General features: G+C 40.7%; 2 protein-coding genes across 3 annotated transcripts; one reads left to right on the forward strand and one right to left on the reverse strand.

Annotated features, from left to right (window-relative positions):
- Nucleotides 1-24,617: 24,617 nt before the first annotated feature.
- On the reverse strand, nt 24,618-106,054 carry ANO6 (anoctamin 6). 2 transcript variants are annotated; one of them, XM_054083899.1, is made up of 20 exons: nt 105,926-106,054; nt 77,851-77,927; nt 68,490-68,618; nt 58,736-58,801; nt 56,007-56,285; nt 55,546-55,659; nt 53,717-53,832; nt 53,134-53,268; nt 51,758-51,863; nt 50,469-50,529; nt 46,665-46,810; nt 45,223-45,300; nt 43,483-43,708; nt 42,486-42,655; nt 41,817-41,914; nt 38,763-38,893; nt 34,438-34,643; nt 30,286-30,485; nt 29,711-29,816; nt 24,618-28,803 (listed from the first exon to the last, which is right to left on the reverse strand). In XM_054083899.1, exons 1-20 carry the CDS (start codon nt 106,005-106,007, stop codon nt 28,597-28,599), a joined length of 2,733 nt encoding a protein of 910 aa, XP_053939874.1. In that variant the 5' UTR covers nt 106,008-106,054; the 3' UTR covers nt 24,618-28,596. The 2 variants fall into 2 exon arrangements, 1 of the variants encoding a protein (XP_053939874.1); XR_008452976.1 differs by having other exon boundaries at nt 28,763-28,803; nt 29,711-29,940.
- LOC128854076 (translation initiation factor IF-2-like) lies at nt 105,552-106,260 on the forward strand. The gene is made up of 2 exons (XM_054083914.1): nt 105,552-105,864; nt 105,975-106,260. The coding sequence occupies exons 1-2, from the start codon at nt 105,572-105,574 to the stop codon at nt 106,258-106,260; spliced, it is 579 nt and encodes a 192-aa protein (XP_053939889.1). The 5' UTR covers nt 105,552-105,571.
- Nucleotides 106,261-144,179: the final 37,919 nt, after the last annotated feature.

The raw sequence follows: 144,179 nt of genomic DNA on the forward strand, positions 1-144,179 counted from the left end.
AACCCACAGTACATGTAAATGGACAGAAGACTGTTCTTTTATGGTGTACAAATGTATGAAAATGCTTTTCAGGGACTTCTTTTGTCAGCTAATGATCTTTATGGCGCTTCTTCTTTCCTACAATTTTTGTGGTTTCTGTGTTTTTGATTTTTCTTTTTATCCTGCCCATTTTTTTCATTGTTTTATGTTGATGTTTTGTTTTCCTTGGGCTGCTTCCTTGCTTAAAATACATTATTTGCTATTCTCATTAGTGACGGCCTTCATATTATTTTGTCTAGCCTCTTCCCAATCTTACATACAACCTTAGTTTGTATTCTCATACCTGGCATCCATTTGTCTCCTAGTACAGTATTTATGTTTTTAAAACAGGTGTGTTCATTGTGAGCTTTATTTCTGAGACCACTAGGTGAAACCCTATTTATTTAACATATTTGGCAGACATGCTATGCCAATATTCCATGGTGAGTTGTACGTAGATAGCACGTCCGCTTATTCCTTGTGTCATTCAAAAATCACATATTTATTTATATACTTTTGAGTTATTAATGGCATTGGGCAACATGTATGCCTCCATCTACATGTGGGAGAGGGAAAAAGATTAAATAAGTCTAGGGTGTTCTCCTTCTTTGCAGTCATTGGACTTTCCCCTAAGATTCATATTGTAGAGAAAGCTGGAAGTAGTATTATCTCTAACATATCCTACCTGCACATGGGGATGACAGACCATAACTTAAAAACATTAAATCGTGTTTTCACTGCTAGCTGACCCTGGCAGGATCTTAAGTCTCTAGACACCTACATATCTGCCAGTAATATCCTTAATTTCTTGAATGATATGTTGGGAACATGACCAACACTGCCTTATTGCTGAGAGTAACTAGTTATTCTCAGATATCCACTAAACATCATCATATCTTCAATCAGATCAAGGTTTTGATTTCTTCTCCAATTATTTTTTCATATCAAATCATTGAAGAATCATGAGAGCAGAAACCAGTATGCAGTCCTCTTCCATTCCTGCTCCAAGTGGCTAAAGAGTAGTTTTATGGCTTATTAGCTCAACAGATATTAATTACTTCACAAGAGCTAGACAAATTTACAGGGACTATCTGGGAGAGCACCATCCAGCTATTTGCTGGTGGCCACAATGAGATCTAGGTTAAAATTTCCTTGGACAGAGAAGAGAGGCTCCTACAGACCTGGATGAGTGTCCTCACTGCTCCTAGAAAGTGAGAAGGTTGCATCAGCCGCTTCCTGGTGCTGGAAGAGGAGAGACTTTCATTGCCAGACCCCTAGTGCCAGCTAGGTGAGAGGGTTCCCCACTCCTTCTGGTGGCTTTGCTAGATCGCATTCAGAGGCATGTGGATGTCTCCACATGTTCAGCAGTGAGACTAGGTACATAACCCAAGGCTGGTTGTTCCTGTGGGGGCTAAGATCTTGCATTCATTCTGTGTAACAGTCAGCCTAAATTATTGTCTGGAGTTCTCCGTTGACTTCAGAGGAGCCTAGCAAGAGGTTTTTTTCCTGGCTAAGGTTCATGAAGTTAGTCGGTTGAAGGCAGTCAAAAGTGCCAGATGTTCAGAATTGCAGCACTCAATATTGCAGCATCTAAAGCCTTTTTGCAGACTGATCTGCTGGGGAAATTCTGATTAGGTAAATGCAGTGGTGTTTTACAATTTACTTTAATAGCCCTAGAAGTCATTTAAAGAATTCTGTACAAAAGCTAATGGTGTTACTCCAGAAGCAGGTATTAACTGCTTCTGCTTCAATAATATTGAAGGATCAAAGCCATTCCTCCTAGGTCTTGCTGTAATGAAAGATGGGTTTTAACCATTCTTTAAAAGAAGTGAATCTTTTCAATGTTTTTTCTCCTAAAAGCTCTTTCAATCAGATGTATTTCGATAGAGTTAGAATCATGTCCCTGTTTTCTTACTAAATGCTCCTATTTATATGTTAAAAAACTTGGCAGGTTTGCAAGTACTGAGCAAAATCTCAAGGGGACAGCATTTTTTTAAATGGAATGGGTTTTAAAGCTAGAATTCATGAATATCCCTTTGGCTGGCCATGAGTGCAAATCTTACAGAGGTCTGTGACGTGCTCTTATTCAGTAAAGTCCAGCTGGGAGACAACAGGTTGTGTCTGTGCAGCCCTTTGCTCTCTGCCTCAGTAGAGAAGAAGGTCAACTGGCAAGCCCAGCTCACCTCTGCCCCATGGTGGGGGATGATGTGGGTACTCTGGCGTAGGTAGGAGAGGGGGGCTGGGCTTGCATGGTGGCTGTGGTTACAGCTGGACAGAAGGCTATCTGCAGGGGTTCATAAAACCTGGATAACTTTCATGGAACTGGGCTACTGTCAGCCTTTTGGTTTGGTTCTTGATGAAGAAATTCAAGATTGCAGAAACCTTTCAGAGCTCAGTTCACAGATCACTAGACATCTTTGACAGTCTAGATCAATAGACTGTTTTGCCTTTTGTTGGTTACTTCTCTATCAATACTGATGTTACAGATGTCTTCAGAATACAAATCACCATATTGCACCGTGCATCCTTAATGGAGAAAGTGACTATAGGCACTGTCAAGTAAAAAACATCTCCCTGAGGGAAGATCTTGCAGGCCTGGGGCATGAAGGTGTTGCTGTGAGATAGACCAGTGATGAGTTTTTCCAGCACTGTCCTGTTATGTGGCTCAGCTCAGTGCCCTTCATCTGATTGTGTCTCCATATTGCTTTTTTTTCCTACAATGCCCTTAAACTGATGGATGAAAAGAGCCCCAGGAGCTGAGAAGAGCTGGAAGAACTGCTGTCAGCTGCCATGGCATTAGGTCAAGTACTGCCAGGGCTATAAGGTGGTAGGAAGGATGGCACCACTCAAGATAAGGTCCAAATTTGTATGCCTGATTGAAAGTCACTGAAGCCCAAGAACATATACAAAGATCACAGAACCATAGAATAGTTTGGGTTCGAAGGGACTTCAGAGATCATCTAGTTCCAACCTCCCTGTCATGGACAGGAACATCCCACTAGATCAGGCTGCCCAAGGCCCCATCCAACCTGGCCTTGAGCACCTCCAGGGAAGGGGCATCCACAACTTCCCTTGGCAACCTGTTCCAATGTCTCACCACTCTCATGGTGAAGAAATTCTTCCTTATGTCTAGTCTAAATCTACCCCTCTCCGGTTTGTACCCATTCCCTCTGCTCCTATCCCCACAACACTTCATGAATAGTCCCTCTCCAGCTTTCCAACTGGAAGGTTGCTATAAGGTCTCCTTCAGGCCTTCTCTTCTCCAGGCTGGACAACCCCAACTCTCTCAGCCTGTCCTCATAGGGAAGATTCTCCAGCCCTCCGGTCATCTTTGTAGCCTTTCTCTGGACCCGTTCCAACAACTCCATGTCCTTCTTACATTGAGGATTCCAGAACTGGACACAGTACTCCAGATGAGGTCTCACAAGAGAGGAATAAAGGGGCAGAATCACTTCCCTAGACCTGCTGGCCACGCTTCTTTTGATGCAGCCCAGGATACAAGTGGCCTTCTGGGCTGCAAGCGCACATTGCTGGCTCATGTTGAGCTTCTCATTGACCAGCACCCCCAAGTCCTTCTCTGCAGGGCTGCTTTCAATTACATCATCCCAGTCGTGTACTGAAAAAGTGGATTGCCCCGAGCCAGGTGCAGGACCTTACACATGGCCTTGTTGAACCTCATGAGGTTCTCACAGGCCCACTTCTCCAGCCTGTCCAGATCCCTCTGGATGACATCCCGTCCTTCTGGTGTAGCAACTACACCACTCAGCTTGGTGTCATCTGCAAACTTGCTGAGGGTGCACTCAATCTTGCTGTCAATATCATTGATAAAGATATTGAACAGCACCAGTCCCAGTAAAGACCCCTGAGGGACACCACTTGTCACGGATCTCCATCTGGACTTTGAATCATTGACCACTACTCTTTGAATACGACCATCCAAACAGTTTCTTATCCACCTTACTGTCCACCCATCAAATTCATATCTCCAAGTTGGTCATACAGGACTTGTCCCTGGTGAAGCCGTGCTGGCTGCCACTAATCACCTCCTTGTCCTCCATGTGCTTTAGCATAGCTTGTAGGAGGATCTGTTCCATTTTCCCAGGCACAGACTCATTATTATACTTAACAGGAGGTTGGTTGTATTGCATCACGTTTCCTTTATGTTACGGAGTAGCTGGACAAAGCCGAGTCTTGTCACACCAACAGAAATAGTCTAAAAGCCTGGGAATACTTCTGTATAAAGAGAGATGGAAGGACCACAGCTGCTTGATTCAGAGAGCAGATGAAAAAATGTATGTATGAATAGAGTAAATATGGAGTGGAAGATGCACAAAATAATAAATGTTATAGAAAATCAAGGTCTCCTCTTTACTCTTGAGCATAATGCCAAAACAATGCAATTTGAAATGGAAGTGAAAAGCAGCATATTTTGAGTGGAGCATTATTAATTTATTGATTGATGCATGAAAATAAAGGACTTAGTAAAGGTAAAAACACAGAAAAAACTCTGAATGGATAATGAGAAGATCTAAATCCTGTTAGGCAGCACTGGATGACATAAGCCATGGGAAAAAAAGGCCTATAATGAATTGATAGTGTGTTTCTTGACCCTTTACTTTTGCCAATGACCTGAACAGGAAAAGTCCAGATCATTTCTCTGGTCAGGTGTTGCAGTTCTGTGCAGACAGGTTTAGGTATGATTTTGCTAAAATATTCAGTACAGCTTATATGTATCCGTGTTTCCAGCTAAAATCTGTTTGATGTGAGTTCACTTTCATGCACTATGGACAGCCTGTTGTCAGCAATAGTTGCTTTCCACAGCCTAAGCAATACTAAGGAAATGGAAATTGTCAAGAAACTTAACTGAAGTGTACACTCATTCCTGAGGCAACTCCACTGACCTTGCTAGAGCTGCTCCAGAGTTCAGTCTAGCCTTGACTTGTTTTTCTGCTGTTTGCAAGTTGTGAGGGTGGAAGAACCGCTCCTGCTTCTGCTGTTCCATCCATCTTTGTTCAAAGTAATAACAAAAGAATTAATAAATGTTCAGGGAAGGGTGACAAATGCATTTGGAGCGGGGGAAAACTCTCATATCAAGGGAGATTGATAAGGTTGGAGTTGTTTCCCTTAAAGAGGAGGCAAATAAAAAGGAGACATAAAAAAGGAGACAAAATAATAAACAGTCTAGAAGGACTTGTTCATACATCCCTTGTGATCCTCTAAAGACCTTTAGAGGTCCATGACAACTTAATCAAATTACGGTGCTGCTACTTGCCTCTCCCTGCCCGCTGCCTGCACAGACGGGCTGTCTGCCCTGTGCCTCTTCTGCCTTTCGGGGTATAAAGGCTGAAACCCATCAGTATAGGGAAAGTAGGATAGGGGCAGCTGTTGTCCTTGTTCCCATTTATGAAAATAGGAGTAGTCACAGAAAGTCACAGCCAGAGGAAAAGGAGTGTATTATTTCCGCATAATACACAAACAACCATGGAGCCAGACAATAAATGTTTGAAGAGATTGTGCTTTGTTACAAGGCTTTCTCGGGTTATAAGAGTTACTGGTAAAGCTGGGTTGAAGCCGTGCACGCTTGGGGAGGCTGCACACTGATTTCTCCATCTTGTGAGCCAGGCTGGATGCCCTGGTGGCTGGTGGTAATTAAAGGGCCCTCACAGCTCTTGCAGTAAATCTGCCCCTGGTTACTGCTAACAGGGATATTAGCACATTTTCAACAGCTTACAGGAGCTGGGGTTAGGAGGAATCCTAATGTGGCACATACATTATGCCGCCTCTGCTTAATGCTGGCGATCTCATAACGTCTAATAATGACTGTCTGTCTATTGTCAAGGTGGGATGGGCAGAGTGGAATAGACCGTGGCCGCAGTTTCTGTGCTTCTGGGTCTGTATCTGCCAGCACCAGGGTCACAGAGCCACCCTGAACTATGAATTATGAATTTCTTCCCCAATAGCCTACCTTGACGCAAACCCCACTATGTGTTGTGTAGAAGAGAAGTTTTTGCAAATAATTTCATTTTAGTGAGGGTCAGTGCTTTTAAAAGGGGTCCTCCTGTGTGCTGTTTCAAACTCCATCCTTTCTTAGTTACATGTAGTTCCTACGGCTGAGAAGACCACCTAATATCTTTTTGGATCTGTTAGGGACTAGTGTAGCACCAAAGTTATCGAAGTTTGAAAGCCATAAATGGAAATAGGCTGTGTATTTCACTTTTCTATCAGCTCATCGCTTTCACTAAACGACGGAGTGCTTTGCACCTTGCTGTTCCCACCTCCACCTCCTACCTACCTCTGGTGTTTGCCTGGGGCTCTGTTGAGGTGATGTGACTCCCATGCAGGCAAAAACCTAACATGACAAAACCCAGGAATAATTATCTGCTGATGGGGAACTAAACTGGCTGATTGAAATTGGAGTGAGTGATTACTGGTGCTGCTTTTAGTAAGACACACAGCTCAGTGTTTGGGGCTGTGTTTGTTTTCTGCTTGAGATAATCTAAACTCTTTTATATACATGTATCTGTCTTCTACAACCACTTGGATAAGCAGGTAGGTGATAAGATATTGTGCCATGCAGCTTTCCCAACTGCAACTAGCCCAGTATCCCTGCTTAAAATATGCATCAGTCCCAAAGGAGCACACACTGCCCAGAGCAGGCTGACTCTACCTGCTGGCTGGGGCACCCACCTGGGCTAGCAGAGGTCTACATTATTATTTCTGTGTCAGTGTTTCAATATTATAAGTGAGTTGCTTTTATTCAGATGATGCTGCTTGCTTTCCAAGAATGAAGTTTGGACTCACTTGCTCTTTTATGTCTAGGCCTTGTTTCATGCTATGGGGTTATAACACTCAGCTGGGAAACGGGAGACCTGCCCTCCTCTGCTTTCACTGCTGAGTTAATAAGTTAATTTCTCTTAATTGCCTCTGACTTACAAAAAGCCTCCACCAGCGTATGGGAAGATGCTTGGCTGTGCCTGCAGGGGTGCACAGTTCCCTAGGTGGGAGACGGGATGCACAGAGACAGGCAGTGAACTCTCTTCTCAGAGAAAGGCAAGGCTGAGGTGTCTGAAGCTTCAGCCCCACTCGGGAGTTGGCTGCCTGAGTCAAGCCATTATCCTGCATCGTCTGAGCTGTGAGAGTCGACTTAGCACGTATACGTACTTTGTGGTCAGTGTGGAAAGCAGTATCTCACAGTGATAAAAGTGGGTCAGGGCGAATGCAATTTCTAACACATTTACAGTAGACTGGCAGCAGAAATGTGTAATGAGTTACCATGGTTCAGTTGGTGTTAGGTAACTCTGAGTGATGGTGAGATGTCACGAGACTGAGTCCTAAAAACATGCCACTTCGTGCCCCTGTATTTCATAGGAAACAACCATCATAACAGTCTCTGAGGACTCACTCAAATGAGTTTCCTAATTAGTCAATGATAGTGCTGTACTTTCTCAGTAAATTCAATTTCATGTCAGTGTACTTCATTCTATGAATTTTTCATTTTTTTTTGCTGCACAGCTTCAGCAGCAGCAGGGACGGCGAGTGCCACCTCCTTGCCTTTTGCTCAGTGGTTTGCTCAGAGCACACGAGGCTCTCCTACCCAGGAAGCTCCAGAAATGCTAAGAATGCATCTCCCCTGCCTTGGCTGGGTGGAGGCTCCCTCTGTTCTCTTTTTCCCTAGCAAACACCCTCAGCCCTGGCTACAGGGAGAAATGCCATCATCTGTGAAATGGGAAGGGCCAAGCAGATGCCGGAACATCTGGACATGCTTCCAGTTACTGAGCTTGGAGATCAGTGGTGGATCCCTGCTCCCAGCCAGCTGTGATTTGTGTTGAGAGGTCTGAGTCTCTGGAGCTTTTCTTCATAACTTCTCTTTCTTCTTTAGAGTGTCTTTGAATTCCAGGAGTTGATTCTTCTCTTAGTAGGAAGGGATTTACACTGATCATTCTTGTTAACACTAATGGGAGTTCTATTCTTAAATCTCCTGTGTTTCGAAGTACCTTTTATTTTAGAAGCACACTCAAATTTGTAAGCATTCACGGGAAGAAATAACCAGCCAGACCAGCCTCTGCACTGCCTCGCTGATGATATACAGCCTTCTCTGATTAGGTTTTCAAAATTATTTTTATCTCCGATATGTAGTGTAGAGCCCTAGACACAGAGCTTTCCAATGCTTATCACTTCCAAGAAGAAATCAACAGCCTCCTCCCAGAAAAGAACAGATTGTAGGCATGGAAGGGACTCCCTTTTTTCCTCCTGCTGAGAGTCTTTACTTTTAAAATTAAAAGGCTTGGCTGTAGGGATTCCCCCAGCTGCCTCAGCCTGACTCCAGCGACGCTGAGGCTGCAGGTGATTTCCCTGTGAAAACTGGAGCACACCCCAAACTGAAAGCAAAGCAGCCGGAGCTGAATGAGATGCACTCTGAGGATATATTTCCTTTCATTATCTTTTAAATGCCTTTTACAATATTTTTTTTCCTACATTTCTATTCTGTTTTTCATCTCGTTTTTCTGACCCAGTTGATGTATTTTCACTTGGAACGGTTTGTAGAGTAGTTGGGGAGGGGGATTTGAGGATAGGTGGCAGCTGCCAAGTAGATGCTGGGATGCTTTATCTGATAGCCCTCTCTGGCGGCTCCTCTGCATTCTCAAGGCCTTTGTACATGCTAACCTGACTTATGTGAGTTTATCTAAGGAATTTAGGCAGTTGGACAAATCTCAGTTTACTGGGGGCTGGGTGGATTTGGGATGCTTTTGTGAAAATTGAGCGAACATGTGGACAGAAATAGTAGTAGACTAGAAGACTATGTAAAGGAATTGCCTTCCTAACACCCAGACAAAAATAGCAGGTTTGTGTAACTGAAAGCACACTGGAAGAGTTTTCTGATGACTGGGTGATGAATGCTTATTTAGGCCCTAAGTTATGCAGTTTTTTTTTTTTGATTTTAACATATGTGAAGAAGAGAAAGATCGTTTGCAAAGTCAAGTGTAGAAGTAATAGTTGTCATGCAACAATTGCAATATTTTTTCAGGTTAACTTCTGCAATTTACTGTTTGCATGTTGTATTTTTTTTAAAAGCTATAATTCAGCATATTCAAGTTTTTGCATCCTAACTGGCTCACAATTATTGAGCTGATATCTTGCATATTTGTTCTTTTCTAGAGTTAAAATAATTTGCTTTTAGACTGAACAAAATTTTCTCAAGAGGTTTTCAGCAGGAAAATAGTAGAGAACGTGGCATAATTGTCTTCATATCTTGTGAGGTTTTGCCTACTTGAAAGATTCCTGCACCACTCTTCAGAACATAAATGCAAAGCCTAATCTGTAGAGATATATAGCAAATATTTTTTATAATGGCATTAGAAAACTGCCCTGCATTGCTGCAAGGGAGGAGAGGTGGCTATTTACCCCCTCCTGCCATATCAGTCAATCTCTAGAATTGTGTCTGGCCAAAACAAAAGAAGGAAGGCAAATGTAACAATTCAACATGCTTGTATGTTATTAACATTCAAAGTGGGGTTCCTTTTCATGTTAATAGGCTTTTAATGATTTTGCATGGAGAATGTCCTGTTTAAAGAAAGAGGGAACTGCTGATAAGTTCAAATACAGGAAAAATAATTCAACCTAACTCATGTAGTTTGGCAGCATGCTGAAATTTATAACGTAACATGTGCTGCCTCCGTTGTAAAATGCCATCATCTTTATTCCATTCCATACAGTTCAGTACTCAGCTGAAAGACTGTTGCTAATAACTATTTATCTTTAATACCTTCACTACTTCACAGCATTATTTTGCAGCCCATTTTCAACACAGGCTACATTTTAGAAATAGACCCTATGTTAGGTCACATCATAATGGTGTCTAACCCCGGGGGCAGAAATAAGCTGCTTAAATAACTTCATTATTGCTTTTGTGAATGCTTATATTGGCAACTCTGAGACCTGTAGCTTGGTGGGAGTCAGGGCTGGACTGCTGAAAAGTGGGCAGGCAGCCGTGTTTACTCTAGTAGTGTGGGGGCTGTGGGTGGAAGGGCTGCTCCTCATGTCCCTCTGAGGAACAGCCACCAGCAGGACCTGCCCGGCTGTCATTTGGGAATGCACTGATGGTTGACAGCAGGTTTGCCTCTGACATATGGGTGATTCTGAACTTTATTAAAACTGCTTTTCACTTGAGCTAAAAGGAGGAAGGATTGAGAGTTTGGGGAGGGCTAAATTCACTAAAAAGGAACCAAATCTAAAATCAGAAGCATGACAGATAAATGAGGAAAAATAATTCACTTGCTGCCTCACTCCTGTTTGTCCTGTCATTCGAAAGTGCAGTGAACTCCATACTGCACCTTTAGATGAAGGGCAGAGTTGTGTGTGACTTACAAACCTTTCCTTACCGTGAGGAGGAATTGGTCTCCTAATCCATCAGACAGGTAAAATGAATTGCATTTATTTAGTTAACAGTAGATATCGGGGGAAACAGCCCATTAAATTAGCATTACTAGTCCTGGAGACACGTTTTTTAAGAAATAGATCACTAAAGTGTGAGAGAACAACCAAGTTTCCCATCAGCTTCTGGTTTTCAGTTCGGAAAAAGACGGTATTGCCCAGCTCTGAGTGAGTCACACAGCTTATAGTAAGTCCTTTTAAAATCTTCTTATTCATTATTACACAGGTGTGAGCCATATGTTCTACACTTGTGTGTTATGTGCAAGTGGTTACTTGGATGCTGGAGGGGACTTTTCCACAACTAAATTCAAACAGTGCCTCCTGGTAAGTGGAGTCAGATCCAAGGGCAGAGGAGAGGCTGCTTCTGCTCCAGGACAGCCTGCAGCAAGTGCATGTGCTCTCAGCTAGCCCTGAAAATAAAGTGGGGTTATCCACTCTTTATTCTTATTTTTGTTTTTGCTGGCGTTTCAAAGACTAGCAGAGGCTGTGTGAGGCACCGGGGCCGCTGTAGGATTCAGCAAAGGCTTTGGATGAGGCATTGCGAGGAGACTGGTGCCGGCAGCGTGGGGCTGCCTTTGCACCTGAGAGGTTTTGGTCCCCAGAGTGCCTCATTCCTCTGATCCGCTCTGCCTCTCCTCGACCCATTGGGGACCACTTAACTCACTAGCAAAACAGAAGACTAATCAAGCAGCAGCATTCACTATTTTTCCAGCTGTAGGAAAAAAAACCCAACTGTTTTGGATTCTTGTTAGGGGGATTTAACCTCAGCCTGCGCCTCTTCCAAATGAAGTGGACAGTGGGGAGTTGATGGTTGTTGCAGGTGAGGGTGCTGTGTGGGGAGCCGGGGCTGCCTGTCTCATGGGACTTCAGCAGAAATTCCACCTTCTCAAGGGGGAAAAAAATGTCTTTTTGCCTTTGTCCCATTTCTCGCAGTCTACTTCCACGGACAGATTTCTGCCTAAGGTTTCCATTTTGATGAACTGGTATTTTTTTTCTGACAAGAAATAAGTTTTGTTGAAAAATTCCCAGTCAGCTGAATCAAGGACCATTGAAAAACTTCCCAGAGAGTGAGCCCTGGTGGCAGTGCAGCATGTGGTTAGAAACTCAGCTGGCAAACATCGCTCTCGGGACTCGATCAAGCCCTCTGAAACAGCTCAGGGATGCTGTGGATCCGGTGGGGGAGGAAAGGAGAGGGAAACCCAAGGGTGAGATGTCAGTGGTGGTGCCAAGACAAGGCTCTCACCCTCTGCCAGGTCTTCCTCGTTTAGCCTCTGTCTGGCAGCTAAATGGGGGGGTGGGGGCAGTTGTAGTCCCAGATTCCTCCCTGGTATAGGGAGAGGGAAAGGGGATAAGAGAGAGAAAAAGACTTGTGGGTTGGAAACTATAACTAAAACAGCTTTAATGATATAATAATAAAAAGGAAAATAATACTGTTAATAAAAAAATAATAATATATATAGAAGATGGATTTCCCCATGACTCTTGGTCACCAGTGATGCTGCAGTGCAGGCTTGGGCTGGATTCACCAGCAGATGGGAGCTGGATTCAGGAACTGGATTCAGGAACACACAGCTCAGGATGAGGAGCAGACAGGCAGAGGAGGTCCTCTCTGCAGGTTACCCATCGAAGAAGAGAGCTCGACCCTTGTTAACAGAATGGCCAGAGAAGTAGCTGAGTGGCTGTCCCTGGAGGATTTTAGAAGAAGGGTAGATGTGATGCTTAGTGACATGGTTTAGTGGTGATGTGGCAGTGCTAGGTTCATGGTTGGACTTGAGGACTTTGAAGGTCTTTTCCAACCCAAACAATTCTATGATTCTACAATTCTATAAAGCACTGATGAAGTTTTCATCAAAACTCCCAGCAAGGATAAAACTCAAACACACTTCTTGACTGATACAGAACACCGAAAATCAGCCTGAACACAAATCTTCAAATCAACTCTGACAACCAAAATGTTCAGTCCTAGCTGGTATCAGCTTTTGCAGTATGAATTGTCTCAAAGAATATATTAATGTCAGTAATGGGAAAGGGTCACATAAAATCTGGATTTACTAATTTCAGTCAAATTGCATGACAGTGCTAGGAAAATTTAGGCCTCTGATGTTACCTGTTCTATATTATGAACTTAGATGCAGTTTAGCAGCAATATTCAGTCCTAGGGCTTTGTAGAATTATGTTAATTTTCACACTGTGAGATCCCTAGATTAATATGAACACATATATATAGGTATAAATATTTTGCTCATTTACACTCTTTCTGTGCAGTGAACATCTTTCACTTTTTTTTGGTCTTTTTTTGTCATTTCTAAGCGGATTAATCTAAATGGAATCTGTTAATGCAAAATATATATTTTTTTTTATTAACACATATGTAAATCTTTTGCAGAAAGTTTCTGGGCTACGATGTGTTGTTATGGTTGGACTAGATGATCCAGGAGGTCTTTTCCAACCTAATGATTCTGCAGTTCTGTTTCGGGTCAAGCTGGGAGGAAGGAGGAGGAGGAGAAGGAAAATGAGGAGCAGGGAGGAACACTTGACTTCTTCCTCCCACCATGTGTGCATGTCAGGCACCCATCCTGGGGTGCTGAAGGCTTTGACTTAAATCAGATTTTCCTGGTTTCAAACTTAGCAGGAGTGTGCCCAAGTACTGGATGGTAGCTGGGATATCAGGTAGATGGGAGGACTCTCTGAGCTTCTTCTAATTAAATAATTTTTATATTGTCATTTTAGATGATTGTGCATAGGCATAAGGACCTCAATCTGCTTTCCCCAAATCCCAGGTGAAAATGCTTTACTCCAGCCTTTTCCAGGCTTTTGAGTCTGTCCTGGAAAACTTCCCAAGGTCTTGGGTTTGCCTTGAGTTGTGGAATATAAAACAACATGGACTTGTAGAAACTCTCTGGGCAGGGAAAATATTTCCCATTCAGCTGCAGTAAAAAAAGATGATAATTTTGTCTTTTTTACATTTTTTACTCAATTTTAAATGTAGCTGAGATAGATAATTCATTCCTTAAATGTGCCTTTTCACGGAGCAATTGATGTACAAATGTTAACAAGTTAAACAGCCTGGTATAGCTGTATTGGAAAGTGCCACAGACAGCAGACCCATAAATAGATTGAGAAGAAAAAAATGCTGGGAAATGCTTGGTGTGAAATTAATTAGGTGTTTAAATGTGAGAAGCCGATTTCTGTAAAACCAAGAGTGCTTTTTAGTCTTCCAGAGTCATTCAGAGATTTAGCCCTCAAGTGGAAGAAGTCCTACAGGGCAGCTCTAATGTGTTAAAGCAAAGGACACAGACCAGTGAATAAGAATACAATATCTGTTTTATAAATACATAGAGACAACTTCAAATCTGTAATGTATTCATAGTGGCTGCAATGGAGTTGGTGGCACCAAATCCGTTATACCAGCTAAGGATCTGGTCCTGCGTGCTTAAAAAATATCCTAATGAGAGAAGGGCCCTTCTACCTGCTGAGAGGTTTCATGACACTTCAGCAGCTCTCCTCCTCATTTTTGGGGAAGGCTTTGTTGGGTTTCTGTTTCTTCATCCCCTTGGTCTCCCCGAAGTCGCTCACAAAAGCAGGAGACAGAGACAGCTGCTTCTGCATATATTAATAACATGCAACTCTATAAATGATGAATAAATGATACCACTGACTTTGAGTCATGATGTAGTAACTCACACTTAGCTGTTTAGACGGCTCTTAGCCTTTATCCTAGTGTTGCACAAGGCACCCAGGATGAATCATTAGCCTTCCATGCAGACTGTTGTTTCTAGTTGCTTAATTTGAGCACTGCACGTGTCAGACAGGAACAAACAGCTGGTTATGGAACACCAGAGAGGCCTTGTCCATCACATGAATGGTTAAAATCATAATGATCAATTTTTCTAATTGCTTAATGATGCATCTGTGGGAATGCTGTTAGCCATAGACTGCAAGGGCTCTGTCCTTTGGCATGTGGGGAACCTAGAGCTTGTCCAAAGAGGTGTTTAAACTGGTGATAATATTTAATCACATGTGCAGATATTTTGGTGGATCCTATAAAGCATCTAGTGCAGAACGAGGTCCTGATGCCCCTCTGGTGATGGATGTGGTCACATTGTTTTTTCCCACCTGTTCACTCCACAGGAAATCACTGCACTTTCTGGTGTGCCTCTCCATGTCTTCTGTGATGTTTAAGTTTGTATGAGATCTACCCCTAGAAAGGGAATACTTACTTTTTAAAATGCTTCACAAAGATTAGACTGTGTTGAAAAAAATAGAAGAAAAAAGACAACTGAGAAGCCAGAGGCTTAGTAAATGAAATTGTCCATGTGTGATAGAGAACAGAAACAGAAATACACCCTTGCCTGGTCACCCGCAGACAACTGAGCCAGCTACCATTTACCTGCAGGTGATTCACCACATCCCATTGAGAAGCAAAACGGATCAGAAGGATCACACCTGAAAAGTGTTAGTTTTTCTCTGTTAATTACAAAATGAACAGAGTGCCTTGCTCAGATACAGATACCTAGCCTCCAGAGCCCTAAAACTTGAGGTGCTGAGGCTTAGCCCTGGAAGCTTGTTTTCTCCATCCTAAGTCACATTCTTTTGGAATGTCAGTCCACAGGGGACGGTTTATATGTTGTCTGCTTAGCACAGGTGAGTGAAAGGTCACAGTCATCGCTAATATCCTGTTCATCAAATAATATTACCTGTTAAAACGCTTTAGTTAAAACCTGACTCTGCTGATGTGGAGCTTGTAAGGGTATAAAATCCCCACGGAAACCTTTTCCCTGATGATGGTCTGCGAGGTGGAAAACCTGGTTGGGTTGTCCCAGATGGAAGGACGAATTCCAAAGTGTTTAGATCGGTAACTGAAGCCTCGCTCCTCTTCAGAGGAGAAAATGAGGCCTCAGAAAAGAGTTTGGTGCTATTGTGTTGGTTTCTGAGTGGAACAAACCTTTCAGGGGAAACAATGCTAATAGAGTCATCGCTTTGGCACAAGAGCCCATCTGGAAAGAAAGTCTGTTAATCCTCTCTATAGTCTCTCTATTTATACCCTTAGGCTGCACATAAACTGGCCAAGTACAAGAACAAAAGCTGACTAGAAATATCTCCTGTGACTGTTGTTCTCATGAGGTATTATCCCCTTTATTAAGGATCAGGCTAAGAATAACCTCTGTTAAGGACAATGTTCTGTGAAGAAATGTGATTATCATGCTGATTTAGGTGAAACTTAGCCCTGTGGCTTGCCTTTCCCTCTGCCCTTACTGCCTATTTTTCTAATTGTGCTTTTAAGTGGTGGTGCCATCAGCCAGGGTGGAGGGATGCCCCAACCCCAGCCCCTTGCTCGGGACCAAGATCAGTATCAGCCTAGAAATCCAGTTTGTCTTCCTGGCCACTACTTTAAGACATTTCGTAATAAAATTTTTACAATAAAAAGTAAAAAAAAGATATCTTAGACTACACGTTTTTGTGTTACTTTAGAGATGGGATCTTCTAGAGAAGGTCAAGGCACAGGACTGTTCAAGAGATCTCTGGTGTCCTTTGTTGTGTTTCTTTGCTTGCAATCATTTTAGAAATGAATACAGTTGATATTTCTTTTATTTCTTTAATATATTTGAAGCTAATGAATAATTATGATTATCTTTTCTGCAGTTTTTATTTCATGAAAATAAAAATCCATGCCAATGTCCTATTTCACCATGACTATACCTTCTTGACCTGAAAGGCAATGCAGCTGTGGTTCCTTTGTGACAATCAAATACAAAAAGGAAAACAAACCCAAAATGTCTTTTCTGATCTTCCTGCCCAAGTACATTTCCAGAGAATTTTGGAGAGGTTTCGGCTTCATGGAAATGCAACATTAATTGGGAAGGTGTTTTGGAGACGTAGACTGCAAACAACTCCAGTGGTTTTACTAGAGCAAAAGGAGAGGAATTCATCCCACTTGAGTGTACTGAACATGAGATCTCCTTTCTAGAAAGCTGTTTGTCTACATCAAGAGTAGTTCTGATGCACCTTAAGGTCCTGCAGTTGGAACCCTTGAAAAGATTTATTTAGACTTATCTGTAACAGTTCTAGAAACTGTGACCAAGTGTAACATTTCTGTTCACGCATCAGAAGTACAATTGAGGATAAATCATTAGGTAATGTGTACTTAAGGAGTTTATGAACTGAACAAGGGAGGCTCTTAGAGGAAAGTAGTAAGTTACTTTTCCAGAGTGTATGGTTACTATTTTCTAACCCTTCCAATACTGGATGATCAAAAAGTTTATCTATGGGATACCCTGACCTTTTGAGTCATGATGCCATTTAAGGGCAGACAACAGGAATAAATATAATCCATGCAAAGAGCAACACATTAATTTGTTGGATTTTTGTCCTTGTTCAGCTATGATACTCATTTGTGAAATGAAAGAAAGTTACTCTAATAACGGCTTAATTATAGATAAGCCAGAGGAGGCTGTTGGTATTTAAAGACAGAGGACGTTTATATGTAAAGAGATGAAACTTTTATCACAGTGGAAAGATGAAGCAAAAAAGGATAATTAGATAAGGAGTTGTAAGTGTTTAGGCTTATGTCTGAGGATGACCAGGACCTGATGTTGGGTTTAGATGAGATACCGAGATACCGCTGGCTTTAGCACTTCTAGTGATGCTGCTGCTTCAGAGAGAGCCCACCAGCGTGGGGCAGAGAAGAAAACTGCCCTAGTGCCATTTTGACCATAAGATACAAAGTGCAAGTATAGTCAATTCTCTTTCTTTGTGAGACCAAGTGACAACTGGAGAAAGCAAAGGTTTTGGAATTTTGGTGCAAAAATGACTTATTCCGAGATTTCAAAGTAGGCAAATCAGATATTTCTAATATTTGGAAAAGCAAGACAAAACAGACTTTTTCCCAGATGTGCACAAATGAGGCAATCCTAAATCAACAATCCACTTCAGAGTCAAGGTTGAAGAATGCTTTTATCTTATTCCTGGGTGAGGAAGAGGGATGTTGGAGAGCTATTGTCCACCACATTGAAGACTCGCTCTTTGGACTTGACTGTCTGAACCTACAGCTCATCTTTTGCCCATTGAATCGGGAATGATCATCTAGGAGGGTGTTGTACAGAACCACTAATGCCCATGTAGGAGCTACAGTTGCAAATACAGGAGAAGAATCACTGGGAATGTCCTGACTGGTTATTGTAAGAATTTCTTTCTCAATTTGAAAGAATTCTATTTAATATTTCATAAGTTTTTCTTCTACTGAGAATTCCACGATTTAGTTGAAGAGGGACTGACTGCTGGAAAATGAAAATGTTCCTGAGCCAGCTGTTTGCCAGCATCGTTAGTGTTTCTTTGAGAAGTCACAAGCCTCAATCCTTCACGCTTCTTCCAGAGTCCTCCTGACCAAGCCTTGGTGGATGTTAGCTTCCACAGGTGATCAGAATTGCTTCCCTTTCACTTTCCTTCTAGCCTCAGCTCTGCATTTTGAAAATGTGTACTCATAAGTTAAGACACCGCATATTGCTCTCTCCTGTTTTAGCATGGACAGAATTTAATATTAATTTTCATTTACTCAACAATAAAAGTTGTATTTAATCTACGATCTGTTAAATGTAATACTGATAAATCGAGCACTTTCTTAATGTATGTCCACATTCTGTTGTAGTCTATTATACATGTGCTGCATGAATGTGATGCATTAGCTTTGTAAACACACAAAAAAAGACAACAAGAAAAAAAAACATTTGAAAACTAAGTTGCTTTTATGTGAAGTAATGGAAAGGTGAGAGCTGCAGTTCATCGAGTGCAAAGCTGAGGGTGGCTCAGCTGATCTAAAAGAAAAAGAGCAGGTCTGATCCCCTAGCTTCTGGCTGTGTGCTCCCTCATCCCTTGCACTGGTTGTGGTGCTGGCTGGATCTGTGAGAAGTTGGTTTGCCTTGCTGATTCAGAATAAAAGTAGGTAAAAAATGGGGGTAATTTTCTGCTGTGTTGGTGAGTTACATCATCTTTGCTAAGGCCCTGAGTTATACTGTGCAGAAGTGCACCATGAAGGTTGATGAAGAGGGGGACTGAGGACCCTTTTGGTAGCAGATATGTTAGACCCGCTCAGCTGCCTCTTCCACCTCCCCATCCAGGAGACATGGGTCCATGAGAATTTAAAACAATCCAAGCAGGTACTGCTGTCCTACCCTAGTGTGCCCTGCCACAGTGCTCTGCTCTTTCTGTGCACCAGCAATGTGCGCATCTGGCCCCGCAATGAGCTGGTTTGATATGGTCGACTGGCAGAAGAATACTCAGTATCTATACTGTTTTAGTTCGATCTCTCCCAATTTCGCCTGCTGAGCTAGTTTTCCTGAACGTCAAATGAATAGAAGTGACAGCAGATAAGCGTGAAGAAAAGCTTACTTGGGAACACAGGAGGTGGTTAAACTATGACCAAGGTGGCTTAGATTAGTTGAAACTGTGGGTTGCAGTTCTACAACGTATCTGTTTTCTGCATTTCTGTTTCTTCTCTTCTTGGATGAACTTGTGAGGAACAGTTACATTACACGTCTGACTCATTTTCAAGTTGTAAAAAGACATATGTGTACAATGGACTTAACTCTGATACCTGGTTTGCAAAAATGTCCTAACCTACAAGATGCTGAGAGGAGCCTGCAGGAGGGAGAATCTATCTAAAGAACAAAGGTACATTAATAATTTTAATAAGATCATACACAGACGTGAAAAACAAAACCCAAATCACCAACTCTTGTTCAGTTGTCAAAACTGTCTGCAGCTGGTCCAATTAATTTGATGAGGTACAAAAATTAGCAAATAACTTACCTTGGACTCTAACAAGGCCAACCCAGATTGTAAGAAATAGATAGACCTGTATTTCCAGGCCCATCCATACATCAAACGCAGTAGTGAGAAGTTCCCACACTGTTCCTATATGTACCATAAATCATACTTTTACTACTTGCTACTTTGAGCATCCTTCTTGTAGTGAGGTCCCTGTACATGATTGAGTTTGTAGCGTGGGTGATGCCTGGGTGAGCTGTGCACACCTTCCCCGTGCCTGTGACTGCTAAAGGCCATTGGAGCAGGGGAACAGCAGTCTTTGATTTAGTAGCAAAACCTGTTTTCATTACTTGGTCTCAAGTCCTGAGGACAGCCCAAATCCTCCAGCAGTGGAGCTTTCAATAAGACATTGTTCTGCTGCCTGTCAATAAGATGTCATTGACTTTAGCTGCAAGATAAGAAAGGATTTGTTAACGGTTCCTCTTGGGGGATGGTGGCGTTTTCTTCCCTTTATAGGTCACTGGGGAAAAAGTATGGGAGCGGGCTGACAAGAAAAGAAAATCAGTTCAGCTTATTTTTTATATTTATGATTCCCGGTTAAAGCTTTAAGTTATGAAGAGTGCATATGAAGAGTGGAGCCTTTTTCTTTTATTTGTAGTTTGTGAAAACAGTGATATAATATGCAATGTGTGTATCTTGTACGGCTTTTTAAAAGAAAACAAAAAGCTACTTTAGCATGTCTCTAAAAGAAAGCTGCTCTGCACTGGGAGAGGTCTCCAACCTGTTGCTAATCCGAAAGTACTGAACTCTGTGAACAGGAGATCTGGTTTTGCCTTTCCCAGATGGAACTAAGTAGTTACTAATTAACAACAGATATGGCAATAATTTTTCAGCTCTGGCTTCGGCCTTGCTTTCAGTGCTGGAACCCGGGGATGGAGCTGCTGTCCTCTTTTCCCCATGACCTCTGCCCTCGGCCGAAACCTGCTGCAAATCCCCCTGTCTGGTGTCACCTCTGCCCCAGGCTGCTGCACAGCTGCCCTCAAAAAAACCCCCATGTCATCCTGGGGTTTGCAGAGACCAGGTGGCTTTTGTGCAATCTTGGAAAGAACAATGCCATATTCTTTGCAGTTCGGCATTTAAGACAACGGTTAAGGGGTCGTTTTTGCCAGTTTTTTAGCCGTCTGTATAATCTTCTGTGTAGTTAAAGTTATGAGCACCCAGAGGGCACGTCTGAACTTGAAAAATTCCCTTGGCTTCAGGTGAAGCTTGAGCTCAAGGTATAATAGCTCCCCCTGAATAGGGACATTCAGAGGACCCAGAGCAAGTGCCAAGACCAGCCCTACCTGTTTGCAGCTGTGTGGGGGACTCTTAAAGGCACAGCCCAGCCCAGGCAGCTGGATCAGGAGCTCAGGCAGGCAGGGAAGTCTCCCGTTTTTTAAGGCATTAAGATAATCATGGGATGAAGGGCACATGTGGCTCCATTTTGGTAGGTTTCTTGTGCTGCAGGGTTGAGCCCCGGCTGCAGTGGTCCCTGTTGGAGGGCTGCTGGGCTGCATCCCCACTGCCCTGTCCCCCACTTGGCCCTCCATGTGACCTTTGCTCCGGCTGCTGGTGCCACCACAGCTGCCTGTGTCAGCCCAGCGGCCCACGCCAGCCCAGCGCAGCACCGCTGCACAGAGGGGTTGGCATGAAGCAGCCCCGGGGTGGCTGGGGGGATGCAGAGGCCCTGCCTGTGTCTGCTGGCATGGCCACCAAAATAGCTTCGTGGGACAAGTAACCTTGACTCCTGGCTCATCTCTTGGTAGCCTGGCTGCTCACAGCTCCGTAAAACCCAGGGATGTGACAAACCATGTGTGCCACCAACCCTTGGCAGAGGGCTGGATGCCAGGCTTGGGGGGTGTTCACTGTCCACTGACTTGTGAGCGGTGATGACTATATCCACTGACTTGGGAGCTCCAACAAGCGAATCCTGCATCACCCCTAACGCAGAGGTTTCCACGTAACTCTGCTTGCTCTGAGCAGCCAGACAGGTTTGGAAAATGCCTGCATGAATGAGCACAATAAGGCTGTAACAGGAGACTTGTTGCTGGGAGCCAAACAGGATACCAGAGAGTGGGAAGGCAAGGCGATAGCCACGGGTAGCCGCTTCCAACACAGTTTTATTAAGTCACTTGTGTGATGTGCACTTAGAAGCAGACAAACTATGTGAGGCTTACATGGATACTACCTGAATATCTGAAAAAATAAAATACCCAGTATTGTGTTACTGCTATCAGAGCTGGCTGTAATTTCCCTCGTTGTTGCACAATGTAAGAATTCCCCTATAAACTCTCTTTTCCTATGCTAGAGGTGCCTGTTTGGTGTCCTGACCTGTGCTCATTGCACTATGGAAAGCAGTGGGATTCTCTGTGGTCTGTGTCGTGTACTTTTTCTTCTTTTTCTTTCTCTTCAGCATTTATGAAATTACCATAGCCTACGTATCTATAGAAGATAATATATCTTGATACAATTGGATGGAAGAATTTTTTGTTTTATTTTTACTGGAAAAGAGCATCTTGCGGTGTGAGGCAGACCAGGAGTTAACATTCTTCATAGTTGACAGAACACCCAGCAGCGTGTACATGTGTGCCTGTGTGCTTGAAAGGGGATAGAGGATATGTATTCACATGTGCACTCCCATACCTTGTGACAATAACCTTGTGCCTGGAATAAACAGAGTATTGGCGAGACTGTTCTAAAAGCAAAAGAAGTGATTCAATTTCTTTGCATCATTGCTAACTGATAAACTGTAACTTTAATCCCAGTGATTTTAGCATTGCTTTTACAGAATATTTGTACCAGAGAATGCAATAAAAGTTATAAAAAGCAACTTTAAAATGCTCTTCTTTTGATGCATTTCCAGCTTGTAAATAAAACTGCCTTCTTCAACTTTCCCGGAGAGAATTTGTTACTATTACCACGCTATTTAGATACATTAATTTCTTCTGAGAAAAGTATTGCCCCAAGCCATGTGGAGGTTATTTATGATTAACTACATCTATATCTTTTCAGAGTTTTGTGTACCTGTTACTGATCCATGGTTGAGATCTATATAAATGAAATAAAAATAAAACTTGCATCCCCCAGAGGTACTCCCCTGTATAGGAAACACAGCCTTATTTAGTAGACTGGAATCATAGAATCATTAGGTTGGAAAAGACCTTTGAGATCATCAATTCCAACTGTGCCTGTCCACTACTAAATCCTATCCCTAAGCACTAAATCTACCCGTGTTTTAAACATCCCAAAGGGATGGTGTCTCAACCACCTCCCTGGGCAGCCTGTGCCAGTGCCCGATAACCTTTTCGGTGAAGAAATTTTTCCTAATGTCCAATCTAAACCTCTCGTGGTGCAGCTTGAGACTGTTCCCTCTCATCCTATCACCTGTCACTTGGGAGAAGAGACCAACACCCATCTCTCTATAGCCTCCTTTCAGGCAGTTGCAGGCAGTGATAAGGTCTCCCCTCAGCCTCTTCTCAAGGCTAAACAACCCCAGTTCCCTAAGCTGCTCCTCATAACACTTATTTTCCAGCCCCTTCACCAGCTTCATCACTCTTCTCTGGACACGCTCCAGGACATCAATGTCTTTCTTGTAGTGAGGGACTCAAAAATGGACACAGTATTTCAGGTGTGGTCTCACCAGTGCTGAGTACAGGGGCAGGATAACCTCCCTAGTCCTGCTGGCCACACTGTTCCTGATACAAGCCAAGATGCTATTGGCCTTCTTGGCCACCTAGGCACACTGCTGGCTTATGTTCAGTCAGCTGTCAAGCAGCACCTCTAGGTCCTTCTCCAGGCAGCTTTCTAGCCACTCTTCCCCAAGCCCATAGCACCGCAGGGAACTGTTGTGTCTGCACTTGGCCTTATTAAAACTCAACCCGTTGGTCTCAGCCCAGTAGTCCAGTTCAGATCCCTTTGTAGAGCCTCCCTACTTTCAAGCAGATCAACACTTCCTCCCAGCTTAGTGTCATCCGTGAACTTACGAAGGGTACATTCAATCCCTCATCCAGGTCATTAATAAAGATATTGAATAGAACTGGACCCAGCACTGAGCCCTGGGGGATCATCAATTGGGGTTGACCTCCAAATGGATTTAGTTCCATTTACCACAACTCTTTGGGCTTGGCCATCGAGCCAATTTTTAACCCAGCAGAGGGTGCACCTGTCCAGACCAGTGGCAGCCAGTTTCTCAAGTGGAATCCTGTGAGAAACAGTGTCAAAGGCTTTACTGAAGTCCAAGAAGACTACATCCACAGCCTTTCCCTCATCCATTAAGCAGTTCACCTTGGAAATGACAAGTGGGCTTACGAGAGAGAAAAATATAGACTTGGTGTGAATGGCTAATACCTTTGCTGACATCTCTGGTGATGTGCAGGTGGTGTGCAGTGAGGTGAAGTGTACCAGGTAAGACAGAGCACAACTTGCTTTAATTTGGCACATACTGGCTATCCAAAATAAGTACAATTTATCCACTCTGTGACAGAAAGAATTAAAGCTAAGGAGACACTATCAGAACTAATACGCTACTTTAAATATTCGTGTATTAAGTTGAAAAATCCTAAAGCCTGTTATGTGAAGGGTTTTTAATCTATCAGGCAATTTAAAAACACACCATCTTCATATTGATTCGGCCTAGGATGATACTACACCCTCCTGCTGATAGGAGAACAACTGTTATGCATAATCATGAAGTTTCTTATGTTCTTGTTCTGACAAGGCCAAATCAACGCAAGCGCTGCGTGGGTGACGGCATCTGTGTGACACATAGCCCTTAGTCAGCAGAAAACAGGCTGTAAGGGGTAGCACCTCTGCTTCCGAAATATCATAAAGCTACTGAAAGCAGATCTTCAGGATCCCTAAGGGAAATGCAAACAACACACCTTAATGCAAATAAGGTCTCTCTTAAAAATTATTCTCTAACCTTCCTCTTCTTTAAGACTTAGAAAAAGATTTCCTCTAAGTAGAGAGGAAGAGTCCGAGCATAAGCAGGAGAGCTGATGGCTGGATGGCAGAGAGAGACTGGACTGCCTGAAGGGGTGAGCATCACAGACTCAATCCAGATGCAGAAATAAATAATGACTCTTCAACATAACACAGGGTTTATCATGACAGGAGTGAAAGGGTATAAAGACCTGAACTGTTTATTTGTATGAGAACATAATGGTCCTTGTCATCGACTTGGTGTTGAAAGGAATGACTTCCATCTAGAGGATGCAGAAAAACTAGGAGATAAATTTCAGTACTAGTAACATTTTAATGGAAAAGACTGAAAAAGACGGGGAATATGCAAATTAGACAGGCATGACACGGTAAGAATTTAAATGTGGCATTTGGCAGCATCAGTATTGCTAATGGGCGAACAAACAATGCTAATCAACATCAGATGCGTTATTTTAAAATACACTTTATTTAATGACAATAAATATAAAGAAATCTTAATATTCAGAAACTAATAGCAAACATTCTTAGAAAAAATACAAAAAATATATTCTTACATTCTGAATTTTATCAACATACACAGAGTCTAAAACAGTGGCAATGGTCTGTAATTTGTGGTGCTTGTTAAGGCAATGAAATGGTAACTGGTCCATTCAACAAATCTGTAGAAAGCAGGAGTTTGGCCTACATAAAAAGTGTAAAAAAGAGTAAAATTGATTCGTAGTTTAAAACAAATGTTAATTTTCCCTTCAAGCGGATCTTTAAATATTACTTTAAGTGACCTAGGCTAAAAATCCAAAAAGTTACAAATACCCCTGTACTGGTAACTGGCCCCACTCCCCACCTCAGCATTTTGTTCTGATGCCTTCATGGAGCTCCCTGTGTACAAGCAGAGCACATTTCAGCAGCTGGAGGTAGAGGCTACAGAAGTTGCACAGAGATCCAACTATTAGGCATTCTGTTTGTTTTCCTCTTCCCTCTCACTCAGAACCGTGATGTGAATAACACTGTGCATATGGCAAACTGAACTGAATTCCTGACATAATGTCTTCTGAAATGTAATGTTACAGCTACATTAGCAAGAAGCATGGCACTTGAGAAATAAATCACTGGAGCAAAAAAGCTGATGTTGACTAGCTGATATCCGTGCAGGACTCACTGTGCTCTTCAGCCTAGCTCTGGTTTTAGCTCTCTGGACTAAGTGCCTGTCAGAGACTATTAAATGTATATCTAAAACCTGTTTTCTGGTTTGCTTTAAAGCAAGAGGAATCCAGTCCGTGTGCCCTGAGACCAGTCAGTGATGGGAAGCACCATCCGAAAAGCAGGGACAAGTGGAAGACTAGTTTCAAGAGAACACTCTTGATCTGAACAAAAATGGTAATGTAGAAACACACCCAAAGCTGATTATGGTTTTATGATGGGAGGAGCCCAAGTCATAGATACACACACTTTGCTGATGTAGCACATTTTTTAAAATCGTTATTTTAAAGGCAGGAATATAAACCCTCCATGACACTAAGGGCCAACTCTCCCCCCTTAGGGAATGCTGCCAACTGATGTAAAAATAGGCCACAGGAACCCAACAAGGAACATAAGACCAAACACTCTTGAAAATCACCCTTAAGCTCTGCCATAGCTCACAGTGTGACCTCAGGCAAGGCACTTAATTCCTTTGTTTCCTAGTCTCTTTAGCTGTCAAAGAGGAATGCTTCCTTAAGCCCAAATAATTACCTGAAATGGTCAGGTTTTTGCTGGACTTTTTTTTTCTTTATCACAGGATGCTTCCTTGACTGCCCCAGCCCTCCGCTACCCCACCTGAAAGGGTGTTTAAAGCACATTGGCACCGTTGTCACTGATGGGGTTATGGAAATGGCATTCCAGCTGAACACAGCTGCAGAGGTGGAAGAGCCAGCTCAAAGCTAAAGCCAAAAGCTCCAAATCTGCAAGGAGCTGACCAGCCTTTCTAACCAAATTACTTTTGCACAAGGAAATCCTGAGTACTTCACTAAAATTGTTAAATGTAACAGTTTTTTTTTTAAACAGAAGTTTTGTATGGTATGCAGGGACAGGACCAGAGGCAAAGAGCTTGAACTGAAACACAGGAGGTTCCCTCTAAACATCAAGAAACCCTTTTTCACTGTGAGGGTGACCAAGCACTGGCACAGGTTGCCCAGGGTGGTTGTGGGGGTTTCCATCCTTGGAGATACTCAAAAGTCATCTGGACATGGGCCTGGGCAGCCTGCTCTAGGCTTGAGCAGGGAGGTTGGACAGGATGCCCTCCAGAGGTCCTTTCCAACCCCAGACACCCTGTCATCTGGGGGAAAATATCAAATCAGTATTCAGGGGTACATTTTGATAAGAAATTTTGTCCTGTTTAGAAACTCCTGAGTGTTTGTTGACCTGTCCAATTTATATTTGCTTCCCGGTAAATTAAAGAGTTGTCATATTTCTGATGAAAACAAAACAAATAGCAGAGTAGAATTCCCTGTGCAAACAAGCACTGGTTTCATCGCTGCACTGGCTGACTCATTTACCATTATGGTTTATCTTGTTTTTCTGTCCTGAGATTTTTTTTTGTCTTCAGGTGATATCTGTGCAAAGTTTTCTGGGCATTATACTAAGTAAACTTCAGTCCTTCCGTGTCAGAAATGCAAGTGGTTCTCTGGAACACGTGAGTTTCTTTCTTTCACCTTTCCTTGATTTTTGAACCAAGCTTTCCTCTCATGCTCTTCCATGCAATCATGCAAAGTCTTGCTGAGTGAAAGCTTGGGTATCATTACTGCTGAAACAATGCCCCTCATGTGCTACCTATTCTGTTTTTAATACTACCATCTCAAAGGATAGGCTTGAGGTACACAGGAGTCAGTAACTGGAAGTTCACACAGATAATTATTACTTGGATAACATACATCCTGTAAATGCTATTTAGCTTCTGCAAATGAAATCCTTAATAAGTAAAAGCTATATGAATAATCTGCCTAAATATTCTGCGCACCTATTATGTACCTATTATATTTAAGAAGAGTACAAAATTACAAATGCAACAGTAATTACCTGGTTTACAGAGGACAGGCATGCTTTGGCTTTTGTTAACAAGATATTGGTTTTCATAATTTGTAGAAACCAGTCCACCAGAACTGTTAAAAGCAAAAGCAAGCTAATAATATGGAATATCACTGCTGCAGACACAAAGTGGAGTTCTACATACACGTTTAATCTGTTATTCTCTAAGTTACCATTTGCAAGTACAGCCAAAATAGCCCAGCAGATACGTAGCCTAATTTGAAGATAACCGATGGTTCTTGCCCATGCATCCATACCTCTAACATCTTTCCTGTTTATTTAAAGCTTCATAGCATGATTAAGGCACGTTTAATGGTTATTCCATCTCCAATTCCAACAGATCCATGGTCCTGTCAGAATTCACTTTATCATGCAATGCCGTATCACAACAGGTCCAGCTGCGCAATCTTCCTATGTCAAAATCTATCAGGGAAGAGCACCGTGCCTCAGCTGTGGGAGAAATGCAAAAGACAGCTCTCCACAAATATTGATTTAGTACGTGAAAAGACTTTTAACGCTCATTACTATTGCAGGTTGGAGACCTTCCAGGCTATGGTCATTCAGAGCAGAATGGGCAAGTGAACCAATGAAAGTACATTGATGTTGGGAAAGATAAAATGCCTGAGTTTTCTCCTCATCCAGAGTGCTGTAAAGTTAGTTTGTATGCATTGATTTCAAAGGCAATTCTCTGTTTACACAGAGATTGATGAACAGGATGGGCTTACAGTCCTGCTGCTTCTTGTGATCCAAGTCCATGATTAATTGAAATTTCTTGTTATCCATTTAAGTCTCAGTATGCATAGCTAATTCAGTGTAGCACACAACAGTGCTTAGTATGTCAATTCCAATGGCTTAACAACATGATTTTCAATTGTATTTTTCTTCTCCTTTCTTCATATTTTGGCTTTTCTTCTTCATTTTGTTGGGGTTTGCATTAGCAAGTAATCAAAACTCCTTTGAAGACATGATGGTATTCTAACAACAAATCATTCTTGCTCTTAAAGTTTTATTCAAGTCAAACGAGAGATCTCATAGCTGATGCCTAAATAAAGTGGAAAACACTTCATGTGTTTTAGAATTAACCTGCATCATTTTAAGACGATAAATATTTTTTATCTTCACATGTTAAAAAAAAATGTCCTACTAACGCTATTTAAAAAATTGATAACTCTTATCTGAGTCACAGTGGTTGAATCGTCCAAGGGAATTAGGTAAATGAGCAGGTAGCAGTTGCAAAAAAGCAATACTTAGTAAAGGCAATTAATCCAAAGTATTTGGTTAGTTATTGGCAATACCTGGACAGGCAACAGTTGGCTAAATATGTTATTCCATATAATAAAGTACTTATTCAGCTTTAGATCGCAAAGTGCTGTCTACTCCTTTGATAATTTTATCGGCTATTTTCGCCATGGCTTTTTTCACAACTTTGAGATCGTTCTCATGCAACAGTTTCTGTGTTAGGTACTTCTCTCGTTTGATCTTGCTCTTGGTCTTTTGTGATACATCCGGAATTAAGTATGAAATAATAAACTTCACAAAGTATATGACATGCTGGGGAAGGTGAAAATGAAAAGATGTCAGTCAGGCTGAGCAGGATATCATTATTATTATAAATGAAATGTCACATTATCTCTTATGACTCTAAGCTGATTCTGTACCAGTATCTACCAAGGTGGAACAGTATTTTAAAAAGCAGACATGACTAATGAATAGAATAACTGCCTGATAAACAAGAATGTCTCACTTTCTAATCTTGATTTCAACGAGGACTTCTCTGTCTGCTTTGGGAGAACCCTGGTACCCAGTGCTTCCCCTCTGCATAGAAATATTGGTCACAGTTTCTTTTAAAACTGTTTTAGGTTTGTTTGAATTACTCTGGGGCAATGGATTTTTCCCTGCTACAGGAACTCCGATCTAACCAGTTGCATGTTTCTGATGACCTTGGTAGTCCCTGGATCAGGCCCTAAGTACACCTAATATTCTTCTCCCTTCATCTTGGACTGACTCCCATCTTTCCTCAGCCCAAACCATGGCTGCAGAGTAAGGAGCAATTGTTTTTTGATACTCATCTAGAGAGACACTTCTTGCAGTAACTGTCTTTATACACTTTGCTCTGCTAGTACATGTGTATTATGTATATGAATTCATGAGGTTGTGCACAAACTTCCCCTAAGTATAGATAAAAATATTTTTGGTGTAACTGCCATTTCTATACTAAAAATAATTTTATAGTTCTTGCGAAAAGAAACTGCAAATGTGAGGCAATCCTTCCCTGATGTTGTGACTTCAGAGACTTCTTTTTCTAAAGGAGTTGCACTTCATTTGCATCTCCCAAGCTCTGCCCCATGCTAGCACACATCACCAGCTCTGATGGCTGTGCCTGGACAGAATGTCTTTGAAGGATTTTCTGCAAGGAGAGAAGTTTAAACAAGTAATGCTCAAAGCTCCATACACTCACCTCCATGACAATGATGAAAGCCAGCTTGGCTGCAACGACATGCCAGTAGTATATGTTATGCTCATATTGGTGTGGGTGACCAGGAGGGTAGCGGAGATCCCGGTATCTGAAAGCAATGTAGGGAAGTCAGGAACTAGTCTCGGGCATCTCTGCAGTAAGGCACTGTGGCCAGAGGATGGAGCAAAACGTGTCCTTGCTTCACGCATCCAGGAACAGTAAGCTGCATGTAACTGCAGTAATGGGTAAACTTCATTATCTGGAGTATAAGCTATATTTCGCTAAAATGTCCTTCTTTATTTGGCGCTGTATTAAGAACAACTTATAAGAATGTAAATAGCTTTTTTTTTTTTAAGACTATCAGCTATTAAAAAAAAAAAAACCAATACAAAGTAAGAATTTTCTGAATACCACAAAATTCCAGGTGAATACTTCTACTCAGTTGTGTCATTCAAAATATGCTGGCTTTTACTGTGTTTTAACATTACTTACTAGATATTGTTAACTGAATTAGATTATTTAGATATTAAAAAATATTTCTTCTTCTCATTGGAAAAGAATGGTAATTTGACACTTGCCTGCATGTTGTTTGCTTCCCAAACCAAGGGGAAAATGGCTTGCTTGCATTCTTGAAGTCCGACACATTGAAGACAGAAAGCGTACTGTTTATATACCCTTTCATAGTGTAACTGCTGTGATTCCCATAAGGAGGGACTGAAAAGGACCAGTAATAAACCAGACGAGGAATCATGTCAGATGTAAAAGCAATTATCATAGCCTGCATTTCAGAAAAAGAAGACAAAAAAAACCCCAGAGCAGCGTTTAAGAAATAAGCCTTAATATGTATGGTTTTGCCATATAGTTAGTATCTCAAAAGTTACAGTATGAGCTAAAAATAGAAACTATGTGCTTTTCCAGTCAGTAGTTCACTCTGTAAATGAGCACGTAGTCACTCATGGGATAAAACAATCTCTTTCTGGAATGTGCACTCTGTACAGTTTTTAAATTACACCAGCTCTGCTGGATGCCTTAAAAAAGTTATACTATAATACACTTTTTTTCCTCATGAGCATGCAGTGGAGGTCAGCAGCCAAACTTACCTTAAAGTACTCTAAGGTAACCTTCAGCAAATGTGCTTGCTATCAGATGTACTTATGAGACACTTAAAAAAATCCTGCCTGATGAAGTTCAAGGAAACAACAGAAAAATCCTTCGATAACAGAAAATTATATTTCACCAGGAATGCTGAGGTTTGACTAAAAGAATTAAATAAATCATATATATATCTGATCCATCTCTGACCCTAGAAACATCCCACTCTTTTCGAGGTGCTGGCCAGCTCAAATTCATCTTGGCAGTTGCTGCCTCATAAGTTTTGGTGTCAGTACACATGGAAACTGCTCTTGGTGCAAAGATAGGCTTTTTTTGTAGCAGCTGCATAGTGCTGCTTTACACATAACAGGACCATTTGGCTTTGTCTTGCTCTCAAGATCGTCCTACTCAGTCTGCTTGTCACAAATGTAGTAGGAAATTGGATCCGTGGGTTTGTTGTGGGAAGTCTTTTCTAAACCCATGAACTCATGAACCTCTCTGTTCTGGAGGACAGTTTAACTAAGTTTAATCTAATCTCCTCTCCTCCTCTGCTGCTGCAAATTCAGAAGATTTACTTGGGAGGAAGACTTCACTGGCAAGATTTGCATCTGAGTGCCTAGCAAGAGGCCGCCTGGCTAACTCATGATGAGTGTCTCTGGTGGCCAGCACCTAGGAAGGAGTGACTAGCTGGACTCCAGGGCTCAAAGAGAAGTCTTTTGTCCCACAACAGGGGAAAAAACACTTGACAACATGGATGGAAAAAACCAGGGCAGAGACAGGGAGGAGAAAGGTGTGAAGTAAGGATCTAATGGAATCAGAAAGAGAGAGAGGTGTAGGCAGAGATACATAAAAGGGACAGAAAAAAGCTGTAGTACAGGTGTGGGACAGAGGAAGGGGCAAAGTTAAACAGCAATGGGAGCATAAGAGCTGGTTAATATCTGTATTTTATTCCCCTTCATGCCAGCCTGCAAATCATGCTGTATTTCCTAATTTTCATGAGATAGGTCAAAAATTCTCCACCGTCATGCAGCATTCCCAGCAAGAGAGCTCCAACCTGAGGAGGTATTTGGAACAGTTGTGAAAAAATGGAAGGGGAGAGAGGAGAATGGGTGGAAAAAAATGCAAACACCTTTTCTACAGTTCCTCAAACAACACTTTGGTGGTAGTGCTGGCTAAAACAATCACTGTCCCTCCTACCTCTGTTCCTAGCAGTCACTCGTACAATCATGTAGCTGTGCAGCAGATAAGATTATGGCACTGATCTGGGAGGGAATCTCAGCCAGATCCACTCCCTAGTCTGGTTCATCATGTGTTTGTCAAAGTGCTGGCACCAGCACAACACAAGAGACAGAAACAAAGGGAAAAGATAGGGAAGGGAAAGGGCAAGGAACTGAAGAGGGTGCAAGACCCAATCCTCCTCAAGTACCACCACTGCCAAATGTTGAACACTGTCCTAATGTCTTACCTTTTGAGTTGGCTTACTTTGAAGTACCTGAGAAGCTAAACTCTGGTTAAGACAAAAGCGCAAAAAAAAGACTTAAGACTGAGACTGTGGTCCAAAATTTATATTTGGTTCTTCAGAATATTGTTACAATTGAGTTCAGCTGAGAGAAAGTACAGGGAGGCATCCTAAGGCTAAAATAAACCGGTTTAAAATTTTTAAGGATACGACTTCTATTTTTGTACTATATTCTGCCTTAAATGAAATGTAGTTGGCACGCACTTTTAAAAAGTAGTTTTAAGAATTACATGCCAGTGTGCGATGAAGCAAAAATTATGTGTTGTTTATATTTACACACAGAGTAGGTGGATTTGGCTGACAAGCAATATATACTACTGTGTCTTGCAGTTGCAAGGAGAAGACCTCCCACCTATATTACTCTGTTTTTAACTGAAGTACAAGCACAGAAAGTTTTAGTTAAATATAATTTCTTTCTGTTCATTAGCTCATCCACTGAGATCATAAACGACCTAATAGCAACTGAACAGTAAGGCAAAAAAAACTCTCTTTGGATCAAATGAGTTTGATGCTGCTTCGGTGTATCATTTATAAAGATGCTGGAATACGATATTTACACAACTTTTCTTTTGTTCTTACTGATTTTTTTTTGAACGGCCCCAGGTCTCTCATCATCCTAAATCCGAACCCTGTCCCACTCTCCTCCCTTTTTTGGAATGATCTCCAGATGTGCTCCAGAGAGCTGCAAGGACAGAAATATGAAAGCTAATCCCGTGGCATACTCTCAAAGGAAAAACTTTTTTCCTCCTGAACTATGGGCTGCATTTCAGAGTACTGCATTGGAGAACTACAAACAAACAGCACATTCTCTGCTTCCCAAGCGTTACTGCACACAGTTTTCCATTTATACCATAGCTAATTAAAATCAGTCTTCAAATCAACAACAGATGCTTCGGTATCATGCAACGGCAAGTCCAGTGCCTGAGTAGCAAGTTGCAAAACTAATCGTTTTGTGCAAAAGTTGCTTGCAAACTACTTTGGTGTTCCCAAAGGTAATGCACGAAGGAGAAGATGATGGAATACCCAAGTCTAATCAACTGTAACCAGTCACACAGAAGAGAAGAAACAGTTTCTGTGTACTAAGGAAAAATCAAGGAAGGGATGGCAAAGGAAAGATTGATGGCCTATCCTAGATGTCAAACAAGAAAAAAACATTAACTAAAGGAAGAAAACAGCTTCTAGCGTTTGATCTAGTATATGGCTTTATAATCCACACTTCATTAGCAAGCAATACTGATCTCTTTGTGGTCCTTATGACACCTGCAGCAGGGCCTTTTGAACATGGCAGTCTCAGGTGCTGCGCTCCTCGCATGCTAATAACCCCACCGATGTCACTGGAAAATGCACTAAATTCACATGGACGTTAACTGTATTTAATGTGTGAGTCCTCCAGAAAGGGTGACTCTAAAAGAAACATGACTGCACTTAACAGTCACATGAACATTTGGACTGAGCGCCTGTAAAGGTGGACAGAGATAAAACCAAGCTGTCAGTATAATTCTGCACATTGAGGACTCCACTTTTCAGCAATACTTTAAGGAGTAGAACCCATAGGGAGAAAAAGGTTGCAAAGCTCTGATTAGCCTCAGCTGGGTTGTAGATAGGTAGTGATAGACACCTAAAACTATTGCTGGGTCATTTTCCTGCAGAATCTAGAGTGGGACATGAATACAGTCCCAACACGAGCCAACACATACCAGAAGAATTGTAACAGTTAGAAACAATAACAAATTATAACTTAGCTAAACTGCAACCTAATTTTTTCAGAATTCATGCATTTAGCTGTAGATGTCCGAAAAGATCTCTGCAGGTTGTGCTATAACTTTAGGAAAGACGAACTACAGTCTTGTTGTGTAACAGATTTTTCTGGAGACTCTAGCAACTCTAAAAAAAATTTCTTTTCTTTAGGTATAATATTTTAGAAAGCAGCCCTATTCTGTTTCCAAAATATCTGGAAAATAACGGAGAGCCTATTTCATAGGAGCTGAAGTTTTAAGGCATTCAAAATTATTTTACAACCATTTAAGCGCTACATTGCCACATACGGCATTCACACATTTGGATGTAACGCCTGCAGTGAAGGCATTCTACCTTTTGCAGTTGTTGGCCCAGTACTTACATTGGTGACCACTGCCAGAATGGCTATGCCTTGCAAGATGGGCTGCCAGGCGCCGATGTCTTGTGCCTTCTGTGGAACCATGCGCCTAAACTGGGTCGTCAGCTTCCATGCATCCAACCGGATCTCCAACATATTGTTAATAAGAGCCAGAAGAGGAGCCAGGGGAAACGATGCCACAAAAAGAGTCACAAAGCCAAATTGTATCACTGTCAAAGGGAGAGGTTACATACATTGATGAGGCTTTCACTTACTGGAGATAATCATATAAAAGCACATATACATTATGTACTCCAGCTGTGGCAGAGAGAGACAAGAAAGAGTGCCTGAGTTCTTAGCAAATCTTACGAGAAGATAGGAACACAACAGCACTCAAAATAATTGCTAGGTGGAGGGACAGGGAAATGTTACAACTCAGAGCACATGAAGGGGAACTTCTCAAGGTATTCAAACATTCATCATGAAGACTTGGAAATCCAGTGACTATCTGTCTCAGTGCTGTGCTGGCAAGCCTGAACTAACCATCATGTTGTTGGTGTCTGGGTGCTGCCATAAGCATATTGGCAATGCTGTGACAGAATGGATGGTGACAACACTCGAGGTCAGTCAGCTCCCAAGAGACTGGTACTGGCGACTGCAGAACCCCAGCAGAGTGGTCTGACACAAAGCTTTGCTGTACAACACCAGAACATGGCAGTGATCTGCCTCCTAGATGCATTTCTCAGAATCATAGAATCACAGAATAGTTTGGGTTGGAAGGGACCTTAAAGATCATCCAGTTCCAACCCCTCTGCCATGGACAGGGACATCTCCCTAAAGCAGGCTGCCCAAGGCCCCATCCAACCTGGCCTTGAACACCTCCAGGAACAGGGCATCCACAACCTCCCTGCGCAACCAATGCCAGTGTCTCACCACTCTCATAATGAAGAAATTCTTCCTAATGTCTAGTCTAAATCTGCCCCTCTCCAGTTTGTACTCATTCCCCCTGGTCCTATCCCCACAAGCCTTTATGAATAGCCCCTCTCCAGCTTTCCTGTAGGCCCCCTTCAGGTACTGGCAGGTTGCTATAAGATCTCCTTGGAGCCTTCTCTTCTCCAGGCTGAACAAGCCAAACTCTCTCAGCCTGTCCTCATAGGGAAGGTGCTCCAGCCCTCCAATCATCTTTGTAGCCCTTCTCTGGACCCATTCCAACAGCTCCATATCCTTCTTACATTGAGGATTCCAGAACTGGACACAATACTCCAGATGAGGTCTCACAAGAGAGGAATAGAGGGGCAGAATCACTTCCCTTGACCTGCTGGCCATGCTTCTTTTGATGCAGCCCAGGATACGGTTGGCCTTCTGGGCTGCGAGCGTACATTACTGGCTGGCTCATGTTAAGCTTCTCATCGACCAGCACCCCCAAGTCCTTCTCTGCAGGGCTGCTCTCAAGCATGTCATCCCTGTCATGTACTGAAAACGGGGATTGCCCCCACCCAGTGCAGGACCTTACACTTGGCCTTGTTGAGCCTCATGAGGTTCTCACAGGCCCACTTCTCCAGTCTGTCCAGGTCCCTGTGGATGACATCCCCTCCTTCCAGTGTGGCAACTACATAATTCGGCTTGGTGTCATCTGCAAACTTGCTGAGGGTTCACTCAATCTCACTGTCAATATCATTGATAAAGATATTGAACAGCACCAGATCCAGTACGGACCCCTGAGGGACACCACTTGTCATGGATTTCCATCTGGACTTCAAGCCATTGACCACTACTTTCTGAATACAACCATCCAATCAGCTTCTTATCCACCTTACCATCCACCCATCAAATCCATATTTCATCAATTTAGAGAGAAGGATGTTGTGGGGGACTGTGTCAAAGGCTTTACAGAAGTCTAGCTAGATCCACATCTGTCAGTTTACCCGTGTCCACTGCTGTGGTTACCCCATCATAGAAAGCCTCCAAGTTGGTTAGACAGGACTTGCCCCTGGTGAAGCTATGCTGGCTGCCATTAATCACCTCCCTGTCCTCCACGTGCTTTAGCATAGCTTCTAGGATGTTATGTTCCATGATCTTCCCAGCCACACCGGTGAGGCTGACAGGTCTGTATCTCTCAGGGTCGTCTTTTCTACCCTTTTAAAAAATGGCCACAATGTTACCCTTCTTCCAGTCACCAGGGACTTCTCCTGACTGCTATCACTTTTCAAATATCATGGAGAGTGGCTTGGCAACCACATCTGCTAATTCCCTCAGGACGCTAGGATGCATCTCATCAGGTCCCATGGACTTGCATATGTTCAGGTTCCTCAGGTGTTCACAAACCTGATCCTCCTCTACCATGGGAGGGGGTTTACCACCCCTGGTCACCATCTTGTCATCCCATGACCCAGGAGGGGTGAGGAGAGCACTTATTGGTGAAGACTGAGGCAAAAAAGTTGTTAAGTACCTCATCCTTCTCCTCATCTGTTGATACATGATCCCCATTTCCAGTCATCAGTGGGGGTAGGTTCTCTTTGATCTTTCTCTTTTGATTGATGTACTTCTAAAAGCCCTTCTTGTTGGTCTTTACTTCCCTTGCCAAGTTCAGCTCCAGCTGCACCTTGGCCTTCCTGACTTCATCCCTACACAAGCGGGCAGCGTCTCTATACACGCCCCAGGTTCCCTGTCCCTGCTTGCACTGCCTGTGCAGTTCCTTCTTTTTCAGTTTAACCAGCAGGTCTCGACTCAGCCATGCCGGTCTCTTATCTTTCCTGCCTGATTTTCTACATACAGGGACTGAGAGCTCTTGCGCCCTGTAGAAAGCTTCCTTAAATATATTCCAGCTCTGTTCCACTCCCTTGTCTCGGAGGACCATGTCCCAGGGGGCCCTACCAAGCAACTCCTTGAAGAGCTGGAAGTCTGCTTTCCTGAAATTTAGTGTCCCAACTATACTCCTCACCTGTCCCACACCCCTGTGGACTTTGAACTCCACCAGTGCATGATCACTGCAGCCCAGGCTGCCACCAATCCTAATGTCACTGATGAGTTCGCTTGCATTGGTGACCATAAGGCCCAGTATTGCTTCTCCTTGGTTGTGGGTCACTACCAGCTGGACTAAGAAATTATCCTCCATGCACTCCAGGAGTCTCCTGGATTGCCTACAGCTTGCCGTGCTACTTCTCCAGCATACATCTGGGTGGTTGAAACCCCCAAGAAGGATGAGAGCTTGCGAGCGCGAAGCCTCCTGTAGCTGGAGGAAGAAGGCTTCATCAGTTGTCTCTCCTTGATCGGGTGGCCTCTAGTATACATTAACCACAAGGTTCTCATTGGTTCTTCCATCTTTAATTTTTACTTACAAGCTTTCAACCTGTTCGTGGCTAGACTTCAACGACAGCTCTTCACATTCTATCCATTTCCTGGGATGCAGGGCAACGCCTCCACCCCTCGTTCCTGGTCTGTCTGTCCTGAACAGCCTGTAGCCATCGATAGCCACATTCCAGTCATGGCACTCATCCCACCACATTTCCATGATGGCAACCAGATCATAACTTTCAAGTAGCACAGCAGCTTCCAGCTCCTCCTGCTTGCTACCCAAGTTTGGTGCGTTAGTGTAAAGGCACTTCAGGTGGGCTGCCGGATGCATCACCTTCCCAGCGGACCTTCTATTACCTATAAAGTCTTTTGGAGAAGTCTCCTTCCTAACACCTGACACCTGTCCTTCCACCTCTTGTTAAGGGCTAGCTCAGTGTTAGCCCCCTCCCCCTTCGTATCTAGTTTAAAGCCCTATCTACAAGCCCCACAACCTCCTGGGCAAAGATCCTTCCCCTCTCTGAGAAAGGTGGCTCCCATCTGAAGCCTGTAACCCCGGTGCCATGTAGGCCATCCTGTTATCAGGAAATCCAAAGTTATTGTTGTGACACCAGCCACGGAGCCATGTATTAATAGACTGGACCCGTCTGAGCTGTTCTATGTCACCACTTGTTATTGGGAGGAGGGAAGAAAAAAACCACCTGGGCCCCTGATTCCCTCAGTGGCCATCCCAAGGCCTTAAAATCACTTTTAATCTCCCTTGCGCTTCTTACAGCTGCTTCATCGCCTCCCACATGGAGCAGCAGTAATGGGGCAAAGAAGCAGTAGTTCTCCTCTTTGTACAATCATGTGTTGTTTCCTAGTTATAAGCTGGATTGTGGCATAGCTGCTTAACAAATGCTTGCAAAACCATCTATAATGGCTCATCAAAACCTGTCTTGGAAAACATCCATATCTCTTCTGTCTATAAACTTATTAAGCACTGCTTGTATGAAGATTTCTTTAGAGCATGTTTGTATCCAGCAGGGATAGAGAATCTGAACTAAACTGCCACTTACCCATTTCAAGATACTCATAAAACAGTCCAAGTTTTCCAATGGGCTGCAGGTGGTAGTCCTGTTCCCAGCGTGGAACAACTTTTTCTGATCTTGCAGCTGCACAGTGTCTTCCGATTAGATTCTTAACCCAACTATCAGCCGGAGAGAAAAAGACCACTAACATTGGTAAAACAACCTCAAAAGTTCAGTAAAAGGAAAAAAAAAAACATCTGTGCTGCTAAAGCTTTGAACAGTGGATTTAATTATTCTTGAATTATTGAAAACTCGCTTCAAACATGAGTATAGTCTTCTGTTGCCTTATCTTCAAACCAGTTATTTATAACCATAAATAACAGTTTTAAAGGTCAATGTATCAGAATCATAGTGATTTATACTTATATTGTACAGATGAGTGCCCACATAAAATTCAAGGTAACAAGAAAATAAGTTAAATGGAAGCCTCCGGTTAGACAGATGAATTCCTTCTGATCACAGAATTCACAGAATGTTTGAGGTTGGAAGGGATCTTCAGAGGTCATTTGGTCCAACCTGTCCTTGCACACACAAGGCCTCCTAGAGCTGGCTGCCCAGGACTGTGTCCAGATGGCTTTTCAATATCTCCAAGGATGGAGACCTCATACCCTCCCTGGGCACCCTGTGCCAGTGCTTAAGTGTCCCTCACAGTAAAAAGGAATTTTCTTATGTTCAGAGGGAACCTCCCGTGTTTCAGTTTGTGTCCATTGCCTCTGTTCCTGTCACTGGGCATTAGTCATGGAGATTAGTCTGCCTTCCCCTTCCTTACTCTCACCCTTCAGGTACTTGTACATATTGATGAATCCCACCCCCCCCCGAGCCTTCTCATCTCCAGGTTGAACTGTCCCAGGCTCTCCTCATATGTGAGGTACTCCAGTCCCTTAATCACTCCTGTGGCCCTTTGCTGGACTTTCTTCAATATGTCCGTGTTTCTCTTATACCAGGTGGACCAGAACTGAGCACAGCACTCCAGGTATGGCCTCCCCAGTGCTGACTAGAGGGGAAGGATCACTTCCCTTAACCTGCTAGCAACAGTCGTCCTAATGCAGCCGTGGATACCACTTAGCCTTCTTTAAAGCAGGGTCACATTGCTGGTTTGCATTGAACTTGGGTGTCCACCAGGATCCCGAGTCTCTTTTCTACCAAGCTGCTTTCCAGATGGGTGGTCCCCAGCACGTACTGGTGCACGGGGTTGTTCTTCCCCTGGTGCAGGACTTCGCACTTCCTCTTGTTGAATTTCATGGATTCTTGTCAGCCCATTTCTCCAGCCTGTCAAAGTCCCCCTGGGTGCTAGTACAACCCTGTGATTTATGAGTCCGGTGTTGTCAGCAAACTTGCTGAGGGTGCACTCTGTGTCCCCTCAACTAGATCATTAATGAAGACAGCAAACAGGACAGGACTCAGTACTGACCCCTGGGGTACACCGCTAGTGACCAGCCTTCAGCTCGACTTCGTGCCTCTGATCGCTGTCTTCTAAGCCTGGCCACCCAGCAAGCTTTCAGTCTATCTCTCTGTCTGCTCATGCAGTGCATATTTCAACAGCTTCTCTACAATTTATTTATGGAAGACAGTGTCAACAGTCTTGCTGAAATCCAAGTAGACAATATCCACTGCTCTCCTCTCATCTACTAAGCCAGTGATTTCCTCATATAGTAGGTTAGCAGGTTGATCAACTATGACTTCCCCCTGGTGAATGCATGCTGACTACTTCTAATGACTTTCTCGTCCTTCATGTGCCTGGAAATGGTTTCCAGGATTAGCTGCTCCTTAATCTTCCCAGCGATTGAGGTGGGGGATGATCTTCTCATCTGAAAGGCTTGTATGAGAATTTAAGAAAAATTATGAATTGGCTGTAGCCTTTTCAGCAGTCAAGGAACCATATTGAAAAAAAAGGATAATGGGGTTGAATGTCTATGAACAGAAGAAAAACCAAAACGGTTCTTTTTACAATGCAAAGATGCAGAATGAGAGAGCAATTAAGAACTAGATACTCAGAATTTCAGCACCTAAATGTTACTTGTAATCCTGGGAAGCGAATTCAAAATTCTGATCAAATGAGTATATTTCCTCTGCACAGAAGGGGGAGTTAATTGTCTATGGCTAGAACTGACCTCTCAGGCATACTCAGTCTAGAGAGCCTTCCCCAGGTAAAAAAAGATGCTGAAAAGAAGGATGGGTCTATAGGTCCATCTGTAGCCAGCAGCATGTATGGAATACTGAGGTCTAGAGGAATTATATCTCAGCAGTACATCCCAGCCTCAACTCTACACAGTATTTACAACACACTTTATAGTGGGTTCACTGTGCAGTGAAGGAGCACAATTCCTAGGCTTGGAAGAACCACAGCCAGAACAAACACAATGACAATGCTACGGGCTAGTACTTATTGTACTCAGGAGGGCAGGAGCAAATCAGGAGTTTCCTACTCCAAGCAACATAACAGCCACTGATTAGCATAAAATAAAGAACAAGTCCTGGAAGAAGGAACAGAGTCCTGGACAATGTCTTAACCTAAATTAAATGAAGGGCATTCATGATTAGCATTTTGCCTACTGTTTCCATTAAAACATGACCTTCCAGAGATCTGCCCCACTGAAAGAGACCGTATTTACATTACTATGAATGTAAAATATGACTGCAAAACTAAATTATTTAAATTATAGTATTTACTTATGCATGATTTTTAAAATCCCCATGTACAACAACAAATCATGCCACTCAATATTAAGCAACTGTATTTAGTTTAATATTTTCAGGGCTTCTGTTGCCTCACTTTTAAGTATCCAACCTGAAGCACTGATTTGCAGAGAAAGGAAGCATTTTTGATTAGAACTAAAATTAGTCAGAATGACAGAGGCAGAAGCTCAGAGCTACCAGACCAAAAATATCCAAACTGCCTAAAAAGGCCTCAAGAGACTAGTCTTATTCTTTTAGAATACAATATGCACCTATGAAACTTAGTGACCAAATATCTGAATGCATCGAGCATAAACAGTATCTTCCCAGTATGAAAGAACAGATTGCTGAATCATTTGAACTTACGGAAGAAGCACTTCTTGAATGTTGTTCCAGATTGCTTTACCTCCTACTATGATGGCGAGCTGAGTTGTGAGTTCAAGGAGACATCCGCCCGGATCACACTGAAGGTTGAGAAAGACATGAAAAATTATTGAAGTTGGTAACTTCTCAGGGATGAATGAAACATTTAAAATAATGCATTCCTGTTTTCATTATGATAATATTTCTTAAAGCAATGCAAGAAGACTATTTAGGCAAACCCTTTCAGTCCTGTATGCAAAAGCCAATTCCAGACCACATATGATTATACATGGTAGGTTGACAGGACACTAGTGAAAGAGTGAAATGCCAGGTGAAGTCATGCAGGTTTGTACTGTGCTGTCACCAGGCAAGGGCCACCAGCAGAACAGGAATGCTTCTACTCATGTTTTCCCCTTCCAGTTGGTGCTGATTCACAGATTGTTGGACTATGGGCAAATAAACTTGTCTGGGTACGCATAATACATTTCTAAGCCTAACTCGTCTCATGTCATATTAATTTATGCTGTTGGTTACTAAGGAGGCAATTGGCTTGAGAGGCAGCCCATTTTTGAACCCTCAGGTTGAACACATACAACTGTGTTATACACTGCAGCAGAATACCTGGACTAATGGCTCCTGCTGTTTAAAACAAACACTATCACACATTCTTACCTCTTCAATGCGATACTTTCCTAGCCAATAAACTGGATTTCCAGGGTGACCTACAAATTTACCCTTAAAAAAAGCTATGTAGAAGCATGAAGAATAGTAGTTGACAAATTGGAACAAGAACATCTTTGTGGTCAGACTGTTTTCATAATCGGTCTGTGTCCTTGGAAGCTCTGCAATTAAAAAAATAAACTGAGAAAAGTGCCAACCTACAAGTAAGCTACAAGCTGCTTCAGAGCCTCAGCTGGAAAAGTGTATGTATGCTCTGTATTCCTTAGTATGATTACGAACATTATTAATTAGATTGTACATAATTTCTGTGTAGACTGTAACTATTATGCTAATTCTAAAACTGTATGAGTTGTAAAAAGGAAATAATTTGTTCCATGACAATAAAGCAAAAATTCTGATAACTCAGGGGGAAAAAACCCACCCAAATCTAGCACATTTAGGAAAGATGCAAATGTAACACTTTGAACTCATTAAATAGTACGGAATGAAACTATAATAAAACACTGCACTACTTCACATCTAAAGTAAAATAGCTACTTTAATATTGATGGGCTGCATATAAAAAATAATAATATTTGTGACTGTTTATCTATTTAATAACATGGGAATGGTATCTAGCTTTGGAACAGTGACCTTATTTCATTTATTTACAAGAAAATAGCTATTCTCCCCATAAACAAAAGCTAATGTAATTGAATGTGTTATGCCTTACTGATCTGTTTTCATAAAGCTTGGTTATAATAGTAATTTTCTTTGCTTTGTCTGTTTCACAAGCACAAAATGGTAAACAATTGATCTTTCATGCTGGCTATACAGGAAGTTTTCAGGCAAAGAGCCATTTCTAGATGGCATTGTATGATTTGGTGGGAAAATTTTGAAATACATGGTACAGGTGTTCACTTATTGTACTTCTTATTATATGTACAAATGGCAATTTTTCTTGCTATTTTACCCCAAGTTTTTATCTAGCTGAGGTATGGCAGCATACCAAAGTCAGTAATCAGGATTGCCACTTTTTCATAGATGACATTGAGAACCATAATGACTACAAAGCTGATGAGCGAAGCAGTTACTGAAGTGGCTGTCTGCGGAGTCAGGTACTTGCGGATGGCTTCTGTTCCACTAATGTGCTGTGACAATGTTGAAGAAAACACCAGGAAAACTGAGAGTCTGTAGACAATGATTCCAATAACTGAAGCAATAATCAAAAGAATCTGCCAAGGGAATGCAAGAAAGATGTTAATACTGAGCCACTGGCTTTGGGAAAACGTGAGTTTGAGTTGCTTTTTACAATAGGCAAAAGGAAATCAATTGTGTGACTGTCATTCTGCCACATAAGATGAGTGCAAGAGGATGCTCAAGAAAGATATTATAGAAGGCAATACATTTACAATTCATAAAAGAAGTCTTTTTTTTTCATGCAGCATAGTCAATCTGCAGGAAAGAAAAGAGATGGTCTGGTTTATGACTAATAACACATTTTATACCAATGCAAATTAAGACAATGAAATGTGTAATCAAATCTTACGCCTCAAGGCAGGCGATGGTTTCAGGAGTTAAGAAAAAAATCTCCATTTTCTGACACTGGGCAACTGACAGGATGGCAAATGTGCTAGCAGGTCTGCATTGATTATGGAGAGGGCTGTACCTTTTCTTTCACATGGTACAATTACAGACTAGACACCACTCAAGGGAATGGAAAAATTTTAAGCCAAGTGATGTAATCTGCAGGAGTTGTAATAATGATCCATGTACCTAAGCTTGCTTGTCATCTGCTCTCTTTCTGCTTCTCCTGCTTTTATTTCTTGTTAGTTCTCTAGCTATTCAGATTAAGGTGTTCAGAGCTGTAAATCTTTTTTCCACTACCTGCGAACTGCTGTGAATCCACCTGCCTCCCTGCTCCCTACACATAATAACACAGCGCAGTAATACAAATCAGAAACCCAGACCAAGTATCTTCCCTTCAACCTGAAGTACTGTCTATTTAAATCCAACAGTAAGCCAGTATTCTTTCCTTTGTGTTTAAGACATATTAACACTGAGGCTCTCCTGGGCTGCCAGCCACCACTCTTACTTCCTAGCTGCCTCTTGTCACCTAGGATGAGGTCTTTTCCAGCTGCTGTTTGTGCTACAGGCAAGAAGAACCTGCAGCATGCTAAAACACCAAGCTTTACAAGGTGACCTCTCTGGGCACGTTCACCGTGTTATCTATTGTTTAATGGGTGACTGGACTGCTTTCAAGTTTTGGTTGTAATTAAAGCAACAGCTCTGGAAGATTAGAGAGTGCCCAGTTTTGCTCTGTTAAGGGAAATTAAAACCCTGAAAAAGGTCCAGGACTGTGAGACATGATATTGAAGCAAAAAGCCAGAAAAGTAGGCTAGAGATATAAACCAAGGTCTTACCCCTGCTCCCCCCACCAAAAGCAACGACATTTGTCGTAAATAACGAGGGAAAAAACAATGGACCACATTTGCAAGAACAACTCACAAGATAGAGCTGAAGGCTATTTTGAGATGTATTTTCTGCTGACTGCATGCAAACGAGCCCTTGGTGACTATAGCTACCTTCTTAATGCGGGTCCATACCTTCCAGGCTTAGTTTATCCATCAGATGGTAAACCAGCTGAACATGTTCCATTGTTACCTTTGTTCAGTTCAGGAGGATATTTTTTTAGACATTTAGTAGAGAAGTGAATTCATGAGGTGAAATAATAAGAGCAGAACTTTACCCAGAAGAAGACTGCACTTGTACAGAAAGTCATCCGTATGCACTTTCCACAGGCAGTGTATGGCACATGTTCTTCTTGCTGTAAAAGGTTTAGAAACAGATCAAGGATGCACCAAATATTTTCTTCAATTTTATTAACTCCAATTTTATTAGCTCCAATTAAACACTTTATGACATGGAGGGCAGGAAAAACATCCCTGTTTTTGTTTCCTTTCCTTCTTTGCTATTCTGGAAACTCACATTTATTCATGATTTGTTCAAAAGTCTTGCCTGATCACGTGTCTTTTTTCTTTCTTTTTCTGCCCATTCTAAGATAAAAATGACTTCCATAGAGGCTAAGTGTTTGCTAAAATCAGCAGACATTAAAATTTTGATCCTCTATCTCCATACTTCTCAATTTATCCTATAGGAACAATGGGACAGCTTTCCCAAGGAAAATGCTTATCTCAATATGGTGGTGTGAAAACTCACTGAGTCTTTATAGGATCTATGAGGATCAAAATCATTAAGTTTTATCATATTCTTCACTTTCTGAACAAACTTTCTAGCTATAGCTCAGACATTAAAGGTAACACAGGTTTATAAGCTTTTAAACAGAACCAGTGTTTTTGTAGTACAAGGTATAAAAAGATGTATACAGGATAGTTTCAACTATGACAGTTAATACTGAAACTTTTCAAGTGCCCTTTAATAAACATTAGTATAATGTAGATGGAATGTGAAAGCAATGCAAATGATCAGATAAATGCCAGAATAACTGTTGACAGAGAATAATAAAAAGTGAAGCTGATCTGGAGTGAGCTACAGAAGCTAAAGCTACTCAAAATGTGTAATAAATAGAGATCTAAACTAAGATCCTCACAAATCTGAATCCTATTTCATTTAAATGAGGATTATCCTTGTCCCTGTAAGTTTGCCCTTATTGATAGTAATTGCATCCACATGCACTTGGCAACAATACCTATTTATACCTTTCAAACAGAAACATCTTTGGTTAAAAAAAACAGTCTTGGCACGATTTATAATCTTTCCCTCTATTTCACCCTTTTTTTCCTCATTCATTCTTAGAGAAAGATAGTGAATGCTCAGTGATCTTGGCCTCAAGCAGCAACACTGTATCATTTCTTGGGGGATTTAATAAAATAGTCTTAGTCTCCTAAGCTGGAGATGATGCCTACTTCTGTTTGTTTAAGACACAGGAGCCTCAGCAGTGCAAGCTCCTCCAACAGGCAATCACTTCAAAGTGCCTAGTTATATTTATAGTATAAATTCCCTCCCATGCATCTGTACTTTGTAAGTTCACTAGTTCCAGGTCAGCTTATCAACTCTCCTTGAAGAACTGCTGATTTATACAACTCCAGTCCAGCTTCACCATTTTCATTGTGTCACTTTCACAACATGCCTGTTGCAATAGCCATCACCAGTTATCAAAATTCTCCTTACCTGTGTGATTTCATTCATTACTACACGAGTGCACTGAGCTTCATATTCTGGGCGAACTTGTTCTTCTTGCTCTAAGTACTCAACTGTGTCCCATTCATACTCCAGTTCAGCCTGCCTTCGCTTCCAAAACTCCAAAAACAAAGTAACTATCCAGAAGATAAACAAAGTGAGAAATACTGCATGAGCATTGGACAGTGCTTGACCCCAACTATAGTATGTGGTTTAGTTTTCCCTACAGATTTCCACAGACATGGAACGAAACCCTTGTGAGCTAACAGGATGTAGAAAATAGCTGGATCTACTTCTTTATGCAATTATTGCTTTGGATATATAAGTAATTGAATAAGGGAAACCTGGGTTAAGTGGAGTTGTAAGCACATGCTAAAGAGTAACGATAAACTTGTTTGCTTTCTGCCAATGGCTAGAATTTGAGCACTCTGGATTCCATATAGACTGTGTTGGAAAAAGTTTATCATGAGATGCATAAGAAAGCAAGCTGGTTGGATAGGTGAAGACAAAATGCTGAAGTGTTCAGGACTTCCAGAAAAAAGAGCTCATTGTGCCAAAAAATGTCCATAAGAAAAGGCTCATGTTCATTCAGTGTGTAGTTTTCGTGTGGAGAAATTATCGGCTTGCAAACTACAGGCAGCAATGACGGCTCAGGTAAACTGGCTGAAACACAGCTATCTTTCCTCCTCTACTAGCACGAATGTGAAGGGGCTGCAGGTCCTTTTGCATGGCATGGAGCTGAGAAACTCTCTGGCTCAGTAGTTTCCCTGGACTGTGTTGCTACAACTGAAAGCACTGGGGGACCAGGTACACTGATGCCGAAGTGCTGCTGGATTGACAAGCATCGAGTCAAAGTAATTAACTTGGCCCAAGACATGATGCAAGTAAATCTGGCAGCAGAGGCAATGACGATGGATCCAGCCGAAAAGAGTGTCAGTACCAGGGTCCTCAGTACATCCCGATGCTTTATTACTGAAGACAGAGCATTCTCGGATTAAATGAGTGGTGTGGCTCTGCAGCACTGCCTCCAGGAGGCGTTAGTATCCACCACTGCACTCCTCATTACTCCTGTTGTCTGGGAGTAATTTACCTCAAAAGTGCCTTTTTTTTTTTTTTTTTTAGTTAGTTTGGCCCCTCATCCTGCATGACAAAACATCAGTGGCATTCAGTTATAAGTCAAAACATCAAAGGTTATTTCCAAAATCTGGTGTGGTCAATAAAACCTAAAATGAGGCATTTGAAACCCAAGAAACTCCATGGGCTGGGCTGTGAGACGACCTTGGCATCTGCACATAGGCAAAATCCCAGGAAACTGTCCTCACTTCATTATTCAGGGGCCTCTTTCACCAGGACTTCTTTGCTTCTTCATGCCTATAAGCACTAAGGCCATTCCCAGCAGTGGGACAAAGGTTCACATCTGCCTTCTCCTGCAGAGCAAGGAGATTAGTCTTTCATAAACCTCTAAGTGCTGCCTAGCCCAAATCACAGGAAGCTACAAGCTATACCAATTCGCTCCAGCTGCAAATCCAGCTGCTGATGAAGGGTCCAGAAGTGCAGAGCCGCCTTCTGTGATAGTCTGTGCAAACAGCAAGAGAAGGGTACATAACATGGGGATGGCTTCCTCAGCCCCAGTACAAAGAAAACTTGTACTAGCTAAAACAAGCCAGCAGCCAAGTTGTGTCTTTCAGATCAGGGAAGGAGCTGCTGCTGCATTTGACATTTTCCTGTTATTTTGAACTAGCATCTTTTCTAACAGTGGAAACAAATTACGTTTCAGAATTAGGAGATCTGAGTGCTAATTCTGTCTCACATTGGTAATTTGTGGTGTTCCGTTTCACGTGTCCCTCAAGACTGCCATTTAGTACAACCCAGGTATTCTGCCTCTGAAGATGCGTCACCAAAGACTGAAAAGAAATGCCTGCACTGGAGAACAGTTGTTTGTTCAAGAAGGAGATCCATTGATGGCAGCAAGTCAACTGAAAGTTGCCTCTTGTTCATGACCTTTGCCGATCTAGTCACGTCACCATGGAAGAAGAGGCAGAAGTTGGTCCAGAGCATTAATGTATAGAGGGCTAATTCTCAAGGCCGAATTCCCTGGTGTTTGCAGTGCTTTAAGGTCTTTAAAGAGAATATACTAAAAAAAAGGCAGTTATTAAGAGTGTATTGAAGCTGATGGAGCAATAATTTATCTAAATTTATAATATTGTTTTAATTATTTTGGACCAGGAGGTCTTCAAAAGTCTTAGAGCAAGATGAAATTTATAGCTGGAATTGCACCAGGACCATGGATCATTTGGATTCAGTACAGTTTTGACAGAACTGAGGGGAGATCTTATTGCTCTCTACAACTACCTGAAAGGAAGTTGTGGAGAGGAGGGAGCTGGGCTCTTCCCCCAAGTGACAGGGGACAGGACAAGGGGGAATGGCCTCAAGCTCTGTTGGGGGAGGTTCAGGCTGGACATCAGGAAAAAATGTTTCACAGAAAGGGTCATTGGGCACTGGCAGAGGCTGCGCAGGGAGGTGGTGGACTCACCTTCCCTGGAGGTGTTTAACGGGTGGATGAGGTGCTGAGGGGCATGGTTTAGGGATTGTTAGGAATGGTTGGACTTGATGAACTAGTGGGTCCTTTCCAACCTACTGATTTTGTGATTCTATGATTCTGTGAATTTCTGTAATACAATTCCCCTCATACAGTGGACTTTCGACAAGAATGCTAACAGACCTTGCGGCCATCACTATAACCACGCAGCTTAACTTTGTAATTATTAATTTTGGAACTATTCTTCAAAACAGGAAATTCTAATTAAAAAGTGAATTGCAAATAAATTAACTATTGAGATGACAGGAGAAGATTATGTTACTATCAAGCTTCTAGTTTTCTTTTATTCAGACAAATTCCTGCTGGTATTTTGATTTTATTATATATTTTGAAAGAAATCTTTTCGAGATGATATGTTTCATTTTATCTTTCTTTAAAGTAATGGCTATTTTGAAGCACCTTGGGTCATGATAGAAAAATAAAAATACAATGTATTTTACAAAGAAAGCAATTTAGGAATTCTTGTCAGTCTGCTTATGAATTCAAAATGTTAGAGGAGTTATATTCTCTACAGTATTCCCTACACAGACCTAACATTGAACTTATTTTGGTAATTTCTGGATTAGACAGTGCAATAAAAGCTGGCTAACCAAGTTGCTCATACGAACAAATGAAACTGTTTCTGAGAAAATAAACTGTGTTTAATCCCTCGAATACAGCACCAAGAGGTTTCATTCATGGGAAGCATCTTGGTTTCAGATACATTTTCTCTGCTAAAAGATAAAATTAGTGCTTGCAACTACTATACTTTTTACAATCAATTCCTTAAATAAAGAGAGGAGGAAAATATTCCTGGGAAATAAAATAAATTATTTTTCATTTGCCTTGCAGTCACACAGCTGTTAATGGGCAGAGGCAGCTCCAAAACTCTTTGGAAAACAAACCAGCTTCCCTGCCAGATATACTTAAGCATCTGGGTGGCTCCTGCTGGATGAACATGAGGCAGCCTTAATCAATTCCCTCAGACTTTTCTCCAAGTCAAACAAAACAAAACAGACACTGATGACCAACTCTAAGTTCTTAGATTTCTTAAGATACTAGAAAAGAGTTCCTGTGAATGTAGGTATGTTCTATGGAACTACTAATGAATTCCCGAGTGTTAGAAAAGGAAGTTGTTGCAAATTTATCCATCTTGGCAGATGCTGGAGGCTTGGCCAAAATTAGATGACAAACCACAGTTGTTGAAATCAACTTACCCCATATTCCCATAAATACTGCAAACACCAGTGTTCCAAAGCTATCAAATATACAGAGTTTCTGGAAAAATGGGAAAGAAAAAAAAAGGCCTAAAATATAATTGACCATTTCTTTTTTTCTTCTAGACTGACCCAGAACAGAAGCTGCTTACTGAAGACATTGATTTTCAGCTTTTATGTATTTAATAAACAATCTTTATTAATATAATTTCCTCAATTTTTTGTCAATGTACACTACCCTCCAGTAAACTAAGGAAATTAAATGCAAAGCCCAGAATTAAAAATATAAGCCAAACAGGCAGCAATAGGATAATAAAATGGTGTGCTACCAAAATTCCTTCCATCTGTTGCACAGGAAGAGGATAAATAGTACTTCTGGTCTGGGAACTCAGTACAGAGTTATGCATTTTTAATACAGCCACAAAAAGGCAATGGACACATTTGGTTGTCGTGAGCAGGATGGCAACAAATCAAGCTAGTTAGTAAAAATACATTTTGATGAGGTACTTCTGTGGTCACAATTTGCCTTGTCTTTCCATTGTAGCCTTTTCCCTTTATTTGTATATCTTGTACCCTACTTGCAGAAGTAACACATTAAAGCTGGTCAAAATATTTTTGATGAATAGCTGAAAGATTACAGTTTTGGGAGTGACTGAATCTCTGGAAAGGAATGACAAAAGGCTAATGTTAGCCAAGTAAGACAAGGTAATGGAGAAATAAAATGAGATTCCTCTAGACAGGAACTCAGAGAGTTCCTGCAAGAGTCTGGCTGCATCACGGCAAACAGGACATAGCTGGGTCACAGCTTCTGTCACGGCCAACATCAGTCTCTCTTTGTACCGTTATCCTTCTCGACAACAAGGTCCAAATTCAAGGCATGGATCCAGATAACTTCTTTGAGGAGGGAGAGGGCAGAATTCAGAAATGTCAAAACATGCTTTAAACATTTCCTTAGCAAAATTGATTCAGAGCTACTGAATCAAGACTTCAGTAATTTTATTTCTTTCCCCCCATAGTACTACCAAGTGAAACCAAAGTGTTTCATTTTCAATTATTTTAATCAAATATTCATGTGAAATAAAAAAAATACCTTTTTCATCTTAGGTCAAATTGGAGCAATTAGTGTTGGTTTTACTTTTCAAAGTTCAATCACTGTATCAACAGGAACAACTAGTAGCACAGTTCTAGCAATTCTGAGGACATTAGTGGAGGAACATAATTTTATATGCACTAGTAGAGAAAGTGCAACTAAAGTTCAATAGCATGTCTATAAATGTAAATGTAGTTACCTTGGATGATTCACAAGTGATGGTGAGGTTCCAGTAGGTACATACTTTATCACACTGAGGGCACATTATGATATTACCTCCTATGTTGGGATCACATACTTCTTGGCTAAAAACAAAACTAGTTGTCACTCACCAACACTAAATTTTTTAGTTCTTTTTTTGCATGAGGATAGGGCAATAATTTCAGGGATTGAGAAATAATTAACTGGTGATCTGCTCTCAGAATTCCTCCCCTACCCTGGCAACACATCCCCATTCCCATTCTTGGTTCTCTTCTCAAAAATAGATGACATAGGAGGAAAATAACTTCCATCCTTGTACTTTGTGGTAATTCTCAAAACCGCTCATATTAAAAATAAAACAACTCTTCAAAGATTTCATACTCTTCAGTAGGAAACCCAAACTTGCATGCTCACGTGTGCTAGCATAGCAAGACAGAGGGGAGAAGGAAGAGGAACACTGCCTACCAGAGCAAGAGAACCAAAATTGGCTCCCTAATCCCTGTGGTCTTCTAAGGAGGATCAGATTGGAAAATGTGCAGAGGGAGGCTGTTACAGTGATTCAAGGAATGGAAGATCTGTCTTCCAAGAGATGGCAAAAGAGTTGCCATTTAACTAGTACATACTAAACTAGTGTAGTGGAGGCTGAAAGGTGATGTAATTGCTTTGTATAAATACATACAGTGGGCTAAATACGAGGCAGTGAGATGAACTGTTTAACTAACTGATAATACTAGCATAAGGCTAAATGCATATAAATTGGCCACAGGACTGAACTGTCTTTCAGCATGTTTTACACAATATAAACACCCTTCCAGAAGGGGGTATACAGTGTGATGGCCTGTGGACAATTTGGCACAATGGCCTAGGTATTTTTTCCTGGGTTGCTGTGCCATGGTTGAATTTTGTCATATTCTGATGGTCTGTGTCTTGGCTATGCCTCTTCTCCCAATGTATCCTGGGCAGCTGAAGCCCCCTGTGCTGTTGCTCTTCCTCTATTCTTCTCTCAAAATAGAGGAAAGAAATTTTGAGGGTTTTATTAAGGTCTTTGTGTATCTCCTTTAAGCGTTACCACAGTGAAAATGATGTATTACAGCAATTTGGATTGATTTATGATTGTCAGTCTTTTCTTTGTGTTTCTACACTAGCTGTGGTGGACCTAATAAAATGATGACATTACAAACTCTCAGATGTCTATCACTGTAATGGTCCATATACACCCTTTATTCTTCTTATCTCATATTTTATGCCTTTACCTTGAAATCCATGATCGTTGTTCTCAGGACCTCTCATTCTGCCTCTTTTTTTAATGTATTGTATTGAAACCCTATATAGTTTTCCTCTATATGTGATATTAAAATAGACCTGATCAGATACCTCCATGTGCAGTTGTCCTTCGTCAGGCATCCGTACAGAAAACAGCCAACTCCTACAACGGCAGCCACGATCAGCATGTTAGTGTAGAAGCCCAGCCAAGCAAAGTAAATTCCAATTTTCTCTCCATAATATTTCCTGTGGAGAGGAAAGGTGTTTTTTTTTTTTTTTTTTCCTTAAATGCAAGCAAATTCACACTTCTGTTTCAGATGGCTCTTCATTTCATTTCATACATTTTATGCCAACCTGTCATATTCCTCCGGTTTGAACTTAAGAATTGCAGAGGTATTACAGCTGTGTATCTATAACACCACTTTTATGTTTTTATAAGAAAGAAGTAAGGGGAGGAAAGAAAAGGAAAAAGAGAGAAAGATCATACCTTGTAAAGAAAAATTTTAAGTGGTTGTCTTCCTGGCAATTGGTTCATCGTGAAATTGTACTCAAAAAATGCTCCCATCCATGAGCTGATATGGGCGTATGTACCTGCGCTCAGCACTGAGCTGTGCCTCTTTGACGTGCCCCAAGCCAAACTTATTATATAAATTCCCAGTTCCCTTAACATTAGTCCAGCCCCAGTGACACCAACCTGATGAAATCCAGAGGCTGCAGCTTGAAAATATTTTTAGGATGAGCCCACTCTCTGTAGAGAAGATACCGTTCACTTGGGCAGTCAGGATCAGTTGATGGGTGCCTAAAACTAGACTGCAAAACAGAAAGAGCATGAGAAGAAGATACCATTAATCTAAGAAGCATAGGCCAGCTCCCACCTCTGCCATGAAGCCAGAGCCTGGAATAGCCTTTTTTGTTCCTCTCACTTTAAGCCAGGAAACAGAGCAGGGAGGCAGCTCTGGGAGTGCACCAGGATTCAGGATAGAAGGTTGTCAGAAAGGCACCAAATGCTAAAGGAAATACTTTACATATGTGAGCTGAAAATAACAGAGACTCATCATGAACTTAAATCTAAGCACATGTCAGTGTCTTGGCACTTAGGGACAGAAAACAGAAAAGGATTCCTTCTAATTAGAGAACAGGACTGAATTAAAATGGATTTTAAGTAGCTACAACATGCTAACACGCGTTGCTTCAAAATAATATTGTACTGGAACGGAGGCTGGTAAGTCTGAGGGATAAATCCAGGCCTTCTAGTCTCTGTTTTAAATTTAGAAGAGAATTCACATGGAGATAATTCTTGTGGTTTTTTACTAGGTTATTTGAAAACCTATTTCAATAAAACCTATTTAATTTGAGGGAATTTTCCATTCTATATCTGTGATACAAGAAGACAGTGACATTTGTAGAAATCTACAGGCTACTTTTGATTTTCAGAGTAGATGTAATATATAATTTTAATTGTATAAAAAGATAGTCATTAATTTCTAGGCATACTGAGTCCAAATTCCCAATGCCATCATAGAAATAGCCTGCAAGGCAGGTTTAAAATTTTTAAAAGGAAACCTTAAAAATGGATAGTCACGAATGACATTAATTCTGTCCTGTAAAGCTTTGGGTTACTTAAAAGAAACATCATTTGTCTTGATTCTGCCTTAAGGATTTCCCTGAAATCCTTGGAGTCCTCCTGAACATTTTAAGAAGAGTCTAAACAGCTGAAGCAGTTACTAGTCCTGAGCTCCCAAGTTCTCAGTGTCTTTTCAACAGAACACACCTCATACACAGATTGCTCAGATGGGGAGGTGTGGGTATATAATAGATACAATGCAGAAAATCAGCCCTGTCTTTCCTTACTTTACCCCATTTGCAGCCTCACATGGAGTTTTTTCTTAGTCAAATACTCTGAAATCTGGATTTCTTCTTATTGCAAGATGAAATTCAACCAAGTTAAGCCTTTCTCCATGTGACCCTAACATCACCTGTGAGGTGCTGGACTAGCCAGACAGAGCCTTCCTGCAGAAATGCGAGTTGCTCTGCACATATGTTGCAATGTTTGCCAATTGTGGGAATGTTTCTCACCATGTGAAATTGTCATACATCCTAAGATGAGATTTTTATTCTACATCTTTATTTAAAATTTTCATATTTGATATGAATTTTAATACCAAAAACCTGAATACTAAAAAGAGGAGAATATCAAAACTGATTTAGAAGAGATGATACAGTGAGTCAGGGCAACTGTGACTCAGGCCAAGCATTTTACTGAACAGCATCTCCCAGAGAATACAAGGTTAACACCTCCTAAAGGAAATATACTGTTTCTCAGTTATGGAGCTACATTTTTAACCAACAGTGCTTTGGAAGAAAAACTCTTCAGCCAAACTATGTCCTATTCTACTATGTGGATGTAATAACCAGTCAAGGACTAAGGCAATCAATAGTGCTGGTATATTTTGATATAAACCCCATAGACATAGTTCAGACCTCTATTTTGAAATCTATTTTAGTTACAAGCACCGTACTTACATCATGAAGTGGAAATGCCGCTTTGTAGATTCCAGTATCCAGTAATTTGTTAATGCCAAATTTTTTCACATTGTTTTTGGTTGCATATTCCACACGGGATAGAATAAAATGAACCTGAAATTTACAAAAAATTCTTGTGTCTCTTGCAGCCTGGAAGCAATCATACATAGCTACACGTGTTTCAGCACATAATCTAACTAGGAAAGGCTAAGCATTGCAGACAAAATTAATTGTGTGAGGTGTATCAACTATTCAAATCCTCCCTTTAAATTCAGGTGGAACAGGAATTGGACAAATGCAAGGAATGCCTTCCTTTTAGATTGTCCATAAATGACACATAACTACTGCACTGCAAATATTTCTTATTTTTCAAGATAGTTTCATGAAGGTAATTGCACTGATTTGATTACAGGAATGTTTTCTTTTTAAGATTAAATGCTAGAAATATTCCATGGACTCACAATTCGGCTTCTAGTCGCAGGATTGAAAAACGTGTCTTTGTCTTGAATATAAAAGTTGGACAAATGTTCCTTTTGAAAAGGCGCAGTGAAAAACTCTTGCTCGGGTATGATGATATTTTCATCCACTCTGAAGAATCTACTAAAACAGTTGAAAGCTGAGTCTCGAGTTTTCAGGTCACTGGGTTGCAGAGGCAATTTGATGTGCATAACCTCGGCATATGTGCACAGCACTTCCCAAGGTGCATGCACTTTCACAAAAATAAGTTTTTCATCCAAAACCTAATGTGAAAGAATATTAAAAATATGTGTGTGAGAAAATGAAAGCAAGCCATTTTTCATAACTATTCTTAAACTACCCAGAATTTTCTTTCTCTTTAAAGCTCACAGATGACCTATTTGAAGTTGGATTCTTTGTCCATCTCATTGAATGTATCATTAACTTTGTAAAAGCACTGATATGAAGTGGAAACACTCAGGCGTATAAAGGCATATAAAGGTATATCAAAAAGACAGCTAAATGTTCCCTTAACGCTTAATGTTTACATCTCTGCGAAGTATATTACAAAGCAATTTAAATTAAACCCCCATACAGGTTAATTAGGAGTGTTTGCATTATAGCCTGGCAGACCAGTTTTGGCTTTGGAGATGTCAGTGGCTCCCCGGCAGTTCAGGTACAGCCCCAGGATGATGTAACTGGATAGAAGCAGGCTAGGCAGGCACGTGTGCTCTAAGGCAACATGAATTCCCAGCTTTGTAGAGAGAATGAGGAGTAGGAAAGGAGAATCAGCTGAGACTACTGAGAAAGACAGTTTGGAGCACATTTGCTCCCACCTACATGCCCAAACTAGCACCACTATGCAAGAGGAACCCCGACAGCCACTCTTGTTGTCTGTAGGCCTTCTATGAATGCCCTGAACATTCTCAAGCACATGGAATTACATTATGCAGCTCGTTGGCTCAGGAACACTGGTCAGACATCTGATCTATCCGGGAGAAACTTTTTAGGTCATGATCACAAGGTCAAAAGTTTTTAGGTCATGATCACAGCAGAATTATTGAAAACTCTACGTATAACAACAGGTCTGTGTCAGACTTCCAGCAAGCAGTTTGCTTTGTTATGAAGATCCAGACTGCATCCTGCAACAGGAGCTTTTACTGCAGAATTCAAATAAATACCACGATGCCATGGATTCAGAGTCTAACTGGGGAGGAAGAGGCAAAATGACCTTTTCTGGAGCCCACTATAGATGACCAAACAAGAGCAATTTTAGACTGGAAGTGATTGTCCTGGAAGGGGAGAACCAGACAGCACGCTGCAGCCCTGCAGGGCAGGAAGGAAAGGGGTTTGGAGTGGCTCTAAACCTCCCTGCAAGAGACAGCAGCTCCAGCAGCTGGTGTGCATTATCACAGTGCTTGTGAACTGCCCACAGGCCTATTTGCAGCATAAAAAATACAAAGCATGATAGTTACAAATGTCTGCACTGCACCAGACCCTGTGAGGAGCACAGTCACGTGCAGAAGCCCTGTGCTGCACTCCTGGCAGAGGAATTCTACCACGGAAACCCACTGGCTTCCCATACATCCTACACAACCACAGCAGAGGGGGAACCGTTCCTTCAAAGTGTAGCAGTAACTTTTCTCTTCCAAGCACCGACCAAACACAACCTATTTAAACTCCCCCTTCTTATATTTTACTTTGCAGAGGAAAGAACAGTCACTAAGTTTAAAAGATTTTTGCATCAGATCACAGAGATGCTACTGTAAAGACTGACTTTACTGTTTTGTCTATCTTAAATATTTGTATCCTCCGAGGACCTGCTTGTGGTGCTGGGTCCAATGGGAGGGGAGGTGCAGGAGTGAGCATCGCTCCCCCGTGCCTGGCTGAACTCACGGTCCTGAGCCGGCTGCTATGGGGGGTGGGAGGTCCAGCAGCAGGCGCTGCTCCCCTTGCCCCTCACACCCACCTGACTGCCCTGGAATGGCTGGACCCTCTCAAAGGAGCTTCTGCACACGCATGCATGGCAAGACCACTCCAACGTGCTGATGGGGCACAGACTGGCATTAGAAAAGAACTTGTAAGGAGCCACGCAAGGTGTGCGCCCATCACTCCAGTCAGACCAGCCTGGACCACGCTGCATGGAAGAAGCTGCTGCTGCAGCGACCACTTGTTCCTGAGGAACTGCTGGGTACCCATTGAAGCAGTGACTTCTTCTTTTCCTCTTCTCCCCTCCTTCCCCACTGTCTCTCTCTCTCTCATCTACCTTACTGTGTTTTCTTGACTGGTATCTGTGTGTTCGATCAAATCCGAGTGACCTTGTCTGTGTTTAGGGATCAAATTGTAATTTGACCAGATTGAAATCTGTTTCTGCAGCTTTGGGAAGTTGCACTCCCATATCTCAGCTGTGCACCCAAGTTTTTGGTCTGTTTATTTCAGTCAAAGCCAGAATAAATTTTGCTCTTGATTTCACCCTGAGGGTGATCTTATTGGCCTCTGGATTGTCACACAAGTAAATGAATCACCTTCTTTTGACTCTGCAGGTTGGAAGAAGGCCTAGACACAAGTGTGTAGCTCGTGGATTTGGGGCATGACAGCTAGTGATGGAAAAAGGTGGTCCTTTTTCTCCTGAGAGGAGAAAGAAGTTAAGACTAAATTAATATATCCACTTTCTTTATTCTCATAGGAGCAGCTTTGCTCTCAGAAACAGCTGATGACAGAGACAACCACTCACCGATCTTGTTGCTTCAAGTTGCAAGCCGTTGTTTATCAGGTTTGATTCGTATACTTGTCTCTTCCTCTGTTAAAAGGTATTGAACACTGTAAAACATCTGTTCCAAATTTCACAAATATGTATGCATAGAAGAACGGAATTGCCTCCCAAGCTGCAGAATGATTAGGTTGTTATCTCTATAGTCCTCCGACAACCACCATTGTGGTAGTTACAATCTTACCTTCTTATCCAGGTCAGGGTTTTTTTGCCTGATAAGCAATAATGCCCTCAAATATAGTTGTGGAGAATTCGCTCTCTTCATTTCTGGCACATTACAGAGGTAAAATTGTACCTCAAATTTTGAATTTGGAGAGCAACTGCTCCTGGAACTTATGATTTCCTTCAGCTTCAGTCACTAATTGAACTTAATTAAATAATTAATTAATTAAGAGGCTGCCATTAATCTGCCCTTTAGAAAGTCTCCATCTCAAGGGCTTTCCAGCCCGTTTTCCTTCCAGCAACCCATAACTTTATTCTTCTTTCACAATAATCATACGATATCACACAATGGTTCAAACTGGACTAGCCTTCTACATTTTAGTCCATGGATAAGCATCCTCAAAGGAAAAAGCCGACAGCGGTAGCACTTGTAGAGTCAGTGGTGCTACTCTAGGAGCATTCAGTGCCCCCAGAAGCACATGACAAGTTTTTCTCAGTAAAGACGAAATTCGTGGATCATTTTAACTTCACTTCACGGTACTAGATCTTGGCAAAAGATCTGAAATGTCTTTGCAATCTTGAGTAAGTTTCTCCATGCACATGACCTCCTCTCCAAAACCACAGAGACAAGCAGCTCCTCTCCCCTCAAACATGAGGTCCAACACAAAACCCACAAGACTGTGCCTGTAACTCTTTATTTAACAAATTAAGAAAATCAAGTACAATCCCCTTCAAAATAGTTCCCTTCTGAGTTGACGTACAGCAGCATATGATGCTGCCAATGTTCAAAGCAGATCGTTTTCTGAAAGACTATTGAGGATCTCCACTATTTTTGCTTTCACATCTTCTTCTGACAAAAAATGTGTTCCTTTGAGCACTGACTTGATCTTCAGGAAGAGACAGAAATCTTGTGATGGAATAATTGAAAAGTTTTTGTCAAGGATTTCTTCAGTTCCCACGAAACTTGATGTTAAGTCACTGTTCGCACCAACATTTTCTGACTAAGGGTAAGAAAATATCTATATTTGAACATATGTCCACTCATACTGAGTGAAGTGATTGAGTTGAGCCTTGTCTCACTGTGAAAGGGTAGAACATTTTCTGTAACTATCTCTTTGCCTCTCCCCACCCACTCTTGTTTCTTGAGCTATGGGGTTAGTCTCAGTTTTTTGTGTTGGACCTCATATATAACCCCTTAAGGGATTTATAAGAAATTTTGATACTTCATGTGAAGTAATCCAATTTATCTGCAACAAGTGGATAGTTCCCCTATGAGCTACTTGTTTATGTAAGTCAAGGCTAGCCTGCTCTCCTCAGACTACAAACTGCTTGTCAAAATACCAGCATGGGCAAGCGGGGAGCTCCTGTAGGAAGCTGGACCCAGGCAGGAGGCTTCTGTGAGCACTTTGCCAGAAAGAGATGACGATGCACTTGAAGCTGATAACTTTATTACTGAACCCAGCTACGCTAGGCTTGCAGTGAGGTTCTCGGTGTGACTTAGTGATACTACTTCCTTACTCTCACTTTGTTTTCATGCTACCGGACAATTTTTTGCTGTTTATATGCCTTATGCTTAAGGGATTTTTGCCTACCACTGCTGGAACATCGAGTTTGCAAAAGAAGAATGGTCCAATGTTTTCTCTCACCTAGTCCTCTATAGGCAGAATAATTGCTTTCAGGTCTGTGCTTAAGATCCAGTCCCGTTGCTACTGTGAGGGACCAGAGTCAACAAATGACCCTTCAGGTAAAGACTTTGGAACTTGGACAGGTGTATGGATAGGTACTGGTCTTCAGGACCAGTCTCAAGACCTACTTGCTCTAAGGGGCAAAAGCCAGATACGTCAGCAAAAAGGGCAAACACCATCAGGTTTTCCACAGAACAGGTGAGTTTTAGCTTCACATGAGTTTCATACAGTTCTTTAAAGTTTAAAGCATCTTTTAAGTCCTCAAAGCAGAAAAACAATTCTTCAAAAACTCCAGCAAATCTTGGAATTAATAATTACAAAACTGAGGAACACAAACAGCCTGCCCCATTTGTAATTGTTAGTGCTCAACTGCAGCACCTGTTTGTGGCAATGATCATGATGGACTAATTTAATATTTTATTAGGAGGTGTTTCTTCTATCTTTTTGGGGTTTTCTGCCTTCTTACTCCAGTGAATATAATCTTTTTCTCAGCTGTATGACAAGAAAAGCCAAATCTTTCAATGTTTTCTTCTTTCTTCAATACTTATCACATTTCTCCTCATTGTTCTTTTTTCTCAGGATAAAACCACAATCGCAAACTTTGAAAGCACTCTTTGTGGAAGTATCTCCTCTCCATGTTTCACTAATCCATTTGTTTATTGGTGACAGTACAATGCTCTTTATATTTTTTCATTATACATATAAGATTGTGTGTGTATATATATATATAACACCCACATTTCTAATATAATATAATATAATATAATATAATATAATATAATATAATATAATGCATATATCTAATACAGTTTATTATATAGAATATTGATGGTAGCTGCACCTTGACAACCACACTTAATATAGCTGTCTCCTATGACATCTAAGTCTCCTCTTTGTACTAACAGCATGCAGAATCCCAAATGTGAATGAGTTTTTTTCTTGCAGCAGTGTATTTCCTTGCATTTTTCAGCATTTCATAGGTACTAGTGCTCTCCACCCTTCTTCAAAGGTAAAGGTTTGTGGTCATCTTGGCTTCTGAGTAAACTACAGAATGATTTCCTCTGCAATTTTTGTTATATCATAACTCAATGCCCTTAACAGACCATTGATATACATATAGTACACAACACAGTTGTTTGTTACTCCACTGTTATTTCTTATGCCCTTTCATCCTAGCTCTTTGCTTCTTCATAGGTTCTTTGTGAGCTGAATAATAGTGAACCATGAAAGTAGTCCGACTTGAGTTCTGCTTTGTTTCAGCAAATTAAAAAGGCAGAGGGTTAAATATCTGTTTTATTTCTTCCTAACTAGCACAAAGATGGGTGCAGGGCAATTCTCATTTGTAGGAGTCTAATACTTTTCCTTTTTTTAATCTTACCATTCAGACTGTTTTAATAATTTATTATGGCAAGGAGTTACCCAAATTAATTTTCCCCTCAAAATCTTGGAGGAATGTTGACAATATTAAGGTTTCTAATAATGCATTAATGCAAGTAGTGAGAAACAAAGCCCCTGGGAGCCTTTGCTAATTAGAGGCTTTGTTATTTTATATAAATGATTGAGTTATGCGTATGATGATCTATGGAGGAGCTAGACTTTTACCCAGAGGAGTTTATAGTGGTTTTGCATTGACTGGGAAATACAGCATAAAGCTATGATAGCTTACTAGGCTGGAAGATAGAGGCTGTCCAAAGTTTATTTTAGTATCTGGCATTTTGCTCAGCTACCTGCAAGGCTAAGTTGTAATAATAATGTAACCATGGTAATGCTGCTGATCGAAGCCTGACATAGATTTCAATGACTGAACAGCTACCAATAGAGAGGGATGCTACGGGATGCATAATCACATATAATCTTAAGAAAGTAAAAGTACAGTGTATGTAAATTCCAAGTATAACAGGCACGTAGAAGGGTTAGCTCTTGGGGGCTGCTTTTTCATCATAATGCTTTCAATATCTGGGATTGTCTTGCCAGGCTGAGGAGGCTAACAAGATTGTATGTCTGGAAATCGGTAGCAGACCATTAGCAGGTTTTTTTCTCTGTGTTTTTTAAATAGTAGGGAGCACTTGCTTTGATTACAGTGACAGAAGAAGCCAACTCATATCTTTGTTAGATTCTTTAGTGCAAAGAGAAAAGTTCCCCACAGCAATATCTGTGTGGCTTCAGGGGGAAAATCCTAACAAGGAAGGAGTGCTTGAATAGCCACCTCCGCTTCACCTGACAGGCAACAGATAAATCACAGTCAATAAGAGAAAGAGCATAGGGCTCAAAGCCTCCCCATGGAAATCAGCTAAAGGGAGTGGAGCGAATTACTGTATCAATATTAGCTGCCAACTCTCACAGTTTCTTTGACGGTATTTGGAAGCTTTTCTGAAAGTCCCAGCTGTCAGCATCAGGAAATGTATTGACCGAGAAGCTCTGCTTCTGTAAATTTCTTTCCCTTACATTTTAAGATAATAATAAAAATGTGACGCAGAATATGCTATGAAGGGCAATACAAAAAAAAGTAAACCCAAATACAGATTTTCGGAGATAACCTCTGATTTGAAGCTAGCCTCGTGATTTTCTGAGATCTGATTCATGACTGCACACAACTGGCAATACTGCAGCCCAGCCCTGCTCTCAATAGCAGCTTCTAGTCACCCTGTTTGGAAAGATCTTTCTGGTCCTACAAATGTATGCAGTAACTTCGGAGTAACTCCCTCCTTCCATTTGTTTTCCCATCCTTCTGTCATCTTTCCTTCTATCCATTAGGATAAAAGTTTAAAGGCCTACAAGAAAGCCGGGGAGGGAGTGTTTACAAAGGCTTGTAGTGATAGGATCAGGGACAATGGGTATAAACTGGAGAGGGGCAGATTTAGACTAGAAATAAGGAAGAATTTTTTCACCATGAGAGCGGTGAGGCACTGGCACAGGTTGCCCTGGGAAGCTGTGGATGCCTCATCCTTGGATGTGGTCAAGGCCAGGTTGGATGGGGCAGCCTGATCTAGTGGGAGGTGTCCCTGCTCATGGCAGAGGAGTTGGAATTAGATGATCTTTAAGGTCCCTTCCAACCCAAACTATTCTATGATTCTACAATTCTATTAGACAAAGAAGTAAAATTTACATTTGGGGTTACCTCAGGAACAGAGGTCTTAGTTCCTGCTTCATAACCAACCCATCCATCAGGGACGAGGGCAGATGTGGCTGCCCTCCTCCCAGTTGCAAAGGTCTCTTTCACCCTTGTTATCAGACTTCCTGGGTAGGCTGGCTGGGCACACCACAGGCATATAGAGCCTGCTGTCCCCTACTGCCTCAAATCACTGCGTAAAATGGCACCAAGGTACCCTTCTTTCTGTAAACTGAAGTATTGTTTCCTCACTGCAGGTATAACACATGATAAACAGCAAGAGAAGTACAATTAGTTTTTGAAAGGTTATCCGATATTTTTTTGTTGGTTATCTAAACTATACAAATCTAGAGGCAGGAACTGCTCACTGTTTGCTTATACAGCCAAACTTCTCCAGCCCTGCTGAAGTTCTCCATAAGACTGTACTTAAAAAAAAAAAAAAAAAGAAGTGTGCAATATTTTCTTTGAATTATAGTTTTCATTTGATTTGAAAGAAAAAGAATGTCTATTTCTGTGAAGCACAGATTACTTCATAGCTGGATATTAAGGTTTTGCCCATATTCCTACTTAAATTAGTGTCAGTGTTTCTGTCCAGGAGTAGGAAGCAGATGGACTACAATGACACTCTGCATGGATATGTTTTGAATTCACTATTCTGGTGCTGATCCTTTAACTTTCAACAATGAGCTCCTTGAGGAACTCAACAGACAAAACAGACATTTTGGAGGATTCCTGGAAAGACCAGTGACACCTTATTTCTATTCTTATGGTAACCTATCCTGACAAATAAGGTACACAAATTGTTGGTTTAAAAAAACCCATGCTTTGGGCAAGAACTTCAATTGCTTGCAAGGTACAGTTTCTGGAATCTGCTCCTGACAGTTCAATTTTTGCTAGTGCTTGCAAAATTACTTATATACCAACTTAAAAAGGTTTGGAGCTTGAATTCAGTTGCATACATGAACACTGCTAACTTTTAATATGTAGCTTATGTTAGAAACTTCCATGACGATGAAATTTCATCAATTTGACTTTGTCTCCTTTAAACTAGATACCAAACACACGAAAATGAGGAAGCACGGCACCACTGTGCATCTCCGAGAGCTTCAGAATCACACATTTTTGTTCCTTCTATCCAAATAACCCCCATGTTTTTAGCGAAGTTATTTCCTTCTTTACTCTGAGATGTTTTCCCCAGAGTATTGCTAGTTAATATAAATTAATGCCGGGTCATTTTCTCAGTTACACTTAAGTAATTCTTTTGAAAAAGGACAGAAAGTCATTCAAAGCAAATATAATCATTGTCCCAAGACTTGATTCTTCCATTGCTGCAGAAGAATAGATGGGTATGTGTCCCATTTCTATGAATCCAGTAAATTGGTTATCTAGGTTGACATCTTGATTTTCAAATCCTTCTGACTAAATTCAGTAAGTGCTTGGTGATTTCTCCACTCTCAGTATCATAAAAAAATCACCCAGTGCAACACCCAAAACTTTTCACTTCAGAAATTTAGATCAACAGGTGTCCACTAACAAGTTAAATTCTGCCCTGATTTCCACATCATGCAGTCAGGTGGGGTGCAGTGCTCATCAGACAGAATTTGGCCCAGTGACCACACTCCTCCTTCCTACATTTCACAGACCTGTAACGTTGCACATGTCCAGTGGAGACTTTGCTGCTGATCTCAGTGAGGTGAGAATTTCACCCTATGAGAACAGGCTTCTCTGAATCTGCTATTTTTTAATAAGCTCTAGTTTCCAAATTTTGTGACCAATAAACCTCTGGATAATAGCTCTATAAAACTGTCAGGGGTGTCACAGTAGCATGAACAGGGAACGTATTCAGGCTTAAAACACCTTGAGTTACACAAGATACTGCTTATAAAATCTGGCACTTTCAGTTCATCATCGATCAGAGACAGACAGTGATGTATGCAGTATTTAAAGCTGATTGTGAATGGTAATACTCTTCATTTTGGTATCTTGTATATCATCATAAGTGTAGAAGTCATTTGTCTCAGAAAAAAACATAACTAAATAAAAAATGGTGTCAGTAAAGACAAGCTATCAACTAGATTTTATGCCAACACTGAAAAACCTGTATGTATCTTGAGCAGCATCATCTCCACACCTTTCTGGGAACCGTGGTAGGCCAAAATGTTCATTCTCTCCCTGAAATCCCAAGGATGCAAAACTGTACCACAAATTTTCATTTTCCTTTCCATCTTGGACCTAAGGTATATTGGATTTGTTTCTTCTTTTCAAACATTATATTCACATTTATTTCTTTTATTTACTTCTCGGCTTCTCTCCTTTCACTCTTAGTATGTGTGAGGTATGTCCCAAGGCAGTGTCCTGCATCCCACTCAGGAAGAGGTACAGGCAGAAAAATGTTATCAGTGCCACCAATGTCTGTGCAGCACATGCTTAGGTAATGAAGATTAGAAGCACATACAGCTTTTTCCACTTGCACAAAAAATGATCTCAAGTGAGACCAAGAACCTCTCTGTCTCTGAGGTGACTAAAGTATTTCTGTGCCTGGAGCTGATCTGCGCCTATCTCATCCTAAAAAGTTGGAAAGCTGACATCTATTTAGATTTTAAAAGACTGCTCCTCCAAAAACAGATAAAGCATATACATTTCTAAACTGATGACACCTGTGTGTGAGGGAGGGAGCCAGTACTTCTGAGTTTTATGACTGGAGGTAATTTTTTATGCAGTGACTCAATTCAGCTTATGTGACAACATCCTCTCCTCAGTTGCTCTTCCCTCTTGTTCACCTTTCATTGTCTTCCCATACTTTACCCTATTTCTAATATTTTGTCTTCATAGCTTCATAGTCAGCTTTGGAGTTTTTGATCAGTTCTCCAGCTCAGTGTCGTCACACTTGAAACCTTTGTTCTTGCCCTTGGAAGTCCTCTGTAACTGCCACTTCTTAATCCTTGCCTCTTTCTATGCTTTACACTGCCCTTTCAGCACCAGATGCTCTCCCAGTATTCCTACCTACACCTTCTATAGCAGCCCTATAGCTTCAGATTCTGGTCATAGAAATGGTGGCTTTGAAAACTGTTATCATCACGGTTTTCAGCTTCCTTCTAACATATACACATCAGTCCAATCCTGAGTCTCAGTCTCCTGGTAGTACTTCTGTCCACACAGCTTTTGTTGGACACTTTGCTGCCAGGCCACACAGCTGGCTCTTGTTCAGCTTGCTGTCCACTGAGACCATGAGGACCTTTTCCACAGAGCTGCTCCCCAACCACTCAGTCTTCACCTTATGTGATCGTTACTCTGGTATACTCTTCTTCTCACATTTGTTGCGTGTAGGCAGACTGCTTTCTCTTCCTCAGAACACCACAGATTCAGTGTGGCTGCAGATCTTTGCAGGACTGAGACCTTTGAAAGTAAACTTCTTTTTGAAAGCATCTCCTGCATTACCCACGATCTCCTGGTCTAATTATTCATGGTTTCATTCTGGCTAATGTCCTAACATTAATTCTGCACTAAAAATACTACTCCATTGCTCACATTTAACTTCCATCACTGTTTGGAAAAGACACTCATTATATTTTCAAGTACATTTGGGCAATGGCCAAATACTACAAACATAAATGTAAAATGGTATTGATAAAAAAATTGTTTCCAAAGGGGCAGCTTTTTGTTTCTAATTACCTCTTTCAATTATTTTTTATTGCTGATCCTGTGATCATGTGTAATGTAACATCCACCCACTACAGGACTCCCTTAAATCCTGCTAATGATGTTCCTTATGGCTACCCTGTTAATGCCAATGACAACACTGTGTAATAAATAATACCAGCTTAGCTACAGGCCTTTTTACTCCTACTCTTCTCTTTCCTAACTGTTTGTGTATGAGCTGCTTTTGGTGATATCTTTGTTCCTGCCTGTCTCTTCCAGAGGCTGCTGCTGGAACATGGAGAGTTGCTAAATCAGAGGAGGAAGGTGGATGGGAAAGTGCAGATGCCAAGGGGACTGCAGTCCCGTGGATGGTTGTTTCTGAATCAGTTCACAACTAAACGGTTGAGATTGTTTTCGTGGCTCTGGGTGCCAGAATGAATGTAGTCCACTGACAGAACTACTGAAATAATTAAAAAATAATAGTTAAAAATAAACTATGATTGTCATTCATAGTTGCTAAGGAGCATCAAGCAGTTACTGGCTTGAGTTAGAATTTTTTTGCAAGGTTCCCAGAGAGGGCCAAGCCATTGAAATGTCAAGGAAAGGAGCAGTACAGGGAGAAACTCTGGTGGCAACGAGACGTACAATTATTTCCCATAAACAACTAAGGTACTTAATTGGGCAGAATGTCAGCAACTACACTGGTAACTGTGGTTATAAGCTTCCTCCTTCTATGGGCTTCTCTCAATGCCCGCATTTTAATACCAAAGTTCACTAGGGACCTAATTCAATCACTGTAGGTACTGAAAATTGTCCTAGTCGGAACACCTTGGTGTCTAATTCTAACTGGGAACCCAATACCAGCATTTTTCTGCTCATATCTCCAGGACGATGCTCTAAGGTCACCCAGTACATGACAGACACAATGTGCAGTGCTGTGCCCATTTACACAGCAACCTACTGGCTTGAGCTCACCCTTGTTCCCCACTTAGTTTGATGATCTTCAGTCTCCCAGCTCCTAACAGTACTTCTAGGATAGGGCAATGCAATTGAAGGCACTGTCCTTTCTGCCCACTGCTCAAATACCCAACAAATGATTCAGCTTTATACTGAAATACCTTACCTTTTGCTTTTTACGATCACTCCTCTTATGAGTAGTTTTTTTGTTTTCATCTTCGTACACCAAAACAAAGTCAATTCTTCTCTGCCCATCACTGAAGAACAAGGAGTCAGGTTTATCATCCAAATCAGCCTGGAAGGCAAATAGGATAGGTTAATATGAAGAATTTTACTCATCAGTTCCTTACTTGGTTCCTATCACACAAGTATTCCAGTGAACAGAGAAATTCAACTCATACAATACCAAGAGCAAAGTGTCAACAAAAGCAGCATGGAGTAGAACAGAGAAAAAAACTTGAGAGGTCTCTGCACGACATAAGAACAGCAGAATTTTGACCCAATTTTGTTTCTTTTAAAAACTGTGTATTAACTTTTGGTAATGGGAGGAACATTGGAATGTAGTACCATTCCCAAATAAGCGTCTGTCAAGTAATTTGCGTGCCATCATGGATAGAATGTTAGATAGTCTGTCTACAAGATATGTTGTTGCTTGATTGGAGTCTCAGAATTAGTGTGTTCCCATCTGTCCCCTTACCTGCCAGAAGTTTAAGCATCTCTGCAATTAAAAAAAAAACCAACAAAAACAAAACAAAAAGCCCAGTAGTTTCATGTACGCTAATATCCAAATCCACCACTGCCCAGAGAACAAAGAACATCAGCAGGCTGCAAATGAACTCTCAAAATGGACACATCCTATGTGGATTTATTTATCTTTCTATTCACAACATCTCAGCAAGCAAAAAAACATTGTTGTATGCCACACATTCATCACATTATAATATATGCCAAAATCAAAAGAATTAATATATGCATAAGTCATTATCTAGTCCCTGGAGAAAAGTAGGATAGATCGTCATAACCATTAATAACATCTTAATGTGTTATTTCTTGTGTGAAATGATACAGACACATTGATGATAGGGGAACCTGAATCCTCAAGGAATGATTTTTTAGTTTCTTAGAGTACTCTGAGGGCAATATCACATGTAACAATCCCCTCTTTCAGATAATATATAGCTGTAATGTTGTCAGAATAGTCACATAATGAGCACCAAAGTCTCAGGTACTTAGCCAAATCCATCCACAGTGTTAATGAGGGCAGTGCCACTGAAGTTGGTAGATCTAAAAAGTCGGAAATGGGACTAAGCATTGTATTAGAGATTATAAATTCTCCAAAGCTGGCATGACTCCCGTACAGAACTGCAGACGAGCCTTGCCTTCCAGATGGTTGGGCATGCAGGGTGACCCAAGGCAGGATCAGGCCAGGCAAAATAACCCAGAATATTCTCTTGAACACGCTATGCCTTTGGTGATACAGAAACGATTCCTAGATGCCCTAACCCTGAAATTTCCCTATCAGTGGAGAACAAACTTCATGAGGGATGCCAGGTCCAGTTTTGGGAGCTCTATGATGTCCGGTCCACAGAAAAGCACACGGAAATGAGGTTATGGTGTCAGAAGCCCCTTAGGTGCAGATTAAAATGGTTGTTCTTCAACTTGATGAAACAGAAGAATGCCGGTCTTCAGGCAGGAGCACCCCAGTTCCAGGGAGCATACAGTCTTTTAGCAACCATCCGTCTATGTTTCCAAAACAAAACTTCCCAGGAGTTTTATTCTGAACTTCTACCTGTAGTCTATTTTGTTATTAATTATTGGCTGAGTCAAAACCAGTGACGAAGATGTGTCGTTCCATAACTATGACAATATTTCCATTTTTTAAATAAACTCAGGGAAGTTTAAACTATTTTTTCATGTTGTATGTGCAAAGGCGAGGACCTGCTGGAAAGAGGCCCTTTTAACTCAGATGCTTCAAGTAGTCTGAGTCAATTCTTAGTTAGAACAGTTTTCTTTGAACCCCACCTGTGCCTAGAGATTTGTGACAAACTCGACAGCCAGCAGCTGTTGACATACATACATGCAAATATATTTATATATGCTGAGATACAGCCATTATACACGTATATTGTACATTACTGTGACAACGTGGCCTAGGATTCAAAAAACTATTTAGGCAGTCACCAAATGAACATAGATCTGCACATCACCAATAAAGTTTTAGGGAAATAAATGCTTTAAACTTTCAGATGGCATCCCTAGACAACAATGACACTGAGTATCTCTATCACCTAAAGTAAGTTACAGATGTGAATTTCTAAATTTTTGAGAGCTAGAGCTGGCGTAGTCCCACTAAGCTATCAGACTTGACCTGGCAAGTTTTCCTCCTGCCGAGGACTAGCTATGGGTGTGAAATGCAGCCCTGATGTGACCATTTCCAGTCTCATTTAAAACATAATCATGATGATTTCATGTCGACTAGATTCCCATTGGGAGGAAAGCATCAACAACAGCCAACATCAGCCCCTGTCAGGAGACAGCTCGGGAGCAGCAGCCGCAGAGGGGGCGTGGGGAGGTGATGGTGGCCAGGCACAGAGCCCAGCCCTGCAGCCTTGGCTCTCCCCTGGGACCCCAGCAGGCTCTGCCCTGACCTAATATTGCTCCGTGTTGCAATGCTGGAAACACGGAGCTCAAACCTTGTGATAATGAACAAGTGTTGCCGCTGTGTAAAGCAGGTTTTTAAATTGGGCTTCTTTGTCTTTTGAATCTTAGGAACAGCATTATAATAACTTCTGTTTAAAGAGAAAAAGTTTAGTTGTGAAATTTGAGAACTTGAAAGCATAAAAGCAGTAATAGCTTCGAGGCATCTTTCATTGTAGTTTTTACCTCTTTTTCCTATATCACCTGTTCTCAGGATAGAAAGTAAAGAAATGGCAGAAAGCAAACATCAGATCAAGTTTTATGTAATAAATTTTGATGATAATTTGTGATTGCATAACTTCACTGTCTAAATAACTTTCCTTTAAGTGTAGTCTCCTTTAAGCTTATAGAATCAGTTTGTAACAGCAATAACTGTCTGAACTGGGTAATCAATAACCAGACGTAAATACTGCCTGTTCATCAGTACTCTCACTCATGAATTTACTTACACATGTCTTTTCATTTGCATGAGTATATACATGTTACTCTATACATACACCTTCCTCTATGTATACATCAAACTATGCATATATATAGAGAATGGAATATAACTGAAAGAATAATCAATATTGGACTGCATGAATCCAGACACACAGAAGTTCATATTTATGAAGCTAACTCCTAAAATGTAATCTCTATTGCCTTTAATCCCTGGGGCAATGTTCAACTGACCTACCCATAGACACTTTATGTATCAATAAAATACTAAAGAATTGACTCGTTAAGCCTGAATACTTAAGAGATCATGATTAAGACACACACAAATAAATCGTAATGTAACATTAAATGTTGTTCAATTAAAAGTAAGAAGTAAAATGCAAAAGGGACTGTAATAGTTAAGGTTCCAACAGCCACATTAACTTAGATGTGTGGTGCATCTTGTAATCCCTACTGGATAGTTTGTAATGAAAAATCATATATTATTCAACATAATTACCAGGGGAAAAACAGGACTGGAAACCAAAGATGTCTGTACTCTGAAGTTAATAATTCTCTTGAGACAATGTTCATTTTTAAAAAATATGTAATATTATTTGATAGTATTGTAAATGTTATTATGATACAACTGCACACAAGCTTCTATGCACAGACACATCAGTTAATGGGGCTGAAATTCCAATACATAAGTTTTCTTAAGTATCAGTAGCAAATTGTAACCCAAAATAATGAACAGGCCCATTGATACCTCTTTGTTTCAGAAGAAACAAACATGGGGTCTATTTACTGCACTTTCTAATTTTCTTAGCCTCCGCATAATCACATTTTAAGTACTGATGGAGGCAATCGGTTGTGCACTCTAATGTTATAATAATACCTTAGGGTACGGCAGGTTAATATTGATTAACATCATTAATAAATGAAAAAAAAATACACTTAGCTATAAAATACTAATTTTACTTAGAGCACACACACTGCAGTGCTTCTGAACTCTTCAGGTGCTGTACAATCAACTTCTTGCCTACCTCTGAGAGACGGGAACTATTAGCAGCTTTATTGACAGAAGGAATACAAAGGAGAGGAGTGCCTGGCCATGGATAAAGCTTTTTGGAACACTTAGGTTCAACCTACATGGGCTAGTCTAGAAGCAACACAGCCACATTCGTGTGGGTGTAGTTCTGTTTCAGTTCAGAGCAGGGTCAGATCAGCTGAGCATCAGTGGCTCTTCACTCCAAGAAATGAGACTGTAGGCAGCCTACAGTAAAAAAAAAAAAGCCCAGAAACGTGTATAACACAGCCACAACCTCCTCAGCACCAAATGTCTTGTTTAACGGACCCATTGCTTGGGTCCTTACAACGAGGTGATGTACGCACATCTGCTGGGATACTGCTGGAGCTGGCGAGTGCTGCACTGGTGCAATCACACTGAAGGTCCCTAGCCAGCCCTGAGCAGCCCTCTGCCTTGCACATTTCCCTGCTTACACAACTTCTCTTCACCCTCCCCAACACCAGCCCCCCACGGCCACCTTAGCAAAGGAAGGAGTTCCTTGTGCTCTTTGCTAATCCAGCACAAGCAGTCATCAGTAAACAGTATCTGCTCTGCCAGCTTCTGGGACAGAGTGACACTTGGAGAAGGGACATACGGCAAATGAAGACAAGCTTGCCCGTCCCCAGAAGCCTGAGGTAACCAGTTTCACTCCAAATGACCACGCCATGGAACTGACCCTTAGCCCCTTGACTCGGAGCTCCGAAGGAGGGAGACTACAGTGTGCTCCACCTCACGTACAACCAGGCTTGCCGGTATCTAAGGGGAGTTGCCATATCTCACTCTTGAGACTCTCCTGTAGTCATGACTACGTGTGATGCCTGCAGCCTGCAGCAGAATATAAGATAGGAGACCACTCTAGTGGGAAGCTCCCTTCAGCAACAGCAACGTTCCATGCTATGGGAGAAAAAACAGTGGCATGACAAAGAAACCTGCCTTCACTTTTCCAGGCTTCTCTGGGCATTATGCTGTTAAACACACAGTGGGGATAATGGTGGGAAGGGCAGCACAGAGACAAGAATGAAGGAAAATATGTGCACAGGAATTGCAGTTATTTATTGTTTACCAGACCTTGAACAAGCACACTATTGTAAGATTTTTTTTTTTAAATAACATGATATTCTGAAGGAATGACTTGTCTAACTAAAAGGATAAAAGAAGTGCTTTATTTCGCCTGCATGAGCCTTCACTGTGACTGTCAATAGCACCAAATATAATGACTACTGGAGGGCTAAACTACTTGTCTGCAACCTCACATAATTTTCAGATATGCTTCCAAACAGCTTCCTGCAGTATGCCAGAGAATAAATCAGTACCAGAAAACAAGCGAGTAGAGCAGAGCCTGTCTAACATCACCTTTGCTGACAGGCACCTGCAACAAATCTTCCAGCTGGAGCACGGTGACAGTCTTGCAGGGAACCCACAGGTTACACTTCAGTTGTGGGGTTTATGTAGGTGAAAATTTCAGAGTGCCTGTTTAGGAGCATGGCTATTTCTCTCTGCAGGTCTCAGAAAACTTCAAATCAAGTAAATAAAAAAGAAACAAATTATATTACCAGGATATCATGAAATATCATTATTTGTGAAGTTCTTCAAGAACATTTGAAGAAAATGTTACAGAAATATAAGATTCTTATTACTATCACAGTGATATAACAAGATCTTTTATTACTTCATGTTCTAAGTGACCAACAGAGATAACTTTCTGACAATAAGACCAACATAAGCACTTGCTTCTGGAAGTGACCAATAAGGAGATACATATATATAATATGTAAGATACTTCTGGAAGATACAAGTTTATTTGCATATCACATACTAATGTTGGTTTGTCTCCGTGGGGCCATAAAACTGTTATGCCTTTAACATTTTACCTTGTGACACACATTTGCTAATAACAACTGAGGACTGGTTTAGTTCTGTTTTTTAGCAACGAGATTACTAGCAAGCACTTAATCAGAAAATGGTGGGGTTTTGTCATTTCCTCAACATGCAAAGAAACTTTTTATATGTAACAAACTGAAATAAACTGAGACTAAAGGGACAGTAGAAAAATATGTGGCGTTACTACAGTATACATTTCTGTCAGCAGAAAGCAGTTGGTAACTGGCCAGGCATCGGGATGCCTCATCCCCTGAGCTAAGTTTGGACCAGACACCCACTTGACTTCCTGTCTGAGTGTCAGGTTGCTGCTGGCTGCAGAAGGAGTTCCAGTCACTACTGATTAGATAGAGACTAAACAGTCTTACTTTTAAAGAAAGGTGAAGACAGTACTCTACTAAAACTCTGCTTTTCAGCACTTCCCATCTTTCTTGGGATGCAGGAGCTGGGAAATTCACTCTTTCAGATTTCCCTGAAGCCTTCTTGCCTCAGAAAATCTGTTTGAGGGGCAGCAGTAACAGATAAGTTGAGGAAGTTCTCCCTCCCTGTAGGTTGACTCTCAAAAAAAATTGAAGCGTTACATACAAATTGAAACTGTCTACTTATAAAGCAGACAACACTGCAAAAGGAAACATCTGAGAGCTGGAAAAGGCTTCAATTAATGCTGCCTATGCAGTTTTTTCTTCCTTGTACATACTGTTTGTGATACCTGACTTAATTGCACAACCATATGCCTTACTTCTACACTCATGATAGTAGTTATGGAATACTCATTATTATCTTCTCTATTCAATGTCTTTTATTTTTTTTTTTTTTTGGCTATACCTCATTTAAATAGCCAGAATGTTTAAAATAGGGATTTCCTTCTGACTACACCTGTGGTACTCTCCTCATAGAAACTCAGGTGTTCTACAAATATTGAGAAATTTAGTTTTACAAAATTCCCCAGGAGAGAAAGTAACAGTATAACCCTTATTTTAACAGTGATCACTGTTAAAGGCATCTAGTCATCAGTGCCAAAACATGTTGACCATCTCCTAAATTTGGAACAGAGACATCAGGACAGTGACATCTTACCAGAAACTGAGCAATTCTCTCTCTTCAAAGAGCAATGCACTCACTTTCAGGTCTTTATACGACTATTTGAACTAATGCAAACAGAGCTACAAATGTTCCCCTTTGACTCTCAGGAAATAAACAAAAGCAGGATATGATCTGCAAGTCTTGCACAGAAACCCCATAGCAGAAGCAGGGATAAAATCCAATTATCTAGGACTACCCTCGGTTTCTTGCGTCATAAGAAGCTTTCATGTTTTCTCTGCAATTTCCTGCCACATTTACACCTACAAACGGCATCCTCAAAGCATTTGGTCTTCTTAGAGATTAATCTTCTACTCGTGCTGAATGAGGCAAGGATCTTGTGGCCAACTTAGCACATGATCCTAATTAGATACAGCACCAGAAGAACAGGCCCATTTCTGTTAGCCAAAAACTTACTCAGTTTTGGCTACTCCAGGATGACTTGCAAAATCAAGGAAAATTTCCAGAATACTTCCAGCTGCAAAGCACGATCTAAGTTTAGACAACAGGTGCAGTACTGCCCTTCTGTTACGTCATTTAAGGTTAGACTTCTTATTTGCACTCCATTCCTAGCTACAGTTAGAACTCATCTATTTCACAGACAGGCTCAGTAGACCTCAATTATCTTTCCGTCCCCTCCAGCCCACTGAAACTGCCCAGTGGCCAACAAGGATCTGACATGGAAGGAGCAGAGTAGAAAAGATTCTGTTAAAATTGAGCAGGATTTACACCTGCAGGTAAACATGAGTAACCAAAAAAAAACCAAACCGATTTTGACAGTTGATTTTCAGTAGTAATAAAAATAAATTCTATTATGATTTCTCAGAGAAGACTGTTCTAACTACAAGGTATTTGACATTCCAGCTGTTTTGATGCTATTTCATGTCATATAAATGCATAAAAAAAAAATCATTGAGTTACAAGTAGAGTCTAAGAAGGATTTTCATAACAACTTAGTCAGGGCACTCCACTGGAAAATGGAAGCTCTTGGTTTCACCTCATGCTCCCCAAAATGTCTAAGTCTTTTTCTCAGAGACCGAAGCAGTTTCAAATGAAGAACACCTTGCCACAAAATGCTGGAGCAGGGGTTAGGGGAAATGAAATTATCCAGTTCCCAGAAGGAAATTAATTTCCTGTTAGTTTGGTTATTTGTTTCCTATACCAGCGGCAAGAACAAAGCCCCCTGACCCATAACTATGACGAGTACTTTCCCAGCTAAGGTGCTAGAGTACCGAGGCTCTGGTACACATTGGTGCAACAGATACTGAATCTATCCCTTCGTTTACACTGCTTTCAAAATGCTCTACTGCTACAGAAAACTTCTGCCTCTTCCTCTTATGATTGTTTCACAATACAGTTGATTTGTGTCTTTTAACTTTCTAGATTCATTGCATTGTGTACATTCTCCTAGTAATATAAAGAAAGCAATGTATTTCTTTGTAGGCAAAGAAGTCAGCAAGACCTGAGCCTCTGCAGTCATAACACAGACCGCCTCTGCACAACTTAAAGGGATAACCACAGTAGTGGTGGCAAGCTGTCATTCCAGGAGCAGTAGCTAGTAGACAGTGGATAAAGAAACATGCAGACAGGTTAAGTTATTTGTAAACAGCTGATATTTTATATATCAGTGTGTCGGACAGGTCTGACTGGGAAGCAGCTCCAGCTCTCATTACTTGGTGGCACCATCACAGTGGTTTCTTGAACGACCCCTCTGTGGGAAAACTGCCATAAAGCTCTTAGGTGCTCAAAATTATCTGGTCCAATGAGCAATTCTTGATGTATTGAACTTGTTTCTTTATATCTTGTCCTCCCAATCCACTTGTAGAAGTAGCTTGAATAGAAGACAACGCACGCACACCCAAAACCAGGGACACTAACTTCTGTTATTAGAGTAATGAAACACAGAACAGGCTTTTTGTTTTCTTAGGAGTGGCTCTATTACCTTTAGGGTAAGCATATCCTGAACTCACATGCTCACCAACTAATATCTGGGTGTCTATGAATCTATAGGGTATGTGTGTTTATATGCAAGGTGTATTCATAACTGTTTATCCTTGCATGCACACACAGAAATCCTATTCATGCATGCACAAAATTATATATAGAGAAGAGGTGTATGTGTGTGTATATTGTTTACAGTGAATACATATTAGACCCTTTTAATTGAGTTCAATGCTTGTGTCAAACTGCACTTTCATATCTGGGTCACTGACTTCAGCTACATTTAGGGAAACAAAGATAAAACAACTCAGATTCAATCACACAGACAAACCGCATGCACTGTAAATGCAAAGGAATGCTGTTCTTTTGGAAAAGCTACCAAAGGCTGCACACCTATACAAGAAGAAATAGCAGGTAGTCACAGCTAAAGTAAAGAAGTACCCACCCATTCCGGAGTATGAAGGTTTTGCTGATCCGGCACAGTTCCGTAAGTGGGAAAAATCACCTGGTTCAGTTCCAAGACTAAAAATAAACATAAACATTTAAAACATTTTAGCATTTGTGTGGTAGTTGGTTATAAAAATTATTTTATTAGCAGTTTGTGGACAGGCCACATTATTGTACTTATTTAGTGTTTCAGAAACAGAATGTTTGTCTCTCACACTTTAGTGATAATGAATAGGTGGCAAGAGAGCTAAACATATATTTCACTGGGATGACAAGCTAATGCTAGGAGATCATCCTGATGAGGCTACAGTGATGCAAAGCATTCCTTTGTTAGTATGTATTATTTAGCGTTTCAGAAAACTACGCACAGTCTAGCAGTAGTTACTATTATCTTTCAATGAATAAGGGTACCAGAAATAGCTCCACCTGAACAATAACCCTAGCTCGTGCTGACTGTACTTGTCAGGCAATAACAGTACCACGGAATTTTTCAGAAATCCTGGAAAGGTTGTGATCCAGGTAGTGATGCTTTAACATTCATTCCATAATAGGAACAATTTTCACATAACCCTAATATCACACAAGTTCAGTGTGTATTGATGTCTCAGTTACTCTCACCCACTCTCCTAGTAATACCTGTTAAAAACCAACCACCTGCAAACTGAATTGCTTTCTCGAAAATACAGCATAAAACACTAGGAAAACCAGCCACCACATCAAGCAGTGGATAACACACAAAACAAACCTAATAAAGCTGCTGGAAATAAGTTACAGAAGCTCTACAGTTGCTGCAAGATATTGGTTCCAGTTTCTTAACAAATATTTTCGGCTCTTAAGGAGAAGTCAAGATAACATCCTGAGGCTGAAGATAAGATCATGTGGTTGAAGAGAGAAAGCTGCTTTCTGCCTTTGCATGGCAGGCAGATGAGCCCATGTGTTGTTTTTAGATCCTTAAAACAGAGAAGTGTCTCAGCCAAGTCTGTCCTGCACTGAAGAAAGGGTCATGGGTATCAATGGTACCTAAATGCCAGCACTGTGTGGAAAGGATAGCCTCAACTTATGAAAAACCCCTATAATACTCAAAAAAATATCATAGAATCAGTAGGTTGGAAAGGACCCACTGGGTCATTGAGTCCAACCATTCCCAACACTCCCTAAACCATGCCCCTCAGCACCTCGTCCACCCGCCCCTAAACACCACCAGGGAAAGTGACTCAATCACCTCCCTGGGCAGCCTCTGCCAGTGCCCAATGACCCTTCTCATGAATTTTTTTTTCCTGATGTCCAGCCAGAACCTCCTATCCCCAAACTCTAAAATAATCTAATCTATAGTACTCTCAGAAAGATGGCTACACACTCATTAGATACATCGCCAGGACAAACATAACTGATATGCCTGGATTTGGCTTGGTTTGAGGGGGTTTTTGGCTTAAAAACTTCATTGATACGTGGCCAAATTCACAAGAATTTTTAAGAAGCTTTTTTTCACTGATGTTGTTCATTTATACCAGCTGAAGATATGTCAAAACACTTAGAGCACAACAAGACTGTTCTTTCCAAATCAGCAGTATTCTTTTATGGTCTCTAAGCAGCTGAATTCTCTGGTTTAAATACTCTTTCATACAGTTTAGTAGGGACTTCGTTCCATGTGTGGAGCCGTCAGTTTACAGATCTCTGCTGTGGTGATAGTGTGTACTCTAGGGGGGAGACAAAAGCAAGTCCACAAATTTTTCCATCAACATCACTTCAGAAACTTTTGAGTTATAACCCAAAGGCTGGCCTGGTTGAATAATCAAGGTCTGTGAGTTCTCAAAAACATTATCTTTAGAAATGTTTCCCAGCATTTAAAAAAGAACAGGAAAACGTAGACTGATGCGGCACACAAATGTCGCATGCCGAGACTGTAACATGAAGACTTAGAAAACATGACCATATCTCAGCAGCTACTTCAAGATTGCTGTCTATGCACATCATTATATTTTAATGGGCTCAGCTCAGATTAATGTGAGAAGGGCAAATACATCTCCTTGATGTCAGTGTAATTGGCACCATCCTACATTCCTTAGGGCATTCTTTATTCTCTATCTGGACACAAAGATACCCAGATACAAAGTGCTTCTGAAAGCCCACAGAAAAGGGAATGTTTCTGCCCACATATAATAGGCAGGCTGAAGGACAAATATAAGCATCTTGCTTTGAAATATAAACTGCTCTGAAACTCTGTGTGCCATTAAACACAACAAGCAGATGTGGACACAGACATGAAGACTTCTGCCAGCCACTGAACTGCAGTAATGAGAGTCATGAGTTAAAAATGGCCTTTTCTGTAAGTCCTCATGACATGTAACTACACATCCCTCAGTGCTGTTTAGAAGTCCCCTCAGCACAAGCTGAAGAGAAGGGAGACAAGTGGCAATCACAGCAGGAAGGATAACTTCAATTCTCCCCAGTCTTAACAGATCTGGGACTGGACAGGAGCATCGTCTGTAAAAATGTATATGACTACAATTTGCCTCTGTCTCAGTGTCTCTGGCCAGCCTATCTTCCCCATGATATGGTAACTGTAGTGCACATTTTATAATTTAATCAATATTTATCATTTATACACATTTTTACTTGAAATATGACTCATTAAAATCCCCGGACCATTGATCCAATTAAAGGATTCATGCAAAATTGACTTGCCACTCTAACTTTTGGGACTTCAGCCCAGAACTTTTCTCAAATTTAATACAAATTAATGTTTGTGCGAAGCAAAAAATACAGAGCTTAGACAATACCTGAATGTGTACTTAGGTCAGATTTCCTCTAGTGGTGGTTTGCAAGAACAGCTGTGCTAATTTGTGCAGTTTTAGCTGGAAGAGACCCTTCTTGTCTCTCACAGAGACAGAAATGGTACCTGCAAAAACTCAGCTTTGTCAGAAAAAGCTGCACCCACACAAAGTACTTTTCCTGCCTTCAAAGTCACTACATGTATTTCTCCCACTTCCCTTCCAGCAGTATAGTAAGGTCAGTTTGAAGTAGGGAGGACAAGAAAGAAAATTGAAGCACAAAAGTTTGGGGCTAAACATTAGGAAAAACTTTCTAATGGTGAAAATGGTAGAAGACTCTGCCTGGGGAGACATGTGAGGTCTTCAACATCAGATGTGCTTCAATGCAGATTAATTAAGTAGGCTGGAACAATCTAGGCCAAGTTGAATCAAGCACGAACCTTAGGATAATGGCTTATGAGCTTCTGAGGTCCTTTCCAGACCTGCTTCCTTTGAGCATAAGTCTGGCCATAGTATTCTCATAGTTATGTCCATAAAAGACCACTGTGCTGAGGTTTTGTATTAAAATAATATTCCTGCCTACCTCTTTCTTCTTCAGAGTCATTATCATTCCTGTTAATGTCTGGGTCAGATCACATCACGTGTAGATGCTCACGGTCTATGACTTAGTCAAGGAGAGCAAAGAAGGTCTAAGGAGCAAAGAAATCTACTGAGTTTGTGTTGGCATGCTCTGATTTTAATTGACTGAGACATCAAGTTTTACCTTCAAGCAATCCTGGTAACATATGCTTTTGTCAGAATATTTTATCAATTTTCTCTGAATTGTAATCATAGATTCTGAGTTCATGCTCAGTGATATCAGTTAGTCTTTGATCTAGTCCTTACAGAATATGTAAAAATCTTAAGTACTGAATCTGTGCTACTTTAAGAATATCTCAGTGATATCTGAGCTGCCACTCTATCAGTAGTATTTCCAGCTGCAGTCCAGAAGATTGTTCTGTGGCATGGGACACTGAATTGCACTGTCAGCATTTCACATCCTATCTCAAATATGCCTATACACAAGGATTAATAAGTCTGTGTTAATCCGATGTGGCTTCTTTATAAGCTGTGTACATCCCAGACTTTCATATAATCATAGAATGGTTTGGGTTGGAAGGCACCTTCAAGATCATCTAGTTCCAACGCCCCTGCCATGGACAGGGACACCTCCCACTAGATCAGGCCACCTAAGGCTCCATCCAACCTGGCCTTGAACACCTCCAGGGACGGGGCAGCCACAAGTTCCCTGGGCAACCTGTGCCAGTGTCTCACCACCCTCTTTGTGAAGTTCTTCCTAATATCTAGTCTAAATCTTCCCCTCTCCAATTTAAAGCCATTCCCTCTTGTCCTATCAGTACATGCCTCTGTAAAAAGTCCCCTCCAGCTTTCTCGTACACTCTCTTCAGGTACTGGAAAGCCTCCTGGGAGCTTTTGCTTCTCTAGGCTGAACAACCCCAACTCTCTCAGTCTGTCCTCGTAGGGAAGGTGCTCCAGTCCACTGATCATCCTTGTAGCCCTCCTCTGGACCTGTTTCAACATCTCCATATCCTTTTTATGTTGAGGGTTCCAGAACTGGACGCAATATTCCAGGTGGGGTCTTACAAGAGTGGAGTAGAGGGGGAGAATAACCTCCCTCAACGTGCTGGCCACGCTTCTTTTGATGCGGCCCCAGATACAGTTGGCCTCCTGGGCTAAAAGCATGCATTGCTGGCTCATGTTAAACTTCTCACTGATGAGTATCCCAAGTCCTTCTCTGCAGGGCTGCTCTCAATCATGTCATCCCCCATCCTGTATTGACACCGCGGTTGCCCTGACCCAGGTGTAGGACCTTGCACTTGGCCTTGTTGAACCTCATGAGGTGCTCTCAGGCCCACTTTTCCAACTTGTCCAGGTCCCTCTGGATGACATCTTGTCCTTTCGGTGTGACAACTGCACCACAACTGCACACACAAGTTTGGTGTCATCTCCAGACTTGCTGAGGGTGCACTCAATCTCACTGTCAATATCATTGATGAAGATATTAAACAGCACTGGTCCCAGTACGGATCCCTTCGGGACACTTGTCACGGATCTCCATCTGGACACCAAGTTGTTGACCAGTTCTCTCTGAATGCAACCATCCAACCAATTTCTTATCCACCAAACAGTCCACCCATCAAATCCATATCTCTCCAACTTAGACAGAAGGATGTTGTGGGTGACCGTGTCAAAGGCTTTACAGAAGTCTAGATAGATCACATCCGTTGGTTTACTACTGCAGTTACCCCATCACAGAAAGCCACTGCGTTGGTCATACAGGACTTGCCCCTAGTGAAGCCATGCTGGCTGCCATTAATCACCTCCATGTCCTCCATGAGCTTTAGCATAGCTTCTAGGAGGATCTGTTCCATGATCCTCCCAGGCACAGAGGTGATGCTGACAGGTCAGTAGTTCTCAGGGTCGTCTTTTCTACCCTTTTTAAAAATGGGCACAATGTTACCCTTCTTCCAGTCATCAGGGACTTTCCCTGATTGCCATGGCTTTTCAATTATCATGGAGAGTGGCTTGGTAACTACATCTGCTAATTCCCTCAGGACTCTGATATGCATCTTGTCAGGTCTCATAGATTTCTATATGTTCAGGTTCCTCAGATGGTCCACTACAGGCTAGGCCACAGGAGATGAATTCCACTGTTGATTCTACCAGAGACTTGTTTTATGAATTTTCTCTACAGCTTTGCTTTCTCACAGGTCGGCCAGAATTTCAGATTGGATTGAATAAAGGTCCTAAAATACCTTGAGAACCAATGTAAAATATCTAGTCTTTCCATTAGTTACTACATATTGACAGTGAATGGTTTTGTGAGGAAGCTCAATGATCTTCCCATTGAATAATTCATTTTTTAAAGGCTTTAATGAGCATTACTGGCAGCAATTTCTACCTATTGCTATGGTGGAGGTGAAAGGCTACGGCACACTGGTAGGCATGAAAGTCTGAATAGTGAACTCATAGGAGCTGCCCAAAGCACAGGCAGTAGGGATGGAACGGTCTTGTTGAGACTGTAAATCAAGAGGCCTGAGAATGGAAAAAAAGCAGTAACCAGAAGTGAAAAGAAAGATTCTTTTAAGAAAAAAAAAATAATGACAAGAAAAACACAAAGATATTGGATAAACTGGTATTTTAAAAGATCACTGTGCTTGACTTTATAAGCAAGGTGATTGCCAAACATCCCTGAAGTTATCAAACTTTGTGCCAAAGAAATTCTTGGTTGTCATCGATTTCCTCTCTAAAGGAAACAACCAAAGGTGAAAAAGGGCAGCAGCACTCTTTAAGCATGTAAATCACTTACATAAGTCAAACTAACAGGCGCAAAACTATTCTGAGAAGCCAAAAATGTTTTACAACACCACACTAATAGTACCTGGTACTTCCCTCCACAAATCTGTGAGGCATTCCAAAGGACAAGCTCTCAGCCCCAGCCCCGAACATGATACGTCATGAGCAGTCATGAATGTAAAGCCATAAAATGATGTCTGGGATTCCTCAGAGTCCACTGGCATTGCTTCTTTGCTATAGATATCATATAATCTCACACTTGCCTGTCTGTCACCAAATTTTTAAGGTATGTATGTCCTGAATTCTGTTCTCACAGGGGAAAAACAAATTAAGAAAATATTGTGTTCTCCTAATTACACAACTCATGTGCTAAAGAACATCTGCTGAGCCCCTAGGTGGGATGTGCCTGCAGCACAGGGTGCCTCCTCCGTAAGCAGGGGAGTTTACAGTATGGTTACAGGAAACAAGTTGCTGCAAAGCTACAATGCAGTGCTGAGGCACACCAACTTATCTGCATTACCTGGCTGCATGCACAATGCTGTCCCACAGCAAATGCAGATGGAAAGCACAGGAGGAAACGGTAGCAGGCATTTACCAAAGGGAAACACTGAATAGATGGCGTGCTGCAAACCCACACTCTACCTTAGCTCATAGTACTGCCCTTGCATAGCTGCACCTTGGACAACTACTTCCACTGCATACAGAAATGTAAAAAAATTGATACATTTATGGCTTTTAGACCCAAATAAACTGTGAAGAAAGTTAATATAATAGCAAACTACTGACTGGAAAACATCGGGAGGTATCTACAAGCAATTTTTATCTGAATCGACACATTCCCCCAAATGTTTGTTTGTCAGCCCTGTCACCACAGTAGAACAGAAAAAATAGGTATTAGTAAAATCAACTTGTCCTAATGAAAATGAAATGAAAAGGTCTTATCAGGTTTGCCACCATGAGGCTCAGAGCACTGGATGGAGTCAGATTGTTTCCATCTGCTGAGATAAAGAAGAAGATTCAACAGTGGTAGGCTTTGCCTAAATACTGATTTCTAAGTAGAGCTGATCCTCCACCACACAGCTCCTCAGAAAACACACCAGCATCGTGGTAATGTCTTCCCATCTTGGCACACTGCAGTTGCACCAGCAGAAGATTGGTTTTGTGACACCATCACCCACAAGCATCTGAGAAGCACCCAAGCAAAATGCTTCACTTCACAGGTAGTGCCTGAGAAGCCACAAGAAGGCACAAGGTAAAATACTGGATTTGAACTGAGTTTTGAAATGACTGAAAACTACTCCGAAGCCCATTATATAATCAAGTCAAATTACTTATACTTTATTTCATTAAAAAGAACAAACTATTGCTGCCTAGAATAAACCCAGTGTTTCAGAGGGATTAATCTCCTCAAAAAGGATGGTATTGACACATCCAGGTCAGGGAAATGGCAACCGCTGTCTGATTCAAAAGTGAGGAAAAAATAAAGAAGAGAGAGCCTCATTTTCAGTTGAATCAGACTAAAGATCTGGAGTCATCCCTGACTACCAGCTGGGGACTGCAGTAAAGCCACTATCCTAAAAGCGACTTTATGTAGATGGCACTCTCTGTCTTTTGGTCCAAAAATACTGAAGTTATGGTATTGAAGTATAAGATTCTCTCCTGGCTTTTGGAGAGAGAAGAGGGGGAAGAGGAGGACAAATTTATGTCATGTTTTAAATGCCCCAAAGTATCAAAAAGGTAAAGAACCGAGAATATAAAGAAGTTTCTCTATGGAGAAAAGATTTTGTTTTCCAAAGCTTAACATTTACCCAGAAAGTCAAGAAATTGTTGTAAATTAGACTAGACAAAACAACTGTTTTCCTTCCTTTTAATTTATGTCAGATTATGTCTGTGGGCGTATATATGTATACCCCCCCCACATGAAATTAATCTAATAGGTATTATTTTAAAAGCCTCTCAGAACAGATCACAACCTGGTTTAAGGGCTGATCATAGAACAAGCTATTTTTTTTCCAGTTAAATGTAAACTATTCAAGCAATGTGTAGTTCTGGCTGATATTAGAAGTGAAAAAAAACCACCACACCATTTTAATTTCTCTGGAAATAGGAACAGTTGGACTTATATACTGTTTTTTGACAGCCACAATCTGTTTTGCTAGTGCAGAATATTTCTTCATTGTAGTTTATTTCATATGTTCACTTCATCGTATAGGAGTACTCTCAGATCTAAGAAACTATTTAGGAGTTGAAAAAGGAAAAATATATATTTTCTGTTTTAAATCTATGAATCATACAGAAAAAAAAAGGAGACAATGAGATCCATAGTTCTAAAACAGAACTAATCAAGGCCATTAACTTCCTTGAGCTACTTCCTTTGTTAAAAAAAACTTTTTAAAATGTAAAATATCCTTGATTGTCTCAATTCTTTTATATCAAGCCACATATAAAATGGTTTCATTTAATCACCTAACAATTTAAAACAAAAAGAGCCCTCATCAAATCCTCCTTAGCTAGCATGATATGCTAATCTTATTTTTTCACTTCACAGACTACATGAATAAACACAGAGTTAAGAAAAGAACGTCTTAGACTATCCTTCCATAGCTCCCTGCTATGTGGAGACATTATTATCAGGATCTTTTTGATGGTTAAACGTCTGTCTGGGTTGGAGTGACTCTTCCAGATTAACTGTTCTCTGAGATACAGTGACCTCTCCACTCACATATAAGAGCAGACATTATGATCACAAATTATCAGTGGTTTTACCTCATTCCACAAAAATACTAGTGGCTTGCACTTAGTAGCATTCATTCTTTTAAGTTCAGTGCTCTGTTTGGAATGTGTTTAATTTAGTTTTATTTCATATCTGTTGACTTTATTTGATGAATACATACTGGTAAACGCTATATTCTTCACTTTCAGAAAAGTTATATAGTGAAAGTGAATTCTATTATTTTTAAAACAAACTATACTTTATAACCTAATATTTATAGTTAATAAAATATCTACACAGCTGCCTTCCGTGTGAAAGTCTTTTTCTCTTCTAATGGTTGCCTGCAGTCTTACAGTACATGAAAAAACTGTTTGCAATTAGCAATGCCAAAATGCCTCTTCAAGCTGTCAATAAATTATGTTCTTTGTGCACTCATACAGAGTAGATCTGCAGGTAGCGTCAACCTCAAACCTAATCTATGCCACATAATAAGAAAAACATTGATTTTCATTTCAGACACCCCAGCATACCCAATATGAAGCCATAGACACTGTTGGATCACAAAGGAAGTGAAATGGCTGTCTTGGAAGATGATTCTTGTTTGAAAGACTATTCTTTCCATTAAGTTATCTTCTCTTACAGCTGTGCAAACAAAGGATTAGGAACATGTGGTATGGCTTCCAAAAATAAATAACTTTTCACAACTAACCCCAAACAGGAAAACATTGAGTTGGGAATATAATACAGAGTACTGCAAGTCTAACACCCCATGTCCTGACACAGTCAGCACAGAGCTGGGGTAGTTCACCAAAACCAATAATTAGCAGGGAGTTATAGAACAAGAAACTAGACTTTGTGGAAATTATTCTGCTGATAGAAGTGCCTAAATATTTAAAAGGCACTGAGTTGGAACGTTTAAGGGGCTTAATAACCAAATTGTCAAACAGTTCCAATATGTCCAGAGCTCAAAGTGGGACACTTACCCAAAACTTGTGGCAAGACTATTAAATCATTTCAATGAGACCTGGACTAGCCCCAGCTTCAGTTTTGAAAATAAACACTGGGCTAACGACTCTTTAGTTACAGTTCTGTGAATCCAGAGTAATCCCCTGAAATGCAAACTCTGGCTCCTGCTTTTCACTGCTGCAACACACGCCAGAACCCACTTATGTACATCCAATCTGCACATCAAACATCAGCTGACTGCAGAATTACTGCAGAAATTCAGTTGCTAATTAGATTATCCTAAATACTTTTTCTGAAGCTGAGCAATTTACCCACCTTCATCTGAAATGGTTTCCAGAAAGAATTATTTTGCCTTTCATCTGTCAATAGGCAATACATATAGAAAACAATTTTTTATTTTAGAACGTATTAACATGCCTACCTGCTATAATTTTAAACAGTATTTGTTATATTTTTTGCTTGTACACTGAATGCATATATGTCAAATAGCTAGCTGGGTTTGCCAGAGTATAAAAAAATGCAATAAACTCATCAAGTCAGAAGGCACTGAACTGATAATTTTTCAGGAATAAATATCAGCTTGGAACATGGGCTTGAATCATTCTCTCTTCTCTACATAAACCTTCTTACATTCTATTAGGTAATTTAAATATATTAAAATGATGCAACAAATGAGCCTTCTCGAATTTTTCAATTAAGGACTGCTTTGTTTAAATTTTCTATGAAATAGGATAGAAAACTGCTGTAATATTGACTACCAAAGGAGTCTGTTTCATGATTGATTCAAACTATGTCACATTGTTACAAACTGAGGCACACATATATACACACAAATATTTTATTTCTTTCAGTTTTTAAAACAGTGCAAACATTGTCATTCTTCCTGTATAAAATGCAAGTTCTTAGTTTTTAGGGTTAAAAAATTATTCCTTCAGTCGCATTAAGAATGTAGGACATAAAGGATCAGCTGGGTCAATGAATCCAGCAACAGCTTACAGACAACTTTTCCTTTTAGTTTTGTTAGTAGGTTCTGAGAGAAATTTTTCTTTTCCTGGAACAACCTGTTCAAGTCTGAAAAAGGCATCAAGAACAGGCTGCTATTTTTCTCTTGCAGTAAATAAAATTCAGGTGGCAGAGGATGCAGAGGATGAGGTCCACTAATGCTAAAAACCCAAAGGACATTAGGGCAGATTTGCAGAAGGTGTTAGGCATATAAAGTTACAGATAAATTCCTGCTGAGGTATTCAGAAGTGTCCAAGCAGATTGACAGTGTTTATGCCAAATTATATCAAACACAGCATATGGCCATTAGTGACCAGAATGAATCCATCAATTTTTTTAATCGATCCATCAATTTCACTAACTACAGTTAATGTTCCCCTTGTTTAATAAAATATTTTACAGGCAAAATGTTTTATAAATGCATTTTCTTTTTAAGTATACAGCATATTTAAAATAATTAATAAACATGTTTGCACGTTGTTTTTCTCTACGGTCAATTAACTCTACTTACCAATAAGATGCATCTAAATAAAAATTCAGAGTAAACAGTTATTATCTAGTAGATAAGAAAGAAGTCATTCCACAACAAATGAAAAATTAGAGTGAGTGTGCATTGAGCTATATGCTTGCTGAAATGAATGTGTGTCTATGGAATTAAAGAAGGGACATAGGCACCTAAAAATAGGAATTGGAAGTAACCAAAACATCCAGGTCCAGAAGCCAAACTCCTGGCTGTACATTGCTGGCTAACAGGAGCCTCCTGCCTTGCTGTCACACACTGGGCCATTTCCCTGGGGGCTCATCAGGGACCAGGCTGGGTGTAAGCCCTGCGGTGCCCTTAGTAATGCCATTATTCAACAGAGCACAAGGGGTTTACTGTCTTGGCTGCTCAACCAACCAACAAGAATTTTTTCTAGAAAGCCTTTAAAATAAATAAATCAAAACACTGTTAAAAACTCTTTACAGGTTACTTCTTATTATGATCTATAAATTAAATCAGTAACTTCAATTATTTCACTTTGGTTAATACTGATCTACACGGTAAAAGCTAGTTTTCAGAGCTCTTCAAAAAAACCCAGAAATTTGTAGCCAAATGTGGCAAGTGTGGATCAATAATACTCCAAAATCCAATTCACAAACACTGAAATAATGCTGGTTCAAGACTCTCTGTCACCACTGATATTTATTTTAAAGACAGACGAAGGGATTGGATCCAGGTCTTCCCATTTCTGAAGTGGTTCTTACTACACAAAACATACAAAGTGATACCACTTGATCCATCACAGGAGATGCTGATGGATTTTAAAGCAAAGGAAGCAAGTTTTCATTATAAAGCCTGAATTGTTATTCTTTTTTCTTTAGGATCCTACCTGCTTTTGTACACAAGATGGGGTTGCAATGAGGATAACTCCAGGTTTGACCAAGGAAGAGAGCTTGTCTAGACCTTCAACTTTTTTTGCAAAAGAGGGAAAGGATATAGAGACTGTAAGAAGATTGAAAGCAAGAAAGACTATCCTCTTGTCAAAGAACTTGTGTGCAGCTTTGTAGAGAAGTGGCCTATGCTCCAGTTTCAGCATCTAATAGACGAGGTGCTGAGCAAACTACTTGAACACAGTTTTGCCCAGCATTCCACGGCAGACTTTCAAGCTAACTGCCCAGGGTGTAAACAGACGGGAAGCTCAGCACTTTTACAGCAGAACTGGGCATTTGTCACTAAGTTAGCTGGAGAAGTACAGTGTGGTACTTGGAATAGCAAGATTGGGAAATGCTCTTGTTTCTAAAATCCACACAAAGTTTTTATGATCGGAGCATTTTTTGGACAGCACTGTATGAAACACGGAGAGTTTATTTGCCATAAACCTAGAACGGGGTTAATGCCTAATTGTACGAAACTGCTTGAAAATTAATTATTTTCTCATGTTCTGTAGTAGACGAGTCCTGGGGAAGCCTACTGGTGGGATGTGGGTCTCCGTGTTTAGTTCCTTGTCTTTGCACAACCCACCCAGAAGTGTATTACATTCCCTACATCTTGTCACTTCAGCAGCTTGCATTCCTGTCACAGGCATCTGCATTCCTGAAACTCCAGCTCTTCCTAAAATGGGAGTTAAGGCAACCTGACACTTGCATCCCAGTTGGATATAGTGCTTAGATATGGCAAGAGCACCATAGAAACACAGAGGACAGGAATGAAAAAAGGCTTGGAGCCATGTTCTTAATTAGCAAGATAAAAAGAAATCTGCAATTACTACCAGTTTACTGAATAAGACAGTGGACTTTAAAGGAAAAAAAGAGAAGTATGATTGTGTAATTAAAAACTGTAACATGCATGCAAATAAATGACAGGAAAATGGAAGTTGCCCGGCAACGTTAATGCTGACATTGCCCAACTTCTAAGTGCCTGACTTCCCACTCTTAATGTTAACATTTTTTAGACATAATATATAATAAGCTACAGCCAATTAAGGATGCTATGGCTCCTGTTCGTAACTGGTAATATTTACATTTAAATATGGAGAAAGATTACTGCTGGCTATACTGTATTATTTAATTATACAGTCAGTTTAGAAATGAAATTATATCTGAAGCATTTGAGAGATTCCCTTGAGCAGAAGCAATGGAACAATTATTACTGTAATTTGGCATGAGGGAACTCTGCTGAAAGTGTAGAATTTCACCTAATCAGACAATTCGATTAGTGGTCCATATGTAAGAGCACTCTGTGCTGCTGATGAGTAATTTCAAAACATACTGTAAGAAAAGTAATCATAATAGCTATGGACACTTTTCCTTAGCAACTCACATATCAAATTTATTAAGTCTTAAAAGTCAGTTCAGAATAATGTAATTATTGTAAATTCAGTACCTTGATGGAAACAAAACCCAGTGTGTCTTAGCTTATCGCAATCACTATGAATAAAGAGTTCTGGATTCTGCTGACAATTCAATTCATGATGCCCAGCAACCACAGCTGGGCAAGGTCTGACAGTTTCATGCCAAACAGCTGTGGCTTTGAAGACACAGAGGTTTCTAAATTACTCTCTGGGAAAAGAGGCATTAACAAGAAGAATGCTTGTGTGCACACAGCTTTCTAGTAATGGAAATGTGGACAGACTGATGGAAAAATAAGAATATGCTCTCTCTGTTGGCATTGAGAAGTCCACTATACAACTAAAGAAAAATATAAATAGATGCGTGTGAGAATACCAACACAAGAAACTTATATACAAACACATCTGGAAAATATTATGGCAATAAAAAAGAACTTAAGAGCAATCACAAACATTTTCCCCAGACTCTGGGAACCTGGGAGTTGAAGGGGGTAAAATCTTAACAGTCATTACAGTCGTCTTACAAGACAAGGATGGAAAAATATAGTGGATTCCTTTAGAGAGAGAACACCATGTTGAAAATCCTGCTTAGGTGACATCAAAGAACAGATCAGCTCTTGCACATTTACCAGACCAAGCCTTCAGCTTACGCAGGGTTGGTAAAGCTACAAGCTTTCCAAAGTAACACCATCATCAGACTGAGCTTTTGGCTACAATCAGTCTCTTGTTGGGATGGGTGATCTGCAATCTGACTGGTGAGCCTGATGGGTGGCTTCTCCAGTCTATCAGATGTAATAATGAAACACACTACTTGCCTACAGTCATCCAGCTGCAGGCCTTATCTCCTCTCTTTTGTCCTTGTACAGACTGCCTGCTCCCAGTCCTCAACTTTATTTTATAATAGAGTCTTTGGCCTACAGCCTGTCTTCTGCCCATGTTCTTGCCTTTTGACTGTAAGACTGTTCACTGGCTTTGCACAAGGTCAGCGATTCTTAAAAAACTGTGTGTCATAACCCCTCGACATTCACCATGTTAAGTTTTATTTTATATTTTAAGAGGAGACCACAGTGGCTTTACTACAGATTCTATATTTTTGTGTTGAGTACAAAAATGACCTTCTGAAATGTGTGAATCTAAGTCACAGACTGTAAGGCAATTATATACTAACGAGGTCGTCCAGTCTGATGCCTGCAACACAAGCCAGAGGATTTTACCTCCTATCTCTCCTGTCAATTCCAACTTCTGTCTGAAAGCAAATAAAATTCTCAGTTCCAAACGCTTTACTGAATTGCTGACTGACAGAATGATATCAAGGAGACCTCTTAAAACAGACAACAAATTAGGATCCAGTAAACCCATCAAGAAAATTTTCTCTTTGCACTTTATGCTAAGTAGGAAGTTCACAAGTCAGTAACTTGTCATATGATCATACTCATTTATAACTTACTCAAAGACTACATAAGCTGTGAAACAAATGCTCAAGCAAACACAGACAAACAGAAGAATACAAAGACAAACCAATACCCACTTTCTCTATACTGTTTGGTTTTGATTTTTTAGACCTAACTATTTATAAACCAAAACTCACAGTGACATTATATTTAGAGCTCTAAATTTAAATATAAACTCCATTTCGGAGGCATTTAACACTCAGCCCTTCTAACTGGTTATTGGCCTTCTTGAAAGTCCTTGAGTAACAGGTTGTTGGAGATGTTGCAATATATAAATCAGTCTGCTGCTCTCCCTTCTCATGGTGGAGGTGGGATAGAGAAGGAGGAGAAGAGAGCTTCAGGATTTGCAAACACCAAAACCAGACAGCAAATAAGTGACAGTGTTAGTTGTGCCAGACACTCTGTAATGTACAATGAGAGTACTGAGATGGGTAGTCCCAGGCATAGCATCTGTGCTGGACTCTCGAGCACCCTGCCAAAGGCATGATCTAGCCTTTAGTAAAAAAGAAAAACCAACCACCCATTTGAGGTGGGACAGCTAAACTCCAAGCCATATTTTTGTGCCTAGAATGAACACTGCAAAACATCCCCACCAATTTCAACACAAATGTACATTCTGCAAAGCAAGGATATGCACTTAAGACTTAAACCTTTAGCTAAAATTTGCCTTGCCTAAGTTCTTACTGCCCTATATCAAGGGGACATGGTAGACAACAGCCCACAGTTATGGGAAAACCCACATTTAGAAAAGTACTGGCATTTTAATTTCCCTTGTATCATGAAATAAAGCAAACATTCAGTTAAAAAATGTGGAAAACTCTGCTCATATACTTTCAGAGACAAAAAAGAAAAAGGATAGTGCTGATCTCCAGAAACATGTATATTTCAATATTTCAACCTCCCTGAAAGTAAATTTTGCTCACTAGACTGCAAGGAATTTTTTTAATATCAAATATACATTTTTGCCTTTCTGTAGACTTCAGTGCCCTTCTAGTGCAGCTAGAAAGCTGCTTGATCATGTTTAAGAAAAGCTATTTAATCTTACTCATGGGCATATTTTTGATCTGCATTCAACACAGACAAATCCTTAAAGGTTCTGTGTACTTGCTGTACCAGTCCTCTGCTGCACGTAGCACTGATGGGATACACTCATGCTGAACGCACACATCTAGGATTTCAATTCACCTTTCCTGTAGCCACAGATTTTGATTTATTTTATTATCTGGTTTATAATATCAAACATTATATCACCACATGACTCGTCTTTCTACGTTAGCTACAGGTTAGCACTTTGTGTCTCAGATGCAGTCTGGACCCTGAAGAGCATCTTATGTCTCTTCTGAGTGACGTTTCTCTTCTGCATGAGCCAGATCTGCTCATATGGAGTCAAACTTGGCACTTTGAAGGTCAAGAGTAACAGTGACTCTACAGGAAACAGAACATAACAGTGAAGAAAATAGTGAAGGGGAAGAAAAAGAAGTGAAAGGCTTGCCCAGAAAGCAAACAGGATTTCTCTGAGGTTTATTTTTGCATGCAAAGTATTCCTGAGGAACATCCTGTTGAGAATGGTCAGTGGGTTTGTGCCGTGAACTGTAAGCAGAAACTTCTCTGACAGAGAGAGAGTACAGGATAAACACCTATAACCAAAACATTTAATTAAACTCAGAGAAAAAAATAAAAAAAAGAAAGATAAGGACACACCAGCCACAACTGATAAATGGAGAACTGTTGTTAAGACAGATATTTATGCTTCCATCATGAATAGCTTTGGAAGATAAACCACTGAAAATACCCAACACTAAAAAAAAACCACTCTGAACAACAATATACAGCCCCTGGGGACTGAGACTGCAACATTTACACGCTTAAATAACTTTATGAATGCTGATGGTTCCACTTAAAAGGATTGTTCTCGTGGGTTTGTGTCATGTTTGGGTTGTAATACATCCCTACATGGACTGGTGTGCAGATTGGAGCAGGCGCCTGCTACGTTGTGCTGTTGTGTAAGAACTACAGGAGAAAACTGCAGGTAATGCTGTAAAAATCAGAATTCCTACCATGGGCTGGGTGGACTACGTGAAATTTTGGCAATGTAACGGCTATCAGAAGCTACCTAGGTCTAAACACTATAAAATGTCATTGTTTATACATGTTTTCTTTCCCTGAGAAATTTCAAATGAGTTGTTAGTGAGATCTGGCTTATATCAGCTCTGTTAAGCCACAATATTGCTGATATTTTAAGACAAAGGCTCAAACTAAGAAGCAGTGTAAGCTGTTTAACATTTTTGTGCAAGCACCCTACCTTCCCTGCCTAGATCACACACGTGCCTGGAACCTGCCCTAATAAACATGCACGTCTCTGAAGGCTGATGTGCTGAAGGACTGTGACCTAATGCTTCGTTGAGGACTGTAGATTTAAGCCTCTGGTCAAGAGCATCATAAGCTGGTTTTATATCTGCTTCAGCACTGCAGCATATCACATATATCAGAAATGCACCTGGACTTCTGCCAGTCCCCGAGTGCCTTCTTGAACCTGAAGGGATTTTCTTCATTGACTAAAATGTGAGGGTTGGTTTTTTTTTTTGTTGTTTTTTCTTTTTTATCCCAGAGCAACTAATCCAAATCAGTTGTCCTTAGGCAGGAAATGCAAAGACAAGTTGCTTTTGCCATGAGATAGACACGCCAAGATCAACTCCAAGCATACTGTCAAAACTACTGCCCAATTACATTGGGGACGAGTATACCCTGCCTTCAGTGTGTTTTACAGGCAAACAGCCCAAGTGCAGCAGTTGCCCCAAGTTACAAACACAGCTGTTTTAGCAGCCAAGCTGATCCCATGGTGTTCCTCACCAATGCCAAGCCTCCAGGCAGCTGTGGAGCCTTTTCATCGGGAACTGAAATGATTAACCAAAATTGTAATTGCAAATCGCTGTTTGGTTAGACTTCAATGCGTACGGATCAATGAGTGATCTAATTAGAAATTTGAAGTTTGAAATACGTTTATAAAATTATACTCATTGCTCTTAAATTTACATGTCTCCAAGGGGAAATATTTGAATTTCTGTAATGAGTTTTTCAGTATGTTTGCTTTAAAGTATTTCCTACATTCAGCTTTTATACAGTGTGTTTACAGGAGGGCCCCCAAAAGATACTTTTAATTAGTTTGACTGTGAAAATATTAAGTCTAAAGTTGGGACAGGCATTTTTGAGCTACTTTGTGTGTCGAGGTGCAAAGGCTCATGACTACAAGCACTGCCAGTGTTACAAACACAGCGTTTATAAATAACATATATACTTCTGTTTCCAGATCAGAAAATACTTTGTAGGTTTAGCAACTTAAGGGCTCTACAGGTATTTCTTCTAACAGCTGCAGCTTAGTAACCAACTTCTAACTAAACCCACCTTCTTTTGTGCATAAGAGTTCTATAAGAGAGCTATGGTCTTCTTGCAAACACCAATAAAAGTACAAAAACATCTGGAGATCTATTTCGCCCTGAAGTTTCTTCTCTCCTCACTTCATTATTAGCAAGGAACAAGTTAAAAAAAAAATCCAGTATTGACTCATTTATTCTTCAAGTCATATTGATTTCTTCTTCTTTTTTTTTGCACTTTTAATAATACATTACATGTTTAAGTCTTACCAAATATTGTAGGAATTTTTGCTAGGCTGTTTGTCTTAAGCACAGCCATCAGTTTATAGATTAAACTGTCCTTTTGTGCAAATTCCTTCTTGTCTTTTATAGACAGCAGAACAATTAAATGAATTTAATTATTTTTCCTAGAATAAATCAGTATGTACAGAGATGATGAAAGATTTAATAAAGATATTTCCTCCATTAGGGACTAGTTTTGCATTCTCTGCTATGAATAGCATTTACAAAAATAATGCTACTCCCACTCTAGTCAATGGGGCTGCTCACAGCAGTAAAGCATTCATTGTTTGACCTCATCCTTGCTCATTAATGCCTATAAAAACTCTATTAGACTACTTAAGGAAAAAACACACGGAAAGAGAACACTAATAATTTTAGTAATATTGCACATAAACTAACAGAACTCTGGCAACACTGAAGCCCCCTGGATGATCACCTCAGTCTTGTTTTGTTAACTGTTATTATCTCTCACTGCAGTGGCAAACTTAGAGCTGTAATTTTTTTTGCAAATAATTAATGGTATAAATATAGTCTTTTTCCCTGCTGAATAAATTACCTATGAACATATTGTGATTTTTACTATAGATTAAAAACATGCATGAAAACGCCACAGATTAATTATTTCAATTCACTGCACTCACAGTTACATTACCTCAGTCCCTTGCTGTAGCTTATTTTCCTGATGAACTGACTGGGAAGAATCTTTATGCTGCAGCTTAGGAGTTCCTGACCAGATAAACAGGTGAATAACTGCAGTGATTGGGTTTACACTTATGTCAGAGTTCTTTTTTCCCTCCTTTCTACCTGTACCCAGGCTTCAGTGGATGCTTCGCTTTTGCTTCCATCTGCTTACTCTTTCCATCCTTCTGACACTCCTTATTTTACCCAAACTTTCAGTCAAGACCCTGCTCTGTTCTATAGGAGTCTCTCCACTGATCTAGATTGTAGTCTTTGGTGGTTGTCTCAGGCTCCCTCCACTGACATCAACTCACCCCAGCTTCTCTGCAGGCAGGACCTGGCTCTCCAACTCCTCCCCTGTGCCAGGTCACAGCAGCATTTCCTCAGATTACTAATACCAGTTCCCAGCATTGTTAGCAGGGTTGCTACACTGACAGTATTTTATAATCGGCTCTCAGATTTTCCACCCTGATCTGCAATCCAGAGGACATTTTCTCAGTTAAATATTCCACCCACAAAGGAAGAAAAGAACCCACAATCTTTCACCTACTGGAAAGCCGCTTAATCCCACCCCTTCTCCTGTCGAAAAAACATTAGCTATGGCATCACCACAGCACAGGAGACTGCATCTCAACACAACTACTTCTTCCTTCCACTCTTCCCAAATTCTCTGCTCCACCCTGTTAAGATTCCTCATCTGACTTCAATTTCTCAAAGTAGTAATGGTTGATGGACTTGTCACGGGTCTCTACTGCAGCAGTGGAGCAAGAATCAAGATCTTACTTTCAACACTCTCAAAAGTCAGATGCCTTAGCAAAAGATCCACCCAAGCTACAAGCTCAGAGGGCTGAAACACACAAAGGACACCCAAGTTATCGAACATTCTCCCCTGCTGCAGCAACTGCTCTCAAACAGCACTGGCTCAGAACAGAGGTGATGGCTGTTTCCTGCAGGAGAATACCAGTGCGGCAGCTCATTCTGATGACATACTATCAGCAGTGTTCAATGAAAATACTTAATGACCCATGAAGAATCATATCTGAAAAATGCTGGAGAACCTGACTGACCAGATGAATGGAGTCAGGGGAAATCCATCAAGAAAAAAAAGAAAATAAGGGAAACTATAAAAGCAGAGCAAAATTTGCTCTTCGTGGCAGTTTCTACAAAACTTGAATTTTCAGTTATGTCTAAGAATACTGATGATTACTGGTTTAGCTGGAAATTATTTACTATAAACACTATAAAAGGGTTCAATTTCATTCAGCCTTTATACAATATTTTGAAACTAAGCTGCAATTTCTACCATGAGGCATAAAATCTGTTCAAGAATGTTTATGCCCCAGTGGACTTGTAACTACACCACTTAAGGATCAGCCAATTTGTGTTTTAATACTTTTTTAAAATTTCCCAATCTGAAGTTGGTATTCATTAAAGACATTTAAATGTGGTCTCTTTCCAAAACCATTTGGTCTTCCCGATTCTTCCTGATAACGAGGCTTTCACTGGTCTGAATCTTGCCTTTTTACAAACGTAACAAAGATTTTATTAATATGACTATTTTGATTAGCAAAACTATCTAGGCTCTGCTTATTTTGCATTTAGTGATATTATGCCCTTTAACAGGTCAATTGCTGCATAAGAGATGGACCATCTACATTGATAAGGCCTAGAACTGAAAGACTTGTGAAGAGAAAGCTGCTCTGATGTGCATGCAGGATAGGCATTATAAAAAGGGAAAAAGGGATTATACTCTCATTTGATCATGTTATTGTGCAGTGGAAAAGTATGTGCTGGGCTCTCGAGTGCTAATGAAAGAGTATGTCTTCTCCTTTCCCTACCCTTTGTCATTCAGCAGTCCATCCCTGATAAATCAACAACCACGTATAATGAGTTATCTTTGCATAGGCAGAGTATGAAACCATGCATATACAAACATGGGGCCCAAGCACACCTCAACACTTCCTTGGGGAAGGTATCCCATGTGAATGTAACAAGCTTGGGGAGTGATTCTGAACCCTGCAGAGGAGTGGGGACTGCTCAACAATTACATCAGGCCATCTTGAGGTTGAGGACTTCTTTTTTTGATCAGGTCTAGTGATGATTCAAGAACTTACTTCTAAGTCCACGCAGGGAATCATGTCTACATGTCTACTGTTGCTATTAAATGCTTGAGTTTGGGTTAGGTAAGAACAACAGTTAGATGTAATTGCACTGAATCAAGCAAAATATATTTCAGATGCCTATAAAATTCTTTAGGAAGCAATCAAGAAATTCTTCCTGTCACAAAGCCTTCAGAGATGTGGGATGCCTGAGTAACATGTGAGGGGTGGAGAAGACAAATGATTCTGTGCTCAGATGTCTGCGTTCTTAGAGTGAGTATCAAACAAAATCTATTGTTTGATGACCATTCGCATGACTGCCAGTTTTTAATTTCCCACAGACGCTGGCAATAAGAAGACAAAGGGTATAGCACCCTTCTTTACAGCTTTGCATTCCTGCCACGCTGCCACTGACATACCCCAATGGAAAATAAGGCCACAATGCCATGAAGACTTCAGCTGCTGCTCTAAGGTGGTTGTGGGGGGAATACTTTTGGTAGCCAAGCTAGTTTGTGCTGGCTTTACACGTTTGTGGCCTATGGCTTTTGTTTCAACTTCCCAGACCTGAACCCTAACGCAGGATGTTAACAATGCTCTGGTGGGCTCTCATCACGGTGAGTCCAGCAGATGAACACGAACAGTGGGAAAACTGTTCTACCTGCATTCGCAGTGAGCCTAAAAAATTAGAAGTGATACTAGGCCCACGCCCCGGTGAACCTTTTTAAAATTTTATATTACAAATATCAACCAAATATCAGTTTAATATCAGATATATTCTACAGAGCAGTACTTCAGACAGTTAAAGGACCATGCCAGAGACATGCGCTGTAGAAGCAGTGGCAGTCCAGCAAAAGCAAGTTGATTTTTTTCTGTTCATTAAGATACAGAACTCAGCACTTGCATAACATTTCTGCCCCCACTTTTGTTTTCTGAATATAAGAACAATAAATGATCCAACCCCCCTGGCACCATTCTTCAGTGTCCTCCTTGACATTCAGACTCTGTGAAATGCATTATCTTGCTAAACACACACCTGTAATGGCTGAAGACTGCTGCACTTATTTCAAAGATCTTTATGTTAAGCATAGGATATTTAGTTTTATTATTTGTGTGTTATTTGTGAAGCACAAAAATGAACAACCCTTTCTTCTTGACCTACCCCACTTAATACTAACATTAAGCCAGTGCTTTTTTATTTGACCTTTTTTAGGGGGGTAAAAGAATGTAGTATTTCAAACAAATAATAAACAAGAAAATTTAAAAAAAAAATTGTTCTTTATAAGGGATAAGCTAGAAGGCATTACAAAGACAATTTACTTCATGACACGTAATTGCTCTCATACAAAAGCACCTCTGTGTTTCTTTGCTTTTTTTAACCACAACAGCAGAAAACATCAGTTTTCACATCAGTTCCCTCTTGGGGTTTGCCACATGTCTAGCGGCAAACTAGACCTTAATTCCACAGCATGTTACCCATCATTTCCTAGGAAATGGCAGGTACCAAGAAATACTAGGATGAGGCGATTTAAATGATAACAACTTCGTTGAACTTACCATGCATACATCAACAGTTCTTATTCATAACCCATCTTTACCTATGAAAGGTCCATTTGCGTGATGTACAGACAGACGTTTTTAACATGCATTGATCACCCCGTCCATGTCTCTGGTCTCCTGAAATTCAAGCTCTCTACCTGCAATTTGCTATTCTGCCTAACTTGCAATTCAGCTGATACTAGATAACAAGTCTGTCTTACAGACTGTAGACTCACCTGTAAACTGCACTGTACACTCAGTACCACTAAATCCAAAATACAGGCACAAAGAATACTTCCAAAGTACGCAGAGTTTCTAATGGACAACTGGGAATTCTGTTACAGTAGAAAAACGTTAAAAAGAGAAAAATCTGGTAAATTTGTGAAGATTATCAGTTTCCTAAATTCCTGCCTGATTCTTTAAATACTCTGATCTCCTCCAGAGTTTATGAATTATAAATAGCTGCAAATCAGTAATTATATTGTAGTTAAATATTTATACTCTCACTATGTATTTTTTAGTAGTTTTGTAGAAAAATCACTATATTAGAACTAAAAAGTGAGTGGTACCAGTAGTGTACTGTTCGAATGCAACCACATCCAGTGACAAGGCTGTGACTCCTGTGTGGCTTGGGTTCAGTGAAAGTGAAATTGGCAGAACATAAAAAACCAGAATTAATGAAGTACGAAGAGGGGGGCAAATGTAGGTAAACCATCAGGGTAACAGACATAAGAGGAAGGACACAAAAGAAGGAAAGATAGTTTAAATTTTGACCAATATTACAGGCCAGTGTTTCCTGGACCTGTACAAGTTCCAGTCCACCATGAAGAGTCTCTCACTGCCTCAATAGTGAATCAGAATAAATGCGATCATGTGTCTACGTTGCTGCTTGCTCCTGTTCCTCATCTCCTAGATGTACACATACAAGAACATATCGCAAACAACAGAGCTGGGGAGCAGAAATTCTTCATTCTCAGCTCATCAGACATTATCCATCCCACAGTCTGAAATGTGCCCCAATAATATTTAGGTTGATTACAAAACAGAAAAGAAAAAGAGAAGAAAAACAGATGTGATAAGAGCAGACTGAGGCAATCTTACTCATTACTGTAGGTAGACTGAAAAGCAAGATATTGTCCTTCCACAAACAGGATTACATTATTTTAAAGAATCTGCTTATAAAGCCTTGGATTCTATAAAATTATCAGATTTGATCTCTGCACCTATTGCTGAATAGACCACTTTTAAATTTTCCTCAATGTGGGGATTACAGTTTATAAATCGCAGCACAAAGTCACATTTTTAATCAAGGAATCTAAATGTTCTGACTCTCCATTGCCTATAGAAGACTTCTATAGAGAATTGATCATATCACAGCATCATCAAGGCAAACACTGGAGTAGAACACTGTTCGTATACTGTACATTCATATTGGAATGTATTATATGATACCAATAATATTTCTAGGGTCATATGAGAAGCAGGTCAAGTTAATAAAGCTGTTGAATATGAAAAAATAGAAGCTCTGGGCTGGCGATAAGATAAAATTCAGTATATGCCGTAAGAAAACAAGCAGAGAACAGCAGTGAACAAAAGTAATGAAGTGAAGAATAGCTATGCCCAGCCTTCACCATATAGATTACAACACCACTCCTTAGGACAGGGTTCAAGTTGTACAGTGGGCTTTTCGAAATCGGTTATTTTAGGCTGTAACTCCACAAATAATGTTGCTTGAATAAGCCAGTACTGTTTTCCATTTTTATTGTAGTTGGTAAAAATGTGTGTTGAACAACAGCATGAAATTCTTTTCAGAGAGAAGAGCTGGAATCCTCATCAGCACAGTATCACATCATGTGACAAGAAAAAGGTTAACATATGGACATCCATTTCTTGGTCATTTATAAAGCACGACTATGACAACTGCAGCAATGTCAAAAGATGGGAAGAGTTTGTACACTCAACGCTCAAGGAATAACTACGATATATATTTGAGCAAAACTGAGACAACAAAGTGTGAGCAAGATGCTAACACATCCCAAGGAAGGGAAAAGTATTTCATGTGAAATGGTTAGTAGGAGTGGATGCCTCTGGCTATTGTCTGCAGAAGTTAACTTTTCTGGAAAGCACACTCAGATAAACTGTAAATCCCAAAACACAAGCAAACTAATTTAGACATGCTGTGAGGTTTGGCACCAGGGAAAGAAAAAACTTCACAGTTTATGGAACTGTCTGACAGTTTCTAGGCAGAAAATAATGCGTTTGGAGAATTCTAAATGCTTTGGCAGCCACAGGTCAATGTCCTTCCCACCTTTTCTGCCTGGTAACAAGATATCTCTGAAACAAATGAATGTCACCAGTGTAACAATCCTCTTGAAAACAGGCTGACTCCAAAAGATAAAAGTTGCCAGTCTTGTTTAAGCACTGGAAGAAAGAGGTTTCAACCTGTCAAAAAAGCCTAACCTTAGGACAAGATTTTTTTCCTTGAGCACAAGTCTGATCAAAACAATCCATTTCAAAGCTATGCATGGCTGGCAGCACAGTTGTGGTACCTTCCTGTGGATTGCGAGCCATGAGTCCAGCTTTTTCCCTGGAGTCCTGCCTACATCTGCCTCTGACATAAGTGGTTTGCTAGTCATCAGCGCAGATAACCAAAACCAATTGTATGCCAGTATGAGCCCCAGCATTCACTTTATGTGCCATGACTACAAGTTTTGATAATAATGCTTTCCTGATGAACTATAAACACCTGGGACAGATCTTGAATAGAACTGGAAAGAGTTCAGAAGTCCTGCTTACCTGCTAAAGCAAGGATGTCTTTCCTTGGAAAACTGCAGATGCAAATGGTACAATAAAACTGGAGGTAAATTGATTCTTTACAAGTTTCTCACACTAATAAAACAACTCTCCCGTAATTCTACCTGAAGTAAAAGCCTTGAGACTGTTATGTGAGCATTTTGCAAAGCAGAATAGCAAAAGTGACAGAGCCTGGCACTGCGTAACAGCCTTTAACATAACAACTCATGAAATCATCACTGCTCAGTTTTTGGTCAGTTTTTCCACATAGCATATGTATTTCCAAACTGCTGTATCCTGCAAGCAGAATATGCAGCTCATGATTTGCTGGCTCTGGGAGCTGAACTAACCCCAAATTTGAGAGCCATGAGAAGGAAACAATTTTGTTGTTCTCTGGAGTAAAGAATGGAAAGAAAATGGCATATGCAGCTTAATACACGGCAGTGCTGATCCACCCTTTAACTCAGGGAGTGGAGTCAAACAATTCCTCTGCCTTACTTCACATGGAAAACTGAATTTGCCTTTGGACTATTACTGTAAAGCAAAGGATACTCCCACAGCATCTGAAACAAAGGCTAATAATGTTGGAAGAAAGACATTCCCTGGTTTCCACAGACATTGGGTGAGGCTCAAACTTTGTACACTTTTGGAGTGAGTTAACAATAAGTGAGGCAAACTGTATTGGCCCTTATTAAGGGGCCAACAACTGTATTGTTGCCCTTATTTACAGGCAGCGTAAGTATCAGAGACAGTTATTGCCACTAGAACTTTTTACTAATGCAGAAATTCAGTCCCAATATTAAAAAAAAATTAAAAGTTAGTACTTGTTGGTAAAAATATTCTCAGCATTTTGAACACAAATGAGTAGGGATATTTTTTATTTGATAAAAATTTGTATGTACAAATCTATCTTCTACTTGCTTGTCTAACTGACATTTGCCTGCATTCCTTGTTTGTTAGATCCATTTTAATCAGTTAAGTAGAAATAAAAGACTTCAGAATACCTAGGGTACTGCAGCTGAAGCCAACTTTTGAACTGAAGTCAATCTGTGTCTCTTTAGCCAAATGAATAGACTCCGTCAGCCTGAACCTGCTGAGAACCAGCCCCCTTTGCGCTGTTTTCTGGCAACTCTTTTAACAGAATTCATTCCCACAGTAAGTACCGATGTCATTATAGAATCATAGAATAGTTTGGGTTGGAAGGCACCTTAAAGATCACCCAGTTCCAACTCTCCTGCCATGGGCAGGGACACCTCCCACTACCTCAGGCTGTCCAAGGCCCCATCCAACCTGGCCTTGAACACCTCCAGGGATGGGGCATCCACAACTTCCCTGGACAACCTGTGCCAATGCCTCACCACTCTCATGGTGAAGAAATTCTTCCTTATGTCTAGTCTAAACCTGCCCCTCTCCAGTTCATACCCATTGTCCCTGGTCCTGTCACTACAAGCCTTTGTGAATAGTCCCTCCCCAGCTTTCTTGTAGCCCCTTCAGGTACTGGAAGGTCGCTATAAGGTCTCCTCAGAGCCTTCTCTTCTCCGGGCTGAACAACCCCAACTCTCTCAGCCTGTCAGTTGTCCTGGGCTGCTGCTGTTGGGACAAGGCTAACACACGCTGTCTTAAAATTTAAAACCCTCTGGACATCTTACTGGTTGCATTTCTGGTAGACGCAATAGGCATTTTTTTTCCTCAGCAAAACTACTCTCTGTGCTTTGGCAATATTCTCCTTTGCCTTTTATTTGGCGGCGGGGAGGGGGGGTCACGTTTTCCCCTTCCTTTGCCGTCAAGTTAAGGCACTCGAGTTATCAGGAGGAGGAGGAGGAGCAGCTGCCGCCCCCGGCGCTGGTGCAGCCACAGGGATCAGCCCCGGGGATGCTCCCTTTCCCAAGGGAACACGGCACTCTGTGGGAGATCGCTGCGGCACCGAAGGGTCTCCGGCATCACAAGGATGGCATCTCCGGCTCCCCCGCCATCCCGCGCGGTTCCCTCCCAGGAGAGGGAAAAGAACGGGTAAAGTTTTCGTTGCTGCTCTGCGAACTAAGCCCGTGCCGATGCCACCAAGGCGGGAGCCCTCGGGAAGCGCCACCTGTCCCCCACCGCCAGCCCCAGACAAAGGGACCGCTCCTTTCCCACGGGAAACCCACCCGCAGCTGTAGAAGCAGCAGGTGAGCCGCGGGGCGAGAGCCCTGCCCGCAGCCGCTGACCTCCGCCACAGCCCCTACTCACCGGTCTCCCCATCCTCCTCCTCCTCTTCCTCCTCCTCCTCCCGCTCCAGATCCAGCAGCACATCGTGGTTTTCCAGACTCATCCTCGCGAAGCCGCTGCCCCGCTGCCCGCTCCCGGGAGGCAGCCCGCCCCGAGCCCCTGCCCCGGAGGCGGAGCGGCGGGCGGCTCCTTCCCGGCACCGCAGCCCGTCCCGCTCCTGCCCCAAACCCGCGGGAACCGCGGCGCCGGGCGAGGCGGCTCCGCCGTCCTCACAGCCTTCCAGGGGCTGCCGGAGCGGGAGAACGGGACCTGGGGCAGAGGGAGGCACACGCCGGGCCCGAAATCGCGTTCTGTGAGCAGGCGCCTCGACTTACTTCATTAACAGCACCTGAGGGATCAAAAGGGAGACTCTGGAAAAGCATTATAGAAATCATTGTGCGTTCTGTTCTGATTTTTTGCAGCTGGCCGTCCATTCCTTGCAGTTGGGCTATCATAGAATTCATAGATGTATCATAGCTGATAGATTCATATATGTGATCGTATCGTAGTTGATCAGTCCATGGATGTGATCGTATCATAGCTGATCAATCCGTGGATGTGATCGTATTGTAGCTGATCAATTAAGGGATGTGATCTTATTGTAGCCGGTCGATCCATGGATGCGATCATATCGTAGCTGTGATCATATCATATCATATCATATCATATCATATCTTCAAACTAATCAATGAATATTTTTTTCTTAAGGGGGTCCAGGGTGAAGATTTGACAAAGATTTAGAATCATAGAACAGTTTAGGTTGGAAGGGACCTTAAAGATAATCTTGAAGAGGGGCATTATAACATGTTCGGCTGTGCTTTGTTTGCTTCAGTTTTGAAGTAGATATTATAACAATGCTTTGAGTGTTTAAGTTTTAAGGTAGCTGTTTCACTTACAGAAGAATATTTTGTTCTTGATAATGAACATCTGCTGCTGTTGCCTGGCCAGTTTAGCCAGATAATAAGGACTAGTGCAATGAGAAGAGAAAGAAGAACTCGTTAAGACCAGGATAAGAGGAAGAAGAGCAACGAAGCTGGTGAAGGGTCTGGGGAACAAGTCTTATGAGGAGCGGCTGAGGGAACTGGGGTTGTTTAGCCTTGAGAAGAGGAGGCTGAGGGGAGACCTTATTACTCTCTACAACTACCTGAAGGGAGGTTGTAGAGAGGAGGGTGCTGGCCTCTTCTCCCAAGTGATAGGTGACAGGACAAGGGGGAATGGCCTCAAGCTGAGCCAGGGAAAGTTTAGACTGGATATCAGAAGGTTTTTTTTTCCACAGAAAGGGTCATTGGGCTGCCCAAGAGGTGGTTGAGTCACCATCCCCAGAGGTATTTAAAAGACGGGTAGATGAGGTGCTCATGGTTTAGTGGCAGATAGGGATGGCCGGACTTGATGATCCAAGAGGTCTTTTCCAGCCTGATGATTTGATGATTCTATGATAAGAAGAACCAGCTAGGACCAGCTATAAACTTGAAGAGGTGCCCAAGCTCTTTAAGAGCATGCACAAGAAGGAGAGTTGAGAAGTTCACTGTGAAGAAGACTGCAAGCCTTCCTCCAGAAGCCTTCAGCCTAAGACCACCAGAGGGCAGAGTGTGTGCTCCAAAGAGAGGAACTTATGTAAATAAATTCTGGGAAATTATTATAATAGAAACACCTGTTCCAGGAAATTTAATGAATATGCATGTATTAGTGTAATAAATAAGTGACTGTTTTGTTTCTCAGTGTGCAAGCTAGGTGGATGTACTCCCCTTGCACGTGGTGTGTCAAAATAAACATACCTGCTTTATAACTGTTCCAGAGTTATAGAGTTCTTCCTGCATGTTAATCTAGTACCAACCCCCCTGCAATTAGCAGGGACATGTCCCATGGTTTCTCTGATTTGTCTGATTTAATCCATAAGTTCACCTTTTGAAAACTTGAGTCAGGAGTGAAACCCCTGGGCCTTTTTAAAATTTGTCAAATTATGCACCTGAGCATTGAAGGACTCACCATTGCTAAATACTTCTGAAAGTGTGGAGCCCACATAAGTAAAAACCCACAAATCAGTAAGTATTTGCAGAGTTATTTGGAGAAGATGGACGACGTTGGTGGGAGAAGGCTCAAGGACTGAATAAAAGGCACACCTCTAGAGCTCTTCTGGTGTACTCAAATTAGTTGCCTGTTTCACAGCTAAGAGGTTGTCCCCGTCTTCATCTTAATCTGCAGATACCTGCTAGGAGAATTTTGCAACACAGGGAATGCGTAATTCAGAAATGCCAAGGGGGCAGAAGTACTCAAAAAAAGGGATTTCAGTGCTCGGCAGTATACCAGTCTACTCATATGTATTGGTTCTGGGGGAAAGTAGAGACTTCCTCAAATGAAAAGATATCTCAAGGGATGCCCAGAGAGGAACTGAACTGAGCTTGAACAGTTGGAAAAAATGGAAATAAGGCTGGAGAAAATGGATTGAAGAAATGGGGGAGTCCTGTTTGGGGAATGAAGAAAAGAGCAAGTCAACCTTTTTTTTTCTTTTTCCTCCTGCATAAAGTAATAAATATCCTACAAGCAATCTATTTTCAATGTCTATTCTATTGTTGATACTCAAACAACCCACAGGACCTAGGATGTCTAAAGTGTATAAACAAGAAGTGGAGCAAAAGCCCTTTGTCAGATAAGCTTGTTGCTTGCTAATATGGTTATCTGTTGCCAAGCAGCTGTGGGTTAGGGTCACAGCAGGGCCTGGCGGTACAACAACTCTAAGTCCAAGCAGCTTCAGATAAAAATGAGTTGAGAAATTTAGTGGGGAAGTTCTGAAGCAACTCTGCTTAGCAAAGACACCCCCCTCCCACTGATCACTTGAAAAGATAAATAGTCTGTAACGACCTAAGTGAATTCATCAGAACAGAAACTGTCTCTTGACGTTACTGATGCCAGCACCGATGTTACCTGCAAGGTCTGACACTGACTGTTTTCTCACTCTGTTAGATAAAGAAAGCATCACAGTGGTGAACCAGGGTGGGATACCCAGTAAGGGGTAATGCTCTGTCACAAGACATTTGTTTTCACCTGTCCCCAGTCTGACACACAGTGTGCTGCCCCGTGACACAGCCAGTCTTCCTCTGACCGTCTTAGCATGTGCCTTACTCATTGTCACCACCATCTGTCAGGTTCTGCACTAGACGAGGTTACAAGGACAGAGCGAATTACCAGCTGCTTGCCAGGAATGTTTACCCTAGGCTGACTCAGCCACACAAACATCACATGGTTTCAGTGGGTTCGGCAAACAGTTCCAGTGACATCCTTATATACCTGTGTTATGCAATGTTCAGCTGCGTTCCTTCCTTCTGAGTCCTCCCCAAACTGTGGTCTATCTGGTGAGAATTCCTAAATGATGGGAGGAGAGCAGGGAATGTTATAGACAAGGTACAGCTCGGGGCTCTGATGTGAGATTCATGCACTCTTGGATACACAGTGGGACATCATTGCTACCTTAGTTATGTGCTTCTTATTTTCACATTTCATGAATGAAAATATGATTAAAAACTTGTACGATGGAAAAAAATGTAGAAAAGGGGAGCTTTCCAAACCCCAGCTATATACAAACTGCATTTTTTTTAACTTGAGCATACTGAAAATACAAGTAGAGGATCTACCTCTTCAGTCCTGTTCTTACTGCAAATTTTCTCCCAGTAATCATAGAACGTGAAGATTTTGTAAGCATCATTCAGCCCTCAGTACCTGAATGTTCAAATTCATAGATTACTTCAGAGCAAAGCTTTGCAGTTATCTGAAAGAGTAGTCGGCGTACTGTGTCTAAAATAGCCATAAAACTTTTTGAAAATGCATAGCTATTTGTTTTTTATCTTTATACTTGGTGCAAATGTTTCCATGTGTACTTTTAGTAAAGCACCAAAGCTTCAAAAGCTCAGTTTTATTATTCCCCAAACTCAAATATTAAATAAAAATAGCAAATGAAAAGAAAAAATGCAACAGCACCACCCTGCTGCCATCTCTTTGTCAGATGGATAATAACAAAATATTTGCTTAAAGAATTGCAGTTGTGTAACTTCTAGCCAACAAATAGGTTTTCAAAATCCATCTCAAATGAAAAAGTTAGGCTACCCCCCCAGCTGAAGCACAGATGTCTTCAGTTTCATTGATGAAGAAATAAAAAGGTTTTAATATTCTTGGTAGTGTGAAACAAGCCAGAGCCCACAGGGCCAGTGCAAAAATTGCTTCCATGAATAAGTGTTTCGTAGCAACCGTTACAACATAGGTCAAGAAGAGGTGAAAAGAGACAGTTTGGTTCAGTGGTGACAAAACTTTGGCACAGGCACCAAGTCTCTAATATGGATCTGGGCTGGCACCAGGGTCTCTGAGTCACAGGGCCTTTGAAAATAAATCTGTGGTGGAGCATCAGAGATACGCTGTTGATCGCTGGCCTCGTCCAGCCCCCAGCAGTAAGGCAGGTTTGAACATATCCAAACATTGGTGACAAATATTTGCTGGTCGCATGCTTCTCAGTCTCTGGTAAGGAGACCAGAAAGTCCCCAGGTCAGCTCTGGCCAGGGTTTCACTCCTGTCGTTACTCAGAAAAAAACGTTCTGCAGCAGCTGAAGCTGTCTCCTTCTTGTCCTTCTCCCACCATCCATAAAAACAGGTGGTTGTAATAATAATATATTACACATAGAAAACTATCACCTTAATGCCTCTGAAGCTTTTCTTATCCAGACTACACAAACTCAGGCCTTTTAGCCTTCCAGCCTGTGTCATTGCTGTGCTTTCCTCCCTGCTAAGAAGTCAGTGTATAAAACTCAGTGTGAGAATCTGTGGAAGAAGGAGAGAATATTTTACAAAATCTCTAAGTATATTTACCTACTCACAGTTATTTTCTCGGTAATTTCATTCACTTACAGCCTCACACCCGCATACTCAAAAGAACAAAAATATAAGTGTTCAGGTGGTCTGGCCTGGGTCACTTGTGTCTAACACAGAAGACAAGCAGCCATGGAGTCTCCATCCTTTGAGGTATTCAAAAGCCATCTGGACATAGTGCTGGGCAACCAGTTCTAGGTGGCTCTGCTTCAGCAGGCAGGATGGGCCAGATGACCTCCAGAGGTGCCTCCCGGTCTCAACCATTCTGTGATTGTGTGGACACCAAGTATCAGGTCCTCATCACACCTGTTAAACTATGACAAACTAATTTTTGAACAGCAGTCATGAATTTTACTATTTCTTTGTTTAGGAATATAGTCCAGGGTTTTTTTACATTGTTTTGCTGTTTCTTCTTGTGCTTATGTAGCTATGTCCACTCATACTTTATTTCTGCCATCTCAGTATTTCCATTATAAGTCAGTACCTCTGTATATATTAATTCATTGTTGAACTCTTTATTTTAAGGTACAGCGCCCAGCGACAAATACAGTATTCCAGGTAAGAACTCTCCCACAGTAAATACAATTGCTGTACCTTTTTGAATGTGATGTTCTCACTAACATATTCCAGAGTGACCACTGCTTTTCTTTTTGAGTCATTTTTTATGCAATTTTTATTATATTTCCTCACTTGATTAACTTTTTCATTTGTCAAGATAATTATGAATTCAAGTGTTCTCTCTCACAGTGTTTGTGAACTGCTGGGGGACAAAATCCATACTGCTCAAACTACAGTCATAGCAGAATAAAGACCATGAGCATCACGGAAGCAGATAATCAGCAAATGTGGAGGACTGGTAGGTCAAGTGTACTTAAAAAAAAATCGGAGGGAAAGGGTTTTGTGTGTTATCTTTTTACTGAAAGATACTGCATTAAAATGACTACAAAAAATTATATCAGTGTAGACAAAATTTGGGAAGAACACCAGGAGACAAGGATCATTGTGTGAAGAATTTAATGTTACAAAGGTCAAAGTGGACCATCACTGTGGGACTCATTGCAGATCAGAGAACACAGCAGTCCTTCTGTTTGGCATTCTTAGGTGAAACGAAAGAAGTAATTATCTTGGAGACCAAACAAAGTCACATTTCACAGAACACTAGACGTTTTAATAACTGCTGGAATATTGTACCTTTGCATCTGAAAGCAGGTAAATTTTAAAGCATTACTGAAAGAGTTTAAAACTCAGTAACAGAAGAGACCATTACAAATGCTCTATTACATAGTCCTCAAAGTCCCTGTACTAATGGAGAAAAAAAATCAGGCAAGCAAACTGGTCATTCCCCACAAGAAATACTCTTAAGTGCACCAAATTATTCAGAAATATACTGCATTAGAAGTCAGCAAAAGAAAATGTAGGAGAATGTACTTCCAGTTCACCAAATTGTATACTTTCCCTGAAACTGTTAAATCACTGCTTACAATCTGTTCAAGACTAAAGGAAAAAAACTGTGAAGAGTTTGGAGTTTCATTTAATTTCACCAAGCTTTTGTGTTTATTTCAGTATGATACACAGATAAGAAGAGCAGTGAAGCATTAAGGGAAATTAAAATTACCCAAACTCTATAGAGCTCTAGTATTTTTCTTTTACTTTGGTCGTGTTTCCAGTTGTATGTAATGCTCCCAGATTTCTTAATTGTCACGCTTGCGTGCAACCTCCAGCCTGAGATGACAACTTCAGTCTCTTTTGCCCTCTATTGAAGTGAACTGGTAATAACAATTGCCAATAAAACGTGAGCTACAATATATAAAAGAGGATATAAATAATTGAGCTCAGAGCATGTGTAATTACTTTATGGAGACATCTCATAAGTGCTGCCAAGTCTTCTGCTGGCACCTACCTATGTGTTCATTTTACCTTCTTTCATTAGCTGTCCTTAGTATGGAATGTAGACATTCTAATTACATGGCAAACTTTGTCTGATACTTCTAACTTGTTTAATACAGAGCTTTTAATTCTTAGGAAAGGTCTGTAGATGGCCAATGGCTATCTTAGAATAATAGATTCAGAGTTAAAATAGTTTTATTTTTCTAACACATATGTCTCACCTTAAATAGTTCATCATATTTAAATTTCAGTGCATAAGTGGGGTTATTTCACCCTGTGAATTACGAACGATCACATACAATCTTTTCATTTGCACTGTACTTGTTTTATGATATCTCAGTTTTAGTTACAACTTAGTCCCATATTTGTCTGGATATCCCTAAGTCACAGGAAATGAACGTAGCAAATCTTTCTCATTGTTCAAAAGAAAGCATGATCTCAGTCATCCTGCCTACCCTGCAAGTGCTCAGTAGACTACAAACATTACTGTAGGTAGATGGTACGGAAGGAAAAGTTACCCTCATGGGTTAGTTATTTCAGGTATGGTACGTGAGTGACATGACTAGTCCTTTCAAGCCTGTCCTAGTACCTCCGCATGTTGCTGTCCTTTGCATGGGGATATACCAAGCTGCTCCAAATTAGTTGCGGTATCTGGGCAGTACGTTCAACTGCTGCAGAAGGTATGTCTCACACTTGTGAGACTGCAAACAGATTTTGTCTTAGTGCTCTGAGAAGATGCAAAGAGCTGCAGTTAGTGCTGGCCTGAACCCGATGGAAATCGTTAAACTACTTAGAGCATAGTGCAGCACTACCGTGTCCAGGTGTGGGTACAGTGTGAATGGGAAAATAAAGGAGGGGAGTACACACAACCGTGTCATATAACTGAGTGTTCAAACTACACTGGGCAGTGCTAACAGCGGGATATATATTCTCAGAGGAGTAAAAAAATTAATTTACCTTGTGATAAATATGCATATGGGAGTTTACTAATGATAAGATCAGAAAGGGCTCTCATGGCACAGTCAGACCAACATACACTTACATCCCTTTCCCTCGTTGTCACCATCTTCTTAACTGTTGTGGCTGATGCATCCCACACTGCAGCTAGTATTTATTCTCAGTGTACTTCCAGCAGGATAACTTCCACATGCTTTCAGATAGGCTTTGTGTTTGTGGTAAGCAAAATGCTTTCAGAGACTCCTATTGTACATCTCCACCAATCACAAACACAGATTTTCCATTAAAAGCTGAAGACAGAGGAAGAAAGAGGAATTATGAAATCAACCTCACAATTAGATAAGTGGAGACTTAATGTCAGAATACTTCATAGCACTTTTAAACATAATTTGGTTCTGTCCCGTGGCCATGAAACAATCTTAATAACTTGTCAATAACTGTATCCTGCAGGCATAGAATAGGACCTTCTGGCTTTAATGAATAACCTGGCAATCAAGCTTCTTAAGGCTTTGCTTATACCTGAAAGTATCAATATAATTACACAAGAAAACACTTAGCAACAGTTTGATTTTTGTTTGCAATTTTGATGCTCAGCAGTTTCTCTGAAAAGGTAGAGAGAAACTTCAAACTCCTTTAGCTCCTTGTCTTCCAACAGAAAGGAAAAAGCTTTCTGCTATTTCTGGATCAGGCTTCTATATCAGAATGGGCAACTCTCCTTCTGGGGCTGGTCTTAATTTGCAACAGTACCTCATCTAATCTTCAGCAACATCCCTGTTGCTGGGTTGTTCCACTGTTAGATGCTATGTCTGTACTTGCTTGTGGTCATGTACTTGGTGTACATCAGTAGACTCCACAATTTATGATCTCAGTTCTGTAGCAGGAGTTGGAGGAGCACATATGTCTGTAGGTACATGTCAAGTCCTTTTCCTCTCTTCCGCAAAAGGAAACAGTCTGGTCACCAGTCCTTCCTCCTTCTCCATGCCATTGTGCCATGTTGCACCTCATGGTATTTCACCTTCACTCCAGGAAGGAATTACCATGATAGGCAGATAGGGAGAGTCCTCATCCTTCTGAAAGATGTGGATGGAGGCATTGTGCTGTATGCTGGTCTTGAGCCTCAGGAAGAATACCGATGTGCTCTGTGTAGTCTCCTCATTGCACTTGAAAAAGAAATTGATCAGTTTTCGCATATCTTCTATGCCTTGCAAAATTCAAGACAGAAAACCAGTCTTATTCACTATGATGAAGCATTAAAAAGATATATGTATCTCTACAGAATGTGAGAATTGCCTAGCCTCGAGGTATGACTTGGTTTGAGGCAGCTTCTTTTTTCTTTCCCTGTGTCATTTTTCTCTTTTATTCTCTATCAAAAGCGAGCTTATATGTGCCTTAAGATGTTAGTGGGATAAGACCGATGTCATTCACTAGAAATAAATAGGAAAGGAAGCAGATAGATGTACAAGGAAGCTGGAACTACAGACTAAGTTGCCGTCTTTGCTGTGTGTTTGACACCTGTGCTGATTTTAAAGTGAGGAGTTTGCTGCTGCCTCTCCAGGAATGTAGATGCATTCTGCTGCCCAGAATCCTGTTTTATCACCATTTCCTCCTTCAGCCACTTGCCAGAAAATCACCTTGGAAACCCAGGCCCCAGTTACCATGGTCACTTGGAGGAGAATATGTTTCCTTCCATTGCGTTCGGTCCTAGGAGGAGGAAATCCACAAGCTTTTTTTGCCAAAATAAGTTTGGTGGGATTGGACTCAAAGAGCTGCATCCCAATCTCATTTCCTCCATCAAAACCCCAGCAAAACCAGCAGAGCTGCAGAATGTAAACAAGGGCAGAGTGTGTCTTTACATGAATGTGCTCACACTGAGCTGTGAAATTACATCTTACAAACAACTGGCCTCTGACTTATTACCAACCCAGAGAAACTCAAGAGTAAGATAAACAGGAACAAAAAGGAACAAAAAAACCTTGTCCTCCCTCAAATGCAAGTGCATAGAATTCTATGAAGAAGAAATAAAAGCTTTTGAAAGCGTTCACCTGATGCTTGAGCTGAAAACCAGCAGTAGCTGGTCAAACTATGACTGTGGCTCTGGGATGCATGGAGAAAGGAGTATAAGAAATAGCATGAGAGTTTTTCCTGACTCCTAGGTTTCTGAAATCAGCTAGTTTGTCTCAAGAGCTGTAGGATCAAAGACTAGCCATTCAGATGTGGAGCTTGTTGATTTCCTCTAAGAAGAAATAGAAGTGTTCCTCAGGCTGATATGTGAAGGCATGATGTTCTTCTCCATTGTGACCACATATGCTGCATGAGAAACGTCCTCACATCAGGCATTGTATTCAGGCCAGGGGAAATAGAGCAAATGCATAATGCTCCTCTGTGGCCTGAACTTTTCCAGGTAAAAGCTCGCACCATTCCTCCTTCATCTCAAAGCTAGGTTCCTTCTGAGAAGTGCTATGCCCATCTACATCCTTACAGAAACAAGGTGCCTTACCCAAGGGTTCAGGGTGCTGATGAACTAATAGATCACAAAGTGATCAAGAACACACTGTGATCCTGCAGAGTACCAGAGTTTTTAACACTGTGCAGCTCTTTTCCAGATATTCAATTTGCAGTCATTGTGATTGCTTGGTGACCATAACTCTGCTTGTCGGGGCTGGAAATGAATGCTTCAAAGCATGTAATCTTCCTCCCTATTTCCAGATGTGACCATTCTCAAATGTGAGTCTGAAACACTAAATCACTATAGCTCCTGCTTCTTCATTTTTACTTTTCCTAACCTTCCTTACTGAATAAAAAGTATTAGGGAAACAGTAAATCCAAAGTCAAATACCATAAGAATATTTTCTGTTAAATTTGATGTTCCAGTATGGGGGTGTGAGCGGAGGCACATCACTGCCAATGCACAGAAAGGTGTGAACAGATTTGAGCTTATTTTCCCCAAGTTAAGAACTGACTAGATGCGAGCCAGCCAGTCCAGAAGCTACATGAACATGGTAGCACCCCTGATGTGTTGCTATGTCTCTCTAAGCCAACATGCCTTTGTAACCCAAAATGGCCCTGCATATTTCCAACATTACACTGAAGTAAGCAGAAACTAAATTATACGATTGCTGTGGCCCTTTCAAAATCAGTTGAAAGAGAATCAGTTCAGTAAATTCAGGTTGTTTGGGGCACACTCCGTCCACACTGGATAGCCTATTAAATCATGCTAAGCATCACTGCAACACATTTGTGGAAGCTTCTGTTGAACGATCGGTCAGTTCACCATTAAGCGATATCCCCTCAGAGCACCTGGGATGCTTTTACTGCATTTGTATCACTATCAGCAACTTTGATTCCTCCGAAAGCAGCTGATGGTTTTCAATAACCACAGCTCAAGAGAAGTATTCATCACTGCACTAATCAATTTTGTGCGTACCCTGCAGAGTCGTGGGTAGAGTTACAGCCTTTTACTGCTAACAGGCAAGAGGAAAATCAACTGTGCTTACATTAACCTGCATGTTCACTTCAGAAACATCTATTTGCACCTTCACTACCTACTTATTTGCAATTCCAGCACCATATTTTAGTATTGTATCAATTATGAAGTTCCATTTCTGAACAGACACAGTAAATTCTGTGTAAATACTGCAGCACTGCCTTAATCTTACCATGGCTAGGGTGCAATGATAAACTGGACCCTTCTCTATGCCATAAGACCCCTCAAGAAGTTATGTTCACTTTTAATGATTTTTTTTCAGGCCATACACTCCAATTGCTATGTACATGAACTGTTCCAGCAAAGTCTAATATTAGGCCTGGCTCACTAACCTTTATTTACTTCTTTGCTAGATTACCTTCTTTCTACCTTCATTCCTAAACTGCAAACTTCAATTTCTCTTAACCTCCCTCACTTAACTGGACAAGACTAATATTAATTCTGTTAAAGTTAATTTCCACTAAAATTGTTTTCAATAATCCATTGTTTTCTGGTGCAGTTATTTAGCCATGAGGAATGTGGGTTGGCTGTAGGAATGTGGCATGTCAAAGCACTCTGTTTGTCACTCTTCATAAATGAAATTAGAAGGAATTAAACAACATGAAATGGCTGTGATATTGATTGAGAGGAATTTAGGAAATGCCAAAATGCTGGCTGTCTGAACATGCTTTGTGGGTTTACCCAGCATATATACTTCAGTTTACACTCCATAAAACAGCTTCATGTTACTTTTTTCCCATAAGTTTTATAGGAAAAATTAATAATAACATAATCATATGTAATTTTTTAAGTGGACAAAAAAGTCTGCATAATAACTAGTGCTCAGGAATGGAACCCTAGCTAGCTACAATAAAATAACATTAGAGTCCTGCCATGGGAAACCTTATGAGTAGGTGCTAGTGATGGAGTCACTTTCAAGGAGTGTCACAGCTGAGCCCATAGGAAATTCAGTTGAACCCAACCATGCAGATGGGACGTGGTAAGTGCAGGACAGCATGGCTGAAGCAAAAGGCCAAATAATTTAAGTGGGTCACACTTTCTGTGTGATGGGTAAAGTAAAGGTCCTGTGGTGAAAATAGCATTTTGTAATATAACTGCAGTTAGCGTCAAAACGTAAGTTGCAAAAGCCTTTTCTAACTTGGAGATCTCTGACATTTCATGCTTTTTCAGCATCAGCCTGTATGTAATAAAAGCCAGTTTATATTGTCCATACAGAATTTACATAATTTACAACAGAGAAGAAAACTTTATAAAATAATTTCCCTGATTATTTCTGTCAGTGATGGGTGTAAACCATAGAACTGTCACAGAATATATTGTATCCATCTTTATTCTCAGTCACTGAAGATAAATGTCTTGCTCCACATTGGACTTGGTTGCAGCTGCATGGCAATTTTTCTGCTTCCAAATGTGTCCAGAAGCTTGAGAAGTATCATTGAACAACGTACACATCATACAGCTGTCTGTGGATGCAGCGCTGTGAACTTTCTTTGTGTTTGCCAACATGTGTTTATGTTTTGAAGGTTGGTAAAACCTTTTAAACACAAGGTCATGCATTAGAGAAGAATTTAGCCAGGCAAATGGACCAGCAGTGGGTTGCCTTGGCAGTGACTTAACCTTTGCATTTGCAGCACAACGCTCCTGCTAATCCCCTACACATAGTCTCCAGCCTATCTCAGCCAGATAAAATGGATTTTGATTCATTTTTGGGGCTTGGTTTAAGGCACAGGAGGTTGTACAAGCCAGAAAGAAAATACCTCATTCTTCTAGTCTGGAAGGCTGTAAACAGCAGTCTGGTGTTTCAGAGACGAGATGAGGATTTAAAACCTTCCTGTCCCATTGCTGGGGAGTGTAGGAATCCATCTCTCTCTCTGTTAGCAAGGGCAGAGGAGAGAAGCAGCCCTTCATGGGGCTCACCCCTATGCTGGTGTGAGGGAAATCTGGTCCCTTTTCATCTCTTCCATGCATGCCTCTCTGCTTACACCCTGGAGATTCTTCATGTTTGTGGTGCTTCTGCTCTTGGAGATACACCTCTCCAGTTCCCATAAAGAGACCTAAACATGCTCTTTCCCAGATGTTTCTGGGGATCATTCTCATGATGTGGTCCTTCAGGGGTAAGGAACAATAATGCTTTGTGACATGCAAGAGACATCCTGCCACACTTAAAGGACATCAGACAGCATGGGTTTTTAAAATTAAAGCCAGGCACGTCCAGTTGCGAGCTGAGACTGATGCCCTGATGGATGGCAGAAAGAGCCCAGTCTTAAGAGCCTCCCGTGGTCATGAGGGGAACAAACAGAGGTGCTGAGCTACCCCCAACTATAAGCCTAGAATTCCCAGACTGGCTCTAATGTCTGCTTTGCTGTAACACAATACAGTATTTTTGTCTGGTTTTATATTCCTTTTTGTTGAAGAAGAACATTTCTGACTCTATAGTCTGAACTTTCAACTTTGATATATCCAATTAGTGCAAGAAGTTTTCTCTAGGAACCTCAGACCTCTGTAAAGGTCAAATCTCAAAGTTAGAATTTCGTTCTGAAAGATGGTTTCAGGGAGGGTTAGGGTGCATTAGGCTGGGGCTTGGACTAAATCTCCTTATAGCTGTTGGCTATAACACCTGTTTTTCATTCAGAATAAAGTGTAAGAAACAGTAAAGCACCTTCATGGAATTAGATAGCTGAAAGAAAAAGAGCTATTGTGAAACAATATACACAATATATGTTTGTGTATTGGATCCCAGATAAAAGAGGAGGGTGGTTTTTTTTTTGCCTGAATACTAATGCAGAGGTGTAGACACTGTTTGGTGGAGCTAGACATGAAGAGAAGCAACAAAACTATCACAAGGTGATGCAAAAACATCAGAAAAGCAAGGAGATAACCATAGCAAGTATTAGGCCTCAGACAGATCTTTCCATGATACCTCTGCTGAAAGGACTTTGAGAATAAAATGCTTGCCCTTTTTTTGATGACTTTGTTTTTAGTCTTTGTATATAAAAAGAATATTAGTCAGAAAAAGATCTGACTTTAACATCAGTTTTTCTTCCTGAGGGAGACATCCAGTAAGACTCCAAGCACTGAATAGCAGTTCATATCGGAAAAGGAAAAACATCTCTCCAGAGAATCTTGCCATCACTCCAGCAGGCTATGTCTGGAGGTGGGCTGGGGCAGCCACGGTCCTGCTGGGCAGAGGGGAATTCAAATTGTAAGCATTTTTAAAAAAATGCAACTATTTAAAAAAAATGTAAAAATTGTAAAAAAAAGAAAAAGGTAGAAAATTTAAAAAACTAACTATTTTTTAAAATGTGAAATTCCTTCAATGTACCACCCCATGAATAATTAATAGGACAGTAACATGAGCAACAGATAAACATCACTACAGCCTGTGACTCTTTCATACCTCAACTAGAGCAACTCCGCTTCTCCTCCCTTACTTTCACACCAGGCTAGGGAAGATCATTGTTAGCACCTCTCCACAGACCAGTGTCGTGGCCAGCCAGCAGGAGGGGTGTGCCTCATTCAGGTGCTCCTCCTTTGGTCAGCCTGGAGAGACCTCCTTCTGTCCCTCACTGTAATGCTGTTTCCAGACTAAGTTGCTTTGAGTAGTACTTGGAGCCTTGGATGCCAGGAACAGAGGTTTTATCTGATCCCACAAGGAGACATGGTGGGTCATGGAAGTGGGATGGAAGAGCAGCCACTAGGTCTAACCAAGTCTGATCATTAGATTCTCCTTCTTTGGTGGGTTTCTCATCAGTAGCTTGGGTTTCCTTGAAGAAAGCATCTTCCTATGTAATCTGCAAAACTTCCTCATAGCTTCCTCAGATGAGAAAAATCTTCCTTTCCTCTGAGGTCTAAGGGGTCAGCACCTGTGGAGCAATCTTTTGACTTACGTGGTCGAAGTGTAGACTCTATACACTATGATGTATCAAAAAGGAAAGGGTGGATGTAACAGAAGGCCTTCAGCAGGTTGCGCAGACAAAATGAGTCACAAAGGGAAAACACGTATTAAAGTGAAAGTAGGCAGGAAGCACAGACTAGCAGCAGCTCCTGTGAAGTTTGTTTGTCATTTGTTAGCCTAAGCCTTGTGGGACTAGTTAGTTCTGTAATGAATTTTCATTTCCTAGACCCTATGAAACTCTGTGGTTGCACTCATCCCTGAAAATCCAGGCTAGGCTTGGTATTTAAAATCTGTTTCTCATTTTTGAAGTGCAGAATATGGGAAGAGGGTGCTGACACCAACAGGGGACAGACAGAAAACAAAGCAAAATGATAATTTTCTAAACATATGCTTCCATTAAGAATGAATTACCAGATGGTTCTGGCAGCTTTAGTTATGGCCAGTGGTACAATGCATTCACAAATTCAAAGGAGAGCCACTATCTCTTGTGAATAGAACAGCTTAGCAGAGGAAATAGCCTCAGAATAAATGCCACCAGTACAAAAGAGGGAAAGTCTCCCCATTTGCTCCTAATAAAACCAGAAAATAGGCGATTGTTTTAAAGAAAATAGAGGGCCCTTGAAATTTGGCTCTTCCTATTTACACTTTTAAATGGGTATGGCCATGCAAATGTTATGGCCTTCTACTATCTGGACATTGAGAAGTTGCCTTTTCAGGAGAAGTGTCAACCAAATAAGCTGAACCGCTAGGATCTGTCTAGCTTTTGGGAAGGATGCAGGAAGGCAGAGTGTTGGGCAATGGCAAACCGTGTCTTCCGACCACTTTCAGAGCTTGGGACACTTCAGCAGTGCCTGTGAGCACACAGGAACATTATGCAGCTGTCCCCATTTCCTGCTGCAACATCCGCCGCCTTCAGATGGTCTCAGTGTTCAGTGAAGGAGCCAACTGTCTACCTGGCTTTATGGATATCTTGGGTTTTAAAGAGGTCTAGATGAATTATATTGCTAATCAGAGCTGTAGATAACCTCCTTCCCTAGTCACACTTGGAATGATTTTTCATGGAAACGTAGGTGATTTATTAACTAGTGTTCATTAGTATCTACAAAAAGCTGTGCATAACAATGGTATTGAGATAGGATGTGTGAAAATGGTATTTGTGTGCTGCTTCACCCCTACAATGTCACTCACCACTGTTGGAAGCAAACTGTGACTATAACAGAAAGCCTCAGTGGGTGTTTCTGCACTCTCTGGGGAAAGGGATGCCATCAGGCATTTTGGCTGGAGGGAAAGGCCATTACACTTCAAAACTCCTTTCCAGTCCCACAGAGGTTAATAATTTTGTATGGTTATTTAGTTGATCTTGATCTAAGGGGTACAAGACACTGCTAAGGTAAGAAACTCTTTCAAGATCGTAGGACAAATCACTGACAGACCAAGGAATGGGAACTGAAAGAATCCAGACACTGAAATTGTTAAAGACAAGTACGGTTTATTTACAGAGTACTTGTGCCTGTCTATAAAAATGGCTCTTTATGGGAAAGGTTACCTGAATAGTCCATGACTGGATAGTCAGGTTCTCTAGAAAAAAAACCTCCTCATTAGCTTTGGAAAAATATTTTTTAATGTATAAATTTTTCCACAAATAGCATTAAATCAATTATCAGAGATTGTGGGGGCAGCACATAGCTGTAGTAGCAACGTTTTTCTACAGAGAAATTCTTAGGGAAAACTCTGCAATTGATACATACTGAGGTAACTCCAGCCGTGCTAGGAGACTTACATCCACCCAGTACATATACATATATCTGTAATCCGGAAATACACTTAAATTGCTACTGAAAGTAAAAATCCTAATGCAAATATAATATATTACTAATAAGATTAATAATAACAAATTGTCACGCTCTTACAAGAAAGAGCACATAGTTATTTCATCTGGGCACTTCTTAGTTTCCTGATCCTGGTTTTAAAAGTCACCGCTAGCGTGGTGTGATCTCCACCGCTGTATTGAGCCATATGTGGCAGTCACATCAGTGCAATTAAACCCAGGTTCACTCAGGCGTGCCCGGGGTGGCACTAAGAACCACTTAACTACAGTCAGGGTTTTTTTTATTTTAATTTATATGCAGCCCAGGGGTAGCTCATTAGTTCCCTCTCATTGCTATTTATAGACCCACGAGCCTCGTCAAAGGGCTGGGAATTGTTTATAGCTACATTTGAAGGTATAAAAGTATGGAAGGAGCGAGCCGGCCCGCCTCAGGGTGGCAGCACGGCCCCAGCTACCGCCCCGGCTGCCACCCGCGGCCATCGGGGGAGGAGGGGGAGAAGGAGAAGAGGGAGGGGAAGAAGAGGAAGAAGAAGAAGAGGAAGAAGAAGAAGAAGAAGAAGAAGAAGAAGAAGAAGAGGAAGAAGAGAGGAAGAAGAAGAAGAAGAAGAAGAAGAAGAAGAAGAAGAAGAAGAAGAAGAAGAAGAGGAGAAGAAGAAGAGGGAGGAGAAGAAGAACAAGAAGAAGAAGAAGAAGAAGAAGAAGAAGAAGAAGAAGAGAGGGAGAAGAAGAAGAAGAGAGGAAGAAGAAGAAGAAGAAGGAGAAGAAGAAGAAGAAGAAGAAGAGAGGGAGAAGAAGAAGAAGAAGAGGAGGAGGAGGAAGAGGAGGAGGAAGAAGAAGAAGAGAGGGAGAAGAAGAGGAGGAGGAAGAAGAGGGAGGGGGAGAAGAAGAGGGAGAGAGGAGAAGAGGAAAGATGCTTATAAACTAACATGTTAAGGGTTGGAAATTAATTATTAAACACTGCAGGGTAGGCAATATTTCCCTAGGAATTCTTGTTTTAAAGCTCTGGAGGCCTTTAAACAATTAAAACTATTAGAAATTTTGTTGGTATGTTGATGCAAATTTGACCATACACAATGTAAGGAGGAAAACATTTTGTGTGGTTCATATCCTCATGTATGCACTCTGTAATTGAATATACCGATTTATTTTCCCTGTATTTAAGTTAGAATAGATTAGAATCTTAGAACGCTTTGTATTGGAAGGGACCTTTACAAGTCATCTAGCTCAACTCCCCTGCAGGGGCTGGCACATCTTCCACTAGATCAGGTTGCTCAGAGCCCCATCCAACTTGTCCTTGAATGTTTCCAGGGATGGGGCTTCCACCACCTCCCTGGGCAACCTGTTCCAGGGTTTCACTACCCTCATTGTAAAAAAATTTCCTTACATTTAGTCTAAATCTACTCTCCCTCAGTTTAAACCCATTACCCCTTGCCCTATCACAATAGGCCTTGCTAAAAGAAGTCTGTCCCCATCTTTCCTGTAGGCCACCTTAAAGTACTGTAAGGCTGCTATAAGGTCTCCCCACAGCCTTCTCTTCTCTAGGCTGAACAACACCAACTCTCTCAGCCTGTCCTAGAGGAGAGGTGCTCCAGCCCTCAGATCACTTTCATAGCCCTCCTCTGGACCTGCTCCAACAGCTCCATGTCCTTGTGCTGAGGGCTCTGGAGCTAGAAGCAGTATTCCAAGTGAGGTCTCACCGGAGCGGAGCAGAGGGAAAGAAACACCTCCTTCAACTTGCTGGCCACACTTCTTTTGATGCAGCCCAGGATATGAATCATAGAACACCAGGTTGGAAGGGACTACAAGGATCCTCTGGTCCAGCCTTTTTTAGGTGATAACTTTAGCTGTAAGTGCACATTGTTGACTCATGTCCATCTTTTTGCCCATCAGTAACCCAAAGTTCCTTTAGTAAACAAGATTTAACTCATAGCTTACATTGAATAAGAATGCTTTGGTATTTTTTCCCCTGCAAAGGACTAGTACACAAGAAAATATTCAAGTGCTGGTCAGATTTTTGCACCCAGTTACTTATTTCAGTGCCTAGTACATGTTTTTTCAAAGGAAAGAAACCCTTCACTTGCACAAATGAACTTCTAGTACTGAAAATTTAGGTTTGTCAGGCCAGCCTAGGGGATGCAACCCGGAACAGCAGTGCAGAATCTGAGAAAGAGAATTATGGAAAATTGTCCCCCAAACAGGTGGTATTGATCCTAGGGAGTCCTTCCTTGACATCTGTGTACTGGAAGCAAGTTTGCAATGATAAGAAGCTGCCATCTATTCCTCCTGTGGATCATCAAACCAAGAATTAAAAAATAGGCGAAATTGAACGAAGAGAAAATAAAGAGCAAAATAAGTTTCATTCAGTACAGCTGAATAGGAGAAGGAGGATAGAAGGATATGCTGCCAGGGAACCCATAGTAATTCCTTGAGTTTCATTCACTTAATGTTGTTAGAAACTCATGTTCAGAGATGAGCATGTTCCATCCTGTCCTGTTGAAGCAAGGTCTGTCTGGACCTCCTGTCAGTGTAAAACCAAGAGTAGTGAAGTTCCAGTTTGCCATGTTCAGCTACTCTCAGTGCCTGGTAAGCTCCTCGCTTGACTCTGACATGCTTATTTCCCCCGCTTCAGCAAGGAAACCCCAGGTGCAGAGAGCAAAGCAGCTGCTTTCACCAGCTGGATCTCAGTGTAGGCAGCTTTGCAGAGAGGTGAGGGAATTCTAGTATAGAGAGTGACCAAATCAAAATAATGGCAGATGAACTCCTACAGGAACTTTTCTTTAGTGACCAGGACTATACAATAACACCTGGGAGTTTTGCTTATTTGTTTGGTTTCATATGCAAAATCATGAGTCCTGTGTGCTGGATAACATGTTTTTATGTTGAGAATGGCACTTACAGGCTGTTTGTTCACTACGTTTCCAATCTCTCCGTCTATCTGCAAGGCCCACTATTCTTTTCCACAGAAAAAAATAACCCAAAATGGAGGTTATCTCTATCCAGCATTCCCATCTTTGCTAAATACTTCAGTAGGAGCAGTCACCCTAATTAACAGTAGAAATGGAGTCTCTATAGGACCCTATGCTGTGAAAGTAATCTCCAGAAGTTGTATGTGGTGAAGTAAAGCAACTGGATTCAAAGTGTTTGCCTTTATATTTCAGTCTTCTTTCTATATTCTCAATCACATAAAGAAATGTATTCTCTCTGGTTTTGCTGTGACAGACTAGTATGTAATCTGACTCACTAGACTACAAATCCATTTGCAAATAAAAGGAATTCAGACAGGATGCAACCATTATGAGGGAGTGATTTGCCTTCAAGGCAAATGACGTCTCACAGGCTACAAAAACAGAAGAAAGTTAGTGGTGTTCACATGTCCCATGTTGTCTCTCAGTGCCCTTGCAGGGCCTCCCTCTAGCACAATACAAAACAGAGATATCTATTGATGCGATGCTTCCTTAAGGGTAGAATTAAGAGACTCTTCTGTACATAAGTGGGTGGGAAAATATTTGTTGTTACACATTTTGCACCTTCACACTAGGAAGAGAAGATTCATTATTCCAATTATTCAAATGTAAGGTTTTGCAGACCTGCCTATGCTTGAGAGCGGAGTAGTTATTCTTCATTTTCTCACTGGTTTTGTTTTAATCCTATCTAAGCAAATAACTATGAGTTTACAATTACTGAAGAGACAATGTGAGCCCAGGACACTGACTGTTGAGCAGGCAGGCTTTCCCCCATATTCCAGAGGACTTTGTGGGCAGAGCTACCATTGCTATACTGAAAAATGGTGCTTTTTCACAATGGAAAACAGAGTCCAGTATACAATTGCAGAGAAATCACCCCCTTCCTGTAACTAATCAAGCTATTACAGGAAAGGATATTGCTAATTTAATTATTTACACTAGAACTTCCAGCAGATAGCAAGCCTTTCAGCTTGGGGACACACATCTACTTGTACTCTTGACTATACTCAACTACTGAGTTAAGTTTGAAGTAAGTTGAGTTAGGTTTACCCTACAAATTCTTCTCCACCTGGCAGGTGCAGTCTAGGATTTCAGCGGCAGTTGGGAGAGAAACCTGGCCACAGCCCTGAATAGTTGTTTGCCAGCTGCCTGTTGGCATTAGTGTACAGCCTGGTGCTAAGGCTGTTACTGTTACCAAGCTCTGTAGTTGCAAAAGAATGTAACAGGATAAGAGGTTATCACCATATTTTTCTTCTGTCATCTTTGTCAGGGAGAAGATTATTCTATGCTTGCTGCCAGGCTATTGCAAAATGGGATATGTTACTAATCTAAGTATATTAATATGAGAATATCTATTAGACACTACATCATTCCAAAGGAAGGCTTCCTAAAAAGCTAGGATTGTGTGTGCTTCTGGCTTTTGCATCCTGTTTCTGTTCTCTCCATCACTAGATGTGAGATACAGCCTTTGGTAAGATCTGTTCTGGACGCTGTGAGCTGTTATAGTACCTCTTTGACTGCTAAGAGTATGAAAAAAATTGAGTTTAATTTGAGTGATATATGAAATAGTACATTCTTAGAATGAATACTCACAATCTAAATACAAGAGACTTCAAAAACCCAAGATATAGAGCAATGTGTGTTCTAGAGAGTTTGCTCCAGTTGCTGGACAGTCTGTTAGATCTCTCTCATTTCTTTGTAATAGTATAAACCCAGGTAAACAATAGGGTTTTTTTGATTTACAGTAAAGCAAGGTAGAGCAGCATCTGGCTAAGTAACATTTTTATTAATAGTACTAAGAGTAGTATAAATGTTAAAATATAATTCATAAGTTAATAAAGGTCCTGAGAGAGAAAAAATGTTACAAAAGCATAATCCTTTCCTACGAGTTGGATGTTCTACTTCTGTTCTGTAAAAGACTATGAGTGTATTTACACTCTAGCTCTTCGGAGTCCTGCATAAAATAATAGATTTTCAAAATAACTAGTTCCTTTTTAAAACTTGCATAGACACGTAGGTCAAGCCCTCATATCTAGGTGGAGAGATATAGGCTGGAATAAAATCTACCATGTCTAAACTTCAGATTCCTATATTTCACAAGGTTTGTTTTTAATAAGTATGTTGTATATTTTTAATACATATGTTTATATATATGCACACATTTTTCTTATTCCTTAGGAGGAAATTTTATTCCTCATATTGAACCTGGGAGACAGACAAAACAATTTCTGAAGTCACCTCTTTCGGAGTTCATGATTTTTATATTTTGAGTGCGAGCCTGTTGCACGCCAGGCTGATGTGCAGCTGAGTATGTGCCTCTGAGTATGGATTGTACTTTCTAACTGAGTTAGAAAACCTGGCACACTAACTAACACTGAGTTAGAAAACCTGGTTTTCTCTGGAAAACACCAATGTCTTCAGGCCACAGCAAGAGCAAGAAGCCACACATCATGCTAGCCTGAGGAGCGACATAGTTAAAGTAAAATGCATGGTATGACATATCGAACAGAAATTAAATTAGCTGACCACAGCTCCAACTCTCATGCTCCAAAGACCATATAATCTGATGATGTTACCTTTTTCCTTAACTACTACATCACCTACACCAGACTTCACGAGATACGCATACGCAGTCTGAGGCAGACTGTGAAAAATAAGAGCGCAGGTCCCCATTTAATTTGCATCTCAAACTTGCTACCTGAATCACACCGGCAAAGTGATCTAGAAGACCTAAACGATGAGCAGGAAACTGTCTAAACTGAACCAGTGGAAAACACAAGAAAAACCTAACTCCATTACTTGCCTTTTTATCTAAGACATATTTCATATACTCATATATGCTCACGTTTCATATTCTTCACATAGCACTTGTTCAAGAATTAAGAGAGCAGATTTCAAGTCTACCTCTGAGTTTGGGGTACATAAATCCATGATTTAATGCATACAGTGTTTCCTTGATGTTTTCACCCACTGATCACAAAAATTTGTGACTTCATAGCATTTTATTTATACAATAATTACTTTGATTCTCATTAAGTTCGATTTATAACATGATTGTTTCCTTGTAGTTAGTTTTCCTAAAGTTAGAATAGTTTGGTTTAGATTTTAATTGTCTTTGAATTGCTGAGCACATAATTTTTCAATAACAAGTTTTAAATCCTGCAGAGTTGTTGTTTTCTTTCAAGGCTGCAACATATGTTCACCAACCATAGATGGCATGAAGTGACCTCAGATGATAAGCTTGAAAGTTGCTTTGTTCTTCTACTGTGATAGTCTCTGGTCACTTTGCTCACATTGTAGTGTGGAAAAATGCATCTTCTTTCCTGGATCTCAGGATGTATGTCCTCACTGACAGATGAAGTTGTTTTTTTAAGTGCTTAAGTCAAATTCAAAATGGAACAGAGTCCTAAGTCAGGAAAGATGTTTGGAAGGTGTTACTTTAATTTCACTCAATATTGATAAAATTTAAGCTCATGCAGATGTGCATACTCCTGCACTAGAGCTTCATTTCCATCCAGCGTGCTCTAGCAAAGTCACCTTCTTAACTATAATTTTGCAGGCCTTGTTCTTGAAGTAACTTACCAGCTATGCTGCTATTGCGAAGTGCCAGATTCAGGTAGGTAGGGCTTCTCCATGCCGAGATTCAAGCTATACCGAAGTCTGGATCATTTATATTAGAATACATGGGTTTAACAAGCTTTTCTTCTCTACTCCAAGAACATGGAGTTCAAAGTTTTAAAACACAGGGAACCATCTTTTTTTCCAAAATAATTTAAGAATAAAGATTAATGTTTAAAGGATTATTATGTTTATGGTTAAACAAACATATTAAACCACATTCCAAAAAGGAGGATAAGCACCAAACACTTCTGTGAGAGCAAGCAAATAGTAAAGTCAGTAAGTAATATTAACCCTCCTTGGGTGCCTTTGCAATTAACATGGTTCATCTTTCTCATCTTTCTCTAGCAGGCATAAGAGAGAGGCCAGTGAAGCAATTTGCCTCTTAGCTTTTCGTGACTTCCTCCTCCATTGTACAGCCAGGCTTGGTGTTCAGGCCTGAAAGGTCTGGAAATGCAGAAAGGCTCATTCGTTGGCTTTCAAAATACAGCTGCTGTGGGCTCAGGTTTTCTGTGCAGTTTCTGCTGCCACCTGTGGACACTGGGCCAGCCTGGCTCGGCATCTCCAGCCATCTCCCTGGCCAACTCAGGGAATGTTCAGCAGCGTGCATGTTTCTGCACAAAGTCCCTGCCCAGAAGAGGACCTTTTCTTCATTAGCCCATCAACCTTTAATTAACTTCAGAAGGAAAAAAAAAATATATATATATACTTTAAATGAACTGTTTGCAACTATCCTATGGCAGAAAAGCAGGCAAAGCTGCTCTCTCATTTTCATTTGGTCACCAAGGGAAGAAAACAACCCTCTTGTCCCTCTGGAGTTCCCAGGCACGTGGGGGCCATTCTTTGTTCCCATCACCTGCAAGCACATACTGGTGAATGCCAGATCAGAGTGATGTCAGGCATCTACACATGGAAAATGTTCTTTTTTTTTTTATAAAGTAAAAAGAATTCCCTATTTTTGTCAAATTAAATATAATTCCTAACTTTACCAATATTAGTTTTGCTTCATTTTTCTGTTCGGCATTCCAAGCACCTTATGTCTGTGGGGGGCCTTATTTCAAAGGGACAGTACACACTCCTCATAGAGTAGCTGCTCCTTGAAATATATGATTGGAAAGTATTTTGCTCTCAGTTAGTCATGAAAAGAGAAAGTAAACTCAGCCAAATGAAAAATGTTTTTATTTAGAAATGCCTTTTTGCCACTTTCAGAAAGCTCACCAAATCACTATTTATATCTACATTTTAATTCTTCTAACAATACAAAGTGGAGACAATAATAAGAGTTCCTTATCTACAAATAAAGTTGAATATAGGGCTATTTCAATATAGTGCTAAGCGGTTTTGGGCTTTCAAATGTCTGCCTATGAAAAAACATTAAACAGTTATTAAATGAGCTATTGCATTGCTGATCCTCAGTGTTAATAAATAACTGTATTTATTCCTTTGCTTTAATTAGGGCTTTCATTCGCACATGCTAATTTATTGTTTCATATTAAAAGCATTTCAGGGCTAAACTAAAAGTGAGAAATGTCATTCGCTTTCCAATAAAATTGTTAATCTGCCAGTACTGGAATCTCAGCCACCGAATGAATAAGCTCTTTGCTTCTCATATGCAAATATTCTCTTACTGCAATCTGATAGATTAGGGAGGTTTTCTTACACTTAGGTTTTTCAAGATCCAAGAGTAATGAGAAGTTCCTATTAATATTATTGGCTAGATATGACATTTAACACACAGTAATGTAATTAATCATTTAGGGCATGTAGGTAAATTGTGGTGTTTATAATACAAGGATGCATTGGAAAGTTATTTCATACATGGGGAATTTTCAAAGTCCCGCATGATGACATTGATATAGTGCTACTACTCTGTTATAATCTTTGTATATTATTTAAGTGTAACAAATACTTCATTCATTGTATGCCCTAAACTTTGCATTTGGTGACATTCTTGCTGCTGTGTTAATATCGGGTCTATTAAGCTGGACCTCATGGTCCATTACCCTTTCTTTAGGCCTGACCCCATGAAGTTTAAGGGTCTTGAGCACAGTGTGAAAAAGCAAAGGGTTTCACTCTCACCCAAGGAGCTCATTAGGACTTTATAGAAACACAAAAAATACTCACACAGTACCAACATTTGCACTGAGGGATACTCACCAGACAAACAGCCTGGTGTCAGGAGGTGTTCATTGTTCTCTTTTTCCAGGCCTGCACACCAATTTAGCAGGCTAACTAAAGGGATCACTCATTTGTAATCCCTCATTTCAGCCTTTGTAGCAGAGATTCATTTGCCAGCATCTTTTAACTTTGCTTCCTTGAAATTCCCATTTCACTTAGGACAGTGTATTTGAAATGAACTAAAATAGCTGGCTAGGATTACACTTGCCAATTGCTGCAGTGGGGTTTGGAGGTTGTCTTTGTTTGCTGCCTCAAGGCAAGTAAACAGTCATTCACAGTCCTCTGCAAATCACTTATTGACCGAGGAGGGCCAGGTTCTGCTCTGTTTACCTGCCTTGAATAATGCTCCTTTTCTCTTGGATTGCAGTTGAGTTACTGAAGGAGTAAGGCACTACAAAAGCTGCAGAATGTTGTCAGTCTGACCCTAACCAAGATAAGAATAAAGAACTGCTCTTCTGCCATTAACAAAACAAGTTTGCTCTTCTTGGGCTGTAGTCTGTCTCCCTACCTGTCTCTACTAAGTGTCAGCATCTTTCGTAAATATCCTGTGTGCCATTAGTGGACAATAAATAACACAGTTCATTATGGCTTTAGGTTCAGTATAGAACATTTCCCTATATAAGACACTGGATCGTTAAGGCTTCCATAGTATTCAGCCTCTGAGCACAAGGATGTAAATAGCATCTCAACCATGTTTTAAATTGTTTGGGTTTATTGTTGTTTTTTTTCTTTTTTTTTTTTTTTTTTTAAGACACTGACATGAAAACCCAAAGTACTGATTTTAAATTATTTTGTTTTCTTTGAAAGCTGGTGCTCATTGCCTTGGGCAGCAGCAGCAGGCAGCTCACTGGGTGGCAGCTTTTGCTATCATTTTCAGAATTTCCACACTTTCTGTAAAGGCAGTAACAACACATTTGTAAACCAAAGGGATGCACTTTATATCAAACCCTAAGGGCTTTTTATTTTTTTCCAGGGAAACAGGAAAACTGTGTAGATAATTTTGTCTGGCAAACATTCCTTTTACTATTTCACAATAAGGTATCTTTCCATCAGGAGAACCTATTAAGATACCTGGCCATTTCCCACATTCACTACATGAGGGTTTGCTGTAATAAAGAACAATTGACTTTAAAATAACTATGGCTCTGGCTTTGCCCAGGTGTGGGAAGCTGAAGTAAGGAAATTGTTGTCTGCACATAAATAGCATCTAGGTGTGATATTCCTCTTATTCCCTTATGTTGACATGCATTATGCTATGAAATCAGTGGAGAAACTAAGGGCAAGTATTTGTTATTCTGTTTCAATATATCAGCAACGCAAAAGTAGCCCTGCAGGACACCTATATACATCTTCACTGAGAGTAAAACTAGTTTTGTTAGTCATTGTGGAATTTTTCTATTTTAAAGAGAGCTCCCATGTAAGTCAATTTAGTGCCATCAGTGGATGGAATGTAAAATAAACACAAACAAATCAGTCTGCTAAGGAAATGTCATATCCCTTCAGACTCACCAGAATGGATTTGGGTCACTGGCACAGTGTAGGAATACTGAACAATTGCTGACATATAAATTCATAGTCAATTCTTGGTCAAAGAACCCTGTCTGGCAAAGCAGATGTGATTTATTCATGATGACTGCCTAGCATAGAAAAGTCTGTGCACTGCCTGTTGAAGAACCGTTATGAAGCAAAATCCTTGGATTTCCATGGCCATAGTTTAGTTGTCTTTTAGTTACTATGCCATCTCCATATAATTGCCTTGACTCTTGGAGTTCCTTAGCTCCAGCCCTCAACTGTTTCACTGCAGTTTACCTTTAATTAAGCCAAAATAGCTAATATAATTTTGAAAGGATTATGAGAGGAGGAAGAGGCCAAGGGACAATTCAGTGCCTCATTGAAAGAAAATTAAAAGAGTGAAGGAAGATGCAGAGAAGGGCGCAATTATGTGGGATGGGAGAAAAGAGAAGGACTCAGTGATCGCCTAGGTCATGTGCAGTATGAATGGGGAATTTTTGAAGATAGCAGCCACCTACAACTTCATAGTGACTTTGACAAGCGGGAGGGCCAAAGGATAAAGCATTAAACCAGTTACCAGCAATTTCAACACAGCGTCAAAGAGCAGGGTGTCCAAAATGATTCATGTGAGGACTCATACTCTCTTCATTTCAAAGTCACTGATTTTATCCTAAACAGCTTTTCACAGCCTATTGTATTTATCATATCTTTCTGACATGTGGATTCAGGAAGATGCAGAGCCATTTACACAATCTCTGAGTATTTTGGCATGTCTGCTTTAGGGATGCAGAAAAAGAGGGCATGGGTGACTGCAACATTTACATGAGCAGCGTCATTTCTGCAGCAAATGTCTGGATGTGGCCTATGATTTTGACCTTTGGCCTCCAAATATATTTAATCTGAGACATGGTCAAGACACTATAAACAGGAAAGCTCCTGAGGCTATCACATCAATAATCTGGGATTTTCACTTTGTTCTCGTAGAAGCAGCACAAACAAACAAATGCAGAAACTGTTCTTCCAGCTGCGTTCTTTTAATTACAATACAGAAGAAAAGTTAAGTCAGCACTTAATTAAACTGAGTCCACTAAAAGTCATTGCTCTTTAACGGCAAAATTATATGGTTTAAAGGCTTGTGAGATAAATTGTAGTATAGAAATCACCAGCAGACCATTGACAATTTTACTGTTTCCTGTATGGATTTATTTGCATTCTCAAACAGGCAGAGGCTGTGTGTAGCATTATACTTTCAGCATTTTTCAGGATAATATTTTTATTATAGATTAAAGCATTACTTGGAGCAAGCTGCATCTTGAGCTGTGCTCACCAGAATTTCACTCCCAGGTGCCTAGGGACAAGTCCTTGGTGAGACAAGAGAAGTTAAAAGAAGTGTTTGCTGCACACCACCACGGCGGCAAGAAATAAAGTAACAGTGTATTAAAATCTTACAATAGCATGGAACCCTTACTGCTGGGTTGCAAGGCTCTATGTGATAGCACTTCTCACTTCAAAGTTTTCTTCAGATTTACTTGAAATTGAAATTGAGGTCTCTAAGTGCTTTCAGTGAACATTCACAATGTGCCTATGGCTAAATAAAACTCATCAATTTTTGTATCTATATGTACAGCTCTTTCCAAAATGGACCATGAATAACTGATCTCTACACTTTCCAATTACATTATGTCAAAATAATGTAATACAGTAAGTATAATAACAGTAATTAGGACAACTAATAGGACAACTATAATAGAACAGGTGTAAAAGAAGTTGACTCCTTCCAGTATTACCTCTATAAAAAACAAACCAGGTCTATAGCACCTATAAAGGATTATACATGAAACTGAATAGATTCCCATACAATGTTATGATTCCGTACAATGATATAAGAGTGGTAGGCCTAAAGAAGTGGTATCTAATGGCAAAAAAACCCACCATACAGGAGGGTTTAATTGAGACCAAAGAAAGGGGTGATAGCATGAGATCTGAGAAGAAATAGATTTATTTTATGAGGTGGGAGAAGTTGAGCCGGGATCCAAGAAGAGGATATTATACTCTATTATGTTAGGATATTACAAATGCCTCTTCAAGAAGAGTTATGAAAGCATACTGAAGTACAGGTATGGGATTGGTATCCAGGAGAAAAAAAAAAGAGGTGACTGGGCTTTGAATCAAACAAAAGTAACATTTTCATAAGTTAGCCACCATAGTAAGAAAAACCCCACATTGTCAGTAGCTGATAAGTTATCGCCTGTAAGTATTAAAGAGAAGATCCTATAGTGATGACCAGCAATAACATATTTCAAATAGCTCAAGAGAATAAAAAATGGCCCTCTGTTGAGGCTGGCATGAGGACAGTCAGGAAACCACAGAGCCATAAACTTTGCTAGTAATCCATTCCATAATCACTTCTGACCTTTTGAAATTGCATTCCCAACTGGAATAATAACCTGGGACATTATAATCTCCTATGAAGAGAAATTACTCAGGTAAGTGTTGCCCCTGAAACATGCAGATGAGTTTACTGTTTTGTTTTGATGAGAGCGATTACTTGCTATTTTAACATCAAAACCCAGTGATAATAGCAACAAAATGTTAACGAACTCCTAGAGAAAAATGATTGCGGTATTATCAAATGCGTATTTTCCAACCAAAACCATTTTGTCAGCAAGTGTTTGACTAGCTGTATTAACTGTCATAATGAAAAGAGAATGGTTCTTATGTGGTACCATTGAGATATTATTCATTCTTCATTAAATTAGACATTTAAGGTACCTGAGCATGTGAGGGAAAGAAGAGAATAAGTAATGGTATACAAGGGAGTAGGTGCTATGCAAATACCTGGATAGATTACAATCTACCTTAATTGAGTAATTGATCACATCCTTTTGACTTCTATTTCAATGACCTGAGAAGAGGGGTTAAATAGGGGTTACTGGGTGCAGTACTGTGCTGATAGATGACTAATGCAGAATCAAAGCTTACTTACATAGGACAGCCAGACTGACAAAAAGTGGCAGGTCAAATAACACACGGTAAACATGTCAGAGGCCCATTCCCTAGCAATTACATCTCTTTGTAACATTAGGTTATGTCCTAAATAATTTCTCCCTGTTGGCCCAGTGTCTCAGTTAACTGATCTCCTCCCAAATACATGCTAGCTAAGTGTGATTTGTTATTTATTTTTTTTTTAAATAACAACACAAAAACTGTTCTAGCAATTATTTGCAGAGATAGATAACTGGGAAATATACAAACAGGTGCGCACTAGTCAGCATGGATATATGAAAGGAAAATTGTGTTTAACTAATGTGATTGGCTTCTTCATGGGAAATACAATGAAAATTGACAGGTGTGAAGTAGGAGACATCCTAACTTGACTACAAAGAAGCTTTTTGGTTTAGCATTCCATAAAAGATTTATATGTAACATCATCAAATGCGGTATTGATGGCGACATTTTACACTGGGGAAATGGTTCCCTAAATGAAATAAGAGAGCTATATTAAATGGATATAAACGGAGGAGCGTCATAAGAATTGTAATTAACTATAGCATTTTTCCAGTAACATATAAACACTCTGCAACAGAAGCAGAAAAAGAATTGGAAGGCTGAATTTTAGTGAAGAGAAAGAGAAATAGTTGAAAGTATTGGAAAAGACAGACTTCAAAGTAATGAATCTTCAGTCACATTTATTGTTAAAATTTATCCCTGCATTTCTGTGAAAATAATTAGAAAAAGATTTTTAGAGTAACAATAGAAATTGAAAACACCACTTGATATTGGTAAAACAAGGAAACAGTTTCTTTGCTATCCATTTGCTTGGAGAGCAAGATGTATTGCTAACATTTCTAGAAGGGCCTGTTCTGTTTGGCAGAATCCAGGTGTGTGTGACAGATGGAAAACCTTAAGATTAGATACAGTAGTTAGGGCTTCTTTTAGCCAAAATACATTCAGTGACAAAGACAATAACCATTTTTCATGCTTTAGCCAGGTGAACAGCTGGGCAGCCTCAGGCCAACTGATGCAAAAAATAGAAGCAATCCAGCAGCAGAATGCGAGGACTCGTCCCAGAGTGGGGCTTTTCTTAATGCTTTCTCCCACAGACCTCATATTCTTCAATGTGCTCAGCTTAAGTACCACTGTCCATAATATATGAAACAATCCCCCCCTCCCCCATCACCACTATTTTGGTCTAAAAAAAGGTATCTGCAAAAATATGAGCTTATAATCTTTACCCAGAAAACGCCTAAGCACAGAAGGACTTGAGGTTTTGTAGATCCCAGTCTTATCCTAGTATAAGGACCTGTAAGTAAGGGTCATAGAGGTTCTCCAGGAAGACTTAGGAATATTCTTTCTTCATCACTTTCTCTCAGCTCAGTTATCTCCCTCTAAAGGTCAAATATAAATTGTAAAGCCTATTAACAGAAAATTCCCAAGCAAAATATTGTTAAAAATTGGTTTGATGTTGCAATGTAGTTTACACACACCTGTCATCGGGAACTTCATTCCTGAATACTAGAATCAGCGCACAAGATAATTTAGGCTGGAAAGACCTCAGGGGGTGTCTAGTCCAACTTCCTGCTAAACACAGGGTCGCTTCTGAGCTCTGACAGGTTGCTCAGGCCTTTATCCACATGGGTCTTGAAAACTTCCAGGGACAGAGACTGTACAGCCTCTCTGGGCAGCTTCTTCCACTGCCTGACTGTCCACGAGGGAAAAAAGCTTTTCCTCCTATCCAGCTTGAATCTCACTTGTTTACATTTATGCCTGTTGCCTTTTGTTCTCTCTCCATGCTCTGTTGTGAAGAACCCGATTCTGTCTTCTTGCTAAACTCCCCATAGGTACTGGAGTTGCCCCCCTGGAGCTGTGTCTCTTTAAGGCTGAACAAGACAGGTTCTTTCAGTTTCTCCTGGGTCAGCAAGCAAGGAGGAGGCAAGCTTGGGGGCCTCTGCTGAACTCACTTCAGTTTGTCAATCTTTTTCCTGCATTGGTGGGCTTAAAATTCGATGCAGTACCTAGATGTCGTCTAACAAGTGCTCAGAATTGAGGAATGATCCCTTCCCACATCCCTGTTCATAGATGAGGCAGCTGGCTGCCCTTGCTGCCAGGGCAGCTGCCCATGGGGCCATTCCCACAGAACTGCTCCCCAGGCTGGGCTGCTGCAAGGATGCTTCCCTCCAGAGGACAGCACTTTGCATTTGTCCTTGATGTCTCTGAAAGTCTCCTTAGTTCTTATAGTTCCCCGTCTTGTCCTTTGTGGGTATAGGTCAACATTTGCCTTTCTCGAGTTACTAGGGTCCTCTAAGTCTCAAAGATGACATATAACAGAGAATCATGTTTTATACATGGAGACATAGTTAAATACAATTTGCTCCTATTTGTTACAGGAAAAAGATGGTTTAACAATGTTAGAGAGACACCATTTTTTTTTTCAGACACAGTGGGTGAAATCTTGGCTCCCTGAAAGCCTCTGGCAAAGCTCCTGTTGCATCCAGACAAAAATGCACTTATAATTCCGTCAGGACTTTGGTTTCCTTGTTCTGAAGCTCTATTTGTCAAAGTAATCAAAAGCAACTTTTATTTTCTGAAATGTACCTGTGTTTGCTCTAAGCACCTCGACAATGGAAAGACTATAATTTTTTGGTGTACATTAGATCAGATAGTTAATATAAAAAATTCTGTAATTAATTGACCTTGTTAATCAAGGGAAAAATAAAAATCTGCAGGGAGCTTCTAGCTGCTGTATAAAGTCAGAAGAATTAGTGCTGCACTGTGCTCTATATAACTCTGCTATTTTGCATTATTTTAATTGCAAGAACAGAAGAAATTTTCTGAAGAGACTAAATTGATACAACGGGTCATTTTTTCTAATTAATCTTAGGAATCTATGTAGATTTTATTGCTGCGGGAATGCTTGGGCTAAGCGTATTTATTTTGCTTTATCTAAATCTAAAAGTTACTTTATATGAAATTGTCTTTCTACCTGACAATCAAAGAAATCGTAGGTTCCTGTAGCGATTAAGTCAGGAAGCAGTTTTTAACAACAACAAATTGAAACGTTTACACAAGGAAGTGTTGCTTTTATAAGTGATGGGAAACTTCAAATTTGATTACAAGCAACCTTTGGCTTCCTATCTGTTCAACAATAGGCCATGTTGTTAAGGGCAATTTCCATGCACAGCATGTGGGTCCCATTTTTTCATCCTTAGACATGGTTGTTTACTGTTCAGAACTGTTTATGCATTTTAATCAGGCTTATTCAGCAGCCCTTAATAAATCACCACTAAGTGAATGTACCAAACCAAGAACTATTATACAGGATTTGTTCCCCTTATGCAGTATTTGTTGCCCTCAGGCTCCACTGGATATAAAAATAAAGAGTAAATGGGTAATTGAGTCAAAAGAATAATTATGAGACATATGATTTTAATGCCTTTTGCTGAGCCGTTGCCTCCAGCAACTTCCGCTAGCTACAGGAGCCTGCCTTTAAATTCAGCCCAGGCCAGAATGACTTAACAATTGGAACCTGCCTTCAGCTCATGGCACTGGAAGGCTTTTTGATGGGATGAAGCTGACAGCCCAGTTCCTGCCTGGCAGACATTCATTTAAGACAAGGCTGAAGGCATATAGATAAGCGCTTAAACATTCAGGTACTTTGGGCTTTGGAAACAACAGAGAAAAGCACTGTTGGTAAGATGTTGGGACACAGAAGTAAATGCATCTTTTCTGTTATTTGTATGAGGAACCACACAATTCCCCCCTACCCCTCTGCAGCCTGGTGAAGAAAAAAATTTTGAAGGAATTTTAATAAATGCTGACGGTTTTATGTGATAGCTATAGTTCATTAAAGACAATTTACAGAAGTGAAGTTATGTAATTTTAAATAAACTATAAAGTTTATTTAAACTATAAAGTATATTTAGTCTTGAAAAGTTTTTCCAAACCTACTTTTACTGGGTTTTACTAATCACTATCTCTTCCTGTGAAAAATGGGAATTTTACAGACTTATAGATCATGTGCAGGAAAGATGTGACAATGCATGGCATGGTGCCCTGTGCATGCCAAATAGTCATGTCAGAGAAAACCAAGGTAAAATGCAACAATGAAAAAGGCATGGACCATATACAGCAGACTTTCCCATAAACTGCTACTGAAACACGAAATATAATTTTGGAGATTATTTAGCACGATCCTTGCGTCAGTCTGTCAGTTTGCCCCACCAAAGTCCCTAGGAGAAAGTAGACCTGCATGTGAGCTCTGTGTTCTTTGCTTGCAGAAATCCTGCCTTCCTTTGGGTCAGTGTGCTCAGGCTGCCTATGTTGCTCGTAGCAATAAACACTGTCCAGCAGACAGCAGCCATGCAAGATTCCCAACCTGCTCTCCTGCTGGACCATAACCCCTACTGCAGCTTCACAGATCTTTTCTTCTCTCTCCTGGCCTCCCATACTGTTGGTGAAGCATTTGTGCTTGTTTCCTAAGAAGCAGGATATATGAGAGTTTTGCTCCAATCTGTTATTGCTTACCATAGTAATGAAGGGTTCCTTTGTGAGCAGAAAAATTGCCGCAACACAGCAAAACTCTGATAGCTAAATAATGAGATTTCTTTTGGGAAATCACAAAGCCCATTTTTCCGAAAGCCAAAATAATACGGATGGTCATCTTGACTTTAGTGGTGCTTAGCTACCATGGTCTGCCGGGCATGTAACCTTTCAGCTATAGCTGGATTAGGTAGGCTCAAACCTTTCAAGAATACCACACTGAAATACTACTATTTTCTTCAGTAATACCTTGGCTAGAACTACAGAAAAGATGGCCCTTGAATTGTTCAAGTAAAGTGGTCAATTACTAATACTAAACTGGCAATTGCACCATTCTTCCTTTGAAAATGGATTACAGTCATTCCACTTGCAGAAAGAGAAAAGATGGTGTCCTTGGATAAAAGAATGGCTATATTCAACAACCATGCTGTTTTACTTAATTGTTTGTTATTAAGCAAACATGGTCAAACCTCTATTTCTTATGTAGTATTTGCAAAGCATGTCCAGCTCAGACCACATTGTCCTCTTCACTCTGACTTTATACTTCTTTTTTTGTTATTCTGGTAATAACTTTGCTTTTCTTAGTGAAAAAAAATTAAACCTCCATGATGTTATGATGGTTTGCAGTGCAGAGAAACTTCCACAGGAAACTAGGCTGGTACTTTCTATGTGGTTACCTAAGCGGGACTTTTGCTTGGCTAACAGACCATGTAATTGTATTGTAAATGTTGGATTGAGACCTAACTGTCAAGATTTTACTTCTTTCACAACTGCAGAAGCCATTTGTGTTTCTCTTTGCCTTGAAATTTCATTATATTACCTAACACTTCAGTTAGGAAATGCCAGAGTCATCCAATTCAACCATTTGGGACCTAAACAAATAGTGAACCTTCACTTCTGAGGGTGAAATGCTTCTGAATGCAGTAACCCACCTGATGTACTCCCCTACATTATGTTACAAAGTTGAAAAGAAATCAATTACGTCAATAAGTAGGCAAATATTCTCTTTTTCATACACTTCTCTCTCCTTGATTCTCTACTGCTTTTTGAGAAACAAATATTTCTGATGTTTAAGGAATAATGTTTAAAAAATGTGTTCTTTCAAAAGTATGCATTCTTATAGCATGATTGTGACTGATTTCTCTTTTAATAACTTTTTGTTTTTGCATGTGTCTTATTGTAGAGCCCTTATAGGTACAGTAAATAAACTAGTACTTAATTGAAACATATGTAGGGAATAGAAAAACACTATCCCTCTGTCCCAGTTATTTTGAGACACTCACCTGTGTTGGAGCTATGCAGCAAGCATGTTGTACCCTCTGACCTGAAGATGTTAAAGCTTTGGAAACTGTGGCCACAGCTGTAAAATAAGGGTTAGATGGACCCTGGGAGAGAATGAGCAGAAGGAACCTCATGGAGAGGGAAGGGAAATAAAGAAATCTGTGACCCTCTCTCCTTCTTTAAACTACTTAAATCTATAACTTGTTAAAAGATGTATAATAATTTAGCTTTTTGCTAAAAAATACAGCCTGAAACTATAATGAGATGATCACAGTGCCCTGACCACAGGAATAGCTAGTTCTTTTGAGCACTACATGGACTTCAGCTTCTAATCCAATATTGAAAGATATTCCTTAAAATAATTGCACAAGTCTGTAACAGCATCACTTCCCCAAGAGGACGAAGGTACACAATAGAACTTGTGTGAAATAGAACTGTGTGAATGTCTTCTGAATGAAGACATTCAGAAAACACCTTGATTTGTTTTTTATATCGCTAGACATCTGAAGTATCTACACTGTTGTAAATCATATCAAGGCAAAGAAGATGGTGCTGGACAGACTATTGGATAAGCTCTGTATTTCACATCATCAGAGTTGTAAATACGATTTATTCTTAAGAATATAAGTAATCTTCTGACAATTCACTACATGTTTTATATTCTGCCTTCTGAATCTACATGTATCAGAGCAGAAGCAGTAGATCCTGCTACTGTCTAATTAAATGTGAATTACAAGTTCCATTATATAAGCTCTCTTTCTCATGCTCTGCTTTATTCCTGATATGTCACAGAGGTGAAAAAAATATCCAAGCTATGCAAATGAGATATATAAGTAAAATCCTGTAGGACCAAAGTTTTCCATGCGTGGTTTCTGCAGAGAGAAGCAGTTTTAAAACTTTGAGTCACATCCATACAGCTAGCTTTCAACATGTGCTAAAATCATGCAGGAAAGTCAGGGCGCATGCTGCAGTAAGAATTTGTGCACATCTGCAACATAACTTGACAGGGAATCAATTTCTTTTCACACTTCAGCATTTCACTTCTGTGTATTTTTTTGCAACTTGCTGAGATCTAATGCCAAGCCAGATTTGGCGGAAATGACTTCAGTCATTTGAAATTGAGCTCTTGACGCTTTTTATGGAACTGGATTGAAAGAATGCTAATTCCATCTGTGTTTGTTCAGAATGATGGTGATTCCTAAGCACAGCAGAGTTTCCTGGTGAATGGTTAAGTTCAGCCTGGAGTGCTGTGAAATGCTTTAGCTAAATCTAGGCTTCTGAAAAGCCTGACTAACCTGGCAAAGATTATATTGCTTTCAGTATGTCAGGACTGTTAAAAAAAAAAACAGCAGGAGGTAGGGAGAGAAGTAAGTCTCAAGGCAAACTGCCTCCTCAGAAATAAAAATGGCAACAACAGGATGCCCCAAATCTTCTAATATTGTGGGATGGGTGCCAGTTTTGCTCCTCCCTCATAAGGCAGCTGTGGTTTGCAAGGTTTGGGAGACTTGCAAGTGACTTGTGTGGGCAGCTACAGCTGAAGCCCATAACCATACAAGCCCACCCAGGCTCTCCTTTAGAGAGAGACAGCACAGCAGCATAGTCTCCTATTCTATTTTCTGAACAGCAAGTCTCCCAATGCACGGAAAGTATTTCCATGCCAAGCGGAGAAAATACTGGGCTGTGACAGGACACCAGCCTGGCCAGAGTGAACAAATCTAACTTTCCTCTCCTTCCACACCCTGTCCTTTCCTGAAAAGATACTGAAGGCTTCCCCAGGCTGTCTGTGGGAGAACCAATCATGAAGTAGTGCTGGTGATACTCATCCAGCAAAAGTCTGCACGGTGCAAGTCACTATTACACTTTTTCGTGTAAGCTATGATTACAGAAGTCAGCTGAATACAGGTTCATGCCTCACATCATGCAGGTGCCATATTTTCTATCTAAACTGTGCCCTAAGCTTCATGGTACGCAAAGGCACTGGTGTGAGCCAGAATAATTTAGGATGCTACAAGAACACAGAAATAAGCTTGCGGTCAAAACTTAAATCCGCCCTGCAGAGCAAGAGCTTAGCTCCTAGTTTGTTAAGTACCTGCGTTACTTCTATCACTGCTGTTCCATGGTGTCTCTGGGTTCAAGCTAACCAGAGTGGTTTGTACCAGGTTAGCATAAGCTGACAGCAAGTTGCTTTCTCAGGCAAGGATACTCAGCCTCCATGTATGTGATTATCAGTAAAATGTCAAGGG

The sequence above is a fragment of the Cuculus canorus genome, chromosome 1 (assembly GCF_017976375.1).
Source record: "Cuculus canorus isolate bCucCan1 chromosome 1, bCucCan1.pri, whole genome shotgun sequence".
In the NCBI taxonomy this organism is placed as follows: Eukaryota; Metazoa; Chordata; class Aves; order Cuculiformes; family Cuculidae; genus Cuculus; species Cuculus canorus.

Coding starts and splice junctions, on each gene's coding strand:
- LOC128854076 (XM_054083914.1), top strand. CDS start 105,572: ATGCTCCCTTTCCCAAGGGAACACGGCACTCTGTGGGAGATCGCTGCG. Junction 105,865..105,974: donor CGCAGCTGTAGAAGCAGCAG/GTGAGCCGCGGG, acceptor CTCCCGCTCCAG/ATCCAGCAGCACATCGTGGT.
- ANO6 (XM_054083899.1), bottom strand. CDS start 106,007: ATGAGTCTGGAAAACCACGATGTGCTGCTGGATCTGGAGCGGGAGGAG. Junction 68,619..77,850: donor ACCTTCATACTCCGGAATGG/GTGGGTACTTCT, acceptor TTTGCCTTCCAG/GCTGATTTGGATGATAAACC. Junction 53,269..53,716: donor CAGCCTCTGGATTTCATCAG/GTTGGTGTCACT, acceptor TCCTCTCCACAG/GAAATATTATGGAGAGAAAA.